We start from the raw sequence: 101,313 nt of genomic DNA on the forward strand, positions 1-101,313 counted from the left end.
CCACCTCTGCAGCTGGCTTCAATCGTTGCTTGTAGAGTCTCGCAGCTTTTAGTTTGTTCTACAACAAATGGGATGCAGCTCAGTTATAACTACGTTGACTGTGCCGGCGTTTGACTCGGGCAGTCAAGGATATTCTACCTCTTTACCCTTAAAAATTATTTTTTAAGGTTCTGTTTGGGATTGTTGTCCTCCTAAATAATGAATCCAGTGAGTTTTGACACATTTGGCTGAATCTGAGCACACAGTAAGCTCCTCTACAGTACTGCATAAAGCCTGTTGCTTCCATCTACAGTGAAATCATCAATAAATGCCAGCGTGCCAGTTTCACTGGCAGCCATAACTGAAGCAACCTGTTTGATAGATGGGGTGGTGCTCTGGGCCATGAGCTTTTTCTCTCCACATTTCTCCATCAATTTGTAGAGTTTGACTTTTGTTTCTTTTCTTTTCTTTCTTTTTGCCTGTCCCGTTTGGCTCTTTTGCCATCAGAATTATTGTCTAAAGGCGAAGAAAGATGCCCAACGGATTTACTTTACCAAATGGACCATCCCAGCCTTGCCATAATGGTCCATTTGATTCACCTTTTATTGTTTATTTTATTTTTTATTTTCACTTGCTAGATACGGGACAGATTTGACTGGGGAAAAGAAAAGGGAGAAAGGAAGAGGGAAAGAAAAACAGCGGGGAAGAGGCACGGGGATAAAGGGCAAAAAACAAAAACCAACTAAATAAGCAGACAAAAAAAACATATATCAATCACCTGGGTCACCTGTTGAGAAAGAAAAAAGAAAACAAGCAGAAGAAAACGAGAGCAATAGAATAAACAACATCACGATGATCTATGGGAATATAACAGTAAATACTAAATATTAAACATTATTGTGCAGCAAGTAAGATCGACAGCGCACAGTGTGCTTTGAGGTAGGAGCCAAAAAGGGTGTAGTTTGTGTATGTGATCACCCGTGTGTACACCTGTGAGCATGGACGCGCTTGTTTTTAAAAGGTTCCTTCATGTAATGATCTGTTAGAGGGTGTGGGGGGGCCACAGCCCCGTCCACCAGGGCATGAAGCAGGTATGGAGGAGATCAAAACTCCAGACATCCAGAGGCCCCCAGAACACAAGAGACCAAGGAAGACCAACAGAGGGGCAGCCGCGCCACTGTCCCAGAAAGAGCTGAGGAGAGTCCCAGATGAGGGCTCACTCAGCAGCTGCGGAGCAGAAGCCAGGGGGGGTTGCAGTGACGCGCCTGTGAGCTCCGCCGGCAGTCAGCCGTGCCTGAGTGACCAAGCCCCAGGCCGAGAGGCCGGGGGCACCCCACCCCCGAAGTGGCCCGAGTGAGCCCCAGGCTCCAGGCCTCGACAAGCAGCCACCAAGGAGTGAGCCGGTGTGTACCTGGACGCCCATCCCCGGACACAAAGAACCACCAACGCACCGATGTCTGAGGGAGTCCGCCACTGAAAGGGGAAGTGGTGGGGGGAGATAGGCCTCCAAACCTTGGAGGGCCTGAGATGTCCCCAGAGAGGTGGCGCCTGACACCCAACCTGACATATAGACACAGACATACAGGCACACACATATACAAACATCCATTCCCACCCTCATGCTCTCATGTGCAATTACTCAACACTCACCCAACGGGGAGAGAGACATAGAGGGACACTGTACACACAATCACACTCCCCAAGCGTACTCTAAGCCCCAGGTCTAGATATCCTTGCCCCTGGAGGGGGAAACTGCACCCAGACCCAGGTAGTGTTACCCTTTTCCCTGGTGCGGGGAGAAGCAGACCGCCCCGACTCCGCAGCAGCAGGCAGCAGCCTCACACTCCAGACCCCAGTCGGACGGCCAACTTCTCCTCCTAGTCCCCCCTGCTCCAGCAGGCCGCAGAGAACGGGGGTGTGTGATGACTCCAAACCTCCCTCCGCCCGCTCATATGTAGTGTTGATGCATGTGTGTTCTAAGGTGCCTTTAAAACCCAGGAGGGCATGGAGCTACCTGCTTTGACTTTTGTTTCATCTGTCCTTAGAACTGTGTACCAGAAGTCTGTGGGCTTCTTTTTGGATGTTTTGGAGAAACGCTGAGAAAGCTTATAAAAAAAATAAACAGCTGCCCAAAAACATACAGTAGCGTCAGACTCTTGATAACTTTGCGATCAGCACATTATGTGTTAAATGTGCAACACAGTTCTTTCAGTTATGATGCTAACTTATGAAATTAAAGCGAAAACCTTCCACTCTAAAACAGCCTAAAACTTAAACCTAAAGGTCCAAGTATAATGAAATCAACAGGCCATGTCTTTCATCACAGGCAGAGATGCAATCCCAAGCTCACCAACTGGATACTCTTCATTCCTCATGTGAGTCAAAGACAGATTTGATTTAAATGAAAAGTCATTTGTGATAAGCAGTCTGTAAAAGGAAACAACTTTGCTTCATTGCATTGAAAATCAGCTGCTCTGCTTAAAAAACGACGTGTGTTCTTTAGCATATATGACAAGCTTATGAATGTAAATACAGCATTTCGAGGAGATTCTAGTTTCCTTATTAATGACTTTATTAAGAAAACCAAATAGTTTAGGGGAAAACCAAGAAGAATGTGTTTTTTACAATGATCGCTGTAGCTCATAAACCAGGTATATGCTCATAACATACAGCCTGCACCCTGGATGATTAAACTTCCACGAGCGTCACTTTGCATGAGCTGAAGAACTGATTCACCTTTCCATGACTTGGAAAGAATTTGCATATAGTTGGCTATCGTCCAGCGCACTGTGCTATAACACGCCTTGAAATGCTTGAGCAATAAACCAAGCAGAACAAGCGCCGCAGTTTGACTTTTCAGGAGGGCTGACGCTATGTTGGATCAATCAGAGGGAGAACTGACAGAGCTATGTCGTGATTGGTGTTTAGGGTAGTTTAGTTAATGCAGTAGAGTTGATCCAACGTAGCACCAGCGTTTTAAAAATAGGGCTAATCCTATCTGCCATAACGTGTAACGATCTTTGTGAGTTCTGGGTTAGAAATGGGAATGGGTTAATAAAAGTCTTTAAACTCCACAGAAGAGTTCTCGAAGCATATTTAAAGGCAGAATAGGAAAAAACACACATATATAGGTACAAAATAAATAGACACATGCTAGTAGGTGCTAAACATATACAATCATCAAAAGGCACAGGAGACAAAGTAAGCAAACCAGACAGACTCAGGTGCCAATGTGTAAAAATAAGTTTTAGTTCTAGTTTTAAAAGACTCAGTGTGGATAGTATTCCATCATCATAACATACCTGGCTGAGACTATCAGTTCTCCTCTGAGCAAAGTCCTACTTCCCTCACCAGATGGTTTGTCAGAACCTCTTTAAAGCCAAATAGCAGGCCTCACTTATCACCACCTATCGCCTCTGTGTGGTGACTGAAAAGTGAAATCACAGGCACAAGGGGCTTTTGCTCAGCGCCTGTGCTCACAGACCAGATAGTCTATGAAGTAGATGAAGATCATCAAAATCTTGGAGAGGAAGATTTGTTCCTTTGCTTTGATCAAGAGAAGGGTGCCTCTACCATCTGATCAGGAAACCTTTCTGTGGTAATATCCAAGACCATCTGAACTGACTTCCTTGGGATCTTTAAAATTTACTTAATATTTACTTACCACGGTCTTTTACTAAGAAAAATGCATTTTAGTGCTCAGGAATGTGCTGCTTTATATTCATTGTCTGCATCTGTAAAACTAAGCAGACTGTGAATCACATTCCCCAGATTGTTTCTTTTTACCTCTGAGGCAATGAACCACAAGAAACCTTTTTTTTTATATTAATCGTTAAAACATTAGCAAATGGTTGTGTTTATATTTCATCATAAATAAAGCCCTTAAGAAAGATTCAATGTATCCTTTCTGAACCTGTATGTGTTTGTGTGTGTGTGTGCAGGTGTTAATAAGAAAAACAAAAAATGGACTGACTTCTACAGCAGACCAGGGGTCATTTGTCACACATATGCCAGTCATGCCACCAGAGACAAACAGCTAACATAAGCCAGGCTGTAGTCATGTGTTTGTGGGTCTCATAAGGTCCACCAATCCCCACGTCATCTCGCTCCACTCAAACATGCTAATGTACCTGTGCTCTGCTCTAATTGGTCCCAGTGATGCTCGCCCTGCTCCACCTGTGTTCATGGGAAGCCTCCAGTCAGTCCTGCAGTCAGGCCCCCGCCACTGCATGCGAGTGCGCAGAGCTAATATTATGCAAACAAACACTTTGTTGTTTGGCACTTCGTGCACCGACCCGCCACTGTGGAAGAAAGGGAGAAAGTAAGTAAAGGGAAATAGAGAAAGGAACAAGGGGTGTATGAGTAGGGGTGGTGGTGGTGCTAGAATTCATTAGTGTGATTACCTGAGGTGTGCTACTTTACAGGGGGTAATCTGCCTGCCTGCTTCATACCCTCCAAACTTCAGCCAGTCCGCTAATGAGCGCTTGGAAAAGTTAGTCAAGGTGGAGAGGTGCTTTGAGGGGCTGTGCACCTTAGACTAAGGTGTTATTATATATGCCGGAGCAGAAAACAAAGAATGGATGCCTATTTTGTAACAGAGGATAAATGAAGACTGGTAATGTTTTGATACACGTGGAAAACAGTGGGCCGACTGATGAGGTTGAAACCTCAGGACAAAACACTGGCACGTTTAAAGGTTGAAATGTCTGACAAATTAGACATATAGTACACTTTGATGTGAAATATCAAGAATATTTTCAACGTCATTTGAGGCAACATCCCACACTAATCAAAAGGACACCAGAGGGTTCAGGGAATCTCACTGAAGAGCCACTTCTCTCTGAGGTATTGTCGAGGACAGCGGCTTCGGTCCTGTGCTGTAAGAGTAGGTGGATTAGAGATGGGATCAACCCCTGTCTCATTCCCCCCCTTTTTCCTCTCTCTTTTTTCACGGCAGAAGCTTTGGCCATGGCTTTAGAGAGACAGCTGCCGTGAACAAAGCTCAGGACAGTCCACTGGGGACAGAGAAAGTGCGAGTGTCAAAGAACAATAAAAGTGCTGGAAGAGCTCGGCTACGGTGGAGCAGCCAAACGACGGGGAGGGAGAAAAACCACAGAAAATACAGGATATACAGTATATACACTACATATTAGATAGATGGATTCTGTAACTTTCCCCTTCCTCTCACCCTGTGGCTCTGCTTCATCACACAGCATCAAAACATAGCTTTATTCCCAGGAGTGGCTTGCCTTTTTATCTGCTCCCTAGCTTCCCACGGCGGGCCGCATCCACCCATAATCTGCTGCTGTTTCATGTCTGGAGCACAGAAGAGAAGGATAAGGGACTTGTTCAAGTGAAGATCAATGAGGCTGTACACACAGCACACGTGCATCAGGACACACTGAGAATGTTTTCCTTCTTCTTCTTTGTAAAGTGCCATATGATGCAACATTAAAAGAACATTATATATGGATACACTGACAAGACGAGTATGAGAGTTTTAACAGAAATTACTATTAGGCTGAGATGTGGCGCGATTTGTGTCATACGCCCTGTAAACCCCATCTACCTTTTTATTACTGAACCATCTCTCTGTGGATCAAACACGGAGGACTAACACAATGAACAACTGTAAACATGCTGCATTATACATTTGTTGAAAACACATTTGGCTGTATGTCACAAGCACCTTGTTATTTTAGACTGTGCCAAGCGCCTGTGCCGGCAAAAATCAAAGCAGTCTGATGTATTGGCAGCAATAGCTGGGGTGTGAAACTGTGTCAGCGAAGTAAAGGAAATCACCAGAGGCTATTTTCTGTTCGCTCCACAGCTGGCTGACGAGATCGGCAAGGACTAATTGTGTATCAGATGGAGGCAGAAGAAATTCTCAGTTTGCGCGTTACTTTTCTTTGTACTTAGGTCTACCCGCCTTCCCACCCAAGTGGCACAGACTCACCAGACAAAGGGAACTTAAAAGTACCAGAAAGACAGCCCTGGGACAAACAACACACATGCACAGAAATCCTCGATGAACCCCAAAGCCAACCTGTAACCCTAACCCTCTTCTATCCCTCCAGGAACAATCTCCTGTAGGAAATCAGTGGAAAGAAAATATACATGAAAGTTGGATTTAAAAAGAGCAGGGAGGGAAAGAGATAAAGATAGAGTGAAAATGACACCGCGATTGTGTTGGAATGAATAAAAGGGGAAGGGAGAAAAACTTTGCATTTGGAACTACTGATCAAAGTAATTCCCACAGGAAACCTCTCTTAATGAGAGCTGTACAAGAAAAGAAGGGTGGAAGACAAGGAGTGAAAGAGAAGAAGAGTATGGCATGCCATTCCTACACAGAGGAGGGAGAAAGAAAAGGGGAGATGAATCATACACAGCGCCTAGTGGAAGAAATGAGCGTGTGTGTGCGCATTGGATGGGGGTGGTGGTGGTTATTTGAAGGGTGTTTTCAAGATCATTTTAACATCTTCACTGAGGGAGCGTCAGAGGCAAGGCCAGGTTAATTAAACCCAAGGGAGTACCAGCTGAGGGGCCCCGCATTTGAATATGTCACAGAAATAGAGCGAGCGCGTCAGCCGAGGCCGGATGGCGGGTTTCGGTGAGCAAATATGTTGACTGTGCATTACACGCTACGAGGAAGAGGGAGAAATAGAGACAGACAGCGGAGGGGTAGGGCGGGGCCATGCGGGAGGGTCTCTGTGATGTTTTGCTTTTCTTTACCCACGGTGCCACCGTATTTCTCTGAGTTATTAATGTTTGTCATTAGCTCCATTACGCTGGAGGACAGTGACAGGAAAAGAGAGTGAAGAAATTTATATGGGACAAATATTGACAATAGCTCGCCCATGGGTATTGGAGAAGAAGAAAAGATGCAAACTATGTTAATGAATGGTAATTAACCACTAGGGTTTGTCTCTCCTGGATCCCAGCTAAATTGGTCCCCGAGTTGCAGCTAGAGACAGTCCTGGCCTAATCCTTTATTATAAAAAGATAAAGGAAAACGACATCATTAGCATATATTTGAGAAGGAGGTGGGGGGTTGGTGGGGGGGATTAAAAAGTGGAATTACTTTTTAATTCTTGAACGGAGGATCCTTCGTGCCACTGTTTATTACACATAATAAAAAGAAAGGAGGAAAGTGGTTATTCAAAAAAAAGGGAAAAGAAGAAGCAATTTCAAAGGAGGCGTGTGGGTCTCCTGAGTGGGATGCAAACTCAAGGACAGAGACCTGGATTGTGGTTTAATATTCAAAATGAATAATAAGAGAGGGAGGACAAGGGAAACAGATAAAAGGAAGTGGAGGTAGCTGTGTCAAGGATGGAACCACTCCTCTTGTGCACCACGGCTCTGTGTGTGTGTGTGTGTGTGTGTGCTCATCCTGACCCTTACTAATGATGTCAGCAGCAGGGGCCACTTGTTACAGACAGGAACCATGCCAACAGGCAGCTGTCAATCATAAGAGAGGTGCGAGAACCCCGCAGTCCAGCAGAGCATCCTCAGTCACCATCCCACTCTGACTGACACTCCTTTGAACTGCCAGAACAAGCAAAGTACGAGAGCACAGCAAAGCAAACGACAGCGACCATCACAAAAAGGCAGTCTTTAGAAGTTAAAAGGGCTTTTATTTTGGAAATTAAGTAAATGTTTATTAAACAAAATGGTAAAAAAAATCAAGCAATACTTAATATAATTACATAACAAAATAAAAGATTAGAAGCTTTAACAATCTCCTTCAGAAATAAATACTTGCAGTGCATTTCATAAATGGAACAGATGAGGCTTCAATCACTGAACTGGATCTGAGGGTAATACACTCTGGAGCTCCTTGCAGTGAATATTCTGCTCTCTCTTGCTTTGGACTTTCCTAAAGTGTCGACTAGGCATGCGTAGGTCAAGTCCCTGCAACCTAAAAGTTCTTGAGGTGCCAAATAAATTAGAGGGAAAGGGGTAAAAGAAAGTTTCAAAAAGTGTAATTTAAACATTAGAGTAAGCATTTGCCTTATCACCCCAGGTCTGCGTTGAGAGCGGAGGAGAGTGGCTGCACTGTAAATTAGCTTGGCACTAAAGGGCCCTGTCTGATAGACATAGTGCAGTGAGTGCTAACACAGATGTCGAGGGCTCATTTACAAAAGCTGGGGTGCTGCGTTGAGCCAGTGGCCCAGAGTGAGTTGACAGCGCTTTTCTCACAAATATTGGTTCTGCTGCCCCGGCCCAGCTTGGCTCAGCCCGGCTCCCACCGAGTAGGAGCTGGGGAGGGAGAGAAGAAGGGAGGGAGGAAAAGAAGAGGATGACAGTTTTCCCAGCCTCAGCCCAGGGAGTCAGGCTTTTTCGCTGACTGGTGTTGCGAGCGTGGCCAGCTCTTCTGTCAGCACTTTCCTCTCCTTCATCTTCACGCGCACAGCCTCCATTAGCTGGCCGGCAGAGGGGATCTGCAGGGGAGGGGAAGCACAGAAAAAAGGGTGTGGGGGTGGCGGTAGAAGGGGAAGAGAAAATGAGGAAAACACGCACAAGTATTAAAAAATAAAATCAGATTTTTTTATATATCTATCCAGCTATATATATATATATACACACACACACACATATATATATATATATATATATATATATATATATATATATATATATATATATATATATATATATTTATTTATTTGCTGTTTTATGAAATAAGAGAAGCCCAAGCAGGGCCTCAGGATTTGTGAAATTTCTCAGGGAACAGCCACTTTGAGATAAAGTAAATCACAAAGCAGCCTACACAGCAGTAGCCCAACTCCACAGCTCACTTTTATTAAACTTCCATTTTTGACCAGTGAGAATGCAGTTCATGTTTTTTTTTCAAGCCAGCTGTAAAAAACATTCACATGTTAACTTAAACAGGTCTGCTGTTTTTTCCCGTCCACACCAGCAGAGGTATGGTATCCCAACATTGATCCTGAACATTTTCCCCAATACATGCCTGTCCACTGTGGACAGGAAAAACTCTATGGAAATATAATTTTTTTTAACATAATACTACAATAAACAATAAACAAACAATAAAACCACACGTTAAAAATCAGTATATCTACACGTCTGAGTGACAGAAAGTCCCTAATTGTGAGACGAACCGGTATTGGTTTGATTTTTGGAATGTCATTTTTCCTCGAACAGTCAGGGCAGATGGCCGCTCCTCCCTGAGCCTGGTTCTGCCGGAGGTTTCTTTCTGTTAAAAGAGTTTTTCCAACCCACTGTTGCCAATCACTTGCTCAAAGGGGGTCTGATTGTATGATTGTTGAGGTTCTCTCTGTATTACAGTAGGATCGTTACCTAACAATATAAAGCCCCTGGAGGTGACTGTTGTTGTGATTTGGTGCTACATAAAAAATGAACTGAATTAATGTTTCTTGTGAGTAGTGCTGTGAAACAGCTCTAAAAGAGTAATTTTATCCTGTAACTGTAAAAAAAAACACAAAAAAACCCGCCACCCACAATCTTGTTTTCATGAGTCTAAAGAGACAATACATTTTCCCAGAAGCTTTATCCATTTTTTCCTTATTGTGCCTCTAGGCATAATTAGCACCAATGGTAAAAACTTAAAGTATTGCTTTTTGTGTGCGTCACTGGATTGAATCTATACCAGGAAGAGGAAAGGATGAGAGCTGATACTGATTAATTCATAAATGTGAAAACAAAGAATTGGCAGGTTCCTCCTCAGAGTACTGGGTAATTTTGTTTTTCTTCCTCATCGACAGGAGGATTTGATTTGAATGTGCACCGACTCACCCATACATATTCCCCTTAAGTTATGCAATGCTTTTTATAGGCACATTTTGTAAGCAAGGGAAGCATGATATTTCCCTGACCAATTTACCAAGTCCCATAGCATGAAGTGAGAAGGGACAGGACAGATGTGATTATTTCATAAAAGAGAGTGTGAAAACAAGAGCCCTCGAACTACACACAGAAGCAGAAAGAAGAAAAAATTGTAAAATATGATCTTGATTAAGCAAACAGTAACAGAGAAACCTCCAGGTTTGAAAAATGAAGTTGAGGTTGTTCTGAGCACCACTTGAGGCTGGTGCCAAAGTGCAGCTCCATTGATTCTCATGTTAAACCCTTATTTGTTTATTTTTTCTCTTGGTTACAACCCTATGGATGGTATGTCAGCACTCAGACTCCTTATAATGTGTGTGAGTGTTGACATAGGTAGTTGTAGTTGCTAGCTGTCTGGTTAGGGATGTCAAGACTGCATTGTAGGTGGCTGACAGCTGGTGTCGTAAGTCACCACCTCTGTTGAATGATGTTCATTACATCGATTACATCATTACATCACCGACATCGATGGCCTCTTTTGCTTTCAAACTCTGTCTTCTCTGTCCAAAATGTGAATACAGGCATCCTAACAGCGACCTTTATCCATTATGTGCAGATGTACAGCTGAGTCTTGTCCTGTCAAGGTGGCTCTATGTTGTGCCATGCCACTGTGCTTGCAGTGTTGTGCTTTTTGGAGCATTTTAAAGTAATTATACAACAAATTTAATAGCAATATCTGTGCTTCAGTTTTGAGTTAAAGTCTAGTACTTTATTTGTATGTTACTTTGGACTAATGTTCAGGTGTCTGTGTTGCAAGTATACAGTATAAGGATAGAATTTGCTAGCCAAGCCTGTCAGTATTAGCTGATAGCTCCCACCCACTGATCCAAACTGTCACCAAGATGGTGACAGTTTGCAGATAATGCTTGGATCCAAAATGGTACTAAAACCTAGTTTAAAACTTTTAGTACTCAGTTTCAAATACAGCTGGAGAGTGCGCATTAGAAACTCAAATATACACACACACGCAGTTCTCCTGCCCCTTGACACCTTCTCTTCTTCATTAAAGGTAAAAGAATCAGGGAACACAAGGCCGTATGTGCCAGGAAGTATGTGAGAAAGTGTGTGTGAGTGTGCACTTGTGCACGCGTGCACTGGGGAGTCAGTTCCAGCAGCACTGGATGCTTCAAACACACAGCATAACTCCTCAGAGAACCACTACACTGAAGTAACTGCTGAGACATCTCCCTCTGCCTCTGTCCTCCAGAGAGAGCTCACTCTCTCTGTTTCACACACACACACTCACATTTCTTAATAAGCTAATTGCACTTAGAGCCACTAACTATGCAAACAAACGCACTAAAATAGAGACACAGCCACAACACGGGGCTCTGTGGGATAGCAAAGTGGGAGACTGGATCATTAAAAGTCCCGATGTGGGAATATGAGTAAACAACACTAACAGGTAAACATGATCTAGATAAACCTAACATTAAGTGAGATTTAGGCCTAAAAAAAGATGCTGAATGTATGCAACAAACTCAATGTGCTTTCAATTCCTTCATTTTAAAAACTTATTTTTGGCAGTCCTTTTCTCAGACAGGAACAAAAAGAAAAAACAAAGGACACCATGAACCTTTCTGCCACTCATCACAGGTATCATCCCTTAAAACAAGGCATTACCCATTTGAAGTCATGAGAAATTCAAGGAACAGATTCTGTATAAACACGAGTAGGTACACAAAAACCATCAACAGGATTATAAAGCTTTTTGAGTGTTGATGTAATGAAGTGTGTGTGTGTGTGTGTGTGTGTGTGTGTGTGTGTGTGTGTGTGTGTGTGTGTGTGTGTGTGTATTGTGCAAATTTGTCTCTTGGCTGATATTCAATTTCAATGAAAATGCCTTAATTTTGATTGTTTCTTACACTAGCAGATTCTGACACAAGAAAACACAAGTGCTCACAAATGGGACAAGCAGCACTATCATTCTCTTTCATCTGACTGCCACATTAGCTCGGGACTGATACCCTGCAGGATGGTTGGAGGTAAGCTGTGATGCAGCTGCTCTGGCTGGATCCCCTGGGCTGCTTAAGGCGGTGTTAAGAACTGGCACTAATGTTATGCTACAGTTGATTTAGCTGGGCCCCTGTCCCCTTTGGCGGAGCTAGCAAGCACCAGCAACACAACGGCTGTTTTGCAAGAGGCCCTGTCCCCTTTGGCAACACTAAAATAGCTACTGTAGCATTAAGCCATGCTAACTCGCATCCATTACTATTCAACAGGCCCTGCAGAGCCGACCTTTTGTCTATGTATGATTTCATGAACATGTTTCAGGAGTGAACTGACGTGCAAAGCCACTGACACTGACAAGTTTGTGTGGGTATACGTGTGTGAGTGTGTGTGGACAAGGACAGGGGCTGCAAGCAAGAGGTGTTTTTATGAGCCAATTAAACGACACTGCTATGCTATAGCCTGGGGCACACCTCAAGGCAACAAGCAGCTCAAAGTTTCCGCACTCCAGCGACGCTGGTCTGGTAGTGGCATTACACACAACTTTTTTTAAAAAATAAAAGATCAATCATTCCACCTCTTTTGTCTTCTCCCTCGGAATGGGTTAACACAATTATTTCCAAGGGCCCAATTTGGTTTCAGAGATTGTGTCAGATGGCTGGATATCTAAATGAATAGAAATGTGGAGGGAGGAGAGGCTTGCAGAGCCTAAAAAGAAATACAAGAGGACCTTAGCAAGGAGGATTCTTAGTTATTCACGAGCTATTGTCAATGTAACTGCAATAGTCATGTATATTTAATAATGTAGATGTTGCCACTGAACTCCAGTACTCTGCTATACAAACAACATTTAGGTCCTTGAAAAATCTTCAAGGAGTGTGCATATCGGCAGCTGTAAAAACCAAAACTTTCATACAGTTTGTACGTTTATACATAATAAAGCCAGTGTGCACTACTGATATGAGCTGAGTGTTAAATAAATAAATAAATGAAGAAGTGAGTGCTATGATAGGCTTTCTTGGGGTGTGAAGGGAAACCTGCTGTACATCTTTGTCTCTGGCTAGTGAGTCATCTCCAATCTAGGCCACTAGTCAAGGTAAGGGAGAAGTAGTTACAGTAGTTTTATAGCAGAGGGAGGGTGGAAACAGCTCTTTGATCTCTGATCTTCTCACTTTTGTTTGAAAATCAAATTTATCAAACGGGGGAATAACAACAACAACAACATGATAAATAGATTAAAAAAAGCACAAAGGCACCGTACTTGCATTTGATTATCTCCAATAATGAATATGTCACATTTGCAAAGAGGGGCTCAGGTAAGAAAATCACTAAAGCACCGACGAGCCTATTCTCTTGCTCTCCTTCGTAATTACCTACCCCAGCAGCATAGCAGATCCCTCGCTTTTCTCCCCTTTAGGCCACTGGAGACTGATATGAAAGGGAATTGGACACTTGGGGCCACAAATACTGTAATTAAAAATCTCTCCTTTTCTTGATACGTTGTTTGCAAACATCATTTCAGAGCGCAACATGCATTTGTTAGGGATCTGACCTAAATACACCCTAGATTAAACATAGGAAAGCACCCGGTCTTTGTTTCAGGTTCATACTCATTAGGTGTGAAAATGAGGTGATTCAGGCATGATTGGGGTATAAATATAGAAAGGTGATATCCATACAAAACAGATGCAACCTTTAGGTGGAATTCAGGAACCCAGAACATGGCTATGTAACAGTTATGGCTCATCGGTCAAGGTAATGCACTGGGAAGGAGTTGCAGTCAGGAAAAGTGGCTGTGCTGGCAGCAAGCTGTCACAAAATAAAAAGCTGCTAAGACTTACCAGCTTCTAGTGTGGGTTCAGAGGGAAGGCAATGCATCAAGCCATCAGTTCAGTGTAGATAATTTTTCTATATTAACTTAAAAGTTCCTGATTACGCTTTTACTTATTTTCTTTCATACATACACCACTACCGATTGTGGACTCATTATTATTCAATAATGAGACAGAATAATCGCTGTGAATCCTTATCTAAAGAGATTATTTCTACTATTGGCTTTGTGTGATGTCACTGAGAGCGTATATCTTTAATATGGTCATCTCAGGTACACAGCTCTGGTGTGTACCTGAGATTACCAGCGGCAGTCAAACAGAGCCGGCTTAAAGGAGAATTGTCCTAATAGGAGAAGAACTAAAATACCTTCTTTCAGACAGAGGATAAACTGTAAATAATGCAAGCTACTGGGGTACAGTTAGAAATGAGCAGAACAACTGCCCCGTTAGTCTACTGTGCCCATCAGCAGACTAAATCGCCCTTGGATACAATCAGTAACATTTAAAGCACCAAAGAGGCTTCAAGAAATCTTTTTTCACCTTGCCCCTCAACTTTAACTAAAATTGAGTACTTAAGTGGGCTGGACCAGTGAAACTACATGACAGACATGCAAACTTACAGAAAGCGTTCTGGCATTTCATTGCCCAGACTGTCCCACAATTATAAAACATTTTTATTAATTCAAAGAAAAGTTCATTTTTTCCACGAACCCACTGTAAAAGTTATGAAAATGCATTTAAAAGTTCTACATCTATGTACTCTTTGTTGAGTCATCATGGGGCAAGATGGGAGTCTTTACCCAGGCAGATTCTGGCCTTCTGTTCAACACCCCTGCTCTGTTATCTGGACAAAAGTGGTAGCCATCTGCAAATTAGACCTAGAGGACGCCCTCTTTACACTGGCTTCCAATTGAATACAGGATCAGTTTTAAAATCTCTAAATGGTCTGGCACCTCTTTATTTGTCTGACTTGTTGAAGCCCCACGTCCCCACTCGTTCCCTTCGGTCAGCTGAGCAGTTGCTGCTTTTGGTCCCAAAGTCACGGCTGAAACTTAGAGGAGACCGAGCGTTCTCTGTTGCTGCGCCGATGCTTTGGAATAACCTTCCTCTTCATATTAGACAGGCTACATCAGTGCCAGTTTTTAAGTCTTTATTAAAAACCTATTTTTATTCCCTGGCTTTTAACTCTGTGGGTAACTGATATTTTTATTTTATTGCTATGTCTGGTTTTATTACTATGTGCATATTAGTATTGTACAGTACTTTGGTCTACCACTTGTGTTTTTAAAGTGCTATATAAATAAATAAATGATGATGATGATGATGATGATGATGGAATCCCATGCCACAAAATTCCCGGCACGCAGTTTTGTGCTGATGTTAATGCCGGATGAATTATGGAACTGTGCAGTTACTGAATGAGATTGAGATGTTATTGAAAATGACCCATTCTTTCCACAAATGTTTCGTGACTGTATGGCTACTTGCTCGGTAACACGTGAACTCAAAGATTAAGAGATGTGGCCCAATACTTGTTGTTCATGTAGTGCAAATTCAACAGCTTTAATCACCCAACCCATTAATGGCTAAGGAACATCAGCAAGAAGCTGCATCTGCAGTTTCTTTTTATCTGAAATGCAGGCTGAATAGGCCAGAAAACTCACAGAGCACTCTGATACTAACAACAATAATATTAGTCTCCTCCTGGGAACCCTTCACTGTTTCAGTGACACATTTACAGTACAAAGTCTCAACTCAAGTCCCCTCCACACACATACAAACATACTTACAGGGACCAAAAAGAGTGTCTGATTTAATTAGCTCAGTCATTAATTGGAGCTTAATTAGAGCCACTTTCCTTCAGAGAGAAGTGTGGGACTAAGGGCTGTTCCTTGTCATTACAGAGGCATAATGAGCCACACAACACAACACACTGCTCCTCACTCTCACAGCACCACCAACAACAGAAAAGTTTCAGAGTGCATGGAAACAGAGCCATAGATATTTTTAAAACCAAGGGTTAATGATGTAACACCTCATAGAAATACCAATATAGTGTGAAGCCTTTATAAGAAGTGACATGAAAAAAGTGCTATTTAATGCTATTTACCACTGTAGAAATGGGCTACAGGAAACCCTCCCGAAAGTTTGATACAGGTTTGAAATTACAGGAATTATTTCAGCCTTAGAGACCACCCATAAACGCCTTTGATGTTTTATAACAAGTCCAGTCCTGATTGGTCTGGCTTGTCTCTACCACTGTCTTAATGTAATGTTCACCTGCTTGTTATAGCTCGGAGGCTGATAAGAAGTGATGCTTGTACGTCTCCCTTGGGTGTGATTGTGAGGTAAATATTAGCAGGCCCTCAGCGCCACCCCATACCAGTAAACCAAACCACTGTCCTCTCATAAAGAAATCAACAGAGTCAATGACTTTTTAAATGTTATTATGCTGTCATGAGGCTTCAGATAGGTGTGTGTGTATACAAAATGAGTCTGAAAAATGATCTGGAGGGAACGTGTGTGCTTGCGTGCATGTGCACACGCTTGCATGCACATGCTGCTCCTGTTCATTATTGGCCAGCAGCAGAAGGCAGTCATTTCCCTGTCTTCATAAAGACTTGGTCCATTAAATTCTACCTCCAGTCAATAATTAGGACTCCACAAATAAACCAAAGGCAATTAAATCAATGCTTCCCCGGGTCGGTACCTGGACCCCATGGCCCACATGGACACTCCATCTTCACCGCTGGCCTTATTCATGGTAGGTTGAGGTGGAGCCATATAGCACACCCCCTGGCCTGCTCATGATTATTAGACAGCATCGTCCCTTGATTCTGGCTATGGAGCGCCGCTTACGGTGGCTCTCTACTGAGAGGCGCAGGGTTTGATTTCATTAACTCACCAGTGGAGGTGAGAGACGAGAAAATGAACGCAATGTTTCATTTTGTTTTGAGTGGACATGTGGGGCAGGGGTGAGGGGGCTCCGGAAATCTATGGCACTTCTATGGCATGAAGGGAGCAGTTACCTCAACACATACACCATCACATATCATCAGGTCTGCAACACAGAGTTTGTTAGCGTACTGCCAACACCTCTCTTTCTTGTTACGTTGACATGTGGCAGTGCATGACAGTGATTGTAAACAATGGCCCACACACAGACAAAGACGCACACATAGGTACCTATCGTCGTATCCACACACACACACACACACACACACACACACACACACACACACACACACACACACACACACACACACACACACACACACACACACACACACACACACACACACACAATGAGTGATGGGTTTGCCATTGACAGGGCCACTGAGATAATAAAGTGCTGTCCCACTGGCAGCTCCATTAAGCACTGACAGTGACAAGATGAGGCTGTCGTGAGTGTGGTGCACGCACACACACACACACACACACACACACACACACACAGATGGACATATCCTCATCCTCTTCTGGTGACAGCCAGCCAGTTAAGGACATGGATCTCTCTCATCTTTCCTTTCACTGGGTCTATTTCTGTCTCTGTGTCTTTTTATTCGAGGAAGTGTGTATGAGTACTGCTCCGGGTAAGATCATATCGCTATTAGGGGAGTGTGTTATTAGTGTCACAGACAGGGTGACAGCCCAGGCCATTCCACTTCACAGATGTTCTGCTTGGTGAGCCTTTCATAAGCTATGACAGAGAGTCGAAAAACCAAGCGGGTACTTTACTGGAGTTCTTGAAGTGTATGCACTCACTAGAAAATGTTGGCTTCTCTGCAGCAGCTTTCACTTAGTGTAGGTCCGATATCACAGCGGTCTTAAACACATAAATTAAGCTTATGAAAAAACCTGATCTTTTGGCATGCAAGATGTCCCACCAGCTGCCCCAAAAAATATAGAAATATGAAAGAGAAAGGCAAAGACAGAGCCTGGTGTCCACTTAATATGACAATACGCTTTTAAAAACCAGACAGCGAGAAGAAACTGCATGATCGAGCCGAGAAGAAAAATAAAATAAACAAACAGCAAAAAAACCAAAAAAAAAAAAAAAAACAGAACAAGATGGACTTGAAAGGGGATAGAAAAAGTCTGTTTCAGTGAAGGGGGATGACTGCGGTGGTCCCAGTGGTCCCCACAGGGACCTGGGGGCGAGTCTCAGCCTTGTCATACTCCGCTTTTCTCCTCCTCCACTCTGCACACCAACTCCAGCCCCCCCTCACCATCCCTGTTCTGCCCACGGAAAACGTCGATAGCAGGCTGCCGGTGCCGAGGTCTCTGGTGGACACTAGCTCATTCTCCCGGCATCGACAGGCCCGCCAAATCAATATTTAGTTCCCCACTAACAAGCTGCCTCGGGGTCTGAGCCAGAGAGAGAGAGAGAGAGAGAGAGAGAGAGAGAGAGAGAGAGAGAGAGAAGAATGCGGGACAGTGGAGGATGGCAGAGAGAGAGCAGGGACTGAGAGCTGTCCAGCTAGAAGGGAAAAACATGGATTCAGTAGAGTGTTGTGTGTGTGTTAGTGTGGGAGGGGGAGAGGAAGGTGGAAAGGTCAGAAGAAGATCTGGGGAACAAGAGAACAGTGTCTGGTGTGTGTCGTGGTGCGGAGGCGACGCATGAGTGCCTGCGGCAGCCGCTGACAAGAACACAGACAAGACACACACACATACTCGACACTCTCAATCATACACATATCACAGCGAGCAGACGTTGACAGCACTCGAGCAAAGCTCCAGCAGAGCACTCACAGATGACTGGCTGTGTGCACACAAAGACTCCAACACAGCCACAATCTAGTTGCTTTTCTTTGTTTATCTTTTGCATTATTGTCTTTTTTTTTCCAGAGGCTGAGCAGGATCGTTGGGGTGGGAAAAAAATCCTCCACTTACTGTATTTGGTGGCCAATTTTTGTTTTTCAAGCATTGAAGACTGACAAGTAACAAAGCCACATTTGGCTAAACCAAACTGTAACGTAGACACCAAAACATCCACTTAATCATAGATAAATAAATAAAATGCCTTAGTCAATAAATAAATAGATTTCTTCATTGTTCAAAAACATATACAGTGCCAGCCAAAGGTTTGGACACACCTGAGGGCCTGGATATCTCTAATTATCTGACACAGCTTTTATTAAAAACAAACAAAAATGAAGCAACATCTATGACGCACAAATGCACTGAAATGAAACTCTTTGAATCTCTTACACAGTGAACATATTACATGTTTAAAAAAATACCCTAAGTTTTTATCAAAACTCAAAAATTCTAAACAGAACATCTGTGATGTTTGGAAGAGAGGAATTTTTACAGCGAAATCATCCTGCTCACTCTTTGGGTGTCTTTAAACGAGCATTTGTTGTTTCCTTTTCCTCTCACTGCTGCTGCTGCTGATTTATCCCAAACAACTACATAGTAACAAAGTAAGCTAGGACCAGATATTACATATATTTGATAGAATTTCCTGCTTCAGTATGGCAAAGAAAGCTCAACTTACTGTAGGTCAACAGCAACTTACAGCATGAATGCATGTTTTTTTTTAGGTTCTCTGTTATCTCATCCAATCCGATCCATCCATGAAACTCATGAACATGGAGACACAGTCCATCCAGCCAGCCATCCAATTCAGGGTGGCGGGGGGCTGGAACCACCATAGGACGAGGGGCAGGGTACATCTGGACAGGCCACCAATTTATCACACTGCCAACGCACACACACACCCATTCACACTCACATTCACACCTATGCACAATTTTGAATCACTAGTTAACCTAACCCCACTGATAAAACAAGCTCTTGCAAATAATAACTAAATAATTACTACTAGTACTACCTGTTGCCCAGTGTCAGCTGGGATACAGCCCCTTAGTGATCATGAATTAGATAAGGGGTTAAGGAAATGGATTGATAGCTGGCTGGAAAACAAACTTGCTTTGGTTGGGAAAATACATAATTGCGTTTCTGTTGAAATAAATCATGCACTTGTTTGTTATGTTAGACCATATTAGCAAGTACATTTCTGCAATGTCTTTTTAATTCCCTGTGCAACCAATACTGAAAATAGGCCTGCCTGGACTGCAGGTAATGACTTATTCGAACACAGTAGTAACTGTGCAGTAACCACGAATTACTTATATAAAGTAAACAGATTAAAGTGTGACTGGTAATTAAAATCTTAGTGGGACTAAAGCAAGCGTTTGTGTTTTTGCACATTAAAACAAAAATATATTATTTTGTGACTATTGCACTGCCTAAGCAGGAACAAGTTATGTGATCATTACTGCAAGTAGGTGAGACTGACCTTCTGCTGGAGAATGTGGTTTACATGGGCTAGCCACTGCTGATCTCTGGGATACTCTGAGCAATCTGCCGTCCCCTGTAAACACAAAAGGAGATTCTCAGCAGTGTTTTCTTTTAGAGATCATAGGACAAGGAATCAAAAGTGTTGAGCGACAACCTTCATTAAATTGTAGGAATATTTACATTTTGTATAAAATGTCACGTCAGACATTATTGAGGTATAATGTTTCTACAAAGAAACACATTTGTTGCCAAAGGACAGAAATGTAGCACCAGTTGCACCAGTTAGGACCTTTAAGAAGCATTGTGGAGACTATTGCAAGGTATCCCAGAATGCCTCTGCATACTACTCATGTGTAAAGACCTAAGAGAGTGGCAGTGCTAATGAACATGGTGAAATGGAACTACATGGCCATGAGCACGTACTCCTGAGCTACCTATGCTTCCTCTTCACTTCAAATCCAAAGTGGCACTGGACAAGATGTGACGCGACTTGTGTTGGCTCGCAGGGATACAAGAGGAAGAGCAGGAGGAGAAAAGTCTGAGTGCGTGTGTGTGTGGGTTTGAAAACATCCCTGCAGTGACACAATGGCTCTAACAGGTACAAAACCGTTTCATGTGAGTTGGAGTTATCTTAATTCTATGTGTCCACTTTTTACTTCTTCTTTCAATGTAATTACAGTATTAATTAAATAAAGCTTTCATAAATTCAGCTTTATGTACTGTGTACTAATAAAGCACATTACATTATACAAAGACTAAAGGGAATCCATGCAATTTCAATCGTTTTTCAGTTTTTCTACTTGATAAATGTGTCAAATTACAGAAGTTCTGCTAGCTGGCTGCTTTTCTGTATTTATACTTTTTAAATCATGTATTTTTTTATTTATTACTTAACTACTTTGGTGTAGTATGAAGGGCTATGGGAGAGGTCTTTATCAACAGGAAAATCTAAAAAAATGTATGTCCTCTATATTTTCCAAAGCCATCAAGGAGGCTGGGCCAATTAAGGCCCCTGGGTCTTACATTTGACATCATTGCTATAGACAATTAAATTACAAATATCCTCTAAATTTAGACAAATAAATACAAAAATCCTGAACCATGGAAGATAACAGAAAATCTATCTGTATATTAAAGGATGTTTTCACTGTTGTATTTGCTGGCCCTTTGTTTAATTATGTATTCACGATAATCAAGGCTTTCCTTTAACAAAGCAGCTTGCCTTGTTTTTGTCTTACTGGAAGCACTGGAAGGATATATTTTAGTACTGGACATGTTTCATTTCACTGCACACTTTATCCCACTAACCTTGACATGATGGCTGGGAGCATTCACATACCACAGGATGTATGACAACAGTCTGCAAGTCTGTATCTCTTCCTGTTGATCCCCAGCTGTTTGGTACCCTATATAAGGTCTCTGGTGATAGTGCTTGTTTTGCCTAATTAGTGAATGATGCTTGGGAAACAGAGACCTACATCGAAAGCAAGGTCATAACAAGTGTGTGTGTTTGTGTGTTTATATTACTGAGAAAAAAAGAAAGCCTTTTGTGAGTGCTGTCTTAAAACATCTCACAAAATAGGTGAACACTGTGTGTAAAACGCATGTATGCACTGTGTGAAAGTGTTTGCGTGTAAATGTGTGGGCGCTTGCTGGCCCTTGATAAATACATAACAAAGCACTGACCCTCCATCCAATATCAGGTGCAAAACAAACTGGCCTGGCAATTATAGCTTTATTACATCTGGATCATTAACTCCACAACAAGTTGCCAAGGGAGCGTGGAGCTGCTCGGGCCTTTCTGCGGCTCTGTTGCACACATGAACTGGATAGTGGACAGTAAGAGTGTTGAGGATGACAGCAGTGTGTAAATATGCGTGGAATAAGTGTCTTTCATTTAATTATGTGTAGCAAAGAAGCAAAGAAGTGAATATTGATATTAATTAATAAATGAAAAACAACATTCCTAAAGATGGGATGCTGTATAAACTGTATGATTTGCACGTTACTCAAGCCCTACATATTATATAACAGAATCAGTACAATAACACCTAGACATTTTGCTGATATGCTGATTTTAAAATTGATGTTTAAAGCTCAGGGAATTCCTTGATACATAATGAGCTAAATACTTTGTATGGGTGACAGGTTTATCACTGACTAGATTGGCATTTTCTCATTGAAAACATGCAAAGTCTTCATTCAAGAGCAGTTATATGCACTCCAAAACTTGTAGATAATGTTTAGTAATAATGGGTTCTTTGCAGACGTGCAAGTCCCCCCATTCCATTGGCACTAATGTGCTCCCATACAATCAAAGGTGCTGGCTTTTGTAGTGATAACAAGCCAGACGGTTTTTAGCTCAGATTTAGATTTTGAGAGTTTTTTTCAGCTCACCTTAGCCCATCTGAACTGAGCATTTCTCCATCTTCGTTATTTATGTGTCTTCTTTGCACAGCCGAGTTAAAACTCGCATTTGTGTATACAGTGACGAATGCGCTCACTGACAATTTTAAGGCAGAAACAAGTGAACAAAGATTATTTCTCTAGAGAACAGAAAATGACTAAGAATAGGAAAAGATGATGGTCATTACAAGAAGGCCATCTATTCCCCAAATCCCCTGAAATTGTAAATAGAACCAGGAATAATTCACTTAAACAATTTGAAACACTTGAAATTCAAAAATGTATCGATTTCAAAACCAAGTACTAGTGCCCTCCAAAGCTGAAAACTTCTAGAAATATTGTTGACAAGAGACATCAAACTAAAAGAAAGTAACTGTTGGCAATGCAGCGTTCTCATTTAAAAGTAAAAAAAGAGAAGTAAAAACAATCCCACAGAGCCTGAACTCTCATTCAGCTCACTGGTATCGCAAAACTAAATGAATAAATGAATAAACTTGCTATGTGTTGGACTTGTTGAACACTGCTGGGACATCCTGATACAGTAACATCGTGTCAGTCCTCAAGCTCAATGAGTAACTCACAATCGAAAAAGATTGTGGACACGCTGCTCAGAGTTTACTGAGTGAGGGGCATATTTCAGAAACAAATAACATTTGCTTGTACAAAATGCTAAAGAAAAAATCATGAGTCAGTACTTTGTCACATATATAAGTGAGTCCAGATTGTGGATAATGAGATAGAGTGATTTTTTTTAATAACCACAAGCTGTTAGGAATCTTCTGCATATATTTTGCTTACAGCTGAAGGAAAAGGTTTGTGAACACTTTGCTAGTTTCTGATTTTCTGTATAACCGAGTCCAATTTTCCAAGAAGTGGAAAAACAGAAACAAAAATCCTGATCATTCTTGAACAATAGCTTGGAGGAACTTTTGCTCATTGCCTCGCTCACGTTTGCCCAAATGAACTTTCTACATGAGGTTCTGTTCAATAAAAGACGGAACTTTGACATGTTCAATCCAAAAACCATATTTATTCTTTTTTGGCTATTCTTTGCTGGGATGACTTGTGTGCCGAGCGGCTGCTGTCTTCCTGCATGACCCACTTTCTCTTGAGATTTAGATGTCCTGACATTTTCCTTTAAAATTTGCTGATTTATTTCAAAACTCATCGCTCCATAAATGATGTTCTGCCATCCTGGCCCAGATGCAGTGAAGCAGGTCCAAACCACAATCGCCACATTTCAGAGGTTACATTGGAATTCTGCATTTTCTTCTCTCTGAACATCATTCGCATTTAAATAACTTCTATTTTGGCCTCATCTTTCTAGAAAACATTGGGAAACCAGCTTTCTGGCAGGCGAACAAAATATTTAGACTGAGAATGGTTACCTTTTCCTTGAAGCCCTGTCATGCACATCATTACTGTTTAGAGTTCTCTTGGCGGTACACTCATGAACTCTTTTATGAACCAATGTTGAACTAATGAGGCATTTAGTTGCTTAGAAGTTACCCTGGGATCCTTTGTGACCTCCTAGACTGTTACAAGGCTTCCTCTTGGAATGATTTGTTGGTCAACCACTCCTGGTGGTGTTGAATTCATTTGCACAAAGGCAGCCCGGTTATGGATTTCTTATGTCCCTATTTAAAGATCATTTTGTAGCATGATAAACATAAACAACAACTCCCTGTTCTTTAAATAGAAACACCCGATTATCATTACAGCCTACAAATTCCTGAGATCTGTGTAATTTTTCAAATATAATATTGGGCACCTTTTTCCTGAGTCTAATAGTTTCTTTTCATCTCTTTAATGGGGCTGTCTTTGTCTAGTTTTATGAGTTAAAAGGGAATGAGACTGGATGGTTATTTGGGCCATATTTAAACAGAAAGGGTTCACAAATTTTTTTCCAGCAACCGTACCTGCTATCCCAAGTGAACAACAGACTACATTATACTGTAGTCTTTCTTTTGAATTTTAACAGTAAAAAAGTTTTAACCTTTTACATCCTTTAATAAACACAGACACAAGGGGTAAACAAACCAGTGTTAAGGCACCAAGTAGATTCTAATAAACCATCACTAATAAAATGCAGTGGAAGAAAACAGGTGGTGAAGAGAAAAAGAGTGATTTTACCAACAGAGGTTAAAGCTTTGGTGAAAGGGACTGTTTGTCAAGTGAGAAACTGTTCCCTTTCATCTCTTGGGTGGAGCTGTGCAGCAAAGGGCTAAAATTGGTTTCAAGTGTGAGTAAGTGTCTGCTGCGCCCTCTCTCATCTTGTGATAGATGGGAGGAAGTCCCCAGGGATGTGAGGCTGATTGTAACATAGGGCTGCTAATTGATGACATGGCTGGGTGTGATCTATGGTGGAGCGATGGCCCACCAAGTTGTAAAAGAGTCTGGAAGACTTCTGAAAACCGACAACACTCAATAACAAGGAATTTTCTGTTCAATGACTGCTTTTACCTGAAAGGAGGGGTAAAAAGTTGTACGCACTCAGCTTGTGCCATTATTAAATCTTATATCAAGTTGATATGTGCTGCAGGAGTTGACAGGTTTTTGATCTTGCCTGGATTGAACACTCACTTTAAACATGGAGTCTTCGCTTTGGCACTGTTACTTCCCAACTTATTAGTGACATGCCTCTGCGCATTTTTTTTAAAGTTCTCCAGGATTGCTTACTTGCTCTATCTACGCATCAATGAGAGGAGGTCAGACACAAGCAGACATTTCCAGGAAGGTTAAACACTGTTGGACAATGAAATGAAATGAGATGGCACCTACTTCTCTCCTCTTTCCTTCTTTTCAGACTGATGCCAATCTATAGTTTCTGTTCCCAGCAGAGAGAGCAAAGTAGCTCTTTGACACTAATTTTGCTTTACTTGACAAAGAAGATACCCAAAGCCAAAGCCAATATTAATGCCATACTGTCCTTGCCAATCCATGGTGCACATGCACAGAAACAAAAAAAACTTTGAGGATGTTTCAAAATTTTACAGCATTAAAAAAAATCTATCACAGGTATGCTGAATGCCCTGGGCTTAATCAATCCTAAACTTGATATAATTCTTTAACTTAGAATTTGTATATAATCGTGAACACAGTCTCCTGGGCTTACCTGATCAGTTTCCATTATGTCTGCGAGATCATTCTCTGACATATTGAGGATGGAGGCAGCAATGGACTTGGCTTTGATCATAGACTTGGCTGAGAGGCCGCCCTTTGCTGCCACAGAGTTGGCCTGCCTCAACCTCCTCCTCTTCATCAACTGCTGCTTGACCTCTTGAACGTCTAAAAGTATTTCACTGGCCAGGGCCTGAAGGGGGAGGAGAAAAAGGAATAAAAAAAGAAGAGGATGATGAAATGGATGTAGAAAAACAAGAGGGATAGCTCTGCCTGGCAGATGAATAAATGAAATTGATCAAGCATGCGCCAGAGAGGCCTAGTACATTATGGAGGAATATTGAGTTTGACACACTCAGATTCTCTTCGGTTTCGCCTCACGCTCCCCTGTAGGAATGTGGACCTGAGGGTTTGTTGCCCTGTCGATTGAAAGCTGAGGGAACAGAGCTTTGATATCAAACGCACCCCAAGTTTTGCTAAATTCTCCACAGACAGAGAATCATGCATCAGAGAGAGAAAGACAGGGAGCTACTGAAAATACAGCCATTCATTTATTTATTTGCTTTCTGAATGTCTCACAGTACAACAGGGCAGCATAACACTGTTAATAATTAAGCTACGAACGGCTGTTTCAAATGGTGCCCAAGTGAAAGGCAAGCGAGACGAGGAAGGCCTGCGATGGCACAGTTGTCGGGCACTAAATGGGAGTTTGCTCTAAATACAGAGGGACAATTAAATGTTAAAACTGCCACTGTACACGAGAAAGTCAATAAAGTAAACTCCCCTTTGCTTCATTTTGAGCTTATTGATCGAGGCAATAATCTTCTGTATCATTCCCTTGTAAGCCCGCTGAAAAGCTGACCTTGGAATAGATGGTCAGATGAGGGAAAGCTAGAGACAGGAGAACTTGCAGTACACAAAACAAAATAAAAAAGAAACACAAAGTACAACTTCCTCTTGGACGGCAGAAAACACAAGCAGGCAAACAAGAAGCGCGGGGCACGTACACCGACACAAACCTAAGTACAAACACAGAAAGCACTCAAGGGCTTTAAAGTAACACTGGTAATCACACATGAGCAGCGCTGAATTGCGCAAAAAATCTCCACTTTTCCGTTTTCATTTTACACAGGTGCACCAGGTGCAGTTTACAAAACTAGAAGTGGTCCCTGCTGGAGACTGCTGAGAGAGTAGTTAAAGGCTTGCAGTTGACATAATGCTTCTGGTCTATTAGCAAAACACTGAACATTCAGAAATACAAAGGGAATGTCTTTAAGGAAGATCATAATGTAGTAAATTCATTCAAATGAAAAAAATTAAGTTTAAATGTTTCGGGGAAAAGTTAAAAAGTGAAAGTGTGAGGTGTCAGTACAGATTCACCAGTTGCACTTCTAGAAAACAGTGTGACAAAGTCTTGATTAAACTTCAAAATGCAGCATTAGTGAATTATTTTCACAAGCATCCATCCATTCATCCATCCATCCTCTTAATTGCTTATCCAATTTAGGGTCGCTCGGAGGCTGGAGCCTATCCCAGCTGTCACACGGAGAGAGGCGGAGTAGCTCTGTGATATACTGGATAGGCTGCCAGTACATCGCAGGTCTCAACACCGTGTTAACCCCTGTACCTCTGTGCCGTCACAATTGCTTCTACTTTCATATGGATATAAATATTCAAGATGATGAACAGAAGACATAAACACTAGTTATTAAGGAAGCCAGCTTCAGTTCATTTAGGTCATCTTAGCTCTATTCAGCCTTAGGGAATATGCAGCTCATTAACTAACAGTTGGACATCCTATTCTTATATTTACAGCCCAATAGACATTCACTCATTAGTCAAGGGTTAAATTCAATTGCCGTAAATATTGTGTGTGGAATCATCCAGAAGGAGATTAAGGGGTGACTTTATCACTCATTTTGACTCTGGGAGAGATGGCTGGGACTGGCGAATGCAAGCGTTCACACATACAAGCTTTTGAAATACACAGATGGAAAAATGTGTGTGTGTGTGTGTGTTTATTAAGAGGTCTTAGCCTGGCGAGTACCACAAACAGTATGGCCAGAGGGCCAATTTAGACAGGACGAGGATCAGGGCATGGAGATGTGGATCAAATGAGCAGCTAAAAGATATCCTCTTTGATAATAAACTACCACTGAATTAGCATTTACACACATGAGCACACAATGGGCCCTTTATAAATAAAAAGAACAGAGCAAGAGGAGAAATGCTCTAATTTTGTTGGATCATCTACCCACTGATAATAGCAACTGCTGTTTAGCAGTTTATTGCATACCCTATGAGCCTGAATGAGGTTGCGGAAGTCTGTTTCACAGAATATGAAAGTCATATGTGGCTCTCACATCTCTTGTTATGAATAGTTTTGATGTCCTGCATCTCTGAGCCTGACAGCATTTTAAAGTAATTAAAAAACACACATCTATATAAAAAAAAAAATAGGGGATGTAGGGATGACTGGCCAAAAATTGTACTTTTTGTACTCTGCAAGAGAAAAAACTCCTCTGTGTTTGTGTATTGTGGAGCAGTCACTACATGCAGGGCCACTGTTTAGCAGTTCAAGAGCAGTGCTTACAGCCTGGGGCGTGCACAGGGGCCAAAAGGGTTTGCTGGCACACAATAAAGAAATACACACACACACACACACACACACACACACACACACACACACACACACACACACACACAAATCGCACAGGTACAAAGAACAAAAAAAAAAACAAGCTCATAAAGGCACACAGACACATCTATACACACACACACACTCTCACACACATGTGCAGCCCTCCGGTCCTGATCAATACATGACAAGAGTAAATCTCCTCCGGACGTCAGGCAGTCCAATCAAAGGGCTTGGTGTTCTTATAGGGGATCACAAGAGCCAGGGGGAGACAAACAATGATGTGAATCCTCAACAACACCACAATGGCCCCAACAGCTCAGGGTTATGGGAATGGAGGAGACCAGTAACACAAGCATGAACTGTGTTTTTATGCACATCTATATGTGCAAGCGTTTGCATGTGATGCAACTTCTCTTTGCATGCAGGCAGGTCTTCTGCACTACACGAATGTGTATGTGTGTGTAGGCAGTAAATTTACACAAGAGGAAAGGGTGAAGGCTTAGCTGCGTAAAAGAAATCACAGTTTGCAAAAATGGGAAGAAAAAGTTAAAAATTCTGTTTTTCTTGCTTGTAAGGACAAAAACGATACAAAATTGCAACTGAACTGTGGCAATAATCTTGCACGAGATTTATGTGTGTGCAAAAATACTGCACCTCTATCAATCTCTGGCAAGCCCTTTCTTCCTTTGACAGACAGGCGTCAGCTGAACAGAACTGATGGGTAGTCTTTATCAGTCTCTGGCAGACACACACATAGACTGACACAAACACTGAAACACACCTCAAGGTGATGGATTAGGTCTAGACAAAGACAATGGCGCCTGTTCCCAGTGAGCATGCAGTATTCTTAGAGTGGTGGCCTGCACTGACGCAATGTTCCAGTTTTATTCATCCATCTTCTGACACTTATGGAGAGCTGGGTGTGGTGATGTCAGGCCAAGTAAGGTAGTGTTAACGGTCTTTCTGGTCTTGGAACTTTGCGAGGCCTTTGTGGGCCAAGTGGGGTCTCCAATTCCAGCAGGGTATTGTGGGTATTCTTCCAGCTGAAAATGCCCAGAATAACTGAACAGAGAGGGGTCCAATAGAAACCTCAACTATCTCGAGTGGCTTGTTTTATTTTCAACAAGTATGAGTTTTATACCACGATGCTCTGCTAATCAGCTCACCAGTTTTAGTTAGTTCTTGGGTTGAATCCTTGACAGGTGTTCTTCTGAATACAAACAATAAGCATCTTTCCCCACAAGCAAAGCATTACACCAGGGGTAGTCCATGGAGATCCCAGACTCTGCCCTGAAATCTTTGAATCTGGGATCAATAAATATTACTATATAAATAAGTGCTGAAGGATTTTCTTCCTACACCATTAATCTATTGTTAATGTTAACATGTCATCCTCTTATCTGAATTTCATTTTATTTAATTTAATAAGGGTACAGTACTCTGTTTTTGGTAACCATTGTCCATATGTAAATATGTAAAAATTGTGTATGTATCTGTTCTGTGTCTTGTTTACTGTTTGTTTGTATATGTGTCTTTCTCGCTGCTGTTACACCCAAATTTCCCTTTGTGGGACAATTAAAGGATTATTCTATTCTGTTCTATTAACAGCTAAGTTGGTGTGTTGAAGGTTTTAAAATCCAACTAAATACATAGATTGTCACCAATTTAGCATCTGACCGAGACTTGTGTACTGATGCAATCTCCTCCTCTGTTCCTGAGTTAATACTGAATTGAATAATGGCCAGAAAACGATTTCTCCAGAAAGCAGGTGACCGTTGACCTTTGAATAATAAATGTCATCAAGTCATGTTTTCATCCTTTCAAACATCTGTGTGAAACTTCATCCTGTTTACTGTAATAATTGCAGACATTTTTCCAGCTGCATACACCTCGACCTTGGACGTCCAACATGTAATCGGTTCATCCTCGATTCCAAGTGAAAGTGAAGAGATATATCGAGCTCACGAGAATGGGCGGGATGGACAGACACTGAGAAAACACAATGCCCCCAGCCATGACTGTTGCCAGTGCAGAAGAAATAAAAGTGTGACTCAATCCACTCGCATACAGTGTTATTCACTGTACGCATGTACAAGGGCAAAAAACTGGAAGGCTTCAGATTTATCTTCATTCTTTTCTTATAATCAAGAGATTTTAATAACCAAATCTTCTCTTGTAATTATGATGCATTTGCTAGTCATATTTAAGCAAAAGGTCCCCATCATATTTTCCTCCTTGTGTGCATCCAGCACACTCATTTGTACGTTATCAACAGTTTATGTTGATATATTGTTCTCTGTTGTTTCTCAGAAGTGCTAATGACTGGCCTAGCATAAAACATTTGTTAGTCTGCAGGTGCTAGAGACTAGAAAAGTGTGTTAAATATCAAATAGGATCCCAGGGTAGACATGCGAAATAGTTATCTTGTCACATGAATAGCCAAGCTCAGTAAGTGGATGACCTGTCCTGTATAGAGATTCTGCCTAACTAATGCAGGGAAATTGTTCAGTCAGTCGTTTTGACATAGACATCGCCCCCTCTGTTCATGTTGTTGCCTAAGTCCTTATTTTTGAGAAAATGTAAGTATTGCGACACAGTTGAGACCCCTTTGCAGGTGCTGTGCATACAGGTGATGAATTGGAATTTATGGCCCAGCAGTAGTGCAATCACTGTCAGCTGGCAGCCCGGGGAAGGCATGTCTGCCTGCAGAAACCATCTGTTGCCAGATGGAAGCTGTGTACAAAACATGTGGTACAATGGGTCTGTGGGCCACTCTTGTTTGTGCTGTCGCTGGTCCGCCAGCCAGCCACAGAGACATCAAAATCATAACAGAGAAGAGCTGAAGTGAAGTCAGGTGTTAAAAACAATGAAAAGTGTCCACTGCAGCCACGTTCTGTGCTTTCCATGCTGTGTTTTTAAAACAGTTATTCTGCTCCCGTTGATGTCCGCCACCGCTCCCTGCTCTATACTGGCAACAATGGTCAACCAATCAACATTTGGCACACACTCATGTCATCTGCTTCCAGCGGGTCTATGTTTTAACAAAGAGGCGACACTGATGCAGTTCTTTTAAAAATTTACATGGATCCTTGTACCATATCCTCAAAATTAAACTTTTGAAAAATAAAAATGCAACACTAGTTTTCCAATTCAAGTTATAGAAAGAGAACTTGCAAACACACCAAAGCATAGGCTACTGATTTAAGATGAGAAAGATGTTTTGAGTATACAAACTCTGGACTTTTGGGTTTTAATCCCTTATTCTTTTACACAGTACCTTGATAAAAGAATGTAGCTGCTCCAGTTGGGAGTAGGCCTGGCCTAGCTGCCTCTGAACCCTTTCCAAGGCATGGGAGCTCTGCTGGGTCAACCCCTCCATTTGCTCAGTGGCTGTCTGTTCCAGTGCAGCCAAAGCCTGTTCACCAGCTCCCACACGAGCCTGTAGGGCATGCATGCGCTGTTCCTGTGAAGAAAAAGAGCATGCAGAAGTGGTCAGCTGAAAGCAAACAATCTTTTTTTGTTATAGGGGAAAAAAAAGCAGAAAGTCCACACTGGTCTATGAGACATTTGTGGAAATTGCTTTCAAGCCCCTGTGTGTAGGATTTTGACATTTATGACTTTGGTGTCTCCTTGTGACTTACTGATTTTCAAGTTGGTATTACCACAACTAAATATATAATAAGACTATCTAATATTACCAGAACTATAAATGCCATCTAAGACAATAAACTCCAACTCTGTTTTTTCACTTTTGAATTTTAATGTTTAATGTGATGTCGTTCACTGTCAGAAATCCAGTGATAATAGGCTGTTAAAGTAAAAACATAAAATATTAACCTTTTTTGATGTTATGTAAGAAAAGGGCTTAAACTTTATAGCTGGATATGATGTACGTGGATAGAAGTGGCATTTTCACAAATTCTAAAACTTTTCTTTTGACTAACAATTGCATAACTTAAAAACATGATCCAATATCATATTCTATACCCTGCTTTTGAAGAGAATTCATCTGTGATTGTTTACAGGGCTGCTTAGGAAAAAAAAGATTATCCGAACTGTACTGTAGTCCAACTTTGCAAATGTTACATAAAACACAATTTTTGTGAAAACTGAGTGCGTGTCAGCTTCCAACCTTTTTTTCCAAGTCCTCTTTCAGTTTTGCACAGGAGGCCTCGTACTGGCTTTTCTCTGTTGTTGCCACATTCAGCCTTCTCTTCAGGGATTCGATTAGGGCCTTTCTGTTGCTGGCCTCCTCTGATAAAGTCTTCACCTGTTTAAAAAAAAAAAAGAAGCTGAACAAGGACGTAGTGCAACTGCATTTCTCTTTTAAAGGAGATAATCACATCATATATTCACCTAAAGTTCCATTCAAATCACCTTAGCAACCATGTTTTCTGTAACTACACTTAACGGCACTGAAATATTTTCCCGTTAGTCTTCCAGGAGACAAATCTTTGGACTATGGGAAATGCTGAGTATGACAATGCCCATTTTTCCCCTGTCACTCTGCTGAAGAGCCTCAAAATAATGCAATGATGAGCCGTGATGAGCACCTTCTTTTCTAGCTCCTCCACCTGTCCCCGGTAACTTTTCTCCATTTCCTGCAGGAACTTGAGTCGTGTCTTCAGGTCCTCCACCAGCTGCCTTTTCATGTTCACATCTCGCTCTGTGTGGCTCAGCCTAAAAACATACACAAATGAAGGCAAATACCAACATATGGCATAACGCCTAAATTACTCTTCACAGATAGCTACACAGGCACAGCCTCTGCATCGCAGACAAACACAGACACACATACGCACGGAGACAGATACAAAGAACACACACGCAAAGCTGGCAGGCACAGTGTCCCCGTGCAGTACATCAGGCATGACAGCTCATTATGACAACTAAATACACTGGCATGCTGCTTGGGTAAGTGGAGAGGGGGGTGAAATAGGGATGCATATATAATTCTAACTGGCATATATTAGAACAAGTGCTCTGGCAGGGAATGCCGCACTAAGCGTGACAGGGGAGTCCTCTTTGACAAACGGCATTTTGAATCAGCAGCGACACTACTTGAAAGCCTAATCAAGCACTTAAATGTTTATTATTTTCAGCTCAGCGTTGCACCAATCATATAAAAACACATTGGCCGGGGGGAGCTTGGCTTGAGAAAGACGTATTATGAAGGGAATACGCTCTAAGAAATGTTGTTTGTTCGTGTGCTGTGCCGGCGATACTTCCCTAAAGAGAAGTAGCGTGTACGTACTGTAAGCAGTTAGCGTCTTAACTGTAACAAAACACACGCGACTTGTCACTTCCTATTTCAATAACCTGCAATACTGACATGATTAATATTCCCACATTCTGCAGCGACACCCCGGTTTAAATGGTCTCAGTACGTTAGCATGTTTTATTCTGTTTTCATAAGAGGCAAATAAAAGCTATTTTCATGGTTGTCTGCACCTTGGGGAATTGGAACAAATAGAATAAAGATCATAAGGATGCAGTTAATTAAATGGTTTTTGCTGTATTTTTCTATATCAAAGATGTAGTAGATCTCTTAGCTCCCACATGCATCATGGCTTGTGTGTTTTAAATAAACAGATGACGCAATGCAAGAGCAAATGCTTTCATGTAAGTAAATGTCCCTGCCTCCCTAGGTGGATGAGTGCCTGAGGGCAGACTGGTTAAATAAATGTGAGCTTGTCCTATTGGAGTGACATTAAATTAAATGAGAGAGGAGTCTAGCCTGGGGACTTTGTTGGGGGGGGCGAGTAGCGCTAGCTGGTTACCCCATGGATTTGGCCATTAATGAGAAAACCCATATTGAACCTTTCAGATGACTGTCTGGTGTTGACTTAAAGAGTGAGAGCAGCAATAAGAGCCCCACCAGCTCCCTCTGCCCCAATGCTAATGGCAATTAGATCGACAACATTTATTTTAGATGTTCTTCTTCTACACCCCAAAAAGAATAGAGGATAAAAAAGAATGAAGGATATATAGAGCTTCTGCTGGAGCGTGTGATCTCTATTTATGAGTGTTAGTGGAAAGAGAGAAAGAGAGCCTCAAACTATATCCCGATCACTCACACGTTTGTTCCCTTTGTTCTGTGCTTGTTGGCAATATTGTTCATCAAACATGCGTGTATTGTAATGATAACAGTCAGTGGTCTGAAGTACGTGTTCGTAAGAGTGAGCGCGAGCGCACATTTCTGTGTATGTTGTTAAGAATAAAGTGCGGGTGGACGTTTCATGTGGCTGATAGACAACAGGGCTAAAGATGAAAGAAGCAGCTTCATAAATAAGGCAGGGCCATAGTGCCGGATATTGACTGAGGACATGCCGGTGTACTTTGAAATTCATTTCTTTTTTTTACCCCCCCCTTCTCTTCTTTTAGGCGAAGCAGCCTTGCTCCCTGTGTGTGTGCTGAAATGTATATTTCAGAGACGTCTAGACATGTCTTTCATTCTGAGAAGGGGTCCCTCCATGGAGGCAAATGGAGTGGTAGGCTAGAAGATACGGCAAGTTATGTGTGCGTATGCGTGAGTGAGTGTGTGACAAGAGCTGGAGGAGGCTGTCGCAGAAACGCAGCTGAGGGATGTTTGCTCTGCCTGGCTGTGATCCTCGCTGCTTTGGTCACACACACAAACACATATCCGCTGTGATTGTACACATGCCCTGGATGCATTATTGAGAATGGCAGGCAGAGGACACGGCATACCAGACAAAGAGAACAAGAGGGAGGAAAGCCAAGTTGTTCTTTGTACGTTTTTCTCAGTTCAAATATGGGATCCGTAATGCAGAGTGATGATATGTGCCTTGTAAGTTCAAACCATGACTGTTTCCCTAAGTGAATTGTTTATAGCCATATGCATTATGACTATGTAATGCATGCGGGGCGCTACAGTAGGTGAACCATGCAACTCACTGGGGCTTGTGGCCCACAGGCCAGAGTGATGCTGTGTGGGTTTTAGTGTCATGGGCCAAAATGGTCCCTCCTGCGGCACGCAAACAATCAATACGCTGCTTTGATCAGCATTCCACATCGGCTACCCACGTAAGCAACACCACACCGCATGACACAAAAACCACTCACATGCACACGCGCAAACAACACACACACACACGCTCAATATAACATGCATAATTTCACAAATGATTCACAGACACAGGAGCATGTACAGTATAAGGGAAGTGAGGCAGACAACAGAGCTGCCACATGGTGGAATCAAACACTACAGATGAGAGCTGCAGAGGATGTGCAAACATGCAGACAAGGAGAGATTGAGAGACAGACAGACAGAGAGGTCTGCAGGTATAAAAAAAAAAAAAAAAAGAAAAGTAGGAAAAATACGAGCTGGACTGCAGACAACAGTAAGAAACACAAAAAGGAGGAAGTAGCACTAATGAAGACAAAAGGTGGGAAACTAACTTATCCTGCAGCTGGCAGAGTTTGTCCTCCTTCTCCTGGAGCTGGCCTCGCAGGGCTTTGTTAGCCGCCACCTGCCTCGTGACCTCCGCACTTGCACTCTGGGGGAAGGGCACACAGTGTGTGTGTGTGTTTGTTAATGTGTCTGAATGTGCATGTGACTGGGGGGTAGGGAAGGTTTTCACGACACAGCTGATGACAGGTCAAACACAGCATGCCTCCTCATTATAGTTACAGTGGGAGGGTGGAAGGTGCTAAAAGAGGTTAAGAGGAAAACTGTGTTATTTAAAGTGGATAAGGGGAGTAATTAGTAAAAAATAACAATTTATAGACCTGGAGGGGTGAATTTATTTCAGTCAGGAATGTGAATAAAGAAAAAGACCAACAGACAAGTACAACAAGGGGAAAAAAACTGAATACTAACAATAAAAATAAATAAATTGACCTGCTAATGATCAAACATCCTGTAACCTAGAATATTAAACTGTAAATAATAACCTTTTGTGTTTTACTCTTTTCTTTATGAGTAACAAAGATGTAAGGCTCACGGTGACAGGTCGGCTTCTGATTATAAGCATGATGGATATCTGAACCTGCAAGTTCACTTTGGTTTAAAGGGCCCTTGTCTCTTGTGGGAACTGCTCCCAGTAGAAACACTTGACAACGTACTCGCTCAGCGCACGCACCCCCACGGAGCATCCCTCGCCTCTCCCTTTCGCTGTCACCTGACATGACTTTCTCAGGCGTGTGTGACGACAGCGGCAATCTGCGTGGTGACACTGACGAGCAGGCTGCTGAGAGGGTGATAATACTGTGGTACCACTCACACCTCATTCCCTCTGATGTAGGGCATGTCTCTGCTGTTATTCCCCATTTCTCATCTTTCTGACAGGCACTCCGAAATAAGATCAAATGACAGGAAATGCTAATTCACGCTGAAATCAAACGTAATATCAAGTGATGTTAAGTGTAAGCTGAAAGGCACCAGAATTTGTTGTTTTTTTGAGAATCAAGCACAACTTGAAAGTAAAACCTTGACAGAGTTTCTGTTGAGAGTTTTTAAACTCCTCGAGGAGGGCAAGTGCTTCAAACCAGTGAAATGTTAAAGTGACTCAGAAATAGTGATGTAAATATATGTGAAATTCAGTACTGTTAACATGGTAAGTAACAGAATGAAAGACAGAAAATTCCAACTAAAAAGTGCAAAAGAATTAAGAAATTTTCATATTGCCTGATTTACCACAGCACAGTAGAAAGTGGAAGTAGTCTTTCTCTAGATACATTTTTTCAGTCCTTTACCACTGATACTCCCAAAGTTTTCCTTGTTATTCGTGGTATTCTCGAGCACTCAAGCTTCTTAGTGCACAAAATTGGAAGAGAACAACATCTTTAATACCATCCTCCTATTAGCAGATTTACCTCATAAGGCATGCACAATGAAAAAACACAACCGTGAGGGCAATTCATTAACTCTAGAACTGCTAACCTTAAGTTTGGCTTGAAGTTGTTTGACCTCAGCCTCCAGGGCTTGGAGGGCAGGGTTAGCCGGGGCAGGTATGGTTCTGCACTGGCAGGAGCACTCTACGTTCGCTGGTGCTGTTGGTGGTATTGTAGTTTGCGGGGGGAATTTGATCTGCTTCCACTGCTTCAACTCCATCTCCAAAACCTTTTTCTGCTGCTGCACACCAGCCAGGTCAGAGGTCAGCTTCTGCGGGTTTGACCGACAGACAGAATTGGTTAGCTAGGCTGGTGATGATGCCGCAACTGGAAGCAAAAGTTTGGTGCACTGCTATTAAAAAAAACAAAGAAACACAGATTTGTGTTATTGGATGGTGAGGGCGAAAAAGTAACAGGCGACTGATATACTGCTACATGAGCTGATAAGCTTTATATCAAACCAAAAGCCTTTTTTTTTCTCCCTTATAATGCAGACCTAATTTACTGCTGTAAGAAGGCAGAGTTCCTCTGACTAACATAGATCTTTATATTAAATCCACTCCTCACAAATATAATAAATGCAAAGACAGAATAAACACAATTTGTTTAAAATACTGTATGTGTTATCCACGGGTGAGCTGCAAGCTCTCCTTTAATATCTTGTCTGCGATAAAACGTCTTTTTTATGCTAATTAGGAGACAAATGATGCTGTTGCCTGGTCAATAGAGCCTAATTCTCACTGTAATTGGCATGCATAATATAGCCATCATGCAGCACACTTTGGAAAAGAGGTAGATCAAGTATTTAGTCAGTAGTTGAGTCTGGATTGATGAAGAATAACGCAACTAACTGAATGCATACAATTTACAGTGACTCTGTGATTCAGAATGCTATGTGAGATTAAAAACTTTAAACCACATGCATGTGCCGGAGAAAAGCAAAAATCCGGTTGTTTCTTATAAGAAAGTATGGACCACAAACCTATTGCTGTGAGTTTGAATCAGTGCTGTCACAATTAGCTGATTTGGTATCATATCAAACATGAATGGTTAATGGCACAAACAGGAGACGTGATACATGAAGATATGCGCTCCACACATAGGGTAAATGTTGGAGCACACACCGAGGCGTGCGCACACACCCAAGTGAAACCACAGAATCCCATGGGTTTGCTCTCTGCTCCGCATACACGGAGGTTATTGATATCTGGTTGCTGGCTGACACCTTTTAATAGAATCCCTCCTGTTTTAGGTTTCCTTCTCTCTGTTGAAGATGCACATGCCACATCCACAGGGAGGGTGGGAGGAGAGCAGGACGAGCACAAAATAAAAGCGGGGCTGTGGCCCCAGTGGCAATAGTGCAGGAATTAAGAGAGGCATTGATGAGGCTTCCAGTAAGACAAGCTTTGATTTCACAGGCCATTTTCAGCCCTGGTGAGAGATGACACTGAGGCAGGCGTGATATACTGGTAGCTCCATTAGGCCAGGAGAGAGGACGCCGGTCTCTCTTTCCTGTGAGCAGTGGTCTCACTGATGCTGTTCCTTTAGTAGCTAAAAGGAATTTTTAAACATGAATAAACCACTGAAACACTAAGATTGTCTTACTGCATCAATTTCTTAATTACGCAATCATTCTTCTGGCCAGACTTCTTGTGCAATAGGTTTTATTAATTATTAATTTAAATAAAGTTTGGAGCTTTGCTTTCTTAGTTCATTAAATTTGTAGAGATAATCCTGTGATAATCCCTGCCCCAAAAACATTAAAGGAGGGAAGGCAACTCCACACTTTGAGTGGGGATGACACAGTGTGCCACAAAGTAAAGCATCTGTGGAATTGATGACAGTCTAAGGAAGGCTTATCCAAGCAACAAAATGATTCTGTAGTTGGATGCTATGCAATACTCAAGGATTTCAATAAAAGTTAGACTTGCCTGTAGTAGGATGCACTGTGAGTTTTTAAGTTACGTTATGCCACGTTGAAGGGCGACTTTAAGGTTTTTACACACTGCGTCAATTTTTTCTTGTAATCTAGCTGACTGCCTGTTTCTCTGGGCACATTATTGCATTATAACCAGATGCATTATCAGCAATTGAATGTAATGTTATTTTCACAGCTGGAAATCATACTGAAAACCTAAAAAAGAAAAGTTTTAACCAAACCACGTGTTCCAGTTAGGCTGAAATATCATATACATTGCATGAATCTGAGTAGTTGTTGAAAGGAAATACAAATACAGTTAAGAATACATTTACATCCCAGAGTTCACGTGCAACCAAACACACAGAAGTGGAGAGGGGAAGCAAGAATGGAAAAAAAACGAGAAGATATGACTTAATAATGGAAGGAGGGAAGGAAAGGAGCAACAAGAGAAGGACAGAATGGCGAAGGATCAGGAGACAGAGCAACACAAACAAGTTTCTGTGAAACTGCCATGCTACTTCTCACATGATGGCCCCTGTGGAGGCTGTCCTAAGCCAATTACAAGCAGAGAGTTTTAGTTAGAGAGTTGGCCAGGACCGGTTGGAACAAGCCCAAAGTCCATCACCTCTTGGCCTTTGCAGAGAGGGCAACAAGACCTAGCTTTGGCCAGTCAGTCGGCTCCAACTTTCTCAGGTGGAGTGGCATTAATACTGCAGGAGGAAAGAGGAAACAAACAGGAAGACAACAATTCCCTCTCTGTCCACTCATTCACACAACAGTGTGTGTACATGTGTGCCTTTACTGCTGTGCCTGAGTCTAAGGTCTCGTTGGACTTCAGCAATCAGATGCCTCGGTGGGTGCAGAAGGGCCACTTCCCAGGTAGCAACACTATGAAGGCTGCACTCTGGCCCGTGTGTGCAAGTGCAATATACTCCATCGGTACTATTCCACAGTAAGTGAAAAGTAAATATACGGACATACAGACAAGAACACATACACCTAATCAAGAGTCCAGTGGGCCTTTGCTGGCTGCTGCTGTGTCTGAATCCACCAAAAGAAGTTTCTGCCTGCCAGATTAACGACTCTGTCTGTCAAGGTGTTGCTGTGTGTGTGTGTCTGTGTGTTTGTGTGTCTGTGTATGTACATAAGTTGATGTGTACAAGGAGCACCTGGCAGGAAAGATACTGTTTAGGGGCCAAAGCTCTTGGTGTTTTATTTACACTCTTTACCAAGTCTAAGAGTTTTTTACCTGGAGGCACGTACTAAATAACTAAAAGGTGTGTGGCACTGGATGTAGTCACCTTGAGTGTATGTGTGTGTGCGTCTGCGAACACGACTGCTCATATTTGGAGAAAAGTAACTGCTGGTGACAAAGATTGTTGTGGAGAACTGGCTCGCTGAAACATTCAGCAGGAGGAGACAATGGCAGAGTCAGAGAGAGAAAGAGCGTGTGAGATTCTCCTCCTCTCTACTGCCCTGTGGTTCTGACCTCCACAGACAAGGGTAGGCCTGTCAGCCACACTTATTAAGCATGATAAGGGCATGCTACTGCTTCACTCTCAGCCCCAAGAAAATACAAAAGAAAGACAAAGATGGGGGAAAAAAAGAGAAACTTCCTAACACTTACAACTGGCTCGTCTCCCTTAACTCGTCTCCCAGCTTTTCCCAAGTTACCTGCGTGAGCTGCTTGCTGCTGCACAGCTTCTCAGTGAGGGAGTTGAGCTGTGCTGTGATCATCTCATTGGCCCTTTGTAGATCTCTGGCTGAAAGCATAGCATCTTTCCTGGCACTTCGCAGTATGTCAACGTGACGCTGTAGAGACTCGATGCGCTGCTGCAGAGAAGAGGAGGAGCAGCGCTGGGTCTTCACAAGCATCCTCTTCCTCCTCTGCCGACTTTTCTCTCCTCTTGTCCCGTGGTCCCACGGCTCACACTGTTTATCGTCTAACAGGAGGAAGTACACGCAGCCGCCTCAGAGTTGACAAGTGCACAGAAAACCTCAAAATCCCAATTTAGAAGCTACTGCTGAGATTTAACAGGCGTGCATCTTTGTGTATGCAAAAGTGGAAGCTGTGATGGATTTAACAACCTGAATAATTAACATTTTCCATTTTTAACCAATTCAGATGTGCCGAGTTATGGGGGGAAAAAACGAAGCTTGTTAACTTCTCGGATACTTGTTTCTTATCGACAGCATGTAAATACACTGAGTGTTCTATCTGCTTCAATTAAAAGTTGATTAGATTTCTGTAATCCAGCATGGGTTCACAAAAGGAAAACTTGTGCTACCTCGGGCCAGAACGTCGGGTTGTTTTCTGTGAGATTCTGCCGCTGGTGCTTCTGTGTTTGAGATCGGCGACCACCTGTAGGACTGAAAGAACAGAAAACCCAGTGACAATGAAGAAAAGCAGCCGTTTAATGTAACACAACAGTTGACATGCTGCTCTTCCTAAGATGCAGCTCATAACGACACCATGATCACAGAGTGTGCGCAGCTTAACGCAACGAGACAAATCACCCAGTGCTTTAATAATTCACCTGAGCATGTTCAACCGACTCCAACTTGAACACCTCTCAGCACAGATATTACTTCTGACAGATGCTTGCAAATGCCGCCTTTGTTCAATCACCAACTGAAAGCCCTGATTCACTCCTACGGTGTGACGGGTGTGTGTGAGAGTGTAGTCGTTTGTACGCAAAAGTGTGTACGCATGTGTGTTCGTGACAACTCCCAACTGCACCATCATTTGTAGTGACATCAAAGAAAGGGCCCCCCTACCTCACTCCTTGCTCTCTGCCTACATTCTTTGTATGGGGGACAGGTAGGATTTGATCAGTGCCAGTTTTGATCATGCATGCAGAGAGGAAAGGGTAGATGAACCCTTTGGTTTGTGACATACTACGTTGCGCGGGGCTTGGGCTGTCAAAGCGATGAACCCAGAAGGAGCTGATGGGCACATTTAGAGGATCAGGACTGGGGAAACTAAAGGGGATCTGAGATAAGGGCCCTGACAGCTCCCAGGTTATATTCACAACAACCATCTCTTCTCTACTTTCTACTTTGCTTCGGTGCTGCTGAAACGAGAAAAAGAGGAGAAGAGAAGAGGCAGCACATCTTTAAGGCCCCTCTCTTTCTCTCTTCGTCTCTCCTCTTGACGGACTTTTCTCTCAAGGGTTTGGATCTGCCATGTAGCACTGTGAAGAGGTTTGATGTGGACAAGTGCAAGGGTCCAGGCCTAATGATTTCGTGGTGTGCATTCACAAAGGCTTCCTCAGTCACAAGACTAGGAAAGTCTTTGTGAATGTAGACATAAAGCGATAGCCAGTTAAAAATGAATAGTACAGCACGGCTCAAACAACACAAAAAGTAGTTACAGAGGCCCTAAGAATTATTTATGCAGACATTAAACTGTATATAAAAGATGGATGGATAGCCACTGAGACGTCACTCCACTGCTTTGCAGGCTACTATTTCAGGATGGAGTTACAAAGTTATTACATAATGTTAGAACTGCAGGGCCAGTTTTGTAAGTAGGATGCAACAATAATTTAATAAAGAGTGATGATAACTTTGGCTAGCAAAAACAAAACAAAAGAACAAAAAACAGCTAGCTGATACACAGTTTGTTTTTGTTTTTTTGTTTTTTTTAGTACAACTAAATGTTGGTGATACCTATCTTTGTTGTCACAGACAGAGGAAATAGACTAAAACTCTTTTTTTGTATCAGGCTGTAAGCCTTTTGTAAAACATCCCTTGAGTGGGCATTTGAAGAATTGCAGTTTTCGATCACTTCTGAATTACCTATAGTGTTACCTACACCGTCTACATATTATTTGATAAGTATTACTTTTTTCCATTGAAAAACATACAAATTTGAAAATGTTGGTTCAAACTCTAATCAGTATTTACAGAGGAGCTCAGGAGAGAGGTACAACAGTGGGTGTCCAAAGACATGTGCAAAACATGGTAGAGGCTCTTTCATGGTTTGTCGTCCTCAGAGCCAGGAAATGCACATTAAACAGCAAACGTCCAAAAAAGAGCTCCTTCAAGAGGCCTGGAGAACTATTCCTGAAGACTACGTAAAGAAATGACAAGCTTGTCTGAGAGAATTATTAAAAATATGCTGAAATTTACACTCATATTTAGGACCAAGGAGACATTGTATACTAAGACCTTCATTAATTGAATTCACTTGTAGGCAGTTTCATTTAAAGGCTGAATATTCACACAAACCCAAGTAAAATGTTAATCCGTACAAAAAAGCAGTGAGCAGGAAACAGCTGACGCTTACTTCTAACTGTATCTTTATTCCTTTTTTAAGTCCAAAAACAATTAAAAGACAAGGGCAGACCAACCTGTCTATTAGTGTGCTGTCTGTGAGGCACCGTCCCCGAGGGCAGGCTGTTGAGACTGTCCGAGTACTCCTCTGCACTGTCACTGTAGAGAAAGGTGAAGTCTATTACAGACTAGAAGTTGAACCGACAACCCTGGTTCTGAAAGTACCACCCTTGGACAAAAATCCAATTTACCTTTTATGGTTGATTTAGTTGACATCAAGCAAAAATATGTGCATCTCGGCCCCCTCCTTCAAACAGAAAATCAATGTCCCATCCAATTTCTGAGCTGGAAGTGTAAATGTGTGTGTAAATTAAGTGAAAAGCTGCAGTGTCTGGTGCTGTTTGTGAATGCATCAACATGTATGAGAGCGGCTGTGGCCTTCATTAGCCCTCTGTGTGTGACAGACATGTATGAGAGGCACGGCTGAGCGGAGCCAAGCAAAGTTGCATCTGATGGACGCACGGTAAGGGCTTCCTGAGAGACACACACACACATGCACACAGGTTTATTGACAGTGACCTTTGACGTGAAGGTGGAAGCCAGTGACATTTACGCTGGCGGGTTTATTAAGGTGGGGTCTGGGAGAAGCAGTGGAGGTAAAGACCACAGAGAGAGGATCTAACTGGAACGTGACAAGCCTGGGGGCTAGTTAGGGTTAAAACCAGCCTGGAAGGGGCACAGGGACTTTGCTAAAGATTACGAATCACCAACACTAACACCAGGGTTGCGTGCATCGACTTGGTGATGACAGCAAATAGATCCAACTTAAATTTAGTATTATTAATGGAGTTCTTAATTGTGTCTGCAGTCTAACTAGTTGTTCCCTAGTTCCTCTTTAAGACACACCATATATATATTTACAGTACATGGTGCTTCCACTCTATATGTGAGGACATGTCTAAGCTTTTACATGCTGAGTCCAAACCTGTGTGGAGCAAATACAGATAACCTGTTATGTAGAAACATAATGACAGCAGATGCTTACACTGAGGAAATGAGAGCATCCAAGGGGTGTAAGGGGTGGATCTCACCAAGAACTGAGCAGATACAGTATGCATGCCCCTACAGTAGTAACCTGTCAATCACAGGCAGGTAGGCACAGCCTAAAGCATACTCTGCTGGTCTGTCTTACTCTACATGGGGCTGTATTTTACAAAATGACCATCATGTTAATTTTGGATGTGAACCATAAAAAATTTACTGTGCTCATGAATCCAGAGAGACAATTGGACTTCTTTTTGCAATCAGAGCAGTCGCCTCCTGCTGGCCTTTAGGAATAATGTATTTTCTAAGGCACTTGTACGTTTTTAAGACCCAAGATTAGCTTTGTCTACTCCAAGGATGTCAAATTCATTTTACATTGTGAGCCACATACAGGCTTTGATCTTAAGTAGGCCAAACTAGTGAAATTCCCCTTTCTGTCACAGTAAGCATATTCAACTACACATTTAATCCAGGTAATATTTTAATATAAGAAAAAGAAGTGCAATCTCAACAGTATTAAAATAAATCTGTAAGCACTACTCTTTGGGCTTAAATAAATATGTAGCCCATGCCCAGAATATCCTGTTATTATAAAACAAAGTTTTTGTTAATTCACAGAAAATGCTCTTTTAATAATAATTACTACTGTTCTTTAAAATTGTCTTTAAAATGATTATTTAGCAGGTAGTGAAAGAACAGGGACTATTAATTAATTATTTTGGTGTTGTGTGAATGGCTATGGGTGATTTCTTTGTCAGGATGAAAAGCTGTAAAACGTCTGAAAATACAGTAAAAAAAAAAGGCAAAATTGATCCTCCTCTTCACATTCTTCAAAGCCGTCCGGTGGGCCACATTATATGCCGGACCAATTCTGGCCTCCGAGCCTTATGTTTGACATCCCTGATCTACTCTTATGCTACTGTTTTATTTAAAGGAATGTTCTCTTATGTTCTCAATCACAGCAAATCCCTCCAGTAGCGTTTTTAAACTCTGGTACCTTGAGAGAAAATTAATGTTTGCCATCTTTGATATTATCCTTATCCATAATTTGTGGCCCAATCATCCGAAATGTACTGTCCTGCAGCCCTGATCAAGAGTTTATATAACACGAAAATACATATCCTTTATTCCTTCTAGCATAACTGAATGATTGAGTCTGTTACCTGCTTGCTCTTTTTCTTTCCTGCTTAGCAGCAAAACTGCTGATCTGCTTAAATTGGTCAGCTGCCTCTAGCAGTTCAAAACTTGAGAGCAGGTGCCAGAGGCAGCGAGAAAAATAAGGTGGGGGGAAAAAAAACAAAGACTTGTCAGTAGCCTTAACGAGTCTGACATCTTTATTTGGTGCTATTTAGGCCAAAGCTCCTTAGGCAGAAATACTGTACCTTCCAGGAATGTCAACCAGACATAGACAGCATTTGTGAAGAGGACCCCTAGAAGATACGAGGCACAGAAGGCTTTACAGTAGCAAATCAGTTGACAGGTGCCTTAAATAAGACAACATCTCAGTTTAGGTCCCTTCTTCAAAAATCCACTTAGATCCTCCTCTCAGGTAAAGCGTTTATTAGACTGCTGCTTATTAGCCACATGGAGTGGTATTAGGAAAGCAGGGCATAGCTGCACCCAGTCCCCGTTAAACGGCCTCATGCGGATAGAGCTGGGGTGGATTAGAGTCTGATGAATTAGTCGGTGAAGAGGTAGTGAGTTAGGAGGGCTGAGCTAGAGAGCGTGTAGAGCAAGGCATACCGGGAGAGAAAGAGAAGGGAAATAAATATCAGCGAGTGTTTGAAATCAAATCATTTCAGCCATCACTCAATAGATGTTGGCTCAGTGGCTTTTTTGCATAAAACATACATGAAATAATTACTGTCGATGGTTCTTAATTTAGAGGGTGTTAAACAGCTTGTAGACATCTGGTACTGATCCGAGTAGGGTCATTCAAAATTCATCTAACCAAATTAAGGCGAGGAGCTAAGGAGAGGAGTGTGGGATGGAAAGGAAGCGTATGTGTGTATGTCTATGTGTGTGTGTTGGGAGGGGGCAATGGGGTGGCTGGAGGAAAAAAAGAGCAGCACACACACACACATACATTTGTGAACCGACATGCCACAAGATAACTAACATAACTAGACGCAAGGTGGGCTTCATATAGGAGTGTGTCTGTGTGTGTGTGTTTGGGAGGAGGGGGTGGACTGGGTCCTTGCAGGGGGATCCTTAGTGCTGTCGATGGGGGGTAGTAAATATGCAAAGAACGAGTAAATTAAATCAAACTGCCAAACTGTCAATTTCGGGGTAGCGTGACTAGTGCATGAAAATGGCATCACTGGAAGGTATCAAGGCTTTGGCGGCCCCTTATCCCTGGGCTTTTCTGGCATCGGTTCAACTTTGTGTAGAGAGGTGGCTAATTTTGCATGCAAATTTCAGTCAATAAGCTCCAAGCGAGGCGTCCCATGATATTTCAAAGGATCTGACAGTAGTTTCCCCCCCTCCTCTCTCCTTCTCTCTATCATTCTTGCTCACATTCTTCTTTTGGCTCCTGAATACCAACTAGACAGACAATGAAATTCAATCACCCATTTGCTTACGCTTTGCAAATGCACGTTGTCCCCTCGATGCTGCTGCTGCTACCCCCCCCCCCCCATCTATTCAGCCAGCCCATCCTCTCTGCCCAAACACCTAAAAATAATGAGAGGGGGTGTGTGAGAATATGTGCGTCAGTGCGCGTGCATGTGTATCATTACCTTTCTACGCTCATGTCCTCCCACTCGTCTTTAGCGGCACTGGAGCTTGGCCCTTGCCAGCTGATGGCTTGATTGGCGCTGACTCTTTGGTGGCTGCGCTGCCGTAGCAGACCTCTGTGCCTGGTTGTTTTGAATTTGACCTTGCTGCTAATGCTGTTAGCGATCCCACCTGCCCGCATCGGTCCTGCAGCACGATTTCTATAGAAGTCCTTAGCTGCTCTGAGAATCCCCAGCTCCTGTCTCAGCTTCAGCAACTGCTGATGAAGCTTTGTAGCCTCTTTCTGAGATGAGGCCAGCTGTACTTCTAGAGCCTTGACCTCACTACAGTGCTGCTCCTCCTGAGCCACGGCCTGCGCATGGGCTGCCTTTTCACGAGCAGCTTCTTGAGTTCTTTGATGATCCAAAGAGGCTTGGAGTTTGCGGCAGTTGTGGGCCAAGTCTTCGTTGACTTCGAGTAGCTGCTCTTTTTCATCTTTCAGCCTTTCTGTCTGCTCCTCCATGCTTATCATTCTTTGCTCCAGTTGATCAATCTGAAAAGAAAAAAAACATACATGGGGCTTCTGTGCTACAAAATAATCAATTTTGGCTTATATATCTGTAGTTTTTTTTTTTTTTTTCGTTTTTAAAACCCCCCAGAAATACTTATTCTTGGACTGCTAGTGACAAAATAACAACCTGCTCTATAGTATTAATATTAGTAAGATTCAATGAGAAAGACCATATCGTGATTTACTAGTTTTCCTCTCCACTGATATTTTCCCAAGTGCGTAATTACAGTTTGCTGTGTGGGTGGGGGGCGGAGAGGGGAGCAATACCGTCGTCCCCAGTCAAACACGGTTATGGACATCTGACTTGCACCCCGTTACCCTGATCACCTTTAACTACGCTGCAACCATGAGCACTTAGTCTATTTGTTAGATCTTTGGTGGAGACTGTTTAAGAGAACAGTGGATGCCTGCTGGGTTTGTGCCTCCAGGCAATTTTTCCCTTTTATTTGGTTCTCTCTCTGCCTGCTGGTGAAGCCTGGTACCCTTCAAACAAAATTAGACGGCTATCCCCACTCCTGATGATTTACTGCCATGAAAGCTGAAGGGGTGGGGGAACATATAAGCTCATGCAAGCAGGGTTTTAAATGTGTGTGTGAGTGTGAGCGTAAAACATGCCTCCAAACCTATGAAATCTACGTTAAATCAACTAGTATTTTCTGGGATACACAAATTATATTTGGCAATTTATAGACTGTCTAGTTGATACTGTGCTTGGAAATTACTACATGACCCTTCTCCAATGCATACGAACACCGTTAAACTATCCTTGAAAGAGCAAAATCAAAAATTTCTGAGAGCTGCCATGCTGAACTTATGGCTGTGTTGGATTTCCTTTATAGGCAGTGACAAAGAACACCCCATGACGGCATAGTGCTGTACCTTTTTCAATAACTGCTCCATTCGACCTGAAAGAAGAGAAGGCTTTTTCGGAGTGCTGCTTTTGACCTGGTGCTCCTCAACCATTTTGTGAAGTAATTCTGCAAAGAAGAACAAAGCTCGCTATTGTGACACTTTGTGTCAAATTCAAGCTGCTCAATCAATAGAATAATTATAAAAAGGGTACATTTAAATCAATTAGCATTAGTAAGGTCTAATTTCCTTCCTGAGGTTCAGTGTCTTTTTTCCTTTTTGTCAATCAAATCTGAAAAATCCCTAACGCTGTTTTCATGTGGACTTGGAATTTTCACTGCAAAAAACACCTTTGGTTTCAAAAATCTTACACAGCCCTTTAACTTCAGATTAATAGAAAGGTGTTTTATTTAATAGTCCACCGGGAAATAGGAAAACAGGGCTCAGAAGTGCAGGCGGGTGTATACTATATGCAACCTCTCTCTGGGGACCTAAAACAAACGAAGAGAAGTGCTTGAATCCCTTGTGAATACACAGCCCCAGGCTGCACTGCTTTGTAGTCCACTGTGTTTCCCCAAAGGACTTCTAATCTCCACAGACAAACATGCAGCTTTATTCTGGGAAATTCAATAGTGGCCCTGGCAAACATATGATTTAGACTTTATGATAACAACAGAAAGCATGCAAGAGTGCAAGTGCTTAGGCATTTGATGCATGTGTATTCATGAACACATCTAACACAATCTAACAGACCTCTGTCACTGCTACCTACCCAGTATCTACCTGCTGAAGTACAAACAACTTCCCTGCCTACGTATATGCGAAGGGCAACACAAAACTTGAGGTTACTCTATTCCGTAACCCCCGTTCTCTGATAACATGAGTGAGGTGTCTCACTATGGGGAACGCTCTCTCAGCGTTGTCCTCAGAAGCCTCTATATCATTACTGGTGATCTGGTGAGACACCTCACTCATGTTATCAGAGAACGGGGGTTACGGAGTAGAGTAACCTCAAGTTCTCTTTCAAACATTAGTTTCGGTGTCTCACTATGGGATATGCAGACTCCCGTATTGCCAGATAAGCCCATCTGAACGACTGACTGCCCACTTAGGAGGTCTCGTGGGGCCCCACAGTGTGGGCTAGAGTTGGTGCAGTGACATCCAACCTGTAAAACCTTGCAAAGGTCAAAGGTGAAGCCCAGCTCGCCACTGCACATATCTCTTCTATAGAGACGCCCCTAAAAAGGGCCCAAGAGGTTGCCATCCCTCTAGTCGGGGGGGAGAAGAAGCTGGAATAAGCCAATTGGATCGCCTCAACAATCCAGTGGGAAATGCGTTGTTTGCTAATGGGCTTGCCAAGATGTGGTTTAGCCCAGGAAACAAACAGCTGATCCGACCTCCTGAAAGCCTTCGTTCTCTCTCTATAGGTACATAAAGCCCTAACTGGACAGAGAGCATGTAGGCGCTCCTGTTCAGGGGACGAGAAAGGAGGAGGGCAAAAAATTTCCAGCTCCAATGGGATGCATTGGAGATAAGGATTTTTGGGCACAAAGGCCGGATTTGGCCTGAGTGTGACTCTAGAGTTATCCCGCGTGAATCAGGTGCACTCTTTGTGTACTGACAGCGCATGAATATCACTGACACGTTTCGCAGATGCGAGAGCCAGGAGCAATGCAGTTTTCAAAGACAGGATTTTTATTTCCACCTGGTTTAGTGGTTCAAATGGTGGCTGTGAAACTGCCCCCAGCACGAGGGATAAATCCCACGTGGGAACGAGAGGTTTAGACACTGGGTGGAGCCGTTGTGCCCCTTTCATGAAACGGCAGACTAGCGGGTGATGGCTCACTGGGCCATCCACGAAGCCCACATGGCAGGCTTAAATGGCTGCTAGATATACTTTAATTGTGGAAAAGGCCTTTCCTTTATCTAACAGTTCTTGGAGAAAGGAGAGACTTTCCACACCATTCCTCAAATACCCTCCACTTGTTCTCATACTATGATCTTGTGGAGAGGGCTCTAACACTCTGTATAGTGGCTATAACACCCCTGGGGAGTCCTGCTGTACTCAGATTCAACCTCTCACGGGCCAAGCCCACAGGGCGAGGAGCTCGGGGTGAGGGTGAAAAATCTCCCCCCTGGCTTGGGAGACTAGTTCTCGTCGGAGAGGGAGAGCCCAAGGTTCGCTCCACAAGACGGGCATAATCTCCGCTAACCAATGGGACCTCGTCCACCTTGGGGCGATCAATATCATTGTTAGCCCTCTCTCTCTCACTCTGGTTAGAGTGGGAAAAATTAAGGCCAGTGGAGGGAACGCATAAAGCAGAGCTTGTGGCCAGTTGTGAGCTACCCCTAGTGGAGCCTCCTGGTCCCTCTGGGAGAAATACAGTGGACACTGAGCGTTCTCCCTCGAGGCAAACAGATCGACCTGTGGGTGGCCAAAGCGGGTCCAGATTTGGGTCACCACATGTGGGTGCACGGTCCAGTCCCCGTACTGCGGGTTTCCCCTGGACATTAAGTCTGCTCCCAAGTTCAGAGCTCCTGGAATGTGAGTAGCTCTCAGTGACAACAGATTGATGCTGATCCACATTATCAGTCTGCGAGCCAGCATGTGCAAAGGACGGGACCGTAACCCGCCCGCAAAGCGCAGGAATTTTCTGTGAGGCGGGTAAATAGGGATGTGAAAATATGCGTCCTTCAGGTCTATTGATGTAAACCAATCGCCTGGGCGCACTACATGCAGCAGAGTGGTGGTCGTCAACATCCTGAATTTGTATGACCTCAGATGCTGATTCAGAGCCCGTAGGTCCAGTATCGGACGTATTCCCCCTCCCTTCTTGGGCCTACGGGAAAATACTTTGAGTAAAAGCCGCATTGGCTCTGCTCCTGGGGTATTTCTCGTACTGCTCCCTTTGATAGCAAGGTAGTTATTTCTTCTTGCAGGATCCTGGCTGATTCGCCTTTTGCAAGAGAGAAAATCACTCTGTGAAATCTGGGAGGGGTGGTTGCGAATTGTAAACGATAGCCTCACCCTAATGTCCTCACAACCCATTCTGGCGCAGCGAGAGCTCGCCATCTCTCTATTCTTGCTGACAGCGGCCCCAAAGACAGGCACTCCACAGTAGACGGAGCTTTGGCTCCCTCTTGTGGCTCTGTGGGATCCAACTCGAGTCCCAGGCGCTGAAAGGTGGAGGCAGAACACACTTCTCCGAATGGACTTGGAGCCCGGGCTGGTCCGGCTCCGATCTCCCCGTGGGGGATGTTAGGCAGTCCGCTTCTTCTTGCGGTCCGACTTCTTGGCTGGTGGTGGGGCACCCTGAGCGGCAGCAGGCGGGACATGTTTCCTGGGCCAGTGGGTCTTAGGGTTCTGCGATCCTAGGGGACCCTGGGCTGCAACCTGTGGGGCTGGGCGGCGAGGGATTCTAAACATCGGCACGCCGGCTGGTGACCTGAGCGAACATTCGGCAACTGGGAGGAGGGGGGTCTTCCGAGGGAGACACAGCTGCAGGGCCTCTCCCTTGTTCTTTTTCTTCTCGAACTGTCTTTGCATGGTGGCAGCGGCGGTCCCGAAAAGGCCAGCGGGGTCGATGCTTTCATCCAGAATGTCACGTTTTTCTCCATCTGAAAGCTCCGACAAGTTCAGCCATCTGGCCCTCTCCTGTAGGACGATGATGCTGAGAGCTCTGCCCGCCGCTTGTACTGCTGCTCTAGTGAGGTGGAGACACTGGTCCGTAACAATGCCCAGCTCTTCCCACAGCTTGCTAGCATCCAGGTTCGCAGCAGTCTGGTCCTGGAGCTCCGCCGAGTAGGCTAGCAGGAGCGATGAGGCGTTCAATGCCCTCACGGTGGTGGCAACTGATTTACACGCCTTGTCAGCCAGGGAGGACTGCAGGCGTTTGGCCTTGGAGGGCAGGGACGGACCAGATGACATGGAAACCTCGTCCACGCATTCGGGGAAAAGCGGCAGTATCTGCTTAGTAGTGCACTTCACTTTGGGGAGCCTTTTACCCTCGTATCGTGAGGTGGAGGTCTCCGTTGTCACCGCGGGCCATGGGATCGCCAGCTTTTCAGCTGCCCGTTTTGCAACGTCAAATAGCTCCATGCCGCGGGACTGTGTGCCGGGGTTATCACAATCGGCCCCTTGTGTCGCAGAAGAGGGGGCAAAGAAAACGTTGTCATGCTCGTCCGAGACAAGATGTTCCGACGCTCCCTCAGAGGATTCGCTGAGTAGCTCATCATTAGCCTCGAGGGAATCAGACAACATAGCTTCGCAGCTGACCTCGGCATCATCCGCCAGTGGGAGGACGATATCCATCTCGTCGCCCCAGCTGGTGCCTGGTGTGGCTGACTCAGTGTGCTCCATCGGTGGGCCGATTGGAGACAGCATTGGGTCCTTCTTTGACAGGCTAGCCTGGCGGGCTAGCCTTCGGCGAAGACTTTTTAGGGTGAAGCAAGCGCAGTGTTCGCATGAACCCGGTGTGGAAATAGCCGTTTGGGCATGTTGCAGCCCGAGGCACATCACACACGCGTCATGTGTATCTGAACCTGAGATTTTGCAACCGCAGGGGCAAATTCTGGTCAGTGGTTTGCAGTCTGCCATATTAAGGAAGCTTGGTGGAGCTAGCTTGGAATTGGCTGGACGGCTAACGCTGATCTTTTTTTTTTTTTTCTTTTCTCTCGGTCGGATAGCTATGGTGAGCTAGTATGACCTAGCTAGTGTGGTGGCTAGCGCTTGTGCTACCTGGCTTGGTGACCGTGTGTAGCAAAAAACTGTTAGCTTGGTCAGCTAGCTGTTGTGCTAGGTGCGTGGTGGCAGGTAACACACTCTCCGACCTGGCTCTGTGGTGATGAGCAAGCGACTCGAAACGCGAACCGTGCTAGCGCCCGGTGACCAAGGTGTTAGCTTGCTCGCATGGACAGTTAAGCTAGGACTCACGTTCACAGTCAGGAGAGATGAGGTTTCTAAGAAGCGAGAAGAGGAAATTGAATGATGGGTGATGCTGCGTCACACCCTTTTATAGGGAGGAGGGTGGCCCCTCCCTGACGCAAGCGTCACGACTGCCAGCCAATGCTGGCTGGAGTAATGATATAGAGGCTTCTGAGGACAACGCTGAGAGAGTGTTCCCCATAGTGAGACACCGAAACGAATGTTTGAAAGAGAACAATACAAAACATTCTGCTTTTCTTTCTTTCCTATTTAAACATTCCTGACGGGATGACCAAAATAATTTGTACAATGAGGCTGGAAACATTAAATATTCAGGACCTTGACTTTTTAGGTCACTTGATCTTTTGGAGAACGAGTTGAGGGGAAAAAAAGCGGCCACAGAAGCAGAGAGGAAAAAGAGAGAGGGTCATGTTGTAAAGAGCTGCTGCTCCCTTGCTTTGCATTGATGCTTTGCCCAGGGAAGTTTGTTACTTTGAATTAGCCTGCCCTTTTGTCTTCCCTACATGTCACATTCAATCAGACAGAGCACCAAATAGGACAGGAGGGCTGCTGTGTTCGCTGGGTACATAACCAGGTTGGGAGACAATTATCCAGCTCCAGCACTGGTGGCATGGGAGTTGGCACCTCAGCACTACCTTGATAAGAAGACGTGGTGGCTCCCTAGTCACCCACTGTTGAAGGAGGTTCTGGCACTGCAGCATACATTAACATCCCTCCCGTGTCTCCTCATAGGAAGCAGCACAAAGACTCCGTTCCTTTCATCTGCTGTCTTTCGTTAGTGTGATCCTGGTGTGAGCGACTGAACCTTGCATCTTTTTGATCGGGTCAAAGCGGTTCCTCAGGAGTAAATCTTATGGCCATCCATAATTTCCTCTTAAGAGTCTTGACTTTATGTCCAACTGACTCCAAATATACTCAGTTCAGTCTAGATTTAATATGAAATATTCTGAATGTTGCCACAATGGTGTAACCTTATTTGAACTGCAAAACAGCAGACATGTTCATAATCTGTATTAAAACTATACCAAATCAGAAAACACAGATGCCTATCTATTGCTGAGACCACACTCCTTCAAAGTTAAGGGATTCTTCCCTGACAAAATGTAAAGCCAAGCATGTCCTTTCAACAGAGGCTGCTTTCTCATATTCCTAACTAGACTGTCAACAGAAGTCAAGCCACTATTTTAATTAGTGCAATCCTTTAAATCACATGCTTGCATCTTCACCAGACACCATCATTGGCTGTGAAGAAAATTAAAGTGATATAGAACAGATCTGTTATTGAACTAGTTAATTAAGGTCACTGGTTGCAGTGGTCAGCATCTGACAAAGCAGCAGATTGGATTAAAAGGGATGTAATTTTTAACACCAGGAATAATACATGCAGACAAGATGGACACCACACTTGATGTCCTAATCAATTTACCAGGAGTTGATCAAGTCTTAATTGAGTTGTCCTATGAATTCTCCTGGGAGTAGTCTTATTAAATCCGCGCAGTAATGCACATGGCCCTGACCAGACCAGTGCTTAATTAAAAAAAAAAAAAAGAAGAAGAAGAAGAAGAAGAAGTAGCATTGCAAACAAAATGAGCTTAAAATTAAAAACAGAATAACTGCGTAGAATTCAGTTTAGTTTCATTATTTTCAGACAAATTAAAACATGCATTCAAATTAATAAAGACCAAAGAGAAAAACATTATTTTGTAATTTTTAAGGCACTCCCTGACAAAAAGAAGAACTAGTGTGAAGGAAAATGCTCACCTTGGTGTTTGTTTGCAAGACAGAGGTGGAGTTCCTTTACTGTGGCCCGGTCCATAGCAGCCTGGACTCGCAGCATGTCAAGCTCTTCTTCCAAGCCAGCTCTGCATTAAACACAACATCAAATTTCCTTCAAACAAAGTTTGCTAAGTCAAATCTATGTTTTTTGAAACACTGGTTAATCATTTTTCAGACGTGTGCTTCAGAGATAAAATGTTTTATTTCTTTTTGATAGATTTTGATGTACTGAGTCCAGATATGACGTATGAAATAGCTGATTGGCTACTGTTTGTGAGATATTTAATATTTTTTTAAATAAAAAAAATAAAAAAATATATATATATATGTATTACACCTATGTTTATTGTTTAGTTGAGTTTAAATTGTGTATAATGCTGTGTTTGCATTAATAAATTGCCAGCTGGAATCACCGATACGTTATTCAGAATTTTTTTTCCTATATCGCCCACTCGTATTTTCAACAGCATATTGTGAAAGAAAATGAAAACTGCTGGGATATTTCAATTTGCTTTAAAAAATTCTAAGTTCACTTTGCAGTATTACAGATCTCCTGCTACTAGGAAGGTCAAATTCAAGGTCAGTGCACATGTCAAAAGGTCACACAGCGATAATATCATAGAATTTGAAATTTGACAATTGCATTTCTTCTTTACTTAGTAGCATAATCATAAAAACTAGAACCAACCAACAATTTTGAACATCATTTTCAGTTTCCCAAAATGAGTAAAGTTGCACAACATTTATTTCCAAAGGTTTGTGGCTGTAGAACAGTAAAATATGAAAGGAGTAACAAAGAAACGCAAAAAAACAATCAACACAAGAACTGTGTGATGAGAATCTTTTACTCTCAATTCCACTGTGGAAGCCATTAATGTAGAAACTTTTAATGGACTTTTTAACTCGAATCTTATCTGCTGGCTTCTGTTCCCAAGGAAAAAAAAAAGATGACACGGCGAAGAAATCAACTAATTAAAATGCTTTTTAATTCATCTGGAAATCAAAGTGACAAGCAACATGAAACGCCAAGGTGGGAAAGTACAGTGTGTAACTGTGGGTGTTTGTGTGTATCACGGCAGACAAACAGACTGTAAAGTGTGCCCAATTACCTCTCTGCAATTAGCTTGATTCCTGCTAAAGGCTAATTATGTGGAGCCATGCTCTAGACTTTGCACTTTCAAGTTATTATTAGGACCCCAACTGAAGTCTACTGAGGATACACACAAACCCACTGAGACAACCACACCTGAAACACACACCTAATTTCCCTCCCCTTTGCTCCACGGAGTCAAAGAGAAACACTAGAAACAAGCTCCTACTATAGTGGCATTCTTCCCTCAGTTAACCTCATTACAAAGGCAGGTCTTCCTCCTGGCTGATTCTTAAAGCTTGTGGTAAGCTGAGCAAGCATGTTCCATTATGAAGCATTTGAGTAGTAAAAGGGCATTTGTGGTAAGGGTGAATTATGATGTGCATAATGCCAATTAACACAAACTCGGCACCTGTTTCAACCAATCTAATTTTGCTACACCAACCAAGAGATTCTTCCAGACATATGGCAAGAAAATTACATGGGAGAAGTTATCAGCATAGCAAAGGGATGGGAAGTAATTAGCATTTTAGTCCACACAGTCCAGCAGAGAGGCATAGTCTAATGGCTGACCACAGCCTAAATAAGTACACAAATGACTCTCCCAAAGGGAGTGAGGAAGCAGATGGATATGTGTCGCTCTTCTATAGATTTTCCTCCATAAATGAACTCCAGTCGATGAAGCAGAGGCACTGCCTTATGTGTCCAGGCTGTTAATGGGACAAATGAGCTGAAATATGCAGTGTGTGAAAGGAGCCTGCTCCATCTCATGTTTCTTTTTTATGCCTGTTTGGATGCTGATGGTATTGATGCTCAACCAAAGCTCATATGTAAAACTTTCAGTTTTGCTGAAGGATAAGCATAGTTTCTTAGATGAAGAAGAAATTGGATTGCAAATGGAGTTCATTGGCCAGGGGACTGCAGTTTCACAGCATAACATCCTGTAGATGGAAGACTACTGCAACTTGTACTCAGTAACAGTTGTGGCAGACTCTGCTCATATCTATAAGAGATTTTCCAGAAGAAAATGTACGGCAACCGTGCAACCCACCCAAAACATTTAAACACCTTTGGTTCACTGGTGAATTTGCATTTTAGAATTGACTGCTATGCTATTTGTTCCATTTGTTTCAGTTTTAAAGTTAAATGTTAAATTATCTTTATCTTTCATCTCCCATGTGTGTGATCATTAAATCATCGTTTGACTCAACCCGACCGGACCAGTGTTGTTATTGTGGGTTTTTCCTCTGGTGTCCATCCCCAATATTTTTTGAACCTTAACAAGTCCCACAAGTTTTCTGTTTTCTTACTTTCCAGTTTTTACAACCTCTCTCTTTTCTTAGTGAAATAAAAATGTCAAAAATGTGATTTCAAATTAGATGTGCATCAAACTACACCAACCTGCACCTGAAACAAATTACCTTCCCCATCTTTTCCCTATGTTGCACTACCTCCAGTAACGTGAAATTTATTTGAAATGAAGCCATGATTTCCTGTCATATACTACATATTGATAAGGAGAAAATGTTCTCTAAAGCTTCAACTCCTACAGAGTTCTTTGAGTCTTTTTTTTTTCTTTTCTTTTTTTTTTTAATCAGGATGATAAATCAAATGAAGCTAGCTGGACAATTTTCAATTCCCTCTCAACTTGCCGCTTCACCTAAGGTAAAAGAGAAAAAAAAAAACACTCAGCAGGCATAAAAGCAAAAGAAGTTTCTTGGCAGAAACTAAACTAAAGGCAACAGACAGGTGTTATGTTTGCTAATGATGTGGTCTACAATGTAAGTCTATGTCTCACGCCGCTCTTTTGGCCCCGTTTTAAAAAACATTTTCGCGCTCATGCTGTGCTGGTACTTCAGCCACAAGCTATCCACTCCATGTCATTTGATCTCAGCTCTACATGTGCTGCGCCGAAAACAGCTTAGAGCACAAACTGCCAGTGTTTTCCTTCACAATTGTGTACAACGCAACGCATCATTCGCAGCCATTGTGATTTCACACGCCAGCCTCCTCTTGGTTTCTCTCTCGGCACAGAGCGGGGAACAGGGTGAGAAAGTGAAAACACCACTGGCATTTTCATCACTGGGGAAAGATTCCTGTTTTTGGGGTGTGTGGGGAGATTTCCCCCATGGTTAAACTCGGACTAGGAGGCTGTTTGTTCATGGAGGGAGTTTCAGCGGATAAGCCACTGCTGTCAGCAGAAACAGTGACTGGTGGAGTTCACGTTCCTCTGTGATCTACTTTTAGCCGTGGGCAATGCAGCGGCAGCGGCAGCAGTGGATCTCGAAGAGGTTGGTACTCCTGCCATAGGCCAATCATCTGAGAAGTAAATGGGGATTTGTGTTACAACCACAACCTAGGATGTCCGCTTTACTCATGGTTAAAGAGGCTTGTTGATGCCGTTAGGTATCCTAAAATGAAATCAAACAATATCATAATGGTGTATTTTTTTTAACATGGGAATGAGAAGGCCTGTCCATTAAAATCTTTTTAAATTTGACCAAAAAAAAAAGACATACTGTTTTCTACTGCAAGTATGAATAGTGTTTGTGAGAGTTGTAATGTTGTCTCGATAAGATCGGATAAGACAGCGGTCCCCAACCCCCGGGCCTCGGTACCGGTCCGTGAGTCGTTTGGTACCGGGCCGCGAGAGTTGAGGCTCAGGTGTGAAATGTATGGTTTTCAGGGTTTTTATCAGTTTTCAGCGTTATTTTGTTATCGTTTTTAACGTTAACTTGGTTTTCCTGGGTCTTTTCACGTGTGTTATGAATAAATCTTCTTTTTTTCAGTACCGGTACTAGTTTTATTTTGTTGTATTTATCCGCGACACCTTAAAGGCCGGTCCGTGAAAATATTGTCAGGCATAAACCGGTCCGTGGCGCAAAAAAGGTTGGGGACCGCTGGGATAAGATGACCCACTAAAGCCTGCAACATAATTACCAGCTAAGTGTAAAGATGGCTTTTTTTTAGCATAGTAACTGACTTTCCAAATAATTAATGAGGGAAAACCTTAGTTGTCTGATTTAGGAAAATGCATATAACATTCTGTTTGTGTGTCTGTTTGTGTGAACAAATGTGTCCCTCCTCCAACTAAGCCCTGGTCCGGGAGGCAAAAGACTCTCATTACTTCTAATACCTTTTAGCAAATCAAGATGAAACGAAAAAAAATAGAGGAATATGAGGGTAAACTTTATTAAACTTAATTAGAGTCAACGTCGCTTATTGGGGAGGTTCACGTCCATAATGGTCACTCTCTACAGAGGAGCACTGCAAATGATCTCAAAGGCTTTTTCCCCAGTAATCGCTAGCTAATTTATGCTTTGATGTCGTCTGAGTATAGCATCTTAAGTCTGAGGGTGCACTGCATGTGTTTATTCTGTTTATGGAGCCTAAATAATCCTGCCTCTTTTTACCAACAGACCTTTAACAACAATTAACAAGCACGGACATGGAGCGCCGCAGACAGATGCATAATGAGGCAGATAAAATGATCCCAATGCGAATTTTCTAGCATACCATACCCACAGTTGCTTTTCAGCTACGTACCAACACCAGTAGGAAATAGTCCTTGGTGTCAGTTAGTTTATTTGTCTTATTATTTTTTGTCTTATTATGTTATTTTTGTTTAAAAAACATAGAGAAAGCTAAGAGATACTCTAAACAGGTTTAAATGCTGAATGTTTACATTGCCCTTTATACTGATCTGGTTATGATGACATTATTACATAAAGGAGTTTGTATGAAACCTTGTATCGATGAACAGCAAAAACCATCAAAGTGGGCCCTAATGATGAACCGTTCAAAGCATGGGTTAACATAAACCTTATGGAAATATTTAAACTCGTTCTTTAACTTCCAGTATATAAATTTTTTTTAGTTCAGTTTTATTTATATAGCAACAACTCACAACAACAGCTGCTTCAAAGTGCTTACACTAGTACAGAGAAAATAGTCATGACACCGTATCAGCAAGTGTTTTTGTGACAGTGGGAAGGAAAAACTCCCTTTTATCAGGAAGAAACCTCAAGAGCCCCAGACGGCCCTCCCTGAGCCCGGCCATCTGCCTGGACCAGTTTGGGGTGAGGGGAAGAGGACAACATTAGGTCAACTGTCTCCTCCAAAACTGCTATTTTTAACACACACTCAATGTTTCCCATTAAAAAAAAAATCAATTTATCCATCTCTTCATCCATTTATCATGATTGTGGGGAGCTAGAACCCAGGATCTTCTTGTTGTAATGTGACACTACACCACCACGCTGCCCAAACAACTGTTTCAGAAAAAAAAAAAAAAAAAAACACAGCTGTGATCTAGCATCAATTCAGAAATGTTATTGAGATGCAAGAAGGGCTATGTCACATCATACTGGCTGTGATAACACCAATATAAATGTTTTTATGTTATATAAAAATATCTTATCATGCTATTATTGCTCGCAACAGCGTGCCTTTATGTTCCCTAGTGTGTACAACAAGGACACAAGCCCAGGCATGTCTAAGAGCAAGAGTCAGATGTCAGCCTCTGATGACCATTTGGTGCCTAAAAAGGAAGCTACTTTAGCAACCTCTGGCAAAGCACAGCACTCTGCAAAATATGCAAGTAAACTGTTCCCACTAAAGGTGGAAACAACATGTGTTTTACCACTTGAGGCAAAAAAAAAAAAACAGACCATTGAGTAAAATCAGGTTATGAAGGAGGAGGAACAACTACCTGGTGATGTGTGACCCAAATGTGAACAAATGGCTCAAATGGGTGTTGATGGAGCACTGGCTAGATGCACTCCATATGACAGGGAAAGCAAACAGTGGATGGAAAACCAAGGTTTAGACCAGTGGCTATACTATAATTTTATTTTAAATTTAAAGCTTTTATGTTGATATTTGACTTATGCTGTAGGACTGGATATGATACTGGGCCACTACTATAATGCTGCTGTTGGCATCTTGTTTCAATATATTTAGAGTTCCAATTAGGAAGTGCATTATCGAAGACTGTGGTGCATTTGAAAAGATTTATAAATGCTGCTTTCAAGCATCAACAAAACACTCAGTTATTTTTCTTTTCTTTTTTTAAATTGTCAGTAAATTATCTTTAAATATTGTGACATAATTTTGAGCCCGCATCACCGATCACTACAGAAAAGTGGAAAACTAAAGAAATTCACTGTGTGACTCTAGTGGCTGTTAAAGCAGTATCTGTAAAAACTAGCAGCTAATATTGGAAGGCTAATGGTACAACTGGAGAGATGGGTTGTGATGAAATGCAAAATAACCATGATAGAGCAGAGCTCAGCAGGAATATAGCCTAATACTGAGAGGCATTAAACAGAAAGAGCAGCTAAAAAAATCTGTTCGTGTTTTGAGATAAGTGATTAGGGGAGATAAAATAAAGAGGAGATCAAGATGCTCTGCGTCCTCCCAGTGCTGGCAACACTGCCAGCTGTAAGGAACTGCATAAGCTGAGCTGTGCCAAATGCAACATGGCATATCAAATCACTAAAGAGGAAATGGCCTTTAGAAAATTACAATTAGAAAAATGGACCACCACATTTTATTTCCCCCAGGGATATGCTTTCCCTCCTTTTTTCCCCCACCATATGCCTATGATCTAAACTTAGTCCCACATAAAACAATTTGCACTTCTCAGGAAACAGGAAATACACAACTTTTGTTAGTCTTTTAATGCTACATTAAAAGTGGGGTCACCAAATCTGGCACGCCACCTTTGAGAAATTTAAGCGTGGAGACGTGCATTAAATACTGTAAGTCAGCATTTAATATGTTGACTTGGTGATACGTTCTAATATTTTGTAAATTATTGCATCCTGTTTATCCTGTTTTCTAGGCAATTGTTTTGGAAACAGACTTTTTCCAAGTTGGAGGTAGGAATTGTAAAATTTTAAAGCTTGGAATGCACCTTTATGACCTAACATCAGTGACCAACAGCACTAATGTTTTGTCCGTGCAGAAGCAAAGGTATTAGCAAGTGCATTCATCATTTATATAGCATTACTTCTCTGTAGTATGCCATTTATAAATACAAATATACTACTATTTCTATTTCTATGTCTATGATTATGATTATTACTAACATTAATATAGCAGCAATAATAGCGATACAGTAGTGATAGCTGTATATGGGATAACAGTAAACGATGGATAAATATATTTGAATTTATAAATGACATACTAAAGAGCAATGCTGTATAAATGATTAATTAAGCACTTCTTAATAAGGAACTAAGACCTTACTAATGCATAATAGTGTGACATTATTATAAAGTGCTGCCAGTTTACAGACCTGATTCATATTCATACAGACTTGAGCCTAAAATAATACTCATTCAAAAGCATTTCAAAACTCAACAAATTAGTATTAGCTGCGTGTGCTGCCCAAAGAGACCTTTATTAATGTTACATGAAAAGTCATCCTTCCTGCAAGTTCACGCAATAGGTGTTTGCTATGATTTTCAAGTAAAAAGTTGTCAAATAATAAGTAATTTGTTGCCTAATTCATCCTTAAATTAAACCACAGGGAGCCGACAAATCAGCGAACAAACAGAACAGACCTGTTTCACCTTCCTCCTCACCCTGCTATTCAAGTGCTTAGATTACAGGGGGCTGGTTTTGATAACCCTCTCTTAGTGCTTTAGGGACCCACTGTGCACAAGTTATCAGAGCAATATTCATTGTGGGAAATGGTCATTTGGGCCTCAAGACAGTGCTTTAAATGTGCTGTTTTTGGAGAAGGTGAAAGAAGGCATCTGTGAATGATATCATGACAATGAGGAAACCAAATGAAAGACAAATAGAGTTTATACAGAGACTCTCCTCTAAACCAACCACTAGCTATTTAAAGCTTAATAAGGGCCTTTATTTTAGCTGTTATGAGACAACAATTACACTTATCTGACAGAACTGTTATGAACACATTTATTATTATACTAGTCAGTGAAAAGCAAATTTTTCCCTCCATGCCCCAAGTCTTTCCTGGCATTTGCTTTAGGGTAACAGGACCGTCTTTGATTATTTGCACTAGGATGGACTCATTCAACTGAAATTTGCATTGTGAGTTGCGGGAAAGTAAAGCTTTTTGGTTAAGCTGGCTTTGTTCACAGTCCCAAACTATTTTCACTCCTGCTAATTCTCACAACAGGTATGAAAGGAGGAGCAGAATAAAGATGGGAAAAGTGACAGGGAACCTGCTGAGCTGTACGTGTGTGAAGATGCTTGCCCTGGAATTGAGAGGTTTTGTTTCTAAAGTGCAAGTTAAAAACATCTCAGCCAAGTTTACTTTCCACAAGCGACCGTCGTGAGGTCGCATGTGAGGGCCGGGAAAGGAGGAAATGAGGTGGAGTGCTGGTCAGGGGCACATGAGGGGGATCAACACCAACCCCTAAGGATGAGGCAGTTGCACAGCTAGGAAGGAGGCCAGCAGCTCTCCATCCCTTGTGGTTTTCCTTGCAGGTCAGTTCCAAGGAACCTGCATGTTCACTGCGGTCTGTTCACTCCCACACGCCCCGCCTCTATATCATATTGTGCTCGGGTCTGCTCAGTTCTAGTCGTGGCCAGGCAGGCAGGCAGGCGGACGGACATCCCTTAACAGGCAGCATCAGCGGCACTAGGGCTGCTAGCCTGTAATTAGCTCGGACAGCTCAGGCTTGGAGAGAGCCAGCCGGGCTATATCATAATGAGCTCAGCTGGGATTAGGAGGACAGGGCAGGGGGGTGAGCAGAGGGGAAAGCAATGAAGGGGGTGGTGGTGGGGAAGTACTAGAATTCTGGCCTCAGCCTACTGCAGCATCACAGAAGGCCGGAGGGAGACAACTGGGAAGACAAGTAGGAAGAGGGTAAGGGGAGGTTACAGAGGCACGAGATAGAGAAGGGAAGAGGTGAGCAGAGGTGAAGGCTAGGGAAGACTGGAGAGAGGTAGACCATGGCTTTAGGCCAAGCTTTGTGTAGCACTGCAGAGGGTCGGTGTTAGTGGTACGGTTACAGGGGGCTTCTCTAGATCAAACAAGACAATGGCTACACTACATCCAGAGACAGACTAAAGACAAAAGAAGGAGCAAAGAGAAGAAGTAACAAAGAAGTAACATGAAATGAAAAGCATCTCTCAAGTAACTTCAAGCTGGGAGTGTCAGTACTGTTGCTAAACTCTAGGTGCACATGTGAGCTAACAAGTCTACTGCAACTTAAAGATTGGAAGTTTTCAGGCAGGGAATTTTTAATGCAGGCAACTTACTTTTCAATAGAGAGTTTTCTGGTGAGGTTTTTCAAGTAGGCCAGCTCATTCCATACAGCATCACTGTCCTCTTGCCGCAGCTGCCACGGCGCTGCACGCTGTATCCTTCCACCTGGCCTAGACACACAACAAAAGAAGACCAAAGTGTAGATGCATAGACAAGCGAAACTGAAAAACACAGGCTCACTTGGCACACATACGGACATAAGGAAAGTAAACCTACTAACAAGGGAAAATTGTTGGTACTATACATCAACTTGCTGCCTCTGGCCAATTCACTCTGGGTAACAAGGCCCCTTAGTGTTGCTGTGTTTTTATTATTCAGCCATCTTTAGCAGTATTCAAATGAGCAGCCTTGACTTTGACATTTCAGTGGCAAATCATGTACCGACGTATGCATGTTTGTTAAAGCCCAGGGCACTGCCCGTGTGGCAGGGCAGTGGAGCATTCCCTGTGTGCCATGCAAATGTAAATAATGGCAAAAACACACTCGCAAACGAGGTCATTCAAATGTCTACACCTCACTTATGAATACTTAATGACACTTTGTGCTCAGTAGCTGCCGCCTCCATTGAACTTCCCATTTCAAATCACACACACACACACACACACACACACACACACACACACACACACACACACACACACACACACACACACACACACACACCATCGCCACTGCCCCCAACTGCATCCCTGCACACATCCAACTCATCAATCAGCCAGAGCCCAACACATTCAATTCCAATTAGCCTTTCATTTGCAAACTAAAACAGGTTTTAGTGAGAAATCCACAGATTGCAAAAGAAGCAGATGAGAAGAGAATACCGTTTTTGTCACGCACACAGACACACCGACTTCTCATTTTCACTCGATCAATGTGGCAGGGGTGTGGAAATGGATTGTGAGGGTCGCTGTTGTGGAGGGGTCCTTTTCCCATGGTCATTATTGGCTATCTAGATGCCGCCGTGCTATGCTAATACTAGTTAAACCCTGGTGACTGGGAGTTAGAAGCTACTGAGGAATGGCAAATGTTTTCATTTAATACTGCTAATGCCCCCGTGAGCAATTTGAAGCCCTTGAACTTCTTTAGAGTGTAGTTGTGTGGCCGTACATGCGTGCTATGGGAGTAGTGTGTTAGTTTCCCAGAGTCTAAAGCTATTTAATACATAACCTTACTGTACTCTATAGGCACAGAGACTGACATTTCTCTGAAAGCACACAATGAATGAAGCCAAACCTACATTAAAAGTGCCTGGAGTAAGTACAAGATCTTTTACCCACAGCTGTTTCAATTCTCCCTGTGCAATTTCCGGTTTGCAGTGTATCATCTGCATTACTTAAGAAATGTGCAAGAAGCTTTATTAAGTCATGGTAAAGCTTTATACATTTTAATTTGTTTACAGTGGGCCTAAAAGCTGTTGAACATGGAGCCATGAGAGAGCCATCTTCTTCAGGCCTCAGTGCATCCTCCCTTATGGTATCCTTGTTTCCATTATTAAGCAGGAGGAAACAGAGAGAACTTTTCCACGCTGCTGCGGCTAATTGCTCTGAATCAGGGGGAATCTGTTTATGGGCGCAACTTTGATCAGAGTACGGATGCTTTAATAACCTTTAATTTTATTTGCTCACCCCCATCATCCCCAGTCTGATTAAAAAATGTTTTCCCTTCTCTAATATAAATAAGAAGTTGGGTTTTTCTCTCTCTCTTCTTCACACCATTTTGGGAAAATATGGTGGTGCAGTAATGGTGAATGGCAGGGTGATTTCACTGGGACTGGCCAACTGCACATTGCCTGCATACCGATCAGCCGATGGACTGTTCTTCTGATTTGCGATTGGTTGGCAGTTCTATTCTGGGCGGGACTGGCTAACAGACACATTGCTGACATCTTTTGGCAGCTGATTGCACACAAACCAATCATCTAATCAATAATTTGCTGGGCAATGCTGGAGACTGACAAAAGAAAAACTTTTGAACATAACTGGAATTTTGATAAAGATCATACCACATTTTCAGGGAAAAATTGAAAAATTCTGGTAATTCCAGTGAGTTTACAAATTTTTCTTGCCTATGTAGTTTTGTCATAGATAGCTATGGGACATTCCTTTATTCTTGCTTCATCAGTAAAGCAGCTAAATAGTCTAGAGCTGATTTAATGTGTGGCATTTGTATTAGGATGCCGTTTTTGGTGGACATAAAACATGTGGACGACGCCCTTGAAGTAAATGAAATATGCCATTAGGCTGGAAGTTTATTAGATATACATTGGAGAGATAGCAAAAACATTAGTTGTTGCTACATCGACACTTTGGTATATCTTTAAAAAAAAACTACGAGTACAGGATTCCTTTCTATACTAAAGAAAACCCTTCACAGCATTCAGCCACATGAGAAACACTCTAAAGCAGGTGAGCATATTCTTGAAAAATTTAACATTAAGAGAAAACTTCACAAGAGCAAATACAAAGGGTTCACCACAAGGTGCAAAACACTCATCAGCCCCAAGGATAAAATGCTAGAATAGGAATAGACTTTGCTAAAGAATATCTGAAACACGCTGGATCACTACTCAACACAGCACTTTTGAAAGTACCTTTACCAGAGGGTCATTTTGAAAAACGAAATATAATAAAAAAATTGTGACACTGTCTAAACATTTCTAAACCTGACAGACACGGCAAATAAGTAAATGCATTCGTACAGGCAGGTGAAGAGAGACGCACTTACCCATTTATCGTTTGGTCAGGAACACAAAGGGGATCAAACGGACCCCCCTGCATCTACAACAACGCAGCATGGAAGCTGTTGGGACATCCCTAACAAGCTCGAAATGCAATGAGAGTCAACGCCTATCCCCGCTGACTTGTTAGGCCCCTGATTTCCTAGCACTAATGGGAGTATTTAAGTCATTTTCTATTGTCTCTCATTCAGGCGGGCATTACCCCAGTGGGCTTAACAGCTATTTAAGGATGTGGCCTAATGCCAAATGAATGCCAAGATCATAACATTGAGTGACTGGTTGGTGCCAAGGAAGACTGAAAAGGGCAAAGCTGCCTATTGCATCAATTTCATGTCAAATCACTCATGAAACACAGATACACTGACACTGATAGACTGAAATCTAACATTAGGCTTTCTATACTGAACTAAATCCCTGTTTGTATTATTAAAGGAACATGCATGCTTTCTTTTAACAAAAATCAATGTTACCATTCAGAGCGTTTCATTCGTAACAGCGAAACGTTGCCGAGGCTCTCTCTACATGGCCGTCTTTGTTCCCACTGTCTCAGACACATGCTGCTGAGCCGCGCTGAGCTAACATGAGCCGAGTCGAGCCTAGGGCTGAACACGCTCTCGCACTCACTCCACTTTCACACGGGCTCACATTGCACTGCTGTTTTCTTTAATTAACCCAGAGAGAAAACAGCTGACGGGGTCAACACCTCGCTCCCGCACGGCCACCACATATACGCACCTTTAGCTACTCTCTGAGCGGTCTTAATGACGCTGGTGGAGAAAAGAAATAGACAGCAAAGTAGGAAACGACTAGTGGAGACAACACAAAGAAAAAACCCGTATGTTAATGACATTTTCCAGCACATTTTCCACTTTGTGTAAAAAATCCCGTGGTTTTTGCTGAAGATAGCAGCTCAAAACAGGAAATGGCTCTCATCCCTCCTCCCTCTTGCAGCCTTCCTCCACAGGCCTTCTCAAACACCTTGCACCCCCAGGACCAGACACCTCCAGCCTCTGGCTCTCACATCTTAATGAACGCTGAGGGAGAAGAGACGAAGAGCACATACACTTGGCACAAAACGGGCCAATTTGACTGGGCTTAAAACCTCTGAGCTTTTCAAAGATGAAAAAAGCGGAATTTCTCCCACTCTCCCAAATCCAGAACTCAGGTCTTGTCAGACAACATGTGGAGCGCAATGGGGCCCTAAGACTATTTGTGAGTGGTTTCAGGGGGTTGTAGTGTTTCACAGGGCTTTTAACATAAGGCAAGGCGAGTTATATGCTTTGAAGTGTCTCTCACTCACTGCTGCGTAGTGAAACTGGAGGTTATCCCAGTTGCTTTGTGTATGCACAGGTTTTATTTTATGAAGATGTGGGTTCTGTATATTTTGATCTTTCACCATTCATTTGCAGTCATAATTTCCTGTGAGATAAGAGTTTATTATGAAATGTTAGACAGTAAAGTGTGTACTCACATGCCATTTGATTTCTCCATCTCTTTCAGCTGATCTCTGACTGCCTTGTAGTTGGTCTGAATCAAACGCAGGCGTTCACGACGTTTATCGTGAGCTCTCCTCAGCTCTTCATTTTCCTCCATCTGTAAAGCACAATGGCAACATTCCGTCCTGAGTTGGGTAACTCAAATCAAAGTTAACAGAAGAAGGGAATTTGCCGCAATTGCACTGATACAGCCCATACTGGGCATGAAATATAAGAAACCAACATATTTAAGCTGCTTTGCAGCTGAAACATCTCAGCCTAACAGAAAGCAGCCGGTCAAGATTCATTCCACTTTCCTTGTTTCTCCCAAACAAATGCTTCCACTCCTTCTGGTCAACTGAGGCATCATTAAAATGAGGCGTTTACATGACAAGTCGCTGGTGCCACTGTACACTAAACAGGCCTGCACACTCACACACGCTCACGTTAACCAGCAAAGAAACAAACTCACTGGAGTTACCAACTGATGACAACCGTGTGTTGTGATATGGGGTTGTAGTGGTGGGTTTGTTGCTGTTGACAGCTATTAAAACAGAATGAGATTGGGCTCCTGCTTTAAAGAAGGAGTTAAGAGAAGACAACATATAGATTTTTCTTGTCAGGGGCATCCCTCCTCCCTCATCACATTGACCTTAACAGGGAGAGCAATGGAAAAAATTCTTTCAACAGGCAGGACAAACAGAGGTGGAAAGAGGGTAAGGAAAAAGAGACAGAGAGAAGTAGAGAAAAGAGAAAGAGAACTGAGAAATTAGTACGAGAGAGAGAGAGAGAGAGAGAGAGAGAGAGAGAGAGAGAGAGAGAGAGAGAGAGAGAGAGGGGAGGAAAAGGAAAAGTGAAAGGAAGGGTGCAGGACAGGTTTCTGCTTGAGTGGCCAAGGCTAGGGAGAGTTGTCGAGTGCTTTCTGAAGGGAAGGAGCTTGTTTACTGCTGATATGACACGGCTACCCTGCAGAGAGGGAAATGCGAGCCCTCGGCCCTGTTATTATTAACAAGGACAAAGAGAACAGAGAGAGAGCGCACACAAATATGCGCTGGACACACAATGTGTGTGCACACACGCGCACTGCACATCCACACTGCCGATGTGACAAGTATGGATTTTCCCTAGTGTGGATTATTCACTGAGGACATCTGCAAGACATCGTCAGCCCTTTCGAGCAGCCCCCGACCTCTCAAAAACAGGGCTTTAATGAAAGGGGCCAGACCAGAGCAGTGTTAACTGGTGGAACTAGAGGCTGAGGGGGGACACAGAGGAGTTGTGGCTGACTGATGGAGGGGCGGCGGGGGGGTGGGATGGTGCAAGTGGCAGGGCATTAGCCACATCATGGCTTCCCAGGCTCCTTATAGAGCTTCCCCCTGGGCAGACCAGCTCTGGTCATCAGGCCACAGACCCTTGCCCACCGATCAATACACCCCCACTCAGTCAGTGAACACATGTGTGGACGTTCTCAAGCTGAAAAATAATTACACAGCAACAGCTACTTTTTACTTCAAAGTGTGAAGTAGAAAAAAAGGAGGGCGTTATTAAGAGAATTGTTTGTTTGTTCGCAGCTAAGGTCAACATGTCAATGGTATGGCTGCCGTACCCAATTTGAAAAGCATTCTGTTGGAAAGGACTGGAAAACTGCACAGCAGCGAACTGAACCAAGCAAAGTACTGCACAGTAAGAGGCTGAAGGTAAGGTCTCAAGTGCAACTGATAGAGAGCATTTTGCTTATTTCCAGAAACAAGCAAAGGACAAAAACCACTAAATCATGCCTTGAACAAATGCCCTCATTAATGTAGTCACGTTTTTCTGTGCATACCTTTGCTAAATGCCCCTCAAACAGCAGACAAGTAAATGGCACCATTAACTAAGACAGTCATGCGTGTTGTCTGAATCTATGTTGAGCATTACTGTCGAGGTGTCTGCCAGTGATGTAATTCAGACACTTCAGATCTGACAAGGAAATGGTGCCTAATGCGTTCCTGGGATTGTGTTCAAAGGGAGATGACCTTTGGATAATCACTCACTCGTTGGTCAGCTGCGAAGATAGAGAGATTTGTTTTTTAAAGGCAGTGAGCTTTAGGGGAAAGTGCAACACGGGGGTGAAAATTAACTTTTTTTCTTTTGCTTGCAGCCAGTTGGAGACACTGAAAACAACACGAGGACGAAGAATAGTCTGAGAAGAACATCACAGAGCACGTGAAGGTTAAAAGACCAATAAAGCTGATTCGTTTAAGGATAAAAAAAAAAAGAAAGAAAAATGGCTGCATCCGCTTTCACCAGAGCGGCTTCTCTCCTGCTGCTTCACTGCCTACGCACACTCTGCTTGTGTGTGCGCCCATGTACGTATGTATGTGTGAAAGACACCGTAAGAGAAGGTCACGGAGGAGGCAGTGGCAGCAGTACTGCAATTGAACCACTGTTACTCTCTTGCAGACCTCTATATAAACCAGTAGCTGATAGCAGCAATCATATCTAAGCTAGTGGCCACAGCAACAAGCAGCTCCTTCAAACTGATACTAACAGATGTCACCAAAATATAGCAACAACAAATGTGCTTTTTGAAGCAAACCACTCCTTCGGGTAGTTCAATGTCACTTTGAGAAACACTGTCATGCAGGGATACACAGACAAAAGATGCAAAAAAAGACTAATAAAATAAAGTTCGACCATAAGGAATCAGAGTGAGAACTGTACTCTAAACTTGGGGATAAATAAACTGTTCTAAGAGGGGTGGAAACGATTAAGACATTATATTTATTTGTATACATTGGCAAGTAATTACCTTCAATTGCAGCAGCTCCTCGAGGTCTCGAATCCTCTCTTCTGCCTCTTTTCTCCTCTCACTTCCGAACCCGACGCTGCCAGCTGGAGACAGGGACCTGGACCGCTGCACTGGTGCACCCTGGGAAGGGTAAGCAAAGAAGCACTGGGGTGGGAGCTTGAACAGACTTCACTTACACAGACAGGCACAAACACATGCAGCAATTAACATCTGTAGAAACACTGAGTGAATGCCAATAATGGAATTATCTATGTTCACTCCACTCCCCTCTCACCTTGAGTAAAACATGAGCATTGTCTTTCTTGGTACACACATATGCAGACAAAAACAAACACGCTGCCAGAGGAATAAAGCAAGCTCGAGCAGCAGTCCACAGAAGCTGAAGGGAGGAGGTTCACTCTTGTGTGTGTGTGTGTGTGTGTGTGTGTTTGGAAGCAGGAGTTGCAAGCTGAGAGCAGCAAAGGTTTCTCCCTGCGACTGGCTAATGAGTATGTTCATTTCCATTTACATTGTTTCTTTGACAATAATGATGTCCCATTAGGGGAGACTAAAGGGGCTATAGATTCCAGAATGTGCTGGGCTTCATTACAAGAGGTGGTCAGGGAGGCCGCTCTAATTGCTCTGCTAGGGGCCTCCAGGTTACACTTGATAGGACAACTGGAAGAGCCGCCGATTAGGAGGGGGGGTGCAGTTTGCTTGCCAGCCTCTTCTGTAGAAATAAATAAAGAAATGGAGAATTGCTGGGGCTGCGCTGTAGAAAAGCGGTGGGAACAATATGCTAGTGGAATATGAATATGAAAGGATAGGAGGCCCTCCTGTAGCGCCGGGCAGGGCTGACCAGATGGCAGGCTAAAATATGCAATGCGACTAAATGCACAACAGTCCTTGGGTAGAGAAAGATGAGCAGTACAGGAGGAGGAGGTGGTGCTAAAGTGGTGAGGTTAATGAGAGGATAGCAGATCAGTTAAGCCTAACCCCCCACCATCCAAAAAATATGTATTTTGATTGCTGTTGACAAGCTCTCTTGCCTATTAAAGTCATTAAGATTTCAGCCTTTTCTGATATTGCAACACCTGTTGTTACGGCTGAAACAAGAAAATATCTCATGCCCTAGTGTCCTAAGCAAAATCATACACTAATCAAGCACTGGGGGAACCAAACACATCTTGGTGCTTGACCGGTGGGGATTTATGCTTCAGTGGGAAACTGCAAACTCCCGCTGAAACCCACACCCTCCTGGTGTAACCTCCTTAGAATTGTAACTACAAGTCATCTTGACGCAGCGCGCAGCTACTGTGATTGGCCTGTTCCGTACCATTGATTCCTCCTGTGCATTCCTGACTACTTTATCGCAGCAGTTTTTGAATATATCAGCAAGAGATCAACAATCGTCTCAGTCTGAGGAATAATAAACATAGCATCAATATAAGGACTCAAAAATGTCAGCAAATTCCAGGAGGGACATGGTACATTCTGACGGCTGTTTTTAAAAAGTCCTGACATTTTATTTGTTTCAAACATAAATGCAGGCAACAACGTCAGTCATTTACGTAGGATATGTCAAAGATTCCCTGCAGAAGCCAAATCACACCTTACTCTGTCAGCACAACAAATAGCGCAACTTGTACATGTGCTCACAAAGCAGCTTGGCAAACTTTAAAATAACATTGCCTGAAAACTCTCCACTCTCAAAAGTGAGTGAAAAAAATATTTTTGCATGATAATTCATAACACATCAGTAATATCTTCCCCACTCGCTGTCTGAGGAGGGTGCACAGTATCCTGCGGGACCAACATCACCCTGCGCGCCACCTTTTCCATCTGCTGCCCTCAGGGAGAAGGTACAGGTCTATACAGGCCAGAACATCCAGACTGGCCAACAGCCTGTATCCACAGGCTGTGAGGCTCCTGAACTCTCTGCCCCCCTCTCACGGACAATAACCATATCCAACTTCTTAATAGCAATGAACTGGTCTGCATTGGTGCATCATATCTTTATTCTCTTCCCCCTCCTGCCCCCCCCCCCCCCCTCTTTCTTAAATAGATAACTATCATATCTGATATCATATCTCACAGTACAATAATATTGAATGGGTTGCATTGTTGTATTTTGTCATGTTTCTCAGGTCTTTGTCTGAATTTCTACGAACATTATTGCTAAGGATTGTCTTATTGCATTGGAGTCACACTGGGTTAAATATGTACACTTGGGTTTTAAGGGGTATTTATTATTTTCTTCTTTTTTTTGGGTTGTATGGAAGCCCCAAACGCAATTTCATTGTTCTTGACAATGACAATAAATAAATAAATACTAAATACTAAATACTAATACTAATGTTGTTACATGGCAACATGGAATACATGAAAACAATGGACTCTGCTTTCTTTGCATTGCTCCTCATGAATCCCTTGTGTATGGGTCTGCAACTCAAATCATTCACATGAGGGCGAACTTCACCTATTTAGAAGGACACTAACAGACAGCAGATATTGTTCAGTGAATAGCAACTGCTGCAAAATGCTAATTGACATGTTTAAAAGAAAGGGATTAGACATTAAGACTTTTTTTATTGTAACTTAAAAAACGCATTTGTCACTTAATTAGTTACTGTATAACACATTTCCTTTAGTTTTAACATCACAGAATGTGTATTTAAAACAGAACATCTGCTTGTGACATTAATATATACACGATGTACGTGTGCTGGGAAATGTGCTCTGAGGCTACAGTTGACTCCAGTGACCTGGCGGCCAGGTTTTGCTAACATGCCTGCATGGGTGCCAACCATGTGTTCTAACTCAGCCTTAATGACTCTATGCAACTAATTAGCAGATTGATCTGCATATTCCTGATGAGTGGCAGGCCAACTGGCTTAGTTTGTCTGTACAAGGGGGAAACACAGATTCCAAAAGGGGAATCCAAACCAACTCGAAGTCCTAAACCTAAAAGTAAAGATGAGCAATTATAAAGTGCATGACATACTGCAGACAAACTCTAAACTGGGTTTCAGGTAGAAATATAAATTGTGAATGATATTTACTACTTAACCTGATCACAGTAATTATTAATGAAGGTGAGAACCACGTGAGACAAACTGCGTGCTTGTCTAAAGTCCACGGTAAATTAATAAAATGGTGACACTGACTAATGACTGACATTTTGGTGCAGATGTTCTCTCTGGTCCAGTTGGACGCCTGACTGCTGCTGGACCCGAAGACGCATGAATGCCCTTTATTTGTGTGGGAAGCTCTGTGTTGCGGCATTGATGTTAATGTTCCACAAGACAGGCCTGAAGGATAAAAAGCAGAGAACACGAGACACAGAAGGCTGTCCTCGACATTTACCTCAGCTCGGCAGCTGTCTGGTGGTCATGGCCTGACCTGTGTATAACACCCTGTAATGGCTTTGTAAACATGAGAGTGCAATGCAGAAGGAGGGACAGAGGGCACATAGTAAGAAGGAAATGAGGGAAAAGGTCTGTAACTTAAAAACCGGATTTACTGAGGAATCAGCAGAGGAAAGAATCATTTCACTGAGTGCCCGCCTCCCTTCACCTCTCCTCCACTTTCTATCTGACAGAGACACTGAGTCACTGTCATCAATGGGTTTCTTTATGATTGCACTAGCCTGTTATGAGTGCATCTGGAGAGTAATTAAATGTGTTCACGTTCCCTGATGACTATACATACAAATGAGCACTGTTACTAAGCAAACTTTAAAAACAAATGCTCAAGTTTGAGCTCAAACTTGAAGTAAATCATGCTGAAAAATGGTCCACTCTGTATAATGTTAGCAATTCACAGTGTTGTTTCTAATAAAAACTCTAAACAGTCTGGAACTTGAAAATACAATTTTTCATGAGGTCTTTCAAATCTAATTTTCCACATCAAAGTAAACTTTCTTCACTCAAATCATGTGACACACACACACACACACACACACACACACACACACACACACCAAGTCTCTCAAGTTCCTTGAGACATAGTTTTTTTGTTTGTTTGTTTTTTAATGGCTAACATCATTATAACACTTACTGCATGCACCCAACACAGTCGGACATGCACCACTCTGCACTGTTTATAGACGCAGCCAATAATCCCACTTCACTGTGGGCATTGAGTAAAATAGCAGAAATCTGATTCCAAGGGGGAAACAGTATGCTGAACAGAAGACTCGTCTCATCAGCTGCTGACCTTCCAGTTTGTTATTCCAGTTTAAATGGAGTGGTATGAATCGTAATGAGGCATAAAAAGTTTATAGTTTTTTTGGACCATCATCGTGCTTCTAGAAATTATTCAAGATTTACAGAAAGGCTGGACATGTTTTATGAAGTTTACATGTTTTAAAGTAATCGGAGTTCTTATAGCTACTAGCTGAGAGACGTGAACGTGCCACTGTGCTATGTGAAAGAATGCCACTTTAAAGATGCCACTTTGTAGTCGCCACTCAGAAAATAAAACGCATCAATCTTAAATTTCATTCAGTTAAATAATAACTTTATTTCATTTAAAGGAGTTAGTTCAATTCAAAGCTCTCCATCTTTCATCTGACATCTGTTTCTGTAAATGTTGGCGCGGCAGCTCTAATATGATCATGTGCCTGCATTAAAATCTCATTTGTAAACGTATGTATAACACACAGTAAATGTGTGGTCAGAGGCAGTGACAGGCAGGATTGCATTTATAATAAATGAAAAGCCAAGCTGACGTTTACTGAAACTGATGACAAATGCCCCGATTTCCATTCAGTAGATCTCATTATGATTCACGTTATTAGTCAGTATAATAGAATATCAAAAAAAAAGTATTTACACACTGATTTTGGATATCAGCAGCAGGATCAACATTGGCGCATGTTTTTGATAATGAATTATAGGTGGATAGTACACCAATTATGTGTTTGTGAGTTGTGTGCCCTAAGGCAAGCATAAAGGAAGCTCATCAAATGTCAATACTATTTATTTATTTTGCACGGTATAATTACATTACACAAATAGACTGCCAGAACAGAAGCGCTTCGATTTAAGATACAATGAGGACAGCGGCTTAAATCAAACAACGTGTCTTCAGGCCAGCTTTAGAGTGAGTGAGGCCATCTAGAAACATGTCCTGCCAAACTTATGAGTTGGATACTGAGAAGATCAAAAGCTTCTTTCTTGTTCATAATGTACTGCTGAAGCGGTAAATTAGCCAGTGCCTGAGCCCAAGGCATGCGTGAAACCAGCAGCACACGCCGGCTTGGTCACAGTAGGAGGGGCATCTGTGTGTGTGTGTTGGGAAGTTCAGGACAAAGGTTGGCAGGGGCTGGGTCTGATAAATCATATGATTCTAGAAAGACAGTTTCCTTTATATCCCTTCTCTGTGGCTTTGATCTAATCTGAACAAAACAGTAATGGATAAGTGAGGGTATGTTAGCTGCTCATCCACGTGTTGGCTTTGACATAATTACCAGAAGCATGTTCTGACCTACCTGTTGTCTTCTAATGGAACTGGCAGATCTCTGATGGAAAGTACTATCCTCTGGCCTGGGACATGAACCTCGAGTAGAGGCCTGGTCAGGGCTAGACTTCTGGGCTACCGCATCAACCTGCTCTGACGCCAACGCCTGTGAGAAAAGAGATGGCGCATATGTTGGTGCTTGAAAGGCTGAAAAGAGACGACTAAGATAGGCTGATGGAAAACAGAGCCTTGGTTTGGTGACAGCTGTTATTTTGTCATGCTTATGTCCGGAAATTTAAAAATATTATCCATGTTATTCCTCAAAGTTGAGTATTTCAGCTGTAACAAACACACCCACTTAACCATATTTGCTTGTCAATGCAAATATCTAATCAGCCCATTACATGGTAGCAGCTCAATTCAATCAGGCATGTAGACGTACTCAAGACAACATGCTGAAGTTCTAACCGAACATCAGAATGAAGAAGAAAGGTGATATAAGTGACTTTGAATGTCACAAGGTGGCAGACATGCTAGTTTGAGTATTTCAGAATCTGATGATCTATGGGGATTGGCTGCTCAACCATCTCTAGGGCTTAGAGAAAACCATCCAAAAATGAGAACATATCCACTACGCAGGAGTTATCTGGGCAAAAACACTAGAGAAGAACAGAAAGACTACTTCAAGTTTATAAGAAGGCAAATTAATTAACCACCTTATCGATTGGATTACAACCAAGGTATACAGAAGAGCAGCTCTGAATGTACAACATGACAAACCTTGAAGGAAATGGGATACCACACTGGGTCCAACTTGTGTCAGCTGAGAACAGAAAACTCAGATTACCACTCGCACGGGCTCCGCAAAACTGTCAATAGAAGATTGGAAAAACATTGTCTGGTCTGATGGGTCTTGATTTCTACTGTGACACTGGGATGGTAGGGCCAGACCTCCGCATAAGTAACATCAAAGCATCGATCCATCCTGCCTTGTATCAATGTTTCAGGCTAGTAGTGGGATGTGGTGGAACGGGAGATTCACATCAAAGATGTGCAGCAACTGTGTGATGCTCCCATGTCAATATGGACCAAAGTTTCAGACAAATATCAAAATATCAGCACCTTATACAATTAATGCCATAAAGAATTAAGGCAGTTCTGAAGGATAAAGAGGATCTAACACATACTAGCAAGGTGTACCTAATAAAATGGATATGTTCTCTTTAAATTAACAGCAAGCTATTAATGAACCAATATCAGGCTAATGTATTTTTTTATTGCTTAATTCAGTTTAAAGTTTGCTTAAGCTTAACCAAAGCAGAATACAGTCTGCCTTTAATTCTTTCCACTGTAAAAAATACTTTTTTAAAATAATGTTTTAAATCTTTAATCTTCTTTGTGTACTTGCAGCAGTCATGTACTGCATTGCGTTACAAATGTGATAACAGTTTGTCCACCATGTAGTTAAAAAGAATGGCAACTTTAGCTCACTGCAGTCAACACCCAGATATCTCATCTAGTCAAGAGATAATTAACCAGCAGCTCCACTATTTCGGAAAAAAGTGTATAATGAGACACTTTGGGACAAAATACTAACACAATCAAGACTAACCAGAGGGGGTTTCTGTATGTACAGGGCAACAACTGTCACCTTCAAACTGCCCATGTCACTCAAACTGTAATCTCTACGCTTAAGCTACTGTTGTGTTGTTATGCTGAGTGTGCGTTTTTGTGCAAAGATATTATAGCTTTAAGGACAGCATGACTTTTAATCCACTGCCAAAAGGCCACGTGCTGTATAGGCAGTTTTTATCAAGTCAGACAAGCCCTTTTATAGTTCAAAAACTCATCCACATACCTCTTGACTGTATCACCTGCACATATTCACGCCTTTTCTTAAATCGCTAATAAGAAAAAGTGTGAAACTAAAGAGAAAAGAAAAGCTTCACCTGCTGCTATCAACAACACTTTGACTCAACACATCAAATTGAAGCTCTTTGACAAACAAAGGCCTTCACCACCATGTTGTACTGGGAGGCCAAGTTGTGAAGAAAACCACACAGGATGTCATCACCTTTTTTCCAACAAGTCCTGATTGCATTATCAGAAACCTGGCATCTGGGCGTGACCTTGTTAACTGCCAGGGTAATCAACTTTAACCAAAGGGGAGGAGAGGGGATGATAAATTATTAGTGAGGAAGATTTTGTTCATGTTTTATTAAATTGGCCTGTCAAAGGGGGTTGGTCAAATTATCTGGGGCCTCGTTTATTGGAGGCCGGCCATATTGGCGCATCTGTTACAATTATTTATAATTTCCAGGCAGGCAGGAGGATGGAGTGCGTTTTTCGGCATCAGCCACATAAAGCAATTTAGAAATTAACTGATGCGGGAGCGTCTGACTTTTCTTCCTCGCGAATTCTCTCTCATCGCCCTCCTGATTTTCATCCAGCGGAAAACAGGAAAGCCGGGAAGCCGTTAAAAGAGCAACAATATATATATAAACGGAAAAAAAAAGACAAACAGATTACACGTAGCTTAGAGTAAACCAAGAGACGGCACGGGAGCATGAGATTGACAGAGGAGAAGAGAGCATGCAGGTGTGGTGAAAAAAATAAATAAAAAGAGCAAGAGATTGGGAGGAGGCTGAGGGAGGGAGGGGAGGAGGAAAAAAAGAGAGAGAAAAGCCGGTCTTGGTAATTACTGAACACGATTAGGTTCTTGGGGGAACTTGTCTGGCACTGGCGGCCCTCACATGTGAGGATGCGGCAGGCAGGACCATATGGAGCGAGGCTTGTGATTGTGCTCCCTGAAGCTCGTGACCCGTCTGCTGCCGAGCCCTTGAGCTGAATGTGAAATGAGACTTGCCAGGCCTAATGTTCTACACATGCACCATTTATGCCACAAAACAAATCTGATCACTGTTAATTATGGAGTAGCTATAATCAGGAGGGGCTCCCCACCCACACGCACACACCCAAAGCCACTCACTGCATGGATACACAAACGCATGCTCACACAATCGCATTCGAATAGAATGAATGGAACGACAGCATATGTGAAAGTGATTGGATAGGCCTGAGAAGTGAGGACTTTAAGCAGTGCACTCTCAGGCCTGGTGCACTTTGTATTCAAGATGGTGAGTCTTCAAAGAGCATGTGTCTTTGTGCATAGATGGATGAGTGTGTGTTTTAACTGGCAGCGCAGTGGAGGGGGACTTAATAGAAGGACGGCACACAGTGAGTAGGAAGTAGGTGCGTGTATGTTTTCGGAGTGTGTACCCAGCCCTGAGTCCTCCCACACAGTCTGTTTGACCCGGGTGTATGTGCTAGAACGAGTGAGTGTATGTCTCTGCAGCGGCACATGGCTGTGCTTCATTAATGAGGCGAGCTGTGCTACACAGAGTTTCTCATCTAATGAGAGCAGTTGAGCTTGTAAAACACACCACTGGCATCTATGTCATTAGTATGTCTCTGGCCCTGGACGTGGGCCAGCTCCAAACACTCACCCACCCACTCACACGCACACACACACATGTTGACAACAATATTTACTACTAATACACACCCAAAACTCAAACTCATGTAGGTAATACTATTTAGTGATAATACAATCAGCACACATAACATTAGTCACTGACAAAAAAATGCATTTTAAGCATTAATGGAATTCAAATGAAAAAAGAAACGTGTGAATACAGCCACGTGTTTACAATAAAGATTAATATACTTTAAAGTAGGTCCTGCGAGTTTAGTTAAAGGAAGGGCATTCGTCTTAATGGCTCAGTCACACTAGAGCAAAAATAGGACAGAGACTCCTTGCGCCTAGGAAAAAATCGGTGGTTGCTCGGTGAAAGCAGTGAATTGTTTTTGCTGTCTTTGACTGATTGAAAGTTGTTGCGGTGACCAACTGGTTGCCCATAAGCTGAGACTGTTCTAAGTAGTTAAAGTAAAGTAATAAAGTAGACATATATTCACAGATTTAATCCCAATTAATCACTATTTTGTCACAGATTGCATATAATTGCCCACTTGACTCCGTTTAGCAGGCTGATTCTGTCTCATTGTCTCTTGCACCAAAATCGCTTTGAAGACTCCAACTGACTGCAAGTGGTGATAGACCTAGTGTCTGCCTCGAAGCAACCATTTCGAAGGCAACAAGATTGCAAGTTCATTGCACATAGTTGCAATAACTTTGGTTGCAATATGGTCTCCAGTCACCGTTTTCCTCATTGTGACTGTAGCATGAATGAAAACAAGGCCTGTGCCTTCAATCACATTTTCACAAAGTACAATGATGAACATTCAAAGCTAAATTCATATATGAACTTATTTCCTCTCTCCTTATTTTAATTGAACTTAATTTCATGCTTATTAGGGTTAGCAATATCGTAGCAATTTGGTACTACCGTGATACCTTCCCCACAATAGCAATGCTATCATTATACAGTAGTTTTGATACTCACTTACACATTTCTTTATTGCGTTCATTTTAAAATGCAATGTAAAGCTAGAAGATCAGGACGTCATGCCATCTACAGCCTGACATGGAGATGTTTGCACCACTTTATAAACCTGCTTTTTGATTTGCTTTACCCTGCTGTCAGCCATTTTTCACATCACCACAATTCAGTTACCTTTAGTTCAGTTTACCATCTTTCATTTGGGAAATTCAATATATTGTCAATATTTAATTGACTTAAATATTGACAATATATTGCAAAACACTTCTTATGTGGTGCAACATAGTTAACATTTGGCATTCCTTAATCCTTGTGTTATTTTACAGAGAACTACAAAATCTAAGAAATTAAAAATCCAAGGTCTGCAAAGTGCTTAAAAATACAGAAATAAAAATTACAATACTGAGACAAGCTGGACAACATACTAAACTCATCCTCATGCCTTTTTGAGTGTCTATTCAACTTCTAGCTGAAAGCTGATTTCATATTTCTTCGTGGCATTATGTTTTCACCCTTTTCAGCCGATGACTGCCATTAATGATGATGATGATCAAAAGAAATGCCTCACCAAAGCCAAAGGTGACCTGACAAAAACGGTGGGTGTATAAATTTATGCACGTGTGAGCGTCTCACTAGCACTTTAATTACACATCTAAAAGCGTTTAAATTAGCCAACATTAATAAAAACCCAGGAGCAGATGTTAAAAAATGATCTCAGCAAGATAAGGGAGATGCAACGTGTGGGGTTCATTCAGTATATTAAAAAAAACGGGGGGGAAGGCTCGGTCATGTCTCTAAATGTTATTTCTGTGCTTCAGGCTTAGTATGAGACCTTACTGCATTTCATGTATCATTATATTAAAGCGGCATTCAAATGTCTATAGACATAGTTTAAAGAAAAAACACAGGTGTTATGTTAACATTATTGTTGTCCTATTGAGATAATGAGACAAACCAAAGCAAACAAAAAGAAAAAAAAAAACACAAACCTTGTATAAATGTTTTGGTTTTTTTTGGGTTTTTTTTAAATAGGCCATTAAAAAAAGTTTCAGTAAACATTTCAAAAGACACAGGTGCTTCTTCCCATTATATTTAGACCAAACTTTTCTGGATTGAATGTGAATGCCTAATTTTCTCTTTCCAATGTTGATGAGAGAGTAACCACTGCTTTGAATGACTGCCCACATAATTAACAACTTACCACTCATTTACTGCGGTGATGATTCCAGAAAGCCTGAGGTCTGCTGTGGATTCTAATGTTGGTCTTTAATCACAGCTCGGCTCTGATAGTAGCCAAACTCTAACTAAACTACAGTAAATACAAACGATGCAGTTAAACGCTTCTGAATAATGAAATGTTCAGACTAGCTAGTTTTCTGTCCGCTAATGAGGGAGCCTGCTTTGCATCTAGATTGCGATGGTGACCACCCAACCTGGCAACCCAAGCCTCCCTAACCTGGCAATTTCACAGCAGCTCGTTGTGCATGGAGGTCATCCAGGTGCCTGATGATCAGCCAGGCCCTAAAGCTAGAAGATCAGGGCATCGGGCCATCTACAGCCTGACATGGAGATGTTTGCACCACTTTATAAACTCAAACACAGGCAAATACCCACACACTGGACAACTACCTAAGCACAGGAGCAATTAGCTGACTTTTGATGTACTAAAAAATGGTGACAATCTATCTACATACAAATATAGATCTTAGAGAGACAGACTGATAGATGTAGTATTTATATTTTAATTTGTGGATAAATAACAAAAATAGATTTAACAGATAATAGATTTACATTATTCAAGTAGAAACCAGCCTGATTAAAATGAGTTGAGCTGTGTGGTCACGCCACACACTGCCCACATTTGAGCCTTTGTAAAGTCTTGTTCAGCTTCCTGTAAAGAGTTAACTTTGCATAAGACAAGCGAGAACGCACAATCCTGGTGTGCGGCATGGAAATGTAACACACAATAGGTGTTATTCCTCTCACCCCAACCCCTCCTTTATCCCCGCCCCCACCAAAAACCACTGCAGGTGGGGTGTTCAAAGCCGTCGCTCCGGTCCATATTCAAATGAGCACTGTGTCTCCCCCCCTGTGCTCCTGTTGCGATCAGTACTTTGATCACCTCCAATAGTAACTTCCACCAAAACATTTAAAATTAAAATCAAATCTGCCTTAACAACCCGAGCATTTGAATTTAACAGGTGTTCGGGAGGAAGTTGTTACAGAATTCGCGATTATGTGCTCGGATACACACACACACACCTTCAGTCAAACACACAACTATGAAGACAGACGTACCCACACGTACGCATAACCTGTCAGTGAAATTAGAGAGTGGGAAATAGAAAACCCTCCTGACTGAGCGCTATACCTTGGGATACCTGATCTGTTCACTTTGATGTCGGCGGGTAAGAAAGTTACAAAAAACAAATCAGCCAGACAGCAGCTACATGTGTTCGGTAAACAAAAGTTATCATTTATTCTTAGCTTTGGTTATATATATGATTTTTTTCTAATTATGTCCCAGCCCTGAGAATTGTGTGAGCTGACTTTTCACTGTAAGAGACAAGAAAACATGCACACATATATCAGTAAGTCACAATAAAACTACCTGCCTTAAAATGGTGCATGACACACAAAAAATTAAAAGCCCCCAAAAACATCTGCATAAATACCCAGAATTTCCCAGCAGCACACTGCATTGTAACGAGATGATCGATGTTATTCACTTCACCGGTCAGTGGTTTTAATGTTGTGGCCAGTCAGTGTATGTGCCCACACTACACACACAGAGCACTAACTGCATCTACTCTAAATGTAGTATTAATTACTGTGGGAACACTACAGTACTGTATTTAATTACTGACTAAATGATCCATTTATATTTTACCGCTGGTTAAATTAAGAGGGTTAAGTGAGACAGGTTCATTGTAACTCACTTAACATTTGAACTGATATCTTCTAACTTGCACAGTCTGGGAGCAGCACTTTCAGAAAATCAGCCAATCAAATTAACGAATTAAACGCTGCGGAGGCAGAAAAACATTTCTTCGCTGCTGCAAAAATATTGTCTTGTGCTGCATCAAATGGAGTTATCTGAAGGAGGAAACTGGAATGGTAAGTCGTAGAGCAGAAGAGACCGAGAGGCTCCTTAAAATGTCAAGTGGTGTGCCAGAGAACTGCTGATGGAATAAAGTGTCTCAAGATTTTAATTTTTTCCCCAACCAAGTGTCTGACACTGTGTGGTCTACCACCTATCGTCATATCGTTAGCAGTTACTAAAGGCCTCTATTGCCTTGGGGGCGATTGGTTCAAAAGGCACAACGCTAAAGCCAAAGTCCCGCTGACTGACAGATGTAGAATTGTAACTCTAACATCATCTTCAAAAACATTATGGAGTTCCAATTAAATCACCTCTCTCCACCTCTTACGTGGCTTTGCTGTCTGACCCGCGTGTGTTAAAAGGACTTCCAGTTACTTGGGTAGGAGGGGAGAAAGGCGATATCTAAAGTATGTTATTCAGAGAGTGCGCATATGCCTAGGACTGGCGGTGAGAGAAGATCAGATAGCGGACATAAAAGACACTGGTGCTCAGAGAGATGGATAGATCAAGGGTGAACTAGAGCAATATCAAACGAATGATTCTGAGTTAAAGACCACCACCACAGGCCATGCTGGGGCCAGTCAGTTATTACTGTGCCTGCAGGTCCACCTACACATTGACATCTCTGTACCTTGGGACAATTAGATATTAAGTCCAGGCAAGCAATTGACAGAATTATCAAACTATAATGTGTTTGTTGTGAAACAAATGCATATCATAGATTGGCATACTTGCTATACTAAGATGTTTTTATGCATTTGATCATTAAGGCCTTTTTGGAAGACATAGTGAAGAATGAGAATAGTCCTTACCTTAAAGTTGGTTTGTTTTTGAGGAGAGGGATAAATGGCTGTTAGCTGAGGCTGTTGTTGCAGCTGCAGCTCCTGTTGAAGTTGTATTTGTTCCTGCTGCTGCTGTTGTAGGCCAGCTTGGAGTTCTAAGATCTGTTGGTCTTTCTGCGCCAGCTGGCTGCTCAGCTCCTGGTGACTCTGGCGGAGCTTGGCCTCACTAGACACGAGAGCCTGGTAGCACTGACTCAACTCTTTGTATAGCTGTCAACAAATATATATAAGCCAGAGAGGTTTAAAATCCAAGCAAGAGGGAATGGAAGGGTCAGATCGATGGGAGAAAAATGACAAAAACCACTCATTAGGTGACATTAAGACTGTTATATTCAGTAATAGAAAAATTAGGATAAGCTAAATAATCTAAATAGGGAAAAGAAGTTGTTAACAACACGTGTCCCAAATGATTTATGTTTGCAAAATGTCTTTCTCTATGATTCCTCCACGTGCATGGCAAAGTAGTATGCTGCAAACCCAGTCACAGTAACAGGAGACTTCGAGAAAAAATGATTTTCTGGCAGACACAAAAATAATTGTAGGTTACAGCTAGCTTGGAAATAAATCACCACAGTTGGTGAGGCCTGAGTGAAGCGCGATGAAGAGGTTATAACACTGTTGAGTTTGAGGTTGGGTGTGTGTGTGTACTTGTGAGTACCTGCTGATAGGAGGTAGCGTCAGCAGAGTGAGCCTCTTCTTGGTTCCGCAGAACTCGCTGTGTGTCGAGGTTGAGTCCTTCCAGTTGCTTAATCAGGTGGCTCTGCTCCGCTGCATGCTCTGTGCTCCGTCTGTACAGCGTCTGCACTTCCGCAAAATCACGACTACACACAGGCACTCGCATTACACGTTATGCAAAGTCATACAGTACACAACAATAATGTGCTGCTTACATTAAATATTGTGGATTTAGTTATATTTTTTTATATAACTATAACTACGTATTCAAGGTGAGAAACATAAAGGTCGTGTACTGATATTAAAATAACTATTTAAACAAGTATGCCAGAGAACCTGAATTAACTCAGTTTTAATCCTTTTGGGTTTTAAGATAATAGCACATGTGTTACAGCTGTAAAAGTCTAACTTTTGATAAATATGCAACTCAAATTCATAAGCCTTTATCATCATCAATGCCTAAATGCACAACAAAACTATAGAGCAATAACAATCATAAAGTTGTATGCACATTACATTATTGTAATGTATTTATGACAGCAGATTTCCTTCTTTCGTCAACAGCAGCTACATTTCTCAACATACCAAAATTCATCAGCACCAAAAGGTCATTTCCATCTTGTTTAGTATCCACCAGTGGAATTACCACAAAGCGCTTCTCAAACTTGTAAGGAAATCTTTAATCACCCTGCTAAATCCACAAGAATAGTCTATAGCCCTGGTGTGACTGACATGTCAGACTGCCTCTGGCATTAAAACAGAAAAGTAGTTAAAAAAGGTTGAGATTACCACTAAGGCTCCTACAGTTCTCACAGTTTTTATCATATCGACTAAAGCTTAGCCAAAGCCTGCCCTGTTCCCTCTTCTCTCTCTTTTAAAGCATATCCACTATGCAGGGCTTATCAAGTGGCTTTAGGTGGGCCAGAGTGGAAGAAATCTGTGTCACCCCCAAGCCTCACAGCGAAGGAAGCAATATACCCACTCCTCCATGCAGTAACCCATGTAAATCGAGGTATACACATATAGTACGTCTATAGCGGACAGAATTATACTTTAACTAATGAAATTAGCCATAAATATCACCTATTAGGGTTTGGATGTTGCAAGAACAGAGACACTATCTCAGCTGGTACAACTTACCAAAGGTGATCAAGTTGTTCATGTTTAGTTGCCAACTCTGTGTCTTTGGAGGAAAGCAGAGCTTCTAGGCTGCTACTGTGGCTCTGCAAGGCAGTCAGCTCCTGACAGGTGTTGTGCAGTTTCTCCTCTAGATCCTGGTGTAGAAGAGTAATAACAATGATTTTGTCAAATTTAGAGGCTATCCTTAAATGAAATGCTTTAAGTATTAGAATTATTACGTCAACTTTGTCAGTGTTTATTTTCTATGGCAAAATCCTCAAACCAACGCAGACCAGCATCGTTTCATTTACTGACTCTGCAATGAAATTTAAAATAATTCACTTGTCACATTACTTTGACTGTCTGTCTACAAATAAACAAATAAATGATTCTGAAATTTAAAAAGTGACAGAAAAGCAAGGAAACTAGGTCTCACTTCTTAGCCCTGAATTACGATGCCTTCTTTAACACTTGTAATAAGTCGGCCACAATTTGTTACTTCACAGCAACTAGCCGTACTAGTTGCTGTGAAGTAATCGAATAGCAAAATTTAGATTTAGTTCTAACATGACAGTCGATCTGAAAATGTTTTTATTGTGCTTTTGTGCTGTTTCTTTGTATATAGGAGGTGCAGACAAGGCGTTAGTTAGCTTTGCTTTAATTTAAAAAAACCATTTAATTGCAGCAGATTAAACAACATCAAACATGTACAGGTCACCAAACCCTGAATTCATCCGACGCTAATTAATATCAAGCAAATTATGTGACGAATGCTATAAGAAATTATTATAAATTATTATATAATTATATCGGTCACATTTTTTTCACGTATAACACATCTTTGCGGCTCTGTATTTGCAGAATATTCCTCCACCGCTGTTCAAGTTAAGAAAATACTAAAACTATGCAGGTGTATCTTAACAGTACACACAGGTCTACATTAAATGATAAATTCCCGAATAAATCTTTGCCATGTCAAACAAATTGGCATGATGTATCCCCTGCGCATCTGATATTTTCCATCACCAAGTTTCAAATCAATGTATGACACAAAAAATAATAAAAAATCATAAAACAAGTGGAGTGTCTTAGGCTGTGATGGATGTGCATACACTAGTCACTGGGCTCATCCCATCCAAGAGTAATTACTCTGCAGCTCTAACTTATTCAAGACTCTCTGTCTGATTCCATTTGACTAGGGGAGCAATATGTTTCAATATGATTAGTTGATAAGGAAGGGGAGGAATGTGAGGTTCTTCTGTAGCTTTTACTTCCTGAGAATCTAGGAAATAAAATTTGAAATGTAAAAAAATAAATAAATACAATTTTCAAGAACTGCAATTTGATTGGTTGAATGTTTAAACAATAGCACAGTTGATGTCTTCTCGAATTTTCATGTTCACAGAGAGAAGAAGCACCGATCCGTAATGATGATCAGAGCAACAGATTCTGAAATTTACTTGCTTGCATTTGGATAATGAAACACACCTGACCACAAACTCTTGAACCAACAGGCCAATGACTTAATGGAAGCTACTTTCGGTTTGGTCTGCTTAATTCTTGTTTTTCTTTTTCTTTCTTTCTTTTTTAAACCACAACTCAGGAAGATCTGTCTGCCCTACGTTAAATCATAACTTTGTCCTTCCTTTGAGTGCAGTCCCTGTTTATTTAATTCTGTGCTTTGCTACAGAGATCTTTTTATATTCACAAGCTGAAGAGGATAGGGTGTGAGGGATCAGAAAGTTCAAGGTGTGTGTGAGTGCCTTTGTATTTGTGTGGACCTGTCCCCACATTCATACCTTTATTCTGGTCTGGGCAGTATCCCTCTGGTCTCGTTGGCTGTTGGCCTGCCTCTGATTCTCCTCCAGGTCAGCTTGCAGGGCGGCGCAGCGGGAAGCTAATCCTTCTTTCTCCTCCTCTAGAGCCTGCACCACCTGCCGCTCCTCCTCCTCTTTCCTCCTACATTTTGTCTTCATTTCCTGAATAAGGAAGGCGTGTGTGTGTGTGTGTGTGTGTGTGTGTGTGTGAGGAGTAGAATGGGGAGGGGGTCAATAGGGCCAAATAAACAATGGCGACGAAAGAAGAGAAAAAGAAAAAGTAGCATTTCAAACTGAGAAAATGAAAAAAGAAAACTGCAAAGATCCAAAAAGAGAAGCAGCCCACGGGGTTGAGGCTGAAATGAATATGTAAACAGTGGACGGCTTTTTCTGCGGGAGCCCACTGCATGGGTCGCTGATTGGCCAAGGTCACCTGTGCTGTATGGCTGGACCCACGCGGCCAGCGTTTGGTTGGTGTTGGCCGAGCCGTGCTGCAAGAACTGGGCTCACGTAGGTACAGGGGCCAGTCTGCCAGCCTTAATGACAGGCTCCTAATGAGAATGGTGCTAGCTACAAAACCCATTAGACTCAACCTAGGTCTCCTTTGATGCTGTCCCCCACGATTTCTCACCACGAGACCCCACCAAGACTGTGTAAGGACCATCCCTTTATCAATTAATCATAGCCATGTCCCATCTAAGCATAATTAGGCAGAAGCCACACCATCGCATGCACATTATTCACTTTCCCCCCACTGAAGGAGGCATTAAGTATTTATCTGCAAGTTAACAACCTGCTTTTCTCTGGCTCGCGCTTTCTTTCTCACATGCAGACTTTCCAGCTGTTAAGTATTCTCTGTTGTCCGTAGCGGGAAAGTAAGCTGAAAGCAAGAAAGGGTGAGACAGAGCGAGGGTGGAGACAGGAGAAGAAGACACAAAGACACTGAGATTGCGTTCAAGAGGGCTGAACAATCCTCTTTCTCTTCTAAATGATTCATACCCCCGAGGCTAAGGCCACGGGGGACTTGTCGTGCCACGCAGAAGAGAGACTTTTGAAAGCAGAAGCCCCGACTGCCACAGAAAATTTGTTCCACCAACCTCAAGTTCCTGACTCTTATTGACCAGTTGTTCACGCAGAGCTGTCAGCTCCTTCTTCATTAAATCACTCTCCTCTTCCGCCGTCCTCCTTTGTAACAAGCCGTTAATCTCCTGCTGCTGCCCGGTTACTCTCTGTGGCAATCAGGGTGACACAGAAAGAACAAAAAAAACCCAAAAAACTACAGGTTACATTAGGCATATAATTTTTTTAACCATCATTTTTTTAAAAATGTTGTAACAAAACAACAAGACTATCACTTTTATATTTGCTTTCATAATCAATTGGCCTTGATTAATGAGCTATTCATGAGATCTACAAAGCATGAGTGAATGCTTGTTGGAATTTCCTGGAGCTTAAGGTCATGCCATTCAGCGTCATATTTTTGCAGCAGTCCAAAACCCCAAAGTATTAAGTGTACAGACAAAAGAAAGGCTGAAAAACATTATCAGCATTAATTTTCTAACCTGACAATCAATGAATAGACTAAATGCTTCAGCTCTTAAAACAAGCAATAGTGTAAAGTAATGACCACCCACTTTTTATATGTTTACTTCATGTTTTTTGGCAGCCTTTATGGCCTTAGTGGGAGGAGGCTGGCTTCTTAACACTGTATCAGCTGGGGTTTGGCATTGGCTGGTAATCCACAGTCTTCTGTGGGTACACCCCCCTCTCTCAAATAACACCGTGCTCTGGGATGCAATTAATTGCCATGTTGAGGGAAATCGCTCAGATATATCCAGATAGTGGATTTAGCGTTCCTTGCAACTCCTAGCTTGCCGTGCTAAGAACAGTGGGGCTTTAATAGATTTATACTGGAGAGCGGAAAATAAATTCAAACGCTGATAATGAGATAGGGAAGAACAATTTGAACCCCAGTAGCACTCAAGTGATAGAATAGTAGGGTGGAGGGGAAGCGGGTTGCGCCAAGTTAAGAGGTCTAGGACAGAAAGATTAGCGTCTGAAAATTCCCAGTACAGTTCAAAAATGAACGCTAATTATGTTACAAAAGCAGAGAGAGAGAAAGAGGTGAAAGAAAAAAAAAAGAAAACCAGCAAGAACAAAAAAAACATAATCAAAGTGGGAGAACTGATACATTAAGAAAAAAAATCTGAGATGCTATGTGGACTCAGCAGACCATCACATCCTTGAAAAAAGAAGGAAAACCTATTAATCACTCTGAGGGTATGGCTTAAGATTGCAGATGAGACGATGACTGTCAGAGGGCTGGATGACACAGCACAGAGTGCGGCGCTATCAAGGAACTTTTCAGAAGAAGTACAGCAAAACAGGCTTTAGAAACAAAGGGATTCCTCCTATAAAACTCATATAAACTGAGACATGGGCGTTACACTGAATGAGAGTAATAAATGAATGAGTTCATTAAATAGCTCTTAAAAAGCAGTTGAAAGACACAGAGCACAGTTAAGTCCCACCCCCACAGGATGGATTTGCAGCTATCTACCACCTCATCAATTCAGTCTATTAAAAAATAACCGAAAAGTATCCATCAGATTTGATAGATATCTAGATATCCATCAAATGTCTGTATATTAGGGTAAAGCATTTCAACAGTGTGAAACTTGTGTCACACTGTCACGTGGATAATTCAGAAGGCCGTAAGTAGTATTTGTTTTTGCTTGTAAGTGCCAAGCTTGCAAACACAGCAATGGAGTCGTCACCTATGATGACTTATACCTTAAAGGTACAAATGTTACACAAAAAAGTCCACCATAATCATATACCTTTTTGGTCCAGTGAGCAACTATTATGATTGCTGAGGAGGGTAATGTCAAAAAGCACTGGCAAGCTGATGACTCCATTACAGCCAGTCTCATTAAGAATGAGCACCATTCTGGGTGAGGGACACTAATGAATGAGACTGACAGATGCTTCGGTGAAGAGATGATGATTTGGAGTAAATTACATTAGTGATGTCATTATCATTAGCCATCATACCACCAAGAACTATAACTCAGGGGTTAGAGCAAAAAAAGTAGGTATGAGAGAAAGATAAAGATCTAAAGGGAAATATTAAAGCAGCATAATAATTTTGTATTCATTTGTATTTTTATGGCATTTATGAATGAAAGTTTCAGCAGACAGTTAAACAAGCAAGACAAAAATGCTTGTTTGTAATAAAATGACCGTGAAAATGAAATAAAAAGCCCAAGGATTGTTTTGTCTTTCTGTGAAAGACTCACTAAGAGCCACTAGAAATGGCTGCAACTTAAATGTCAACTATGAAGGCATATGACCACAAGCTCAGCCTGAAGATAAATGCTGCATTCCTTTTACAGCAGAAGTCGGATGTCAGAGCTGGGAGCAACGTCACTTCCAAGTTGAGCGCATTCCAGTAGCAGTTGGAAAAACAAGGGAAAACAAGCTTTATTTTGTTCCCTACCAAGGTAAAGCCATTCATCAATCGCTGGCAGAACAACAAAGATGCCAGCAGCATGCTCAAGGACAGAGCCTGGTCACTGTTTCGTGTATGGCTTATTTAGTCAGTCACAAATACATAACTGTGGTAGTACTACAGGTTTTACAGTTTCATTGTTGTGAAGTCAGGGTTGGTGGTGCTTCTACATTCGAAAGGAAAATTGGTTTGCAACCACCGGGTAAGCTAACTTTTAGCTCAGTACACGATGCAGGAACTTGGGAGCAGTTTGTTAATCGTGGAAACTGAAGCTGTACATGTACGTGTGTGTACAATATGTACACAGGGTATGGGCTTATTGCAATGCTTATTGGGGGGAAAAAGTAGAAAAAAACCCAAACCTAAATTTTTAGGTTTATATGTACTGGATGTGTTCCTCAAGTCTTGTGCTAGGATTGAGGGGGCACTCACATTAACTGATCCTTTCTGTGGCCAAGCGAGTTTGACCCCTAAGGTGAAGTTTGCTTGACTAGTGTAAGTGGTGTGTAATGTGCCGGTACCCTGGCCCACTTAGAGGAGAACCCAGGCATAGTTCATTTGGACTTGAGCACAGTATGCATGTAGCATGATTGCTATGTATGCACACTCCGGAGTAGCAGCTGTCTCCATTAGAAATCATTCTGCCAACTCATTAATAAACACGTGAGAGCGCAGTGTGTCACCACAACCCCATTGTAGCCACAATATTCATAAAAAGCTCATTCACAAGCACTCATGAGCCCATTGTGTACTACCAGAGCGCTTTTTCAAGAAAGAGAGACGAGTTGACACTCCGAGACAAACTGATGTGAACTTGGGTCGGATCATTAAGGGCAGTGTCAGCACAGGCCAGTGGGAAGTGGGCAGGGAAGGTGATTGTGCTCAGGCAGGGTACAAAGTAACCGTGCTTAGTGTGAGGACATCCTTACTCATTAAAGTGGCGCCTTTTGAATATTTTTTTCCTAATTATAATAATCATATGACGCAAGGAAACATAATGATGTGTGAGAAAAATGGAGAAAGAGACTACTTTGATATGTAAATCACAGCAGCCACACACTTCTGTGAGTGTGCAGAAGTGTGATGATTTTTGTTTTTGCATAAAACTCTGTAAATTTGTTTTGTGCATCAGCACTTTTTGAACATTTTCAACATATTTAAACTGCGTCGTGACAATTTGAATTCCTGTGATCAGATCTGACAGCAGGCCAGCAGCGAAAAAAGAAACTGACTTGCTGATGTTCATAAAGAAAAGTTGTTTGCATTAGAAAGTTAAAGCCGGTTAAGGAAAACATTATGATACCTGTTCCAACTCTTGAATCTTGTAGTCTTTCGACTGAAGGATCTCCAACACTTTCCTGTCCTTAATCTCAGCTTTGTGCTTCTCACTAGAAGGAAGAGTAAATACACAGAATATACATGTGTAAATAGTCAGCAACGATTAAGGACTTGAGAGCGTACAGAAGAATAGCTTTAACTATTTAGCTTACACTCAAGATTCTGTCCAATCTTACTGGCTTGAAACACATCGATTTCTAACTTTTCTCTATAAACAGATGCTACATATAAAAATAAGCATGAAGAACTCATTGATTTCATTACAAATGAGATTTTCAGTATAGGAAGTTCTCTGGTTTATGAGTTTATGAGTGAGCATTGGCTGCATGCAGGTGAAAACCATGAGCTATCATCTGATAGTGATTTCACTTTTTTCAAAAATTCATCTACATTCATAGTTCGACTGTGAACACACGGAAAAGGAAATTCTTGGCCCAGATATCAACAATCCCTTTTCCAAATATCTGCTGGCTACTCTGGAAAGGTCAAAACACTGAATTTTGCCCCAGAGGGCAAGTTCTTGGACAAAAGTTTATCGGTTTCAACTCCAAATGTTTAATTATTGATCACCTGCTGCACTCATCAAAAAAAGATTATTTTGCCTTAACATGTCGCCAGTGTTCTCATCATTATTTTAATATTTAATAATGCTAAACTGTAAGAAAATGAAAAGAAAAACTTTTTTTACTCACTGGCTACTTAAGCAGAATTACAGAGCAACAATACAGCAAAGTTTAAACCTCTCAAGCCCACTACTACCTCTTTTATCATAATGAACTTTTGCGGAGACACAAACAAGTCTGCAATTGGGGACCTGCTTGTTTCAACTACTCCGAACCACCGGGGACCATCTGTTCCCTCCGCTCATCAGCTGCTTCTTCTACACCTCAGGTCTTTGAGGCCTTCTCTATCGTCTCTTTGCCTCTTCTGATCAGCCCTCTCCCCTGGTACACACTGAAATAAGTATCTGGTGTCCCTGGAGGGGGCAGGAACGCAGGCAGGCCTAGCTGCATCTCCTCATATATTGGACTATGTTCACCATGTCCTGAGCATCCAACCAATCACTCTACAAGATCCACACAGGAAGGGGAGGGAGGGATGAATGGCGGCTCCCAGTGGACGACAGCGCTTGACTGGAGTCGACACAATTACCATGTCAATATCCTCTTGCGCATCAGGTGATACAATACACATACACTCTCTGGGTGCATGTTGCCCCACCTGTCTCAGCGGACTAACCCACTTTGATGGGTTTCCTAAGGGGAACTCAAGTGGGTGTGGAGTAGAAATGAGAGGCACAGGTACTGAGGAGCACTCTGCTGCTGCACTGTGTTTTTACCTCTATTAAGGGTCTACTAACAACTGACAGACCTCAAAGTATGCGATGTGCACCAGTGAGGAAGAAAATATGATTTAATGTATCCCCTAAAGAAAAAAGTCAGTAAAACCTAAGTACTAAATAAAGCTTTACACAAAATTTAATGGCAGCTGGAACGCGTGAATAAACAGCTTTCAAACTTCAGCGATAAATCAGAGTCTCGTTATGTTTTTTGGGTGTTTTTTTTTTTAATCATAAGAGGAACGCAATTCATTTCTCCAGATGTGTCTTTTCCTACAAGTTCCCATGCCACTGTTCTCAATGGAGCTTAGCCATCCTGCAAAAGAGGTCATATTCAATCTCGCAATTTATCCAGTAAAGACAAGTATTTGGCAGGACTGTTTCAACTGTCCAGCATGTGAGCAGCAGTGGAAGAGTGTTTTCATTAAAAGGGTTTCCACTGTTTGAACTGCTAGACCAGGGATAAGAGGGCTTAAATCAGCATCTGCACCAGATTCCGTCATAACCCCAGTAGAACGGCCAAGGTGCTTTAAACACCCCTTGAACGACTTTCACACACACACACACACACACACACACACACACACACACACACACACACACACACACACACACACACACACACACACACACACACTTGCTTCTCTTCACTTGCGAGATAAGGGGAAGGTTCGTCTGCTGAGCCTCTCAGGTAGCAATGTGAAAGATGAATCCACTCACCGCTCAACCACCAAACTGACAGCCTGGGTCAAGTCTGGATTTGCCACTTGCAGCCTTTTCCACAGAGACCACACAAACTCCTTGTCTGCCTGTGAGAGTAAAGGATTCAGCAAGTGAAGAGAAATTATTTTTGAGAAATGCGATGATAAAATTTGCATTTGATAAGCCCCTAAAAGGAAAAGCAGCAACACATTACAGCCCTTTTTCAGTGAGAAACAAAAAATTTGGATGCTCAGTGACATTAGCATATGACAACTGGGGGAAGTCAATCAATAATTTAAAGAACTTGTAAAAATATAAATATATAATATTTTTTTCATCTGTCCTGCCCTCTCTAATCATGAACCTCTCTCTAGCGGCAATCTCCATCGCTGAGATGTGACCTTCGACTCAAGGGGAGCGAGCGTTGACACTTGTCATTATGCACTATTTATGACTGGGGAGAGCAGGGATCCAAATCAAAACACAGCAGTCGAGCTTGCATTTTTCTTTATTAATCAATTGCTCTCCGGATATGTTTTCCACTACAGCTCCAAAGTAACTAGCCCCAAAGAAACTCAAAACTGATGACAGAGAGAGTCATCTTCAAGCAGAAAAACCCAGCCAGCCCCTGACACATTTCCAATTCAAATTGTCTTGCTGGTTTTTCAAACATTTTTAAGCTACATTACATTTAATGAGGGACATCTAAAAACTACATTTTCTGACATTAAAAGACAGAATTATACCAAATCGACTTAATATAAAATTATCTGATAAATTATGTTCACATCATCATAAGATAAAAGTCATCCCTCCCACTGGAATCTACTGGTCTCCAATTAGCACATGAATTTTAACCCCCTTCTCAAAAGTGTCTAATCAATTATTTACTGAAGTGGCAGAAGCAGACCTTGATAAGACCATGAGCTGAACATATAAAGTGGAAGGACTGTAGATCTCTGTCTCGATGCGCATCTGTGTGTTTTGGTGTGTGGATACACAGATCGGGAGCGGGGTGAAGCGGGGATAGAGATCTCACCAAATCAACCCTGGAATGCAGCTAACGATTAAATTAGGCAGCATGGTTTACTTGAAATACATGGTCTCCCTCTGCCTGGCCTTTGGCTGCCATTAGCCCTTCCATGGACAAATGTTCAGTCAGGACCCTCATCAAGAGCTCTCCTCGGCCGTATGCGTACTTAAAGATGCACTGAATATGTGTTTGATGATGGCTGAATTATTCATTTGGAATCTAGAAACTGAAACACCACGAGCTAAACATACCAGAGAGAGAGCGAGAGCCACTGGAATTCAGCACATATTAGTAAAATTAGCATGGTCTAGCAGGAACATTTGCTGGCTGACAGATGAGTGTCTTTGTAGTTAATGGCTGTCCTGAAGTAATCATGCAAGAGACTTAAGACATCAGTAGTATTCAAATGCCACAATTTAAATTGTGCACGGTAGAACTTAACGTCCTCAGATATGCAGAATCAGTGATCTACTCCAGATAAGACCACCAAAGATGGCTTTCGTGTCAGCTCAATATAAGTGAGTCTGAAGTGAACAAAATATACAGCGCGTAGTCCTAAATACAAGTGAGAATAACATTTTTTATAATGGTTTTTAAGTTTAAAGGTGCAATCAAATGTTAAAGTTTGCAGGCAAAAGGCCTACTCTTATCCATTTCAAGGTTGTTGGGTTGGAGGCTATTCCAGGGCAGGTCGCTAGTCTTTCTCAGGGATGACACAGAGACACACATCTACGGCCGATTTAGGATCACCAGTTAACCTAACGCACATGTCTTTGAACCGTGGGAGGAAGCCGGAATACCCTGAGAGAAACAATCTAATCACGGTATTACAAAAATTAGATGTCAGAGAGGGTTTTGCTTGGCTAATATTTTCTTGGGGCAAAATTCATGGAGAAAATTTGCAAAACTAACATTATCAGATGACACGACTTTGTCTTAAAAATAAATTTACTCGCCAAATAATTGTCTCACTTTTTATTCAATGACTTTCATACTGTTTCATCACTCATACATAATTCTTTTTCTTTCTTTTTTTAAGGTGTGTCAAGGCAAGACTAAGAATGGGCCTCTGGAGAATGATTACCCACATAACCATAATCAGTCTGCATGCAGTGAACAAGAAAAGTTTGTTTCCTTTGACAGAAATCTCTCCACTTTCCTGTCATCTCTATCATTCGACAAACAGCTCTAGTAAATAAACCCCAGGTTAACAAAACCAGTTACATAAACATTTTTATTACAGTCGTGGGGATTTTTTCCCCTCTTGTCTCCGGCAAAGTTATTTCAGCTGTCACTTACTCACACTGACTACCGGTGCATTTGCAGAAGACACAATATGTTTCTTTTGTTTATTTAATCACATACACCAATACATGGATTCACTCCACTCTGATGCCTTTGTGTTCTCTCACTGAATAAACACTTGAAAATTGGCTCCCGAAGTCAAACCAAAGTTTATGCAGAGGATAAATAAGGTAACAGGCGCACATGTGGTTACACACAAACAGCAGCACAACGAATGTTTGTGCCCAACATGTTAGGTGGTTTATATTTCTACTTCTATTACAAAACTCAAATGTAACACCTCATCTGCTGAACCCCACAGCTGTCTGCCTACCTGTGTAGCAAGGTGGTGTGGATACACAAAGTGAGAAATGCTGGGATCAATTCACTCATGTTATTAGACACCACCTGGTGGTGAGTATGCAAGGACTCCCTCAATCACTGACTCACAAAGTGAACATGAAAGCCTTTGGAAATCTGCTCATGAGCATGTCGTGCCTGTGTGTGTATTATCTGACGGGGGCCCTCCACACTTTTTCCTGTCTGTGCTAGACATTCATTAAGGGTATAATCAGTACATTTACATATGTATGAGGGAGATAAATATGCTTTATCTAGTCAGTCAAATGTGCTTTATTTTAAAATCACAAGTAGCATCATGTAAAGGGGTGGTTTTCCTGCTAGTCATTCACAGACCTCGAAATTCTATTCTCATGCTTATCTTTCATCAATCCTCATTTTATATTAAATAAAGTCTGGTGACATGGCTGGTATGCAACACACAGAGATCAAATTAACAGTAATTACTTAATTTTGAAATTAATGAAGGTCCACAATTTATAGCAGTGAGTGAGAATTGAAAAAAAAAGAATGCTCAGCCTGGAGAGTAAAAGGTGCTGACAACTGTGTGATACATATGTAGTCTGAAAAAAAGTCACAGTCATAGTGATAAATAAAGTAAAGATAAATATAGTGAGTTACACTTTTTAACACTGACAAGAGTTATGTAGAAATCACAGCCAAATGAACGCTTTGTTTGTAACAGTGATGTAGTGATAAGGGTTGTAACGATGTTATACTCAAGTAATCTGGACAAATCCCTATTTTAGGGAAATCAAATGGTTTTTTTTCTCCTACTTTTAACTAAATCCAACATTGTACAATGAGCAGTGATAAAGTACAGAAGTGTGTGCACATGGCTTTAAAACAAAAACCCAAAACAAAATGCATTCACACACCTGGCATTGCAAAAGCTCATCTGATAAAGTCTTCACCTGCTCCTCCAATACCAGGGTGCGAGCATCGTCTTTTGAGCTCATTTTCAGACCTGCAAGAAGGCAAAAGAAAAAGGGATGTAGTGATGAAATATTAAAAGAAAAATCTCAGTAACTTGCAGCAGTGGATCAAAACAAACATGGCACAGCTGAGCTATTTAAACAACATGTGATTAGACTGCTTTGCATCGGATTGACAAAACTACTTGGAAAGGATTTTAGCTGACTGAAACCATATCGACAGGGACTTTGAATTTATTTATGTGATGTTAGCATATTGGGGTTCCAGGTTTCTACCGCGAGCTGAGGAAGAAATAAGCAAGCGTCCAGAGGACTGATAAGTTCTTACCTATTTCGATCGCTTGCTAACCAGGCAGATATCAACCCTGCAGCAGCACCAGGAAGACCAACACTGAGATTACCGGTACTTAGCTAGCGTTAGCCACGTAAAGCATAAAGAGTTACACTCTTTCTGGTGTTGACAGCTTTCTGAAGTCAGAGCGCTAGAAAAAAAAACGTCACGACATACTTCGAACTGTGAGAAATTGAAGGGTTCACCCGTGTACATCCGTTATATTGTTTTGTACAACGCCAGATGAAACTTCTGTGTGGATAACACGGCTGTCAGTAACCAGGGAGACGGTTTCCTCTTTTCAAACAAGCCCGCTGTTTTCCGCTTCTGTCCCTCCGCGTCACAGCCGTCACGTCACTTCACGACAGTAGCAGTTCATAGATGGCAGTATGATCGGGATCGGCAAGGGGAACGCGCGGGTCAGTTTTGATTGGCTTTTTTGGGATTTGTTAAAACAGTTGTTTGTTGCTGTTTTTCTTTTGTTTTCCAAAATGAAGTGTTGCACACTGATAGCCTCCTGAACTGTGATTTTAAGAAGTTTTTCCCCTATTTATGAAAAGGAATAGTTTCATAGTTTTGTATTTTCTGATATATATATATTTTCTTTTTCACTTTGAATTTTTGTTTTCAATTTAGGTCACTTTCATTGAGATTCAGGGGCGAATCTAGGTTCAGAGTTCTAGGGGGGCTCAACCCCCAGTCATCATGTTATGTGCACAGTGCCACATAATTAATATTAAAAGAATATGCTGCCTGCAAATGCACTCAATGCAATTTTAACTGGGTGCATGTTACAATCTTACCTTCAAAAGCAACTGAATTAGTTAAATGGGCTAGTGCATAGGTGTCAAACTCTGGCCCGCGGGCCAAATTTGGCCCACAGCCTAATTACATTTGGCCCACAAAGCCATACCAAATTACTATTAGAGCTGGCCTACTGGTATTGTACAGCTAATATATATATATTGTTTAGTATTAAGCTTTGCTTGTTCCATATTCAGTTTTTCAGCAAAACTTGTTTGAGTCCATAAGAAAAGATTCATTCTTATATCTAGAGGAAGATTTTTTTTTTTTCAATAAATATTAATGTTAGCCTGCGACGCTGTTCCAGTTTTGAATTTTGGCCCACTGTGTATTTGAGTTTGACACCCCTGGGTTAGTGTTTAAGAGTAATTCAAAGTGAATAATCACACCTTTCAATATTATACACTTGTTTTAAGGTGGTCAATTTACTTATCAAACTTTGGGCATAGGTTTAGACCAGAATTCTCCAAAGTAAGAAGTAACTATTTGCAAAGAGAAAGGATAAAAATGCACAACTTTGTTTCAGTCTCTTAACCACGTGCAGTCATCTGAATCATAAACCGCTGTATTTATTCAATAAAGATGGCAGAAAATCACCCTCCCTGTCCATACACATGGATATGAAGCAAACATGTAAGAGCTGCTTTTACAATATAGTTTTTTAATTCATACAAAACCCTCCTTTTATTGTGCAGACAAATAGATTTGTAGTCTGTCACATCAATTTCATTCTGTTGAGCCAAGTTTAGAGTGGAATGAATCCCTTAAAAAGCTATCATTCACATAAATAAGTTCTGTCTAGAATGTCCACCGGCATTTTT

At 42.1% G+C, this 101,313-nt stretch overlaps 2 protein-coding genes across 4 annotated transcripts; both read right to left on the reverse strand.

Annotated features, from left to right (window-relative positions):
• Positions 1 to 7,610: 7,610 nt before the first annotated feature.
• Positions 7,611 to 100,005, reverse strand: cntln (centlein, centrosomal protein). Of its 3 annotated transcripts, none has more exons than XM_086295501.1 (27): positions 99,686 to 100,005; positions 99,301 to 99,389; positions 95,764 to 95,852; positions 93,670 to 93,754; positions 89,953 to 90,084; positions 88,838 to 89,017; positions 87,060 to 87,193; positions 85,903 to 86,065; positions 85,215 to 85,454; positions 76,871 to 77,005; positions 71,398 to 71,517; positions 68,603 to 68,724; positions 64,388 to 64,504; positions 55,039 to 55,139; positions 48,363 to 48,460; positions 46,936 to 47,465; positions 43,231 to 43,312; positions 41,164 to 41,245; positions 40,550 to 40,818; positions 37,004 to 37,225; positions 35,521 to 35,618; positions 32,655 to 32,781; positions 32,234 to 32,371; positions 31,379 to 31,564; positions 25,456 to 25,653; positions 19,933 to 20,007; positions 7,611 to 8,420 (listed from the first exon to the last, which is right to left on the reverse strand). In XM_086295501.1, the coding sequence occupies exons 2-27, from the start codon at positions 99,379 to 99,381 to the stop codon at positions 8,310 to 8,312; spliced, it is 3,915 nt and encodes a 1,304-aa protein (XP_086151627.1). In that variant the 5' UTR covers positions 99,382 to 99,389; positions 99,686 to 100,005; the 3' UTR covers positions 7,611 to 8,309. The 3 variants fall into 3 exon arrangements, with proteins under 3 accessions (XP_086151627.1, XP_086151629.1, XP_086151628.1); XM_086295502.1 differs by lacking the exon at positions 7,611 to 8,420 and adding an exon at positions 19,235 to 19,331; XM_086295503.1 differs by lacking the exon at positions 95,764 to 95,852.
• Positions 51,524 to 53,515, reverse strand: LOC147327678 (uncharacterized). The gene has a single exon (XM_086297571.1). It carries the CDS (start codon positions 52,927 to 52,929, stop codon positions 51,592 to 51,594), a length of 1,338 nt encoding a protein of 445 aa, XP_086153697.1. The 5' UTR covers positions 52,930 to 53,515; the 3' UTR covers positions 51,524 to 51,591.
• Positions 100,006 to 101,313: the final 1,308 nt, after the last annotated feature.

This window comes from Aulonocara sp. 'chitande type north' Nkhata Bay, linkage group LG6, assembly GCF_057382095.1.
Source record: "Aulonocara sp. 'chitande type north' Nkhata Bay isolate Kocher_YH1m ecotype deep benthic linkage group LG6, A_spYH_male_GT1.1, whole genome shotgun sequence".
Taxonomy (NCBI): Eukaryota; Metazoa; Chordata; class Actinopteri; order Cichliformes; family Cichlidae; genus Aulonocara; species Aulonocara sp. 'chitande type north' Nkhata Bay.

What these genes read in the sequence shown, in the direction of transcription:
- cntln (XM_086295501.1), bottom strand. Translation starts at nt 99,381, where the DNA reads ATGAGCTCAAAAGACGATGCTCGCACCCTGGTATTGGAGGAGCAGGTG. An exon ending in GAACAACTTGATCACCTTTG is followed by an intron (nt 86,066 to 87,059) that starts GTAAGTTGTACC and finishes GCCTGTGTGTAG; the next exon opens with TCGTGATTTTGCGGAAGTGC. An exon ending in AGCTACATTCTTTTATCAAG is followed by an intron (nt 25,654 to 31,378) that starts GTACTGTGTAAA and finishes CTCCCCCTTCAG; the next exon opens with GCCCTGGCCAGTGAAATACT.
- LOC147327678 (XM_086297571.1), bottom strand. Translation starts at nt 52,929, where the DNA reads ATGGCAGACTGCAAACCACTGACCAGAATTTGCCCCTGCGGTTGCAAA.